Source organism: Lagenorhynchus albirostris, chromosome 15 (genome assembly GCF_949774975.1).
Source record: "Lagenorhynchus albirostris chromosome 15, mLagAlb1.1, whole genome shotgun sequence".
NCBI lineage: Eukaryota > Metazoa > Chordata > Mammalia > Artiodactyla > Delphinidae > Lagenorhynchus > Lagenorhynchus albirostris.
The window spans coordinates 16,097,107-16,219,002 of NC_083109.1; the positions used below are offsets into that span (position 1 = coordinate 16,097,107).

At 46.3% G+C, this 121,896-nt stretch overlaps 4 protein-coding genes across 11 annotated transcripts; 2 read left to right on the plus strand and 2 right to left on the minus strand.

Moving 5' to 3' along the window:
* Nucleotides 1–36,354: 36,354 nt before the first annotated feature.
* On the minus strand, nt 36,355–44,983 carry R3HDML (R3H domain containing like). Its single transcript, XM_060124494.1, has 5 exons — nt 44,726–44,983; nt 41,629–41,747; nt 41,396–41,528; nt 40,126–40,241; nt 36,355–36,454 (listed from the first exon to the last, which is right to left on the minus strand). Exons 1-5 carry the CDS (start codon nt 44,981–44,983, stop codon nt 36,355–36,357), a joined length of 726 nt encoding a protein of 241 aa, XP_059980477.1.
* Nucleotides 44,984–62,200: 17,217 nt separating this feature from the next.
* On the plus strand, nt 62,201–67,719 carry FITM2 (fat storage inducing transmembrane protein 2). 2 transcript variants are annotated; one of them, XR_009535394.1, is made up of 3 exons: nt 62,201–62,419; nt 64,411–65,659; nt 65,802–67,719. XR_009535394.1 is itself a non-coding variant. In XM_060123459.1 (2 exons), exons 1-2 carry the CDS (start codon nt 62,247–62,249, stop codon nt 65,024–65,026), a joined length of 789 nt encoding a protein of 262 aa, XP_059979442.1. In that variant the 5' UTR covers nt 62,201–62,246; the 3' UTR covers nt 65,027–67,719. The 2 variants fall into 2 exon arrangements, 1 of the variants encoding a protein (XP_059979442.1); XM_060123459.1 differs by having other exon boundaries at nt 64,411–67,719.
* A 5,083-nt stretch (nt 67,720–72,802) lies between these two features.
* On the minus strand, nt 72,803–103,945 carry GDAP1L1 (ganglioside induced differentiation associated protein 1 like 1). 6 transcript variants are annotated; one of them, XM_060125266.1, is made up of 11 exons: nt 103,846–103,945; nt 101,503–101,634; nt 95,377–95,556; nt 94,192–94,333; nt 93,910–93,949; nt 88,573–88,765; nt 87,363–87,536; nt 84,486–84,583; nt 83,589–83,703; nt 73,550–74,216; nt 72,803–73,452 (listed from the first exon to the last, which is right to left on the minus strand). In XM_060125266.1, exons 4-10 carry the CDS (start codon nt 94,302–94,304, stop codon nt 73,873–73,875), a joined length of 1,077 nt encoding a protein of 358 aa, XP_059981249.1. In that variant the 5' UTR covers nt 94,305–94,333; nt 95,377–95,556; nt 101,503–101,634; nt 103,846–103,945; the 3' UTR covers nt 72,803–73,452; nt 73,550–73,872. The 6 variants fall into 6 exon arrangements, with proteins under 6 accessions (XP_059981249.1, XP_059981250.1, XP_059981252.1 ...); XM_060125267.1 differs by lacking the exon at nt 101,503–101,634; XM_060125269.1 differs by lacking the exons at nt 93,910–93,949; nt 95,377–95,556; nt 101,503–101,634; nt 103,846–103,945 and having other exon boundaries at nt 73,550–73,588; nt 74,009–74,216; nt 94,192–94,653.
* Nucleotides 103,946–110,148: 6,203 nt separating this feature from the next.
* Nucleotides 110,149–120,693, plus strand: OSER1 (oxidative stress responsive serine rich 1). 2 transcript variants are annotated; one of them, XM_060125271.1, is made up of 4 exons: nt 110,149–110,307; nt 113,959–114,074; nt 117,049–117,162; nt 119,454–120,693. In XM_060125271.1, the coding sequence occupies exons 2-4, from the start codon at nt 113,998–114,000 to the stop codon at nt 120,139–120,141; spliced, it is 879 nt and encodes a 292-aa protein (XP_059981254.1). In that variant the 5' UTR covers nt 110,149–110,307; nt 113,959–113,997; the 3' UTR covers nt 120,142–120,693. The 2 variants fall into 2 exon arrangements, with proteins under 2 accessions (XP_059981254.1, XP_059981255.1); XM_060125272.1 differs by lacking the exon at nt 110,149–110,307 and adding an exon at nt 110,427–112,540.
* Nucleotides 120,694–121,896: the final 1,203 nt, after the last annotated feature.

A 121,896-nucleotide genomic window follows, 5' to 3' on the forward strand; every position in this document is an offset into this window, starting at 1 on the left:
AAATTCAACCCTGATGGTGAATTAGAATCACCTGGGACCTTTAAAACCTACTGATGCCCAGGCCCCACCACAGTACAATGATCAAACCTTGGGGTGGGGGTGAGTGGGTGCTGGCTGTGAGTATTTTTTAAAGTTCTCTGGTGATCCTGATATGCAACTAAGATTGAGACCTACCACAGGAGGGCTTAACATTTTGGAGCTGGAAAGGCCTAGATGTGCATCCAAGTTCTCCAACTTCCTAGTTGCAACTTCAATGAGGCTCCGTTTCCCCATCTGTAGAATGGGAACATAATAGCTTCCTCATAAAGTCAGATGCTAATTCAACGGGATGCTACTCAGACAGTGCTTGGCACTGTGGTGGGCATGTAGGGAGCTCCTGATTCTTGGTACCGATGACTATCATTTTGCTATTGGCAAAATGAAATCGGCTTAAAATAAAGGGCCCTTCCAGGTCAAGGATGCAGAGACTCGGGGTCAGGCTTTCTCGGTTCCTGAGTCAAGTCCTAGTACATGGTCTCCATCTAGGCTGCACACCTGTCACATCATTGAGGTCTGAGTGATTATTCTGATGGTTTGATATCTTACCCAATCTATTAAAACACTCAAATTTCCTTTGGAATCGGTACTACGTGCACATGATTCAAAAGTCAAAACAATATAAAAGGTGCATTTTGAGAAGTCTGGCTTCCACCCCCAATTCCTGTCCACCAGTCCACTGCCCTCTTCACTGTAGCTAATCACTTCCCTTAACTTTCCCTGTACAGACCAGGCAGCGTATGAGATCGTACGATATCATCCCCCATCTCTTAAACTGTTCTGCATCTCACTTTGTTCATTTAATAGCCTAACCTGGAGATTTTTCCATAGAAAATGAGAACAAGCTTTGAGGAAGGAAGGGTTATTGCCCCCCTTCACAGGTGAGGAAACTGAGGCTCACACTGCTGAGTCAAGAGCATTTGAACTAGCGCTACTTGGCTCCAGAGCCAGTGTTTGCTCCCCTGCCCCAGTGTGGCCTTCCAGGAAGCCTGACCCAGGAGTGCTTTGGAACTGGGCCTAAATCTCTCCAATGCAGGCCTGGCAGGAAGAGGTGGGGTGGGGATGGGTTCTCAGGGCCCCCACCATATCCAGGCCCTGAAGTCACAGAGGGGCTGAGGCGTGGAACAAAAAATGTCCAAAGTCATCCTGATAGTGACCCAGTGAGGGGATGTCCCCTGGATGGGACAGTTAGGGCCCGGTGGCCGTGCCCTCCAGTGGACTGGAGCCTGCCAGGGACATTCTGGCAGGCTCAGACTATGCAGGTAGCAGGGGAGGGCAGGAGGAGGGGGAGAGGCGGGGAGGGAAGGGAAGCATGGCTGATGGGACAGGCCCAGGGGAGAGAAGGCTGAGGGACCCCATTCTTGGAGGTCAGGAAGGAGGATGTGGGATTCATGGCAGAGGGGGCAATGACATTTTAACCAAACATTTTCTGCTCAGGCAACCCCAGGGCTCCCTCTGGATTCCCGACCTGCTTCAGTTCACTGACTCACTGACTGGGGACAAGTCACTTTCCTGTTCTGCGCCTCAGTTTCCCCAAAGCAAAATGAAGCAGATTAGGAAGCTGGTCTTTAGGTAGCTTTGAAACACCCCTAAAAGACTCTGTGAGGCTCCCCTCGCCTTGTTGACAGAATCTGAATCTTGCCTTGATCAGAATGGGGTCCCGCCATCAAGACCCTGGGCCTTCCTGGGTTGGGGGCTGGGGTGACAACATCTCTATACTGATCCAAAATCTGGACTCCTCCCCTAGGTCCTGTGTCTCTCTCCCACCACCTCGTCCTCCTTTCCGGTAGATGTGGAGTCAGGATCATACCTGGGGTGTCCCGGGGGAAGCCCTGGCCCCAGTCTGACATCCTCCTCCTGGGGTTATGGGGTCTCACACAGTGGGCAACCTCTTCACCCTTAAGGGAGCTCCCACAGCCACTCTGGCACCCAAGGCCCTGCGAGGGCTGCCGGGCAGAGTTAATCTCTTAATACTAGTCACAATGAGATTTCAGGGATGGAGGGAGGCGGTCTCCATGGAAACTGCAGACCAGCCCAAGACCCATGCAAGGAATTAGCCTCAGGGCTCAGTAAGGGACTCCTGGAGACCCAACCCAAACAGGAACAGGAGACACAACGGCCTGAACTCCTGTGTCCTGCTCCAGGCCTCCTGCTGTCTCTCTGGCGGGCCCGAGACAACCCATACCCCTCGTACTGCCTCAGTGTCAAACTGGACGGAGCCTCCTTCACAGGGAGAGCCCTGTCACCTTTCTGGGCCTCAGTTTCTTCATTCTCCAGTTGGGGGTTATAATCCTTAACCCAGAGCCTTTTCAGAAGGGTTCAGGTTCAGAATCTGCTTCAGCTAGGCCTTTTCCACTCAGACTGTCAACCTAGGCCAGGCATTTCACTTCTCCCAGCCTCAGTTTCCTCATCTATACAATGGGCACAATCACTATAGCACCTGACTGGTGGGTACTGATGCTCAGCGACGGAGTCTCCTTCTTACCTCTTTCTGACTGCCCCACCCACACGGTACATCTGCCCTCCAGCCCTACCCCTTGCAGCTTTCAGAATCCCGTAGCCCCAGCCTTGTCTCTGGCCTTTGCACATGCCATACCTTCTGCCCAGAGCAGCTGTCACACCTCTCTCTTTGCCTCCTCATCCTCCAAGTCTCATCTTCATCTTCCTCCAGGCAGTCCTGCTGGCTTGGACAGGTCAGGGCTCCCCCTCAGTGCTCCCACAGCCCCTAATACTTTATATCATCAAAGTTTAATCACATGGTGGTCACCGGTTGTCTGCCTCTTCCATTGGACTATGTCTCATTTTACCCTTATAGCCCCACGACCCAGCTGGCAGGTAATATAATGGGTTGGATGAATAAATGAGCGAAGGAATGAAGGAATTTGCCCAGCCAGTCATTCGACATTCATTCAGCACAAGCCATGCGCACTACTGTGGGTGCTGGAGATGAAGCAGTGAATAGGTAAGATCCCTCCCCAACAGGGTTGCTGTTTTAGCAAATAAAAACACAGGATGCCCAATTACATCTGAATTTCAGATAAACAATGAATAATTCTTTTAGTACAAGTATGTACCAGATAACTCATGGGACATCACTTATATCTTTTAGAACTTCTGTTGTTTATCTCAAATTCAAATGTAACTGGGCATTCTGTATTGGATCTGGCCACGCTCTTCTCTCCCTCACAGAGCTTACATCCTGGTGGAGAGGTGCGGTGGTAACAGACAGGAGGAAGTAAATAAATTAAAAAGAAGAGAATTTCAAATAGTGGTTAAGTGCAGGGAAGACAATGAAACAGTACAATGTGATAGCGCCTTGGGATGGTAGGGGGTAACTGTGGATATGGTGATATCACTCCGAGCTAGTGACCTTGACCTTCATGAGACAATTCTAAGCTCCAGTGAGATGCTGCTTTGGAAGAGTTCTTTGAAGATCTTAAAGGGAGTGTAGGCTGTAAACACTGGCGGCTGTTAGTTGAGAGGAGGGCTACGAGGCGAGCAGAGGGCGCAGCCGGGGGTCGCTGCTGAGTCTCACCTGACAGACTCCACAATTTTGCAATTTGGATCTGGGCCTTCACAAACCTTCGCGAACCCGCAGCCGTCGGTCAGCCAACGCCCTCTGCGGGGGCTGAGAGCCAGAGGAAGGGGCCAAAAGGGCTGTGCAGAGAAGCGTGGCCGCCTGGGCCGGAGCTGTGAGCTCTGACGCCGTCCCCCCCACGCCCAACCGTCCCTCGGTGGCCCTAGGACGCAGGGGGAGGAAGCGGCCCAGATGCGCCCCAGCGACGTGTTTTGCGTGTCCTGGGCTCCGCCTAGTGGCCAAAGCAGGAACTGGCGTACAGAAACCTTTAAACAACCGAGCGGGCTTCACCAATCACAGCGGAGGTCGTATTACAATCCCACCAATCACAGGCCCAGACGGACTACGACTCTCCAAACTCAGCAGAAGAAGGCTCGAAATGTCTTCTGGGTTTAGTTACGGGGCATGCTAACTTTCCTCCTATCACACATCACCACGTGGTCACTGCACCAATCAGAACGCAATGTTTTAAAACTGGTTTCCTAAGGGGGGCACCGCGCTGCCATTACACCATCTAGGGAATTTATATTCCGAACTTTCGGTCCCAATGTACAATCGCCTTTAATGAGGGTCCCAGGTTTTGTGCGGGTTCTATGTGGAAGCCCATGGTTGGATTCAGGGGCATTCATATATCAATATTTAATGATATATCATTAAATATCCTCCCCCACTATAAAAATTAATGTGTGGGTCCAGGAGAGTGGGTAAAGCATGACCTTTGGAGTTAAACACAGCTGAATTGGAGTCCATTTACTAACTTTATGAAGTAGGACAATTCACTTCCCCTTCCTCAGTTTTAAAAAAGAACAATAATAATAACGTTGTCACAGTCCATCACCCCACCCCCAACTCAGTTATTCAGGCCAAAATCCTGGCAGTCATTATCTTTGTGTCCTTCCTCCCACCCCTGCCAGCTCTTCATAAAATCTAGTTCTTGCTATCTCCGACAGTATCTCAAATTTTCATCATCTTTTCATCTCCACCACAGCCAACCGTGTCCCCATCCCCCATCATCTCTCCAGGTCTGCAAAAGCTCTTTTCACTTCTCTTGTTTATCCGCTCTGGGTCTTCTACCATCCACTCTATACCCAGGGGCCAGGGATGATTTTCTACAAGCAGATTGGAACAGGTCCCTCCCTTAAACAGTTAAAACTTCTAATGTATTTATACTAAAACTCATAGAATTCAAAACCCCCATGAACTGTGAGGCCTGCATGGCCCTGCTTCTATAGCCCTGCATTTATATGCCATTCAATCCCATCCCAGCGGCAGCAGCCACACTGGCCTGAAAAAAAAAAGGTCTTTCAGATCCTGATTTAATTGTCACCTTGTCTGGGAGGGCTCTCCTACATATTTATGTAGGTTCTTCCCATCCTTCACCCTTTATTCTCTGTCCCTGTACCTGATTTTTCTTCATACCGCCTATCACAATTTGGAATTCCACATATGTTGTGTTACTTGTATATCTATTTCTATCTCTTCCACCCCCATGAAGGAGATGAACCTTGTCTGATGTGTTCCCCAGGGTACACCCCACATCTTGTACAGTTTAAAATTAAACACATAATAAGCACTTAATAGATATTTGTTGGATAAATGACTGAAAAGACTTGGGGGGGAGAAACTGATACAATGTACATGAAGTGCTTAGTATATAGTATGTATTCAATGAAAAGGATTCCATGTTTTCAGGGAAGTAAAATTTTAAAAAGAGATTAAAAAGCATATGTGCTCCTATGTTTGGAAAGGTTTAAACTCTTGTTTACCAGAATTTCTTGACCTCAGCGCTGCTGACATTTTGGGCTGGATAATTGTAATGGGTGGCTGTTCTATGTACTGTAGGATGCTTGACAGCAACTCTGACCTCTACCCACCAGATACCAGTAGCACATGCCCCCCTCCCAACCTATGACAGTGAAAAATATCTCCAGACATTGCCAAATGCCCCTTTGGGGCTCTCAAATCACCCCCAATTGAGAACCACTGTGTTAGGCCTCTAGACTTATGGTAAATTTTCTCCCTATAATTCAGTGTTTCTCAAATCTCAGTGTCCATAAGAATCATCTGGGGTCATTAACAAAAATTCAGATGACTCAGGTCCCACCTCCAGGTTCCAGGTCAACAGCTGGCCCAGGCATCACATGTTTAATGAGTTTCCAGGTGCTTCTGATTCAGGGACCCTGCAGGAAAACTCCTCCAGGAAGCCTCCCTGATAACCTGATAACCAAACACTGTGTGAGGCTCCCTATCCACTTGGACCCTGTCCTTGAATTCCTTTCCTTTCTGATTACACTTCCCTGGATATATTTTCAAAGTAGTGACAGAACCAAATCCTAGCTCGGCAAAGCCCAAACTGCCACATCTAACTTCAGGGAATAAACAAAAGCTGACCACAGGGTTCAGCGAAAACCGCTTACGAAATGAAGGCACCCCCAACCAAAGGAATCGTGGGTCGCTGCTTGGGAGAAGTATCAGTGTAACAGAATGGTACTGTCAGACTGTCTTCTCCCTGGTGAACCACTGTCCCTTCTCTGAGAACAGGTGTTGAAGACCACTTGGTGGGGCTGGTCTTAGTGGTCTAAGACTGGTCATAACTCAGTCTGCCTTTCCAGAGCCATCTTTCAGGCTCCTTTACTCATAGCCTACCTGTGGGTTGACTATTCCACGTCCCTCTTCTGAGGCACGTGGCAAAATTACACTTCCTTGCTGCCTTTAAAGTTAGACGTGCCCACGTGACTGGTCTTAGCCAATGAAATGTGAGCAGAAACAATCTGCGTCACACCTGGGCGGGAGCTTTAAGGAGTCAGTGCTGTGGTTGTTCGGAAGCGAGTGTACATATGGAGTCACCAGGACGAGGAGAGCGACCCGCCGACTCATGGCAGACAGTGCAGTAAGCGAGCAATAACTATCCAAAGAGTTAAGCCCGTGAGACCTGAGGCTTGCTTTCTTTCGTTATCGCAGCGTAACCTCATCTAACGTGACGGAGTGCGGTCTTTTCAAAGCTTCACTGATTTTCCTATGACCATTATGATGTTTATCATATCTGAAAACCACCTATGCTATTACTTAACATTTGGCTTACATCAACTCACTTATTTTTACTTAGATTTATTTTAGAAGGAAACGTTATTACTTCCAAATCAAACACCAATATTATAAGTAGAAAGCAATGGGAAAATAAGCAGAATAAAATAAACCATTATATTACGTCCTGAATTAATACTGTTGCCTTTCAAAGCCTCTGGGCCCTGGGTCTGTTCTCTCTTTGTTAAAAAAAAAAAAAGGACAGTCACTGTGTGTCAATCTTTTGGCCTTAAAAAGCTGGCTGAGAGGGACTTCCCTGGTGGCGCAGTGGTTGGGAGTCCGCCTGCCAGTGCAGGGGACGCAGGTTGGAGCCCTGGTCTGGGAAGATCCCACATGCCGCGGAGCAATTGAACCCCGTGTGCCACAGCTACTGAGCCTGTGCTCTAGAGCCTGTGCTCTGCAGCAAGGGAGGCCACCGCAGTGAGGGGCCCGCGCACAGCAACGAGGAGTGGTCCCGGCTCTCTGCAACTAGAGAGGGCCCGCGCTCAGCAATGGGGAATGAACACAGCCAAAAATAAATAAAATTAAAAAATTAAAAAAAAAAAAACTGGCTGAGATTGTCAGATGTTTGGAGGAAGCCCAGTATGGAGGCTGAGAGCACAAATTCTGTAGCCTGACTTTCTGGGCTTGAATTCTGGTTCTGCCCTGGACTAGCTGTGTGATCTTCACTGAGCTCCTTAACTGTTCTGTGACAGTTTTCTCATTTGCAAAACAGGGGGGATAATGATGTGTGTGTCATTGGGTTGCTGTGGGGATTATTTGTGTTAACGTAGAGAAAAGGCTTAGAACTGTGCCTGGCACGCAGTACTTACACAGGTGTTAGCAATAAAATAACGGCAGGAGCAAGGTCAGGTGGGTTTGGAGAAATGTTTGAACTCAAGGAAGAGGAAAGAAAAATCCTCCACACTGGCCAAAAATAAATCACCTGGACACTGTGGATGGGGGGTGGGGGGGGGAAGCTGCCTTAGCAGCAGGCGATGTGACCAAGTTCTAGAGGTTTTACTTGGCAGAGGCTACCCCAACCTCTAACCCCGGTCTCATGTGTCATTAGTGAAGATGTAGTGCTCAGGGACTTCCCTGGTGGTCCAGCCGGTAAGGCTCGGTGCTCCCAGTGCAGGGGGCCCGGGGTCGATCCCTGGTCAGGGAACTAGATCCTGCATGCATGCCACAACTAAGACCCAGTGCAACCTAAATAAATAGATATATCTATTTTTTTTAAAAAGATGTAGTGCTCAGGTCAAAGGAGCTAAGGAGCCCTCTGTATACATGGACCATACACAAAAAACTGTGTTTGATTTCAATTTTAATAGAAACACTTAAAATTTTCCTAGGATGGGACAGGGTGAGAAAACCATACCCTTTAGAGAATAATGAAGACCCAAAAGGGTTCTGGGCTGACGGTTGGGGAAGGGGAGAGGGGCAGTGTAGCAGAGCGGTCAAGGCCACTGCCTTTGAAATATCAGTGGTACCATTTACATAATTGTTCAACCTCGTGAAAATGATAAGTTCTTCAAGCCTTATTTGTTTCATCTGAGAAACAGGAATCAACAATAGGACCTCTTCACAGATTGCTTTGTGGAATAAATGTGATAAACCTTATAAACCCAGCACATAGTTGCCCACCATGCAGTTGTGTTATTTACTGAATTCAAAGTACTTTCCTTTGGAAAAGGGTGTTCACCTATTCTCAGCGCCCCAGAGGACAAATTAGGACCAACAGATGGATCGTATAGGGAGGAAGATTTGTGCTGAAAATGAAGAAGATTTTTCTACTGGATACAATGATACTACCAGGGAAACAGCTGCTTTATTAAGTAGTGAGTGTCCTGTCACTAGAAGTATCAAACCCAAGCTAAATGACCACCTGTCAGGGAGGATGGTGAGAGATTTCTAGCAATGGATCAAAGATTGAATCAAAGTAGCATTTCTCAGCTGTAAAAGTCTTAAATAAAATGTGATCCAAACCAAATTCACGTTAGAAAAACTGGATATTCACATGTGAAAGAGTGAAGCTGGACTCTTAGCTGACATATATAAAAGAATTAGCACAAAATGGGTTAAAGACCTAAGTGTAAGAGTTAAAACTATAAAACTTTTAGAAGAAAACATGAGGGAAATATTCATGATGCTGGATTTAGCAATGATTTCTTGGAGATGACACCCAAAGCACAGGTAACAAAAGAAAAAATAGATAAATTGGACTACATTGAAATGAAAAATTTTGTGCACCAAAGGACATTATTAACAGAGTGAAAAGGCAACCCATGGAATGGGAGAAAATATTTGCAAATCATGTCTGATACGGGGTTAATATTCAGAATATATAAAGAATTCCTACAACGCAACAACAAAAACCCTGATTTTAAAATGGGCGATGGATTTGAATAGACGTTACTCCAGAGAAGATATAGAAATGACCGAGAAACACATGAAAATATGCTCAACGTCAGTAATCAGTAGTGAAATGCACATTGAGACCAGAATGAGATAACCACTTCACCCTATTAGGATGGATAATTAAAAAAAAAAAAAAAAGATAATAAGCGTCGGTAAGGATATGGAGAAATTGGAACACTTTCTCACTGCTGGTAAGAATGTAAAATAATGCAGCCACTATGGAAAGCAGTATAACACTTCCTTAAAAAATTAAAAATAGAATTACCATATGATGCAGCGATACAACTTCTGGGTATATATACCCAAAATAATTGAAAGCAGTCTGTAAGAGATATTTTTACACCATTTCATAGCAACATTATTCACGATAGCCCAAAGGCAGAAGCAAGTGTCAATTAAGAGATGAACCGAAAAACAAAATGTTATGTATACATACAACAGAATAATATAAAAATGTTATGTATACATACAACAGCCTTAAAGATGAAGGAAAATCTGATACATGCTGCAACGTGAATGAACCCCGAGGACTCTTTGCTAAGTGAAGTAAGCCAATCACAAAAGGACAAATGCTGTATAATCCCATTTATAGTGGTACTTTGAGTAGTCAAATTCGTAGAATAGAATGGCGGTTGCTGGGGGCTGGGGGCAGAGAAGCTTGGAGAGTTATTTTCTAATGGAAACAGATAAAAAATTTCAGGAGTTGGGAGGTGGTGGAGGTTGTATAACAATGCGAATGTACTTGATGCCTCTGAATAATACATTTTAAAATGGCTAAAATGGTAAATTTTATGTATATTTTACCACAATTTTTAAAAATTTCATCAATGTATAAAATATATGTATTTCATCCTGACAAATTTAGGTTTAATTACAAAAATGCAAGGATGGTTTAACATTAGAATATTACTAAATTAGCAGACTAAAAGAGAAAAAAATGTGATTATCTTAGTAGATGCACAAAAAGCAATTAAGACAATTCAACACTGTGATTAAAAAGCAAACAAGCAAAACTTCTGGCTTCCTTAGAAGAAACTTTTAAAAACCCAGTAAAAGTTACCTACCAAAAACCTAAAGCAGATATCTTACTTAAAAAGGCCAAAGTCCCTTTAAAGTCAAGAATAAAACAAGGCTGCCCACTGTGGCAGAGGCTGCAAGTTGTCTATTCTGTATTATATAGTCTCCTCGTCTTCCTTTGTAATAGAACCTCCAGTTTTCATTTGAACACATGAATGCCCCCTCAAAAAACTTATCTCAAGCATTCCTTAAAGCTAGGGGAGACCATGTGAATATGTTCTGGCCAATGAAGTATAATCAGAAATGTAATGTGGCAGCTTCCAGGAACTTTTTAAAAAAGACAGCTGGAACATGACTTTTACTCCTTTTTCTTCTTTGTCTCTTGCTCCTTCTTTCTGCCTGTAACATGGCTGTATGGTTGGAGCTCTGGCAGCCATCTTGGACCATGAGGATGAAGACCTCATGGGGATGAAAGGAACCTGGGTTCCTGAGGACTGTTATGGGGAAGAACCACCATACTAACCTTAGATTGCCTCCCTCTGGACTTCTATACTCTGAGGAGTTATCTTCTATTTTGTATAAACTACTGCTATTTTGTGTCTCAGCTACTCATAGACAAACAAAGCCCTATTTGAAATACCCATTATTACTGCTTCTCTTTGATATTTTACTAGAGACCCAAGCGATACAATAAGATAGGAAATTAAAAACAGATCTAGTAAGAGAATTTAACAAAATTGCTGGGTACATTTTCAGTATGTCAAAAGCAGTTGGTTTCTATACACTAATATCAACAAATGAGAAGATTCAATTTAAAAAATTATTTATGATAGCAATAGCGATTATTGCTAGGATTAATATAACAGAAGACCTTTATGTATTAAAATTATTGAACTTTATTTTAAAAACATAAAAGCAAACCTATATAAATGTATCATGGTCAGAAGGATTTTTGAAAATTATAAAGGGAAACCTCATTAAAACGAAGTCAGAAGGCCAGAAGGGGGAGCTCTCATGCACATACTACTTAATCTCAATACAGATCCCAACAGGAAGAGATGTACCTTACATCTCTGGAAGAAAGTGACACTACTTTACTACTGGCAGCAGGAGGAAGAAAGATTTTCTCTTGGCCTGGCAACAGCTCCGTCAATGAGAGACTGTCACAACTCAGCCAATGAAAAGCCACTATACTTCCAACTCCCAGTTGCCTCTAATGGACTGTTTGTTTATACCAGCCCATCCCAACTTCGTCTTTTCCTCTGTAGAAGAGTTTCCTCTCCCTTAGTTTACCAAACTTGCATATAGTTCACCATAGTTGCACGTCCCAAATTGCATTTCTTTGCTGCTCCCAAATAAACCCATTTTGCTGGTAAAAATAACTGGCTCTTTTATTGTCTTAGGTTAACAGCTTCATTATGCAAAGATGTCAGTTCTTCCCAAATTAGTCAATAAATTCAATGTAATTTCAATTAGAAGCCCAACAGGACAAAGCTACTTAGCACGGTAGTTGGCAAATTGCAAGCACTCAAAATATGTTAGTTGCCTTTATTGAAATCCAGTGGAGACAAATAGGCTGTTGGTCTCCAAACTTTGTTCTGTCGTGTTTAGTCTCATCTTAAAATTTACGTGAATGAGCAAAGAGAATAAAGATAATTTTTAAAAATACAACTGTAGGGGCTTCCCTGGTGGCGCAGCGGTTGCGAGTCCGCCTGCCGATGCAGGGGACATGGGTTCGTGTCCCGGTCTGGGAAGATCCCACATGACGCGGAGCGGCTGGGCCCGTGAGCCATGGCCGCCGAGCCTGCGCGTCCGGAGCCTGTGCTCCGCAACGGGAGAGACCACAACAGAGAGAGGCCCGCGTACCGCAAAAAAACCCACAAAACAACAACTGTAATATGAGGAGGACATGCTCTATGATACATAAAGCTATAGTTTCACTCTCCAATATGGTAACCACTAGCCACATGTGGCCATTGAGCATTTGAAATGTGGCTAGTTCAAACTGACATGTGCTGTAAGTGTAAAATACGCATTGTATTTTGAAGCCCTAGTATATAAAAGAAGAAAAATATCTCATTAATTATTTTTGATTGATTAAATGTTGAAATAATATTTTAGCTATTTTGGGTTGAATAAAATATTAAATAATTTTAACTATTTCTTTTTTGAACTTAAAAAAATTAAATGTTTTATTTTTGTATAATTGTATCAATAGATTCACTTACCTGGCTTTTTTTTATTTCATTGTTTAAATGTGGCTACTAGAGATAAGTGGAACAGTATAGAGAGCCTAGAAACAGATCTACACATGTCTGAAAATGAGGGACAAGAGCAATGGCATTGCATATCAGTCAAGAAAGGACATCCTAGTCAATAATTGTCTGGGTCAATTGGTTATCCATATGAAGAAAAATATAATGGCATCTCTATTTCATATCGCACACAAAAATCAGTTCCTATGGAATAAAGACCTATGTATGAGAAATAAAACTTTAAAATATAGGAAACGTTTAGCATAATATCTTAATGATTTCAGGGCACTACAAAAAACAAAAAGCACACACTATAGAGGAAAAGATTATTAAATTTAATGATCTTATTTATAATTTAACCAAAACTTAACTACATTACAATTGTAAACTTCTGTACAACAGAAGATACTCTAAAGAGAGCGAAAAGACGAGCTACAGACTGATTAAAGGTATTTTCCACTAATACAACTGAAAAAAGGATCTGTACTGAGAATAAATAATTCCTTCAAATTGTTAAGAAAAGATAAATAAGGCAATAGAAAAATGGGCAAAGGCTATGAACACACACACTCACAGAGGAAATTCAAATGGCAAAAGGAACCTTTCCCTCTCTAGAAATATGGGAAATGCAAATTCTCATTTTACATTCATCATCCTTCAGAGTCAAGTGTGGAGGAAGGTGTGCAGCAACCAGAGCTCCTAGATGCTACTGACCAAAGTGACAGTTGGCGGACAAGATTGATCAACTTGCCAACATCTCATCAAAGTGAAGATGCCCACTGCCTGAAATCCAGAAAGTCCACTCCCCCACATTATCCTCGAGAAACTCTCACCCACAGGTATAAGAATGTTCTTTGTAGCATTGTTTTAAATAGTGAAAAGCTGGAAACAACTCCATTGTCAAAAACTGGAATAAATATACTTTGGGCTGTTCATTCACAGCATTTTCAATGAGTGCCCTAGTGCTACTTGTAGCTGCATGGGAAGCTCCAAAAATAAAAGGAAGTTGCTGAAGGATACATACAACATTTGAGTAAGTTTTCCAGATATGAAAAACAATGTTATATATAGTTTCTGTAGCCATGTAGAGTGAAAGTATAAAAACATGTCTAGCAATGATGAACAGCAAATATTGACAGGGGTCACCTCTGAGAAGGGTGGCAAAGCAAGGGATTGAGGAGGAGTACAAGGTGGGGCTTCGAGTCTAAGTGGAATGTTTCATTTGTCATTAAAACAAACAAAACATGAATCAAATGAAAATATGGTCATGCATGTAGGGCTTGACAAAACTGAGTGATGGGTACCTCAGTGTTCACAATATTATTCTCTCTACTTTTCTGCAATATTAGGGAATAATTACAAATTTTTTAGAAAGGTGAAAGATGGTGAAAAAAATTAACTGTCTTTCTACATACCAGCAACAATCTGTAATGTAACTGTTAATCATACTATTTAAAATATCTCTACAATTTTTTTTTTTCTTAAATCTAGGAATGTATTAAGCTAGAGAATTTCTGTTGGGAAGCAGGGAGAGCTTTCACGGGTGTTGATGTTTTCAAGGGGCTCTGTGATGAGCTAATGTGAACACACTGGAGGCTTCTCTTGGAGTGCCCGAGGCATTCATTGTCCTGTGTTAAGGTCTCTGAGAAGTTCTCTGATAATGAAATTTGTACAGCTTTCTTTAATCCAACATTTTTCAGACATCTCAGGATAGAATCCTCCTTGTCTGAGCGGTCTCGCCTTGGGAAAGGCTGACCTAGTCACCTCCAAGTTTCCTTCCAATCCTCACCATCAGCGTTCTAGTTTTGGCTCTGCCACTAATGTGCTGTATGACTTTGGCCAAATCATCTTTCTTCTTGGGGCCTCAGCTTATTAAGATATTAAATGGGTGTGTGAAGTTTAGACTCTAAGATTCTCTTACCTGTTTCCAGCTCTAAAACCCCATGTTGGAGCCCAGCCTTAGGATGACATTTCCACTCAATTTTATTCCTCTTCACTCAACTAACTTTTTATGATTTAACTGAAGCAGGTTCATGGTAAAAGAATTACAAAAATGTACAGAAGTGAAATAAAAAAGAATTAAATTTACTCCACATGCCAGTGTATGCCTTTTTCGAAAGGTATGATGATTGCTAGCATTTATGGAACACTTATGTCCCAAGCACTGTGTTAGAATAGAACTATTTTTATCCTCATTTTATAGATGAGGAGACTGAGGGTCAGAGAGGTAAAGTCACCTGTCCAAGGTTATACAGCTTGCAAGGCTCTAACCCAAGTCTGCCTAACTCTACACCACAAATTCTCAGCCACTACCGTATAAGGCCTCCCCATCTGAAGGGGGTCTTCATCACTGTGAGCTTCCTTTTCCTCCCAGCACCCTAAGTCCTTCAGGATTCTCTCATCTCAGAGGAGCTGTGGGTGGATAGTACTACCTCCTCCGAAAACAAAGTCAGCACCTTCACTGTGGGAGGATCCGTGTCCCTCCCCCATACTCCGTCCACCTTATCTCTAGAAAAACTATGACTTGCCCTGGAGAAGGGGAAAAAAAATAATCGTCTCCCCTCCCCAACTCCACCCCCCAAATCACAGGATTTGGGGGTAAATTCACAGGCTGGAGACAGAAGAATGGGTGTGTAATTAAGATTCAGATTGACTATTGTTCTATGTGAATGTCTGATAAAGAGAAAACAATGGCTGCTGTGGGGGCTGGGAGGTGAGATCTCCCAAGTGTAGAATTCTAGAAGACAAGCCTTGAGTTCTAGAGCCTGGGTCGTCACCCTGCCCCACCCCCCCAAACCAGGCAAGCAACAAGGGTGAGGACACCAGAGAGAACTGTGGGCTGGGGAGAAGACTCAGCCAGGGATACCTGCCCAAGACGTTTGGCTAGAGCTGGTCTATTCAGAATGGGAAATGGAGACAGGATGAGTTAGCTGCTATAGAATCCTAGGTGCTAGAGCAGCTGTGTCCGACAGAAATATAACATGGACCACATATATAATTTACAATGTTCTAGTAGTCACATCAAAAAATAGTGAGTCTATGAAATAGGAAATTGCGCTCACAAATAATGAGCTTCCCCTTGGTCTTAGCAATCAGGAATCCGACACTCAAGTGCCCTCGGTGCCCAGATAGAGATATATGGAGCAGATAGAGTATAAGCAGGTTTCACACTTTCCTATAAGAAAACACAGCAAATATAATGGTTTACGTTTATTAATATAACTTTAGTGTGGAGACACTAAGGAATGGTGGGGACTGTGGCAAATTAGAGAAAGCACGCCCAGTCTAAATAAGCTCCAGTGGGCTTTTGTCTCATGGTTATGGAAAATCAGTGTTGCTAGAGCTTCCAGTTTTTTGAAAGAGGCTGGAAGTTGGGGTTTTGAAAGGTTAGAAGTCAATTGAAGTTTTATTTAAAAACAAAACTGGGTGGCCTGGATCTCAACCTCTCATCTCCTTTGAACCCTTGGCCATATTTTACAGAGGAGGAAACTGAGGTTCAGAGTGGTTAAATGTTTTCCCCACTCACAGTAAAGGCAAAGAACTGGCCCTTCGGGTCATTTCTGCTGCTTCCGCTAATAACCAACATTGATTTTTCACGATTCTTATTGAGAATTTCCTAGGTCCCAGGTTCTGGGCTGAACATTTGACACCGTGAAGGAGGTACTGTTTACAATGCCAGATTTAGAGAGGGAAACCAAGGCTCAGAAAGGTGGAGTCGATTACCTAAGATCCCACTGTGAGGCTTGAACCTGGGTCTAGGTTTAATTACAAGACTCTTGGTGAAGAACCTCAGAGACCAAGGAGCCTGGTGGTTTTCACCCTGGGGCTACTTTGAAGGGCCAGGGGCTACAGGGTGGGCAGCATCCTGCACCCCGACACTTCCTTTAACCCAGGTGCCTCTTTTGTATCATTCCCGCAAATTGGTTTCCGGTAAGATTTTGTTTGAAGAAAGAATGCCACTGCCATTTTTTTTTTTTTTTAAGTTTGAAACCACTGATCAGCCCACGGTCTCTTGATTTACAGAAGAGGAAACTGAGGCCCAGAGGCGGCAAGTGTCTGAGGTCCCTCTGCAAGTCGGGACCAGAGCCAGGACCAGAACTGGGCACTGGAGGCCCCGCCCTGTCTGGGAAGCTGCCCACTGGGTGTGCTCCTCTGGGCTCTGCCCAGGGAAGGGCCAACTGCTCTCTCTGTGTCTCAGCACCTCCTCTGCCTTTCCTCATGCCTGTTTGGATAACTTTTTGACCTATTCCTTCACAAGCTCTCCCTGAGGTGTGGCTGCCTCCGTTGCTTGTCCCAGGGAATCCTGGGGCCTTGGCTGTGTGACGGCCCAGGCTTGGCCAGTCCCGTGGCAGACAGTTGTTAAATAGTGGCTGTCTGGGCAGAGGGAGGACTATTTACCCAGGGCAGGACCCAGGCAGAGGCTGCAGCTTCCTCCTCACGTCACCGGCCCATCCAGCCATTCGGCAGACTGACTCAGCTGTCCCCTTCGGCATTTGCTCATTCCACAAATATTTGTGGAGCGCCTACTGTGTGCCAAGCGCTGTTCTACATGCTGAGGATATAGCAAGATGGCCAGATCCCCCACTCTCATGGAACTGACATTGTAGTGGAGGAAACAGGTGATAAACAGATCAGCGAATTCACAATTCCAGAGCTGTAGAGGATAAAGGGATTGATAGTAATGGCTGGAGGAGAGACAGTCTTAGATGGGGTGATCGAGGAAGGCTGCTCTGAGTGGGGACATTTGAGCTAAGAACCAAACTAGGAGAAGAAATCCGTTATGGGAAGATCTGGGTAAAGGGTGGTCCTGGCAAAAGGAACCCCAAGTACAAAGGCCCTAGGGCAGGAATGTGCTTGGCGTGATTGAAGGACAGTAGAAAGGCCCAAGTGGCTGAAGTGGAGTGAGCAAAAGGGAGAAAGGCAGGAGAGGCCAACAGAAGGGCAGACAAGAATCAGACCCCAGGGGTCCTTTTAGGTCAGGGAGAAGAGCTTAGCTTTTCTTTTCAGTGTGACACAAAGCAATTAGAAGGTATTCAGCAGGGATTTTAAATGCAATTGTATCTTAAATTTCTAACTTTAACTCTGCCCTTTCCCTTTGTGGCTTTCTGTCCCAGGACTCTAAGTACTGTTGAGGGTGTCTGAAGTAGTGTTTATTCCCTTTTCCTTTTTAATTTAAAAATTGTTTCAAAAATTTTATGAAAGCTCTATAGGTACACAATTTGAAAAAATCAAATACTTCTACAAAGCTGATAATAAATTGCAGTAGGGCTTGCCTGGTGGCGCAGTGGTTGAGAATCCACCTGCCAATGCATGAGACACTGGTTCGAGCCCTGGTCCGGGAAGATCCCACATGCCGGGGAGCAACTAAGCCGGTGTGCCACGACTACTGAGTCTGTGCTCTAGAACCCATGAGCCATAACTACTGAGCCCACGTGCTGCAACTACTGAAGCCTGCGTGCCTAGAGCCCATGCTCCACAGCAAGAGAAGCCACCACGAGAAGCCCGAGCACCGCAACGAAGTGTAGCCCCCGCTCGCCACAACTAGAGAAAGCCCGTGCGCAGCAATGAAGACCCAACGCAGCCAAAAATAAATAAATAAAATAAACAAATACAAAATAAATTAAATAAATAAATAAATAAATTGCAGTAGTTGCCCACCCACTCTTTCTTTTTTTTAAAAATTAATTTATTTTTTGGTGGTATATTTTTTGGTGGTACATTACAATACCAGCTAGTATTGTCCTTTTATTTTTTTCCACCATCCTTATTGTGGTATAATTGACAAATAAAATTGTAATGCACTTAAAGTGGTGATTAGGTATATATGTGTATATGTGTATATATATATATATATATATATATATATATATAAAAATGATTCCTGCAACCAAGTTAATTAACACATCCATTGCCTCACATAGTTACTTTTTTTTTTTTTGGTGAGAATGCCTACGATCTACTCTTAACGACTTTCAAGTAGACAAGTATTATGAACCATAGTCACCATGCTGTCCATTATATACTCAGAACTTATTTAATCTTATAACTGAAAGTTTGTATCTTTTAACCAACATTTCCCCATTTCCCCCACCCCTAGCCCTGTCAACCACCACTCTACTGTTTGTTTTTTTGTTTTGTTTTTGTTAACATCTTTGTCCTTACTAATACAATGCCTGGGTTTGAATCCTAGCTCTGCCTCTTGTAGTCTGTGTGGGTAGGTTATTTAACCTCTCTGAGCCTTGTTACCTCTACTGAGAAATGGGTATGGTGACAGTACCTACTCAATGGGCAGTTGTAAGGATTAAAAGAAGTAATTTTTTTAAATTGAAGTATAGTTGATTTACAATGTTGTGTTAGTTTCTGGTGTACAGCAAAGTGATTCGGAAATATATACATATATATATTCTTTTTCATTATAGGGTATTACAAGATATTGAATATAGTTCCCTGTGCTATACAGTAGGACCTTGTCATTCATCTATTTTATATATAGTAGTTTATGTCCACTAATCCCAAACGCCTAATTTATCCCTCCTCCCTTTTCCCATTTGGTAACCATAAGTTTGTTTTCTGTGTCTTTGAGACTGCTTCTGTTTTGTATGTTCATTTGTATCATAGTTTAGATTCCACATATAAGTGATATCATTATGATATTTGTATTTGTCTGACTTCACTTAGTATGGTTATCTCTAGGTCCATCCGTGTTGCTGCAAATAGCATTATTTCATTCTTTTTTATGGCTGAGTAGTATTTCATTGTATATATATACCACATCTTTATCCATTCATCTGTTGATGGACATTTAGGTTACTTTAAAAGGAGGTAATTTTTATGAAGTGTTTAGAACAGTGCTTGGTCCATTGTAAGTACTATATAAGAGATAAAATAGGCTTCCCTCGTGGCACAGTGGTTAAGAAACTGCCTGCCAATGCAGGGGACGTGGGTTTGAGCCCTGGTCCAGGAAGATCACACATGCCACGGAGCAACTAAGCCCATGTGCCACAACTACTGAGCCTGTGCTCTAGAACCAATGAACCACAACTACTGAGCCTGTGCACCACAACTGCTGAAGCCCACGTGCCTAGAGCCTGTGCTCCGCAACAAGAGAAGCCACTGCAATGAGAAGCCTGCGCACTGCAACGAAGAGTAGCCCCCGCTCACCACAACTAGAGAAAGCCCACATGCAGCAATGAAGACCAATGCAGCCAAAAATAAAATAAATAAATAAATAACTTTATTTTTTTAAAAAGAGATAAAATAATCAACAAGGACCTACTGTATAGCACAGGGAACTCTACTCAATACTCTGTGATAACCTAAAATGGAAAAGAATCTGAAAAAGAATAGATATATGTATATGTATAACTGAATCACTTTGCTGTATACCTGAAACTAACACAACATTATAAATCAACTATATACATGTAGCTGATTCACTTTGTTGTACAGGAGAAACTAACACAACATTGTGAAGCAATTATACTCCAATAAAGATATAAAAAAATAAACAAAAATAGTAAAAAAAATAAATAAATCAACTATATTCCAATATAAAATAAAAATTTTTTTAAAGAGAGATAAAATAAACCAGAGCTAGAGAATGAATAGGCCAGGACCCAGATGTGGGCCTTCTGATGCCAAGTTCAGTATTTGACCCCAAAGCCCCAGACAGTTGCATCCCTCTTAATGATTTTTACCATATTTGCCCAGCACCTGTATTTTGTTTAGCTGTAATTATTTACTTGATAATTTTCTTTCTTTTGAGGACATACATTAATCTTTTAAAGGATATTTTATATTAGTGCTTCAATATGCTAGTTATAAATTTTTCTAACACAGAGTAAAATAAATTCAGTAAGATTTAAAAGCGTTTGTCGATGTACTACCGAAAATCAGCCCTTGTTCCCTGTGGGTACACTTAAGGAAAAGTATGCTATTTTTAGATCTATAAGGAACCTTTGGGAACATTCTGTCCAGTGACATTTAAACCCTTTTGACTATGACCCTCAGTAAGTAACACATTTACATCCCATGCTTTATATACAGTGGCAATAAAGGTGGCAGTCAAAACACAGACTCTGGAGCCTGACTGCCTGGGTTGGAAACTTAGCATCACCTCTTAAGGCATCTGTCACTTTCACTGAGTGACTCAACTTCTCTGTGGCTCCATTTCCTCATCTATAAAAGGGTAAAGTCAATTATAGCCCCTACCTCACAGGGTCATTGTGAAGGTAAGGAGTTACTATTTGTAAAGCCCTAGTATGCGATCTATAAATTGTTGGTATTATCACAACCCCCCACACACATCCATAACCATATAGAAACAAACAAAATTTTCACACACGAAATTTACCATGATGACATGAGATGCACTAGGATGTTTTCTGTTCTATTTTACTTCTGTTTCAAAAAGTGGTCGTCTTTATAAAATTTCATTAATCTATTTGTGAGTTATGATTCATACTCTTTTCTGTGTGAACAATATACCTCAATAAACGTATTTTTAAAATAGTACATTTTTATTCAAAGAAAACACAAGAAATGAAAATGAAAGAAATCAGTTGGTTATGTGAACAGCAGTGTGCTGTTATTATTTTGTCCAGCACAGTGAGGGTACATGAACAGATTCAGGGTCCCTAACAGCTTGGAGACTGCTGATCTGTAATTTCTAATGAAAACTGTTGAATTGTACTCTAGGAATCACATATGTGCTTTAAAGGCTTTAAAAAAATATATTCAATATATTTTTCAGTTTGCAAGAGTCAGCAAATTACAACCTCTGAGCCAAATCTGGCCCAGTGCCTATATTTATAAATAAAGTTTTATTGGAACATGCCACACTCATTCATGTATTTATCGTTGATGGCTGCTTTTGTGCTACAAGAGCAGAGCTGAGTAGTTGCTACGGATCCCATCTGGCCTGCAAAGTCTAAAATATTTACTCTCTGGCCTTTTACAGAAAAAGTTTGCCAACTCCTGTATTAAAGTTATAATTCAAAACCCTTAAGCCTAAATTAAATCTTACGCTATTTGTATTACATTTTATTCTGTTCATAAGTATAGCAAATTTTAGCAATTACATGTCCCCCAACACTTTACTTTGAACAATTTCAAACCTACAAAAGATTCAAAGAATAATACAGTGGGCACTAATGTATCCTTTACCTAGATTCATCAATTGGTAGCATACTGTCACATTTGCTTTATCACTATCTATATATCTCTCTATGCTCTTATTTTATTAGAATGTTTAATGTAAAAAATTGTGTATTCGTATATGTTATACATATTTGACTGTGTGTGTTTGTGTGTGAATTTGTGAATGTGACCATGGTCCCATGGCAGAGGTGGTCAGCTGTGTACCAACAAATTCACTCCTCCTTCTGTAGTTTAGAGCTATTCCTGGAAAAAAGCTGCCCATCTAGGGACCACATATCCCGGACTCCTTTGCATTTGGCCAAAGCCAGGTGACTAGTTCTGACCAATAGAATGTGAATAGAAGTGATAAATGTCACTTCTGGGGTCCCTGGATGACTATGTGACAGAAGTAAGTAAACTTCTAACTTACATTTTAGGTTTGTTTTTTTGTTCCAACAGGGAGCATTGCCGTAACTAATACAACCCGATACGTTGCATGACCCATTAATGGGTCAAGATTGTGGTTTGAAACACACAGGTTTGGTCCACACATTTTTTAACCATGGAATCCTTTCATTAAACACTTCCATCAGAAGTCAAAATGCAGCGTCTCTGGTTAAACCAGAGGTTGTGGCGTGCTGGAACCTAAGAGCCTGGTCTGTTTGAACACCACCCCCAGGCCCCCACTGGCCTCAAAGTGAACTCCGAGGCATCTTTCTTGACTCCTAGGGCTCCAGTGAATATTGTGTGATGACCACTGAGCCAGGCACAGGGCTCCATTTCTCAGAAGAGGAGGCAGGGCACCAGTAGGAAAAGGACTCGAGTGAGGTCACAAACAGCTGCCTGGGCCCAGAGCCATTTCTCAGGGCTGTGGCCAGGCCAGGTCTGTTCCCCCCATTTCCATGCCTTCAATTTGCTCTACACAGGCCCATACTCACAAGCCAAGCCCCCGAGAGCCAACCTCAGGCGTCAGAGGGCATCTGAAGGCTCAGGGCCAAGCTTTGTCCAGCCAAGGAACTGCAGCCCGGAACCAGCTACATAGCCCTCATTCATCTCTGTTTGTTCCACAGCAGCTAAAAGATGTCTCGCACGTAAGAAGCATTCAGTCCCTCTCACATAGCAGGTATAATAATAACAACAACAGTGCATAAAATTTACGTAGCACTTTCTACCTGCCAGACGCTCAACGCTTTACAGGCATCAACCTCATTTAATTCTCGCAACCCTACAAAGTAGATGCTGTTATCATCACACCATTTGACAGATCAAGAAACTGAGACACAGAAAATTAAGTAATTTACCCAAAGCCATATGGCTAGTAGGTGGCAATATGAGCCCAGGCAGACTGACTCCAGAGTCTGAGCCGCTAACCAAGGTGTTATGCAGCCTCTCAGATGCTATTATAAGAGGTAACAGCACAGCTAAAAGAATGAAGGTTTGGCACCAGGCGGACTAGATCTCAATCCGTCACTGGGTGATACAGGGAAACTTACTTAACAACACTGAATCTCAGTTTCCCTGTTTATGAAGTGGGAATAATATTTCCCACCTTGACAGGTATTGCAAAGATTAAAAGGGAGAAAAACCTATAAAGTAGCCGGCATCCTGCCCATTACATAGAAGGGGCTTATATGGAAATAAATTTCTTTCCTCTGCAGAGGTCCACCCTTATGCTAGAGGCATGTGAGTCAGAAAAAAAATGGAAGGCGTAGTTCCTGCCTTTAAGCATCTCATAATCTTCTTAGGGACAAGATAAATCCTTTATGGAACAATCAGAAAAGTCCCAAGATACTTTCAATTAAGGATGGAATTCACTGCAGTCAAATGTTAAATAAAATCAGTGCCTTTGCATCTGCTGGTCCCCCTCCCTCTCTCCTCCTGGCTGACTCCTGCTAAACCTTCAGGTTTCAGCTTAGATATCAGTTCACTCCTCCAGGGTCAAGAGGTACCTGACCCCTTCCCCTCTTCCTAAGCCCCTTTGTCCTCCCACTGTGTCCTGTTCACCCCTGTTATGGCACTCTGTCTTGATTACTGCTGGTTCATCTGTTTACCCCACCAGATTTGACGCTCTCCAAGATCTAAAGCCATACTTTATATTCTCCTACATTCCCCCAGAGCCTAGCAGAATGCTTTGCATACCATAAGCCCCCAGTGGTCATTTGTTGAAGAAATGAATGAGTGAACAATGAATTAACGAATGCAGGAGTTTTCCGGATGAGGACAGGATGCACTCTGGGTATCCACATCCTCCCTTTATAAAATGGGACAAAATAAGGCAATGGTTTCCAAACTTCAGCTGACCCAACACCCCAAATCACTTAAGGAACTTAATAAAAATTTAAAGATTCTTGGAACTCATCCCAGAAGATTCTGCTTCAGGTCTGGAGTGGAGCACCCAAAAGATGTCATCTTAAAAATGTTCCCCATATGCAGCAAGATTCGTAAACCATTGAACCATAGAGGCTGAAATCAAATTGAGGTGGGATAGGAAGATAATATGGACAGGGAAGAAAGGCAGGAAGGGTGAGGGAGACTGTATTTTGAGAATGAACGGTGGGAACAGCCATGCCTGTTATCTGACATAGTCCCGTCGCTGGCCAGTATCTGGGGCCCAATTTTGGGCTCATCAACCAACCATTCAGGGAGACAAAGCACTTTATAGTTTATGATACCTTTTTGCCTTCATGAGCTCATGGATCTTCACAACAACAAAGGTTCATTTGGTAGATGAAGAAATTGATGATCAGAGAGCTAGGCAAAGTGTCCAGCCTCTCACAGCTTTAAGTGGGAGAGCCACTTAACTAAACCACATCTGACGACCACTTCTGATCTGACCTAGTAAAAGGAACTAGTCCTATGTCCTCAGGAAAAATCCAGCTCATCTGACACTTAGATATACTGTCCTGAAGGAGGATTGTTGACCAGTGGCCAAGTCACCCCTTGTCTCTTTACTTGCATGTACTGATGTCCAAGACCAGCCCATCTTGTCCGTCCATCCATCCATCCATCCATGCATCCTTCCAGTTATTTATTCATCCGCTTGCCACATCCATTCAATATCTCTCCATCCATCCCATCCATCCATCATCCACCATACCCACTCACCCATCCATCACATCTATTCATTATTCCATCCATCCATCTACCCACCTGCCCATATTCCCTGTTACTCATTCATTCATTTGTACCATTCGTTCATCTATCTCTCCATTTCATTCCCATCCATCCATCCATTCACCAGCCCATCACATTGATTCATCAAAGCAACTACCTATCTACCCACCCAGATATCCATTCATTCATTCATCCATCTTCTCATTCATTCATTAAATAAACCTCCTTCAAGGTCTACGTGGGACCAGGTCCTACGGTACCCCGGGGTATAACAAGAAGCATCAGACATATACAGACCTTGCCCCCGAGGAGATTTGAGATGCTTACAAAAATGGCAGAATCCTGAAGGCCCAAAATAAATAATCATCAAGGGAAGCTTGCTAAAAGCAAAACAAGGGTAGGAAAATAACAAAGCCAGGAGTTAGGTTAGCACACGGATATGCACACCATAGCATCTTATCCTCACAGTTGCTAAGGACAGCCCCAAATCTGGCACTGAGCTAGATGCTGGCATCGAGAGCAAACACTGCAACATGAGTCACAGTACATACACTCAGTTGTGGCAGATCCTACTCAGCAGCTATTCCTGCTTCCTTATAACACAGTGGTGTTTCATGTGCCCAGGGCACATTTGGAAATGGCAGGAGACATTTTCGGTTGGCACGGCTGACAGGAGGTATGCTATAGCGTCTAGTGAGTCGAAACCAGGATAGCTGCTAAACATCCTACAGCGCAGGATCCTACAGGCCAGTCCCTTTACAGCAAAGAATTATCCACACCAAAATATCAGTAGTGTCGGGGCTTCCCTGGTGGCGCAGTGGTTGAGAGTCCGCCTGCCGATGCAGGGGACACAGGTTCGTGCCCCAGTCCAGGAGGATCCCACATGCCGCGGAGCAGCTGGGCCCGTGAGCCGTGGCCGCTGAGCCTGCGCGTCCGGAGCCTGTGCTCCGCAAAGGGAGAGGCCACAACAGTGAGAGGCCCGCGTACCACAAAAAAAAAAAAAAAAATATCAGTAGTGTCAAAGTTGAGAAACCCGTTAGAAGGGAACCCCAGTTTGGTTTGCAACAGCATTTTGCCATACAAGAAAAGACCATCATTGGTCTAAACCTTTGCTGTGTGTTCCCATTTCTTTCCATTAGACACTTCCCAGCTTTCCTTGAACTAAGGCAGTCTGCTGGGAGGTTTCTGGGAAATGTTTGCTTTGGGGAAAAAGAAACAAGTGCTTGGAGGAAAAACCCTTCCAGCTTCAGACACTTAACTGCAAACGTGATACCTGATACTGTGACAGCCACCTGGGGTCTGTAACGGGGCAAATCGAGAACCAAAAGCCAACACGGTGAGGATGGCAGGGAGGAAGGAAGGGAAGAGTACAGACCTGGTGGACATCGCTGACCATCGTCACAGGGCTGTTTCTTTAAAACTGACCTCAATTCATTCATCCAACGAATGCTTACTGAGCACTTATTCTGTGCCAGTCGCCATGTGAGACGTGCAAGGCTGAACAAAGCACTGAAGTCCATGGCCTCATGGAGTCTATAGTCTAGTGGGCGAGACAGATGCGACAAGACGCACAATGATTTTTTTTTTTTTTTTTTTTTTGCGGTACGCGGGCCTCTCACTGTTGTGGCCTCTCCCGCTGTGGAGCACAGGCTCCGGACGCGCAGGCTCAGCGGCCATGGCTCATGGGCCCAGCCGCTCCGCGGCATGTGGGATCTTCCCGGACCGGGGCACGAACCCGCGTCCCCTGCATCGGCAGGCAGACTCTCAACCACTGCGCCACCAGGGAAGCCCCCCACACAATGATTTGATCAGAGCAGTGATGAGAACTCTAAAACCGAATCCAGTGTGTAGTGGAGGCACTGCAAGACCAGGGAAAGGTCAAGTTTGCCCAGTACCACCACACCAAAGCTCATTAAAGACTATCCCACTAAGGTTCAAGAACGTGAGACAGCAGTTGGGATTTATTTCGTGCTTGCTTTGTGTCAGGCACTATTCTAAGCACTTGTGTGTGTATATATATATATATATATATTTTACTGAAGTATAGTTGATTTATAATGTTGTGTTAATTTCTGCTGTACAGCAAAGTGACTCAGTTATACATACACATACTCTTTTTCGTATTCTTTTCCATTATGGTTTATCATAAGATACTGAATATAATTCCCTGTGCTATACACTAGGACCTTGTGGTTTATCCATCCTATATATAATAGTTTGCATCTTAAGCACTTGTACGTTAATTCTTGTGATCCTAACCACAGCCTTGCCCTCCATTGCCTCTCCCAGGGCTCTGCTATGAACCATGTTCCTTACCCAGCAACTCACCTCTGTGATTGCAATCTTCAGAGGTTATTATTATCCCCAGTTGAGAATCCCCGAAGGGGTTTTACTCAAAGCACTTGTTTTTTTAATCAGAAAGTTCATCTTTCCAGAGCCTCCCAGCAGACTGCCCTAGTTTATTTTACAGATGAAACATCTGAGACTCAGAGAAGGGTAGGTTATACAGCTTAAAAAAAAAAAAAAGGCAGATCCAGAATGCTAACCCAGATTCATTTTATCTGAAAAGCAAGGTCTTTTAGCCAATGTCTCTCTCTCTCTCTCTCTCTCTCTCTCTCTCTCTCTCTCTCTCTCTCTCTCTCTCTCTCTCTCACACACACACACACACACACACACACACACACACACACACACACTCCAGGTGTTCCAGGATGGCAATGTTCTCTTGTTGTTGATGCATGCTGCAAATCTGGGCATGGGAGCCCTTCTTTCTCTCCTCAGCCATATCTGTAGCTGAGCCAAGAGGGTCAGCACAGATGGACAATGTCAAGTCTGGAGTCAGATGGTTTTTTTTTTAACAATCCTAAACTTTAGTTTTCTCTTCTATCCTTGGAGATGATAATGTTATTTATCTGAGACAACTATTTTGAGAATTAAATGCAGTAATAGGCATAGAACACCCATCCATCCATCCATCATCCATCCGTCCCTATCTGACCCATTGGGAGATGATGAGTCTTCCTCTGGACACAGGGTCAGCCAAGTCTCACAATTGTGTTTTAACCTTGGATGAAGCCCCCCAGGCATGCCCAGCCCTTTAGCTATGCTATCTCCTCTAACCACCGCCCCCTGTGAGATAGGTCCTGTTGTTCTCTCCATTTTACAGATGAGGAAATAGATTTAAAGATGGGAAGTGACTTGCCCAAGGTCACACAGCTGGCGTGGGGGATAGGTCCCCAGGCTGTTTTTGGCTCCACAGCCTCTGCCATTTCCACTGCCTCACATACTCCTACTTGATGGTGAAAGAAAGAAGATCCCCTGGACCAGTCGAGAGACCAGCCCCTGATTCCTGGAGGCCATCCGCCCTTCGCTAATGATGATATCGAGTAATATTTACTGAGTCCTTACGACATGCCTGGTGCCGAGGGCTTACACCCTCGCTTTCCTTTAGTCCTGCCTGCAAGAAGCCCCTAAGACACCCTCTGTCCACTTCAGAGAGACGGCAACCAAGACCCAGAAATGATGAGTAATTTATCTAAAGTCACAGAACAAGAGCCGAGATCTACTGGATTCCAGAGGCCAAGCTCTGCGCATGCATGTGACTGAAATCAGTTTATAAAATGCACCAAATTTTTGAAAATCCAAAATGTGCAAAAAAGTAAAACGAACATTCTCTTGAACTTCCCTCCTTAGAAACAAAGCTCTGTTACCGGTCTCTTTGTGTCCTTCCACTAATTTTCTACGCAAATACAAAGGTGTGTACATACATATGAATGTATCTGTTCTGTTATCAGAAATGTAATATGCTATACTCTCTTCAGATTACTTTTTTCCATAATTACTTGGAGGTCCTTCTCTATCTGCAAACAGATCTGCATTTTTTTTTCTTCAACAACGGGATAGCATTCCACCCTAAAGAGGCATCGTGCTTTATCTACCCATCCTCTATCGTTGGTCATTGGGGTTACTTCCAATTCTGGAGTTACCCCGAGCAGCAGAGCCCCAGTCCTTCACCGAAACACACTCTTCCCTTACCCTGCATCGAAGTTGCACACTTACAGCAAAGATCATTCTCATCTTCCAATGCCCCAGGCTGTGCGTTTCCTTCTACGGCTTCCCCTTGCTGAATTATCCAGAGCTGATGGTCCTTGTTGGAGGGGCTGGCTGACTCTCCCCTTGGGTCCCATCCCACCTAGACCAGCTAGTTCCGTGACCGAGACCCAGCAAGCTTCTCTGCAGGCTTCAAAATGAGGATGATGCTTCCAGTTCCACGTTCTGTGAAATTTCCTACAGACCCCCCGGGATGCATCTCCACAAAGGCTGCCTCTGTGGGCGGGCAAAGTGAGCCAAGCCCCTACCCTGGGGCTCCTGCAGCCCCTCCAAGTACTTCCCATATCGGCTCCACCAGGCCTCAGTTTAGGAGTTTAGTGAAGCAAATCACATGCCTCCCTCGGGTTTCCTGCCATTCTAGAGAAGCCCTTAGAGGGTCTTTGGGGTGCTAGGAAACATGTAGAGGGCCATCCCATGGTCTCCCAAACTTAACGGTGGTCCCACCATGTCCAGTCTTCCCCCAAAGCCCAACTGCCGACCCCACTCACCATAGGGACTCTCCACCGGAGCCCCGAGGGGCGCGTTCACACTGACCATGGCCAAGCCCGCCCAGCCGGAGACCTGGGGGCATGGAGGAGCCTGGGGCCCACACACAACAGCGGGAGCTAGTCCACCAGGAAGGCGGTGAGTGCAGCCAGCTGCCACTGCCCGGTTATCTTATTGATTCTTCTAATCACCCAAGGTGGGTGGATACGTTAAAGAGTAACCAGTCACTTAGGGAACCTGTGGCTGGGGACTGTCACTGTTACCATGGCAATGACAAGCTGGCCAGACCAGAGGTCCACTAGGGCCCCAGTCCTGCATTCTGGGGTTGGGGGCTCTTGGAGCCAGAATGTGGGGGACACCAGCCCCCTCACCCCTCACTTGAGGGAAAGGACTGGCCAGGAGATGATGAGGAGGTGAGAGTCCAACCTGGGTTGGGTTTTATGACTCCAAACAATGGGTGTGGCAGGAGGCAACAGGGAGGGGTAGAGGAGAAAAGGAGGAAGCTGGGGGATTGTATTTATTGAGTGCCTACTGGATGCTGGGAGTTGCAACGTTTAAATTAAAACTTGAGATGAGGAAATTGAGCATTGCCACGTTTAAGTTAAAACTTGAGATGAGGAAATTCAGGCACAGAAAGAAGTTGCTTGCCTGGAGTCTCCCAGCTGGTACAAAGAGGAGTTAGAATTACAACCCACGATTTCCCTTTATCTAACGTATATTTATTGAGCACCTACTGTATACCAGGCTCTGTGCTAGACTCCAGTGATATAGAAATGAGCAAAGAGACATCATCTCTGCACCCATGGAACTGTGGACTAACGGAGGAGATGGGCATTCATTAGATAACATTAAAGATATTATTGCAAAGACATAATTACAGATGGTGAGTGCTACGAGGAATGGAGAAACACAAGTTTGCCTCCAGGCCTGTGGGTCAGAAGCACTCTACCTGCTCCCTCCACCGGTCCGTTGGTCTCCGCCACACAAAACACAGCCTACTGCCGACATCTGCATCCTGGCCTCGGAATGCAGAGCCATCTTGCACCTTAGCTGTCCTGCATACTGGGCTACCACCTGGCTTTTGGGGGAACAGTCCCATTTCTTTTATCCCAATGTTGGGTCTCACAGCCTGACTTGGAATCCTGAGCTCAAGGTCTTCATCATGATGGGGAGGCTCAAATGAGAAGTAGGAAAACCTGGGACTCAGAAAAGTCAGAAAACCCCAGCTCCACCATCATCTTGCTGTATGGTTTTGGGTACATTATTTCATTTTCCCATAGTAACACCTGCCTCACGTGTTGCTTCACTTCTAAACTAGCTAATTGATCTATTCCTCTCTGTCCACAGTCTCCTCTTCCCAGTGTACTTGCTCAGCAGCCTCAAGGAGACCTCTCATCCCCTATTGATGGACACTGGGGTGTCTCCAGTCCTTTGTTCCTTCTGTTTCCTCCCTACCTGTTGCACCTTCCTGTCTTAGTTTCCTCCTGTCCAGTTTGAAGCCCACAGTCCATCATCTTAGTTTCTCTCTTGCTTCTGTCTCAGTTCCTTTCCTTCTAGCCACCTGACAAAAACCCAAGCCTGGAAGAGCCTAAGTATCTTGTTTTCTTCATGCCTACAAACCAGCAGCCAATCACTATTGAAAAAAAAAAAATCACTTAGCGAGACAGATGAGGGCCACCAGAGATTAATGATCAAGAATTTCGACAGGTCCCTCCACACTGCCTGGAACTTCTACTCTGTTTCTCTCCTCCTTGCTTTTCTATTTTCTGCCTCTATTTCAGATCTTTTCTCTCCTCAAAACTTTTCCATCTCATTCTCAGCAGGCTGAGAGTTTACCTTCTTCACAGAGAAAATAGAAGCCTTCAACCTGGACCAGCCTCAACTCCCCACAAAAATTCACCTGCATCTGCACTTTGTTCACCTCCTTCCCTCCAGATCCACATGGGGCCACACCCTCCCTCCTCCCGCTGCTCAGGAGTCCCACGTGACCATGTGTGAGTTCTCCTATATATTCAACCTCTCCCTCTTTAAACTTTAAAAATCAACTTTACTGAGATATAATATACATATAATAAAATGTACCTTTTTTTAGGTGTATAGTTTTATGAGTTTTGGCAAATGTATACACCTATGTAACTATAACCTTAAGATACAGAACATTTCCATTGCCCCCAGAAGTTCCCTTTATTCCTCCGCAATTAATCCCCCCAGCACCTCCCACTCCAGGTGACTGCTGATCTGCTGCTTGTCACACTAGAGTAGATTTGTCTTTTCTAGAATGTCATAGAATCAGACAGGATTTACTCTTGTGTCTGGCTTTTTTGCTCGGCATATTTGTGAGTTTCACCTGTGTTAGTGTCCTTTTTTCTTGCTGAGTATTATTCCATTGAATGAATATACTGCAACTTGTTCAGCCATTCACCTTGTAACGGACATTGATTGGGGTTATCTCCAGTTTGGGACAATTACGAATTAAGCAGCGATGTACATTCATGGACAAGTCTTCTTGCAGGCATATGTTTTCATTTCCCTTGGTTAAATTTCTAGGAAAGGAATTGATGGCTGATATGGTATGTATATGTTTAATTTATAAGAAACTCCAAAACTATTGTCCAAAGTGGCCGTACCATTTTGCATTCCCACCAGCAAGGTAAGAGAGCTCCTATTTACCCCGCATCTTTATCACTGTTTGTTGCTGTCAGTCTTTTTAACTTTAACCATGCGATGTGATCTTTCCTTTTTCTTCCATTTACTTTAAACTAGTTTTATAAATGAAGTAGTAAATTCATGTGTTAAAAATGAAAATTGTACTAACAGCATAAAATGAAAAATAAGACTTTCTCCTACTTTAGTTCCCACATCTCACTCTATTGAACTTTTAAACAAATTCTTGTATGTATTTCCAGAAATTATACACCTATACACTGCTATGGACTGAACTGCGTCCTCCCAAAATTATTATGTTGAAGATCTAACTCCCCACGTGATTGTATTTGAAGACAAGGCCTTTATGGAAATAAATAAGATTAAATTAGGTCATAAGGGTGGCGTCCTGATCCAATAGGATTAGTGCCCTTATAAGAAGAGACATGAGAGTGACCTCTCTCTCTCTCCTGCCCCCACCATATGCAGACATAGTGAGATGTAGTTGTCTGCAAGCCAGGAAGGGAGATCGCACCAGAACCCAACTGTACTGGTACCTTGAGCTCAGACTTTCAGACTGCAGGATGGGAAAAAATTTTCTCTTGGTTAAGCCACTCATCTATGGTATTTTGTTATGGCAGCCCAAGCTGACTCAGACATACACACATGTAAATGCATATAAATACACGGGAACATATTAAACACACTCTTCTGTCACTTACTTTTCCCTCCTTTGTGTCTAAGGGCTATCTCCATGCCAACATACCTGCCTCATTCTTTGAGTGGCCACGTATTGTGTGAATGTCCTATAGGTGATTTTTCTAGTCTCCTATTGCTGGACACTAAGGTTGTCTCCAGGCTTTTGCCACTACATAAAGTGTCTGTCTTCATAAACTTCAAAAATGTCCTGACCCAGATGTGGGGAGGATATCTGTAGGACAAATTTCTAGAGACAGAATCCTATCAATATTTAAATATGCTACAATATCTCTTTTATTAAAAAAGCAACGTCTGGGACTTTCTTCGCAGTCCAGTGGTTAAGACTCCATGCTTCCACTGCAGGGGACTCGGGTTTGATCCCTGGTGGGAGAAATAAGATCCTGCATGCTGCGTGGCCAAAAAAAAGCAACTTCCCTCCATAGCTTCCTCTTCCATTTCAGTGACTACGTCACCTCTCTCCTCCCTCTTGATGTTGAACTTTTATTTTTATTTTTTGGCTGCGTTGGGTCTTTGTTGCTGCGCGTGGGCTTTCTCCAGTTGCAGCGAGCAGGGGCTACTCTTCGTTGCGGTGTGCAGGCTTCTCGTTGTGGTGGCTTCTCTTGTTGCGGAGCACGGGCTCTAGGCATGCGGGCTTCAGTAGTTGTGGCATGCGGGCTCAGTAGTTGTGGCTCACAGGCTCTAGAGCACAGGCTCAAGTAGTTGTGGTGTACGGGCTTTGTTGCTCCAGGGTATGTGGGGTCTTCCTGGACCAGGGATCGAACCTGTGTCCCCTGCATTGGCAGGCAGATTCTTAACCACTGTGCAACCAGGGAATCCCAATGTTGAACTTTTAAAATAGCTATCTACACTAGTGCCAGGTGCTGTTCCAAGTGCTTTCCAGGTATTCATTCATTTAATGTTTTGAAGGACTAATGAGGTAGATGTGATTAGTGTCCCCATTTATAGGTGAGACTGAGGCACTAAGATCTTGACTTATGCAAGCACACTTGGCCACTGAGTTAAATTTGTGCCGAGGCAGTCTGGCTCCAGAGTCCATGCTCTTAACCCTCTGGGTTGGTGAATGTATGAGCAAATGAGAAATCAATGGGATTGGGGGATGAAGATCTTCAAAAAACATAAAATATTACATAAGTTTGAAAGCTGTTTCAGATTTCTTGCAGCAAAAGTTTCCTGGTGGACTTTCCTGGTGGCACAGTGTTTAAGAATCTGCCTGTCAATGCAGGGGACGTGGGTTCGAGCCCTGGTCTGGGAAGATGCCACATGCTGCAGAGCAACTAAGTCCATGCGCCACAACTACTGAGCCTGTGTGCCACAACTACTGAAGCCCGTGCACCTAGAGCCCGTGCTCCACAACTAGAGAAGCCACCGCAGTGAGAAGCCCGTACACTGCAACGAAGAGTAGCCCCTGCTCACCTCAACTAGAGAAAGCCATGCACAGCAATGAAGACCCAATGCAGCCAAAAAAAAAAAAAAAAAAAAATTCCCGACTTCAGTTGGAACAGCAGCTTAACCAAGCCAGGAAACTACCTGAGTCCTCGCCCCCCAGGTCTGCAGGGTCCAAGGCACGGCAAACACAAGCCTCCCCACCTGGCTCATTTCTCCTTGACCTGGGCTCTTCTTAGAGACAGTTTCAGAAAAGGGGGAAACTGGGAGGTCATCTGGAATTCCCAATGGCACTTTTTGCTTCATCGTCTCTACCGTTGTCCAATCCCTGGGTTTCTCCCTTCTTAGCTGAGAGGCAGGAGAGTGAATGGGTTATGACATTGGGCATTGGAGTCATACAGAGCATATTCAAACCCAGCTTCTATGGCCTCAGTTTTTATGTCTGTAAAATGGGGATGGGATCAGTACCTATCACCTAGGATAGCAGTGATAATTCAATGAGATTAAGAGTGTACTCAGCAGCTCGTAAATGCCAGTGGTCATTATTCTCATTATCCTGATACTCAGGACACAGGAAGGTAACGTGGGACCCTCAAAACAGCACAGGCATTGAGGTTGGATGGAGCTGAAATCAGATCCCATGTCTCCTCCTTGCTAGCTATGTGACCCTATACATGCCATTGAATCCAGAGGGTCACATGCCACTTAAATTTCCTGAACATTTTGGGAATTTTACATAAGGTTGGCAAGCCGTTTCTGCTCCCCACCCCGCCCCGTCCAATATAAGTACGTTAATAATTTTTTAGGAAATCTAACATTTATTATCACCATTGTGTAATAAATGAAAGGACATTTTAATACCCCCCCCAAAAAAAATGCAGGCGGGATATAATCTAAGAATAATGAACTCAGAACAGCGTCCTTGTTTTTATTTCACTGCTGGGCACTTCTGCTAAGCCTCATTTTTCTTAGTTGTAAAAATGAAGTGATAATACAGACACATGCACGTGTGATCTGGCTGATGTACCTGGTGCAAAGGAGGGGCTGAGGGGCTGTTAGCCCCTCCCCTGGCCTTCCTCTTCAGCTGGTTTCCCCTCACTCCATCTCCCCTACTCCATTTCCCTCTCTCTTTTGACCCTCCTGAGAGCTGAGACAGGGACCAGAAAGAGCCATTGCACGGGATCTCAAAGGACTTTATTGAGGGCGGAGGGAGGTGGTGTTGATACGCACAAGACGTAGCCCAGGTGGGAATGACCAAGAGGGAAGAAAGCCCACTCCGTTGACAATGTAGGGACTCTGGGGGAAGGGGGCCTGTTTTCCATCCAGGTCTTTGAATGGAGCTCTCTCCAGCCAGGCAGGGAGTGGGCCCCAGCTGGAGGGCAAGGTCTGAGAGAGATTTTACTATCTCTAAAGACAAAAGGACTTCTGTGTGTTATGATAACTGGGTGAGGTAGGGTGGGGAGAGGGGAAATGGTTTCTGGGAATGAGAATGAGATTCCGTGGGAGAAATAAGGAGGGTGAGAGAAAGAGAGACAAGTAGGTGAAAGAGAGACACCAAGGCAGAGAGAGTGACAGGAAGAATAAAACGCTGAAAGAGGGAGTTCCCTTAGACCAGCTTTGGCTTTTAGCCTCTCAGTTCTGACATTCAGAGAGGGGTCTGGAACAGCCTGAAGGGACTGTCAGAGCCTGAGCTTAAACCTGGGTGCTTTCGTGGACAAGGACGAGCCGTGCAGCTCTCAGTAAGTCACACCCCTTCACTGAGCCTCAGTATGCCCATCTGTAAAAGGGGTGCCTGGACCCTGCGGTAGCTCCAGTAACATACACCGTGGGTGGGGTGTCCATATGTTAATTTCAGTTATTTTTTAAAAGCTTGGAGCTGAAATGGTCCCATCTTAGAGAGGGAGACCACAGGTCCTCAAAGGCTGCCCAGAAGCTGGTTGGCTATTATTGGGTGAATGAAGGTAGGTTTCAGGATAAAGATTATTTAATAAATACCTTTTATTGGATGGACAAAGGCTTGTGGATTGGAGGCCTGAGAGTCACAAAACTGCTGCCACTTCTCCTTCCAGCCCTGGCTCTGGGAGAACTGAGTCAATTAAAGATGGAGGCCTCTTTCCCGGAGGCCGGAGGAAAAAAAAGATGTAACAGGTAAGAAGGAAGGCAAGCAGGTTGTTTTCTTCTGGCCCATGCTGGACATTTAGGAAATGGAATCAGCAGGGAAAATTCAGACTGGTGAAGTAAGCCCAACTCATGTCCTTAAAAAAAAAATCGAAAAAAAAAAAAATCGCTTGACCCGGTCTTTGGGAAGGGACTCTTGGAGGGTCAGGCCCAGCTGGAGCCCTGCCAGAGACCAGGGAAAATTCAGAACCACAGGAGCCTGTTGGATTTGAGTCCCTAGAAGCACATGTTGCTGTTGCAGCTGCCTTGGTAGCTGGGAGGGCAGGCAGAACACGGCCTCCCCTTCTTGTATGGTGCCTCGCCGATCCAGTTGCCCCTGGAAGAGAAGAGGTCCCAGGGAGGTGGGGTCGGGGGACAGTTACATGGAGTCACCTTCACAGAGGTTTCCAAATCTCAGCACTGCCATTGTCTGGCCCTGTGACCAAGTCACACCTGCAAGCCTCAGTGTCTTCATCTGTAAAACCAATAGAAGACTTCCCTCCCACACAGGGATGCAGCAGCAGATCAAATAATGGAGCTATGTGCGCATGCCTCTAGTACCTCACCTGGCAGATAAGTGACTCCCCAGGACATGCTGATTTTCTTATTCCTTCCACCCCACCCTCACCTCCCAGCACAAACACCCCCCTCCCCTCCCCAGTGGGCAGATCTGAGTTCTGGTCCTGGATTCTGCCACCTGCCAGTTGGTGACGGAATAAACGACCTCATTTCTTGAGCCTTGATTTTGTCCTCTGAATAATATAAATAAATGAAATGGTGTCCATAAAAATTATGTGAAAACACTTTGTAACTTATAAGGTGGTATGCAAATGAGAACTAGAATAATTAGATACTGGGTATAATTCACTCATGGGGGACATGCCCATGAAGCCTCTTTGAGGCCACTGCTGTACATTTATTTCTTCAATGGCCTTATCCCAAATCCATCCTACCTGCTCCGGAGTTAATCCTCTCGATGAACCACAGCCTTTAGGGAGGAGGAGGGTAGAGAGCCATTGCTTTAAGGTTACAGATTTTCTCTTTGGAGTGATGAAAACATTTTGGAAATAGTGATTAATGCCACTGAGCTGTATACTTAAAAATGGTTAAAATGGCAAATTTTTGCTACATATATTTTACCACGATTGAAAAAATGAATAACGTAATATACCCAAAACCCATTGAGTTGGACACTTCAAATGGGTAAGTTATATGGTATGTAAATTATATCTCAGTAAAGCTGTTTAAAAAAAAAGAACAAACCTTCATCATAATCATTCTCCTGCTCAAGAACTCAGTGGCTCCCCATTGCCTGTGCAGGGGTTGGCAATGTAAAGGGCCAGAGAGTAAATATTTTAGGCTTTGGAGGCCAAATGTCTTTATTGCATGAAAGCAGCCCTAGACGGTACGTAAACAAATATCGTAGCTGTGTTTCAATAAAACTTTATTTATGAAAATAGGCAGGAGGCCAGATTTGGGCTGTGGGCTGTAGTTTGCTGGCCCCTAGCTTATGAATCACGTCTACAGCTTTCAGTCAGGCCTTCCAGACCTGCTTATGAATCACATCTACAGCTTTCAGTCAGGCCTTCCAGACTGCTCTAGCAGCAAGTGGATGCAGCTTACACACCTCATTTTTCCACAACTCGCTTCTCCATCCCAGCCCACAGATTTCTCTTTTCCCCCCTCTTTGTCTTCTCAAAGACTAAAATCACTGCCCCAGTTCTTGCTAAGAGCTACCTAATAATCTCACCACTGGCCTGTAGTGTTAGTTACCTTTCAAGTCCCAGTGCCTTATTTTCTCACACAATAAACAAACACTCCTTGTGGACAGGAATGGAATCTTTTTCCCCCAAAAGTGATTGTTGAATGACTGTAAGTAAAGTCAGCCAAAGTGCTTAGAAAAGTATGCATTTCTGGTTTCATATGGGTTCATTCATTCAACAAACACTTCCAGAGCATCTAGTGGGCATCAGGACTTGTGCCAGATGCTGTGAGTCCACCATTTTCAAAAGGTGCTCCCGGAGCGAAAACGTATGCATGTTTGTAAGTACATAAAAGATCTCCAGAAGGTTATGCAAGAAACTTACAGAGGGGAAGTGTGGGCAGGGGAGGGAGACAACATTCTGTGTTTACCTGTTTTCATACCCACTGAATTTTATAGCATGTACATCAGTATAAAATGTAATAAAATTTTAAACAATAATAAATAAATGTATCAAACGCTACCAGTTTTTCCAACAGGAAAAAAAAAGGTGTTCCTGGAAGTTTGGGGGCAGAGAACGTGGGTGGTGGAGACACCAGGGGTGATGGAATAAAAGTCATTCTTTTTTTGTTTAATTTAACCACTTAGAAAAGAGTTCTGCTTAAAAGAACAAAGGTTTGAAATCACTGTAGTAAAAGGATACCAAAATGAATCAGGTCTATTTCCTGCCCTCAAAGAGTTTATAACCTAGTTATAATCCTGGCCACTATTTATTTAACATGTACTATGGGCAACTATGTACCAAGATCCTCTGTGAGCCAGGTAGCATTAGCCCTATTTTAAAAGAGGAGGCTGAGATCCAAGGAGATGAAATGACTTATCCAAAGTCCTCAGTGTGTACATAGTAGAGCTGAGAACCAAACCCAGGTCTAGTAATAAGAATAAGAACCAACATGTATTCCAAAATTATTATGAGCCTGGGGACATTACCTGGGTCAGCTCACTTAATTCTCTCAACAATTCTATAAGTAGAAACCATTTTACTCCCATTTTGTAGATGAAAAACAGGCATGGAGAAGTTGAATCACAAATCTGAACTCTGACAGTCTTGACTCCAGAGCCTAAAAATCTTAACAACTATATGGTTAATAGTCAATGTTTCAAAAATTCAATATGTCAGCAAATTGGAACAGTTCCTTAAGCTGTGTGTGATGGAATTTGCTTTGTTCCATTTTTCCATATCTGAGAAAGCTGGGCTGCATTATGACATTTTGTCAATAGATGTCTCCATCTAACAAATATCTTGACTTGAGAGTCTGAGTTTGGGCTACCAATAACTTCCAGAACATCAGGATAGTACAGTAGATAGAATATGAAATCAAAAGACTTGTGTTTCAAACAGCTCTGCTACTTATTGGCTTTGTGACTTTCGGTAAATTACTTAACCTCTCTGATCCTCAATGTCTTAATCTGTAAAAAGGGTAAATATTTTCCCAGTGTCCTTCCCTTTTTCCTTCTTTCTCTCTTTCATCTCTTCAATGAGATAATAAGGGAAAAGTGTATTGTAAATGATCAAGAGCTACGTGAGAGCAAAAGGCAGTTATGACTATGTAATCTTGAAACTCTGAATATCATGTTTACTTAGAATTTGTTCCCGTTTGTGTATGAGAGTCTGTAATCTGTTTTGTATGAGAATCTGTTGCAAGTTTGTGTACCATACATTGGATGGGAACTCCTATCCCCCTTTCTCTGTGTTTCCAGGAGAATAGCATATGAAGACCACTCTTGACCTCTCTCCCACCAAGCTGACTGGAGAGTCTGGAAAGAGCAGCTGAGCATGCTCATTGCGTCCTTCCTTTCTTTCCTATGGGACCTGCCTGCCTGTAGGGAGCATGTATTCTTGGTTGCTCTATTTCTTGTGGGAAGCTTTCAGGGGCTGGCACTGCACTTAGAAGAGGCCTATGGTTGGCCAATGTTGCCTGTCAATGGATATGAAGGTCTAATTCAACAGTGAGATATTTGCAAGCCCACTTGGCTGGCAGACCTAAGCCACATTCTCCACTGTTGGCTTCATCAGGGACACTGCTTATGCACCTGCCTTGGTCCTCCGTCTATCTCCCAATCGATTCAGGAACTTGGGTAAAGAAAAAGGATTCTTGATTGACTCTAAAACCCGGTGTTCAGGTTATTTAGAACGGAGGAAAGCAGGGTGTCCTGTATTCTTCCATTTCTGAGAATCCTGCCCACTCCACCTCAGGGTCCACCCTCCTGCCCCAGAGCCCCCTCTGCCTCAGAGCTGCACTCACTTAATGGCGTAGTTGCAGACCAGGTACACAGCCTGGTGCCAGGTGCTGCCCAAGACATGGATGCTGCCACAGGTGTGGATGGCACAGCCCAGCCGATTGGAAGATGCCCACACCATCTGAGGAGGGACAAAGACAAAGGAGGCTGTGAGAAGGACTTGGGGCTGAAACGCTCTTGGGCTTCTCTGTCAGGGTGGATGCATTAGATAAGGTTTTCCTGGGGGAGGCACCTGTCTCAGGGTGAGGGGACTAGAGGCATATTGTACTATAATGTTTCTCAAAATTTTTTCCACTATAACCAACAGTAAGGAATACAGTTATATATTGTTACCCAGTGTACCAACACACACACACACACACATACACACACACATACACACACCCTTACCCCTCCTCAAACAATTTGAACAAAAGTTTTACGAACCAATATTTAATCTTATCATATAGAATGATATATGCTAATATGTTCTATACCTTTCAATTAGATTTCTTTCTTTCTTTTTTTCCCCCCTAGTGACCAATGTTTGAAAATCATTGTCATGCTGGAAGTTAAAACACAAACTTTGGAGTTAAACAGCCTTGGATCAGAATCTCAATAACACTAGCTGTGTGACTTTGACCAAGTCACTTAACCACTCTGTGCCTGGTTTCTCCTTTGGTAAAATGGAGGTAATAATATTTCATGGATGTCAGGAAGGACATTTGGTTTAGGCCTCACATTTCCTAGGGGGTCTCAAATTGCAGTTTTTGACATTTACTGCAGATGAGTCACAGAGAGATTGGCAGGCCTGAAAGCAGACATTTTTCCTACCATTGAAAACTTCTGGTCCTATTTCTTGCAACATTATACTGCATTGTATTTTTATGTATAATAAGTGGTAACAACTTCAATATTAGCACTCAAAATATACTACAATCTTTTGTAATCTTATTTGGCGTTTCTTTTTTTAAGACACAGGAGCCTTAGAAAATAAAAAATACTAGAAAATGTTTGGACCTATTGAAATCAAAGGCAGTCTTGAACTTGTCAGACCACACATCTCCGTTTTGGGGTCAAACAATACGGTCTGCCGACCTAAGACCCTCAAAACAAGATCTGGTTCAGCTCAATTCAATGTACACACAACTTACCAGGAACAGGCTTGTTATGTAAAAGGAAGTCTGTTAATTAAGGGCCTCTGTTTTATTTCTAATTGCTGTCCCACCACATTCGTTTTCTTCTAAGGTAGAGGATTTGTTCTCTCATCAGCCTTACATCCCAACAAAGGTGTACCTGGGTATAGTGAGAGCACACAGGGCCACTGCAGCGCCAGGGGCAGCGCGGGGTACAGTCCTTCGGAGCTGGAAACAAGTAATGCCGCTTCTCCTCAGACCAAGACTTCACGAGATCCACCACAGAGCGGTACCTGCAGAGGCGGAGAAGATAGAATAAAAGTCACTCTGCCATCAGCGTGCTCAGTGATCTTGTTGAGTGATGGAGTGAAGGAAGGGCAGAGGTTCACTCACCGGCCAGAATGGATGGAGAGGTTCTGGCCCACGTATCTCAACAGCTGTGAGGGCCCGTGGGCCCAAATGCACTGGGTGGCCCAGGCTTCAGCGGACCTGGCCAGCCGCTCGTCCCAGACCTGGGAAAAATAAAGGTCATGAAATTCCCCGGGGGAACAAACACCATCATTTCAACAGTGTCTAGAGATGCACGTATACATGGTACGTTGACTCCCCATCTCCTTTGGAACCCTGCAACAAATCCACTTGATAAATTAGAACACTGAGGCTCAGAGAGGGCCTACGACTTCAAGATCAACGGCAAGTCCATACCAGAGCCGAGATCCACGCCTAGGTCTCTGACTCCTAGTCCAATGCCCTTTTTCCTTCACTGGACTTCAAGCTTGGGGCTCTCTGCTCCGAGCGGGGTCCCAGGGTATTGGCCTAGGAGTTCCCAGCAGTCCCTAGAAGTGACTCAGCCCAGAGTGATGGGAAGAGAATGGATTTTTAATTTTATTTATTGTATTTTTTTCAATGTGTTTATTTATTTATTTTTTAAAAGATTTAATTTTATTTATTTTTGGCTGCGTTGGGTCTTTGTTGCTGCGTGCGAGCTTTCTATAGTTGCATCGAGTGGGAGCTACTCTTCCTTGCAGTGCACGGGCTTCTCATTGCGGTGGCTTCTCTTGTTGCGGAGCACGGGCTCTAGGCGTGTGGGCTTCAGTAGTTGTGGCGCACGGGCTCAGTAGTTGTGGTCCACGAGCTTAGTTGCTCCGTGGCATGTGGGATCTTAGTCCCCAGACCAGGGCTCGAACCCGTGTCCCCTGCATTGGCAGGCGGATTCTTATCCACTACGCCGCCAGGGAAGTCCCCAATGTGTTTATTTAAACATTAAAATTTTTTAATTCAAAAGGTTCTTTTTTTAATAGTGAAAACATGAACAAATTTAATATGTAAGATGTTTGAAGGAGGAAAAGTGGAGAGTCTTTCATCCCCATCCTACACTAGTCCCTCCAGCCACCCTGACCCTGGAGGCAACAGTCACTGTGAGTTTCTTGTGTCCTGTTCCAGAAATATTCTACACCCGTAAGTATATTATATATGCACGTATATATTTATATATGTAATTATATATCTTATATGGTATATACATGAAATAATTATATATTACATACATACAATAATTATATATATATGAATTTTTTTGACAAATGGCAGGACTCCAGGCATTCTATTTGGCCCCTCGCTTGTTTCACTTAACCAGATGGGTTACCTTAATGATGCTTCCACATCAGTACATAGAGAATACCGTCCTCATCCTTCGTAAGAGCTTCTTAATTTTCCAATCTCTGAATGCTCCAACTCTTATAACTTGAAAAAGCATCACTTCAAAAAATAATACTAGTTCCCTTCCACTCTGACTTCCTGGGATTCTGAGATATTATTCTTTTATTCGGTTCATCTGTTCATTCAGCAAATATTGAACAAGGACTCACAGTCTAACAAGGAAATGAGATGTTAAACAATCATTACAGTTGGCGGGTGTGAGAATGTGAAACGGGACCTGGTCTTTCTTGGAGCCAGGGAGGGAAACGGCTCCTTAAGCAAGGGACGTTTAGCCAGATACTGGTCCTGTGGACTGAAGATAGCTAGTGAAGCAATGGGGATCCCCAAAGAGGGGTCCAGACATCTGCCCAGAGATGTTGGACTCATCCATTTTTAGGGAAAGCAAGGAATGTTTCCTTCGTGCCACAAAGGGGTGAACTGAGGTAAGGGCATGCAAACATCAAACCCACACTCACTGACACTCCTCGGGCCCCTGGTGAGCTGTCTAGCTCTCTCTGTCTTACAAAGCATGCAATAATTAAACACCTGTTGTGGGGAGGGCCTCGCACACAGGCTGGTGCTCAATAAATGTGTCATTGTTTGAAAACTAGAAGGACTTCTACATGCCAGTCACTGTGTTAATCAATGGATGAGTCAGTTAATGAACAAATAAATGGCTCCCCCACCGCGAGCTGCCTGCCATGTGGGCTCCTATCCCCGCCCCTCCCAACACCTCATTGCGACCTGATGTCGTATTACACGTAAATTTTGTGGTTGATCTTTGTTTTCTATCATCCCCACTAAAATGGAAGCTCTGTGAGGGACGAGACCTTGTCCATCCTGTTCTCAGCAGCGTCCACGAGGCTTAGCGTGGTGCCTGGCTCCAAGCAGGAGCTGGTACGTAAGTGAATGGACACACTGTAAAAGTATAAGCATTTGCAGGCTGTTGAGGGAGTAGGTGTTTGTCTTAGAGGGGGCAGGCCAACAATCCCTTTGCCTAAAGTAATCTGTGGCTGGATTGGAAGCCTATCTCTCCAGGCTGGTTTGGGACAATGGTCCTGGGGGAGGGGCTGCGATAAAGAGAAAGGTTCCCTCCTCCCCTCCGGAGTCTGGCTTGTGGGGGGCTGGGATGAGAGCCCCCCCACCCTGCCTCTTTGAAGGAAGACATCCCAGCTGCCTCTGCTGGTCAGCTGCTGTTTCTCCTCAGCCTGAGACCCCCCCACTCCCACCCCAGGTACCAGACCCCGTCTCTCCAAATTCTACCTCCACAGGCTTGCTGAGGACAGTTTGGGTGTGTCCATCAAACCCCTGGGGCAAAGAGACAATGGCAGGGAAAGCTCCAGCCACCCGCCCCCTGCGGCTCCCTGGCTGGAAGCCAGAATTCTTGGAAAAGGTATTGTGTTAGTTAAGACAGCTTTAGCAGCTGGCAGACCTGGGATGCAATCCCACCTGGGTGACCTTCAGCAAACTAATTCTCTGCATCTTGATTTCTTTATTTGGAAAATGGAGATAATTCCCACCTTGAAGGAAGAGGGTGACACATAAGTGCCTGGCGCACAGGAGATGCTCCATAAGTCACAGTCCTCTGCTCCTGCCTGCAGAAACGACTTCTATAACCGCCTTAGTTTTCCCATCTGTAAAATGGGCAGACGAATTCCTGCCCATTCCACGGGGCCCAGATGCCCAGATACTAGTTAGTGAGGCCAGGCTCGTGAATGGTCCAGTCTTTCCAGGACACATTGAGTGGACTGGCGTTTGCTGGGGGAGGCACTGGGAGGGCATGGGAACTCACCATATACTCCATGTTGGCGGCAGGTGGGTGCACACTGGCCCGGATGTGGTTGTGATAATCCAATAAGGCACTCATGTCCCGGGCAGAGATGTGGCGCTTCCGCCGGTACCGGGGCACCCCCAGGCCAGTCAGGGGTCGTACAGCTGTGCCCTCGGTCTGGGCCAGTGCCAGGGTGGCATTGGGCATCAAGGCGTTCATTGTCTGGCCTGCCCAGAAGAACAGGCCTGCCAGGCCCACGGTGCCAGGCAGCAGGGGCATAGCTGGCTGGAAGGGTCACACGTCTGGCCTTGTGCAGTCAGAGCCGGGTGCCTGGAGGGGGTGGTCATGAGGGCACCAAACCCTGAGTGCGCTCCAGCATTACCACCCCAGAGGATGCTATCTACTGGGAACTTGGCAAAGACCTCCTGACTCGGCTCTCGTCCAGGGGGTGCAACACCCCATTCTTCCCACCCCAGTGGACTAAGTGGATGGGGCAATGGGAAGAGATGCCCAGATAGTGGCTAAATCTGGACCAGGCCCTGGGGTGAGATGACGCTGCCACTTCAAAGCCAGGGTTTTGTTCCACCAGCCCAGGAGGCAGACCCCAGTCCTCCCCAGGCTGGACACCCTCTTCACCAATCTTACTGGAAGTGGGCTCCGTTGGTGCCCTCAGAGGGGCAGCGCCCACCTTTCCCAAGGTACAGTGCAGGGCACTCTTGTCCCTGGGTTGCTGCAATTTCGGGATTGAGAGCAAGACAGAAAGAAGCAGAAAGAAAGTAAAATGAGAAACAGAAAAGAAAATGAGGGAGAAGAAAAGGTGATTGACAAAAAGAGATACAGAGAAAAGGCATGAAAGAAAGAAAAAGGTAGATACAAGAGAGAATGAGAGACAATGACGGGGGCAAAAAGAGAAAAAACATGGGAGAGACAGAAAGAGAGGTAAAACGAGAGAAAGGGGAAAAACAGAACAGAAAAAATGGAGAGAAAAGAGAAGAGAGCCAGAGAGAGGCATCCGGAGATGAGGCACCAGGCTCTCCAGGGGCGCGTACCCAGGATGGGCAGCCCAGGCGGGTGGCAGGAGGCGGCTGAGGAGGCAGAGAACTGCTGCAGACACCCTGGCCCGCCTGGCAGCACAGCGACTTTAAAGGTCCCCCAGGAGGTGATGGCATCTGACGTCCCAGCTCCACAGCCCCCTCCCCTTCCAGCTGGGCCAGACTTGGCCAGGAGGCTCCGCCTGCCGGTCTGTGGGCTTTTCTCTCCCGCCCTCTCTCTTCTGCTGTTCCACCTGGAATGTGCAGGGCTGGGGCTGAGCTGCTGGTCAGGACCGGGATGCAGTCATGGCAGGGATTCCAGGACAAAATACCACCTCCCCTCCGGAGACCCCAGGTCCAGAGGCTACTCTCTGCCTTCCAGACCCTAACATATTATGGCCATCTTGCACCCAGAGAGTATTTTCTGACTGTTTTCCCCACAAAGCCCTCTAGCCCCAGAGTTGGCAGTTTTCGTATGGCCTCATCTAATGAGCCTGGCTGAGCTTGACACACGTGCTCGGCCAATCCTCAGAAGCAGATACGATCGCTCTCCATTTTACAGATGAAGAACTGATCCCCAAAGAGGTGAAAGAGCAGCCCAAAGTCAGCCTGTCTGCAGTGGAGCCAGGATTCAAATCCAAGTCTGACCCCAGGGTCCTGCTAGGATGTAAAAAGGATGTCATTTCTGTAACCAAACCAAATTTAGATGCACACGGAAAAAAACCCTATGGGAATATTCCCCGCGATGCCACTCAAACAGCACCATGCAGCCTAATTAATTACGCCCATGGATCTGGGTTCAAATCCCCATTATTTTGTTTTTGGGTTTTTTTTTGTTGTTCTTTTTTAAAAAATGCTTTTTAAAATTTCTTTTTATGCTCACTAACTGGGTGTCCTTGGGCAGATTACTTAACCATTTGTACCCTGTCTGTAAACTGGGAGAAGTAATGGTACCTACCTTATAGCACTGGTGCCGGGATTAGATGAACTCACATTGGTGGAGCACTGAGTGTTGCTCTTTAAGTGTGTGTGCACGTGCATGTGCTTGTGTGTACATGTGTACTTGTGAAAGTGTGTGTTTGTTATAGGTGTGCAAGCACACGTGGACATACACATAAACATGAGGGCTCGTGTGTCACATGTAGGTGTACAGATACATACATGACCATGCAGATGCCTGTACCTGTGTGTACTCACACGAGTATGCATGTGCTTGTATGTTATAAGTGTGCAAGCACACACGTGCAAGGGCATGCTTGTGATGGTTTCTATGTCACATGCATGTGTGCATAGATACACGCATGAACATGCAGGTGTGTGTGTGTGTGTGTGTGTGTGTGTGTGTGTGTGTGTGTGTGTGTTGACAGAGCCCCTTTGGTCTCTGAATTGCTGTACTTCGGTGTGGAGAGTTTCATTTTCTCTTCTCTGATTACTTGTATTCTCCACAAATAACAAGTGACGCTTTTGCGATGGGAATGGACAGATTTACAAGGAAGATGTTACATAAAAAAAACCCAAAGTTGAAGCACTTGTAATCCTTCATTCAGCCTCCTCTTCCAGAGACCTTGGAGAATTCCCGGGCAGAACCCAGTCTCCGGGTGCCAAGCAGAGCCCTGGCCCAGGTGGCGATGCGGGGCTGGGGGCTGGGACCGGGCTACTGGAGTGGGGTCCTCCCCAGACACATGGAATTCCTGCCTCAGGCAGCCGCCCGACCTCAGCCTTGGCGGCCCAGACACTGCCTGCTGCCAAAGCACACACCTTCACGCTGGGGCAGCTTCCCCCCGGCCCAGGCTGACTGCTGGGTGCTGGGAAAGTGGGGCAGACAGAGGCAGGGGGGCTGGGAAGTGCTGACCCTGACCTCTACACGGCTTTCTCATCACGCCAGAAGGGCAAAGAGGCACCGGCTCCAATCTAGCCCTTCTCTGCCCCCAGTATGCTGGGTGTCCTGGGGCAAATTCCTACCCTTCTCTGGGCCATTGAAGCAACTGGACTGAGGGCTTTCCTGCCTGTGGTGGGCTGGGATCCACGACCTACCAGAGGGAGCTCTGCAGCCCAGAGGAGGCAGAAACAAACGGCTTTGGCACTAACGACCCAGGAGCGTCCCGATGATGCCCCGCTTTCTCAGAACACTTCGTACGGACCTCTCCCATGTCCCCGGCACTTGCAACGGTCCAGAGCGTTACATCCATGACTCACTTGGTCCTCACAGCTGCCTGTGAGGCCGCAACCCCGCCCATGGACAGGTGGGGACACAGAGCCTCAGTGATTTGTCCTAGGGCCTGGAGTTTGTCTGGTAAATAGGGTTCTGGCAGTGAATATTCTCGCCCACTTACAGCATGCATACGCATCCACCGTGCACACACCACACACACATGCACACACTCACACACGCATACCCTCCTCCCACGAATCACAGAGACAGCTGGCTCCCCTAGCCCCTCAGATCCTTTCTGATAGATGCCCTCAGGTGCCGTTGCATAAATGTACAGAAACCCACCCTTTACACATTTAATCATATTAACATATATAAGCTGTATTTGTTCTCATCTTGGTGCTCTGAACCGTTTCAGGCACTTTACCTGGAATGAGGCCGTTCGGTCTTCAGAACAACACTATCAGGTCGGTACTATCATTGTCATCATAACCATTTTTCTATACGTGAGGAAACAGGCACACAGAGGTGAGTTGCTGGCCACAGTGGGTGGCAGAAGTGGGGTGGGCCAAGCTGGTCCCATTGCCTCTCCACAGAGACAGACAGACAGACATCTGAGGAAGGCACAGCCTCACAGTCCAACCACATATACAAAATCACCATCTCCTACCCCATGTGTTCACACAACCAGGGAAACCCAGAAAATCGCACCGGTGGCAAACACACAGCGACATCCCTGGTCGCTCCACCAGGTAGGACCTTCCCTGCTGTCCTCGTTGACTAAGCCTGTTCCCAGGTTCACTTCGGCAGGCTGCCTGTGGATAAAAATGTTAGGGATGGAGGCGGGAAATAATCTGGGATGGCCCAGATTAATGCCCTGGGCTGGGATCTCATTTCGGGGTAAGAACTTTTCTCACCCCTGGAGAATCTCACACTGGATTCAGCTATTGCTTCATCCTTACCTCTACTGGAATTCTCTCTGGTCTTGGGCAAGCGAAGGGGAAATTCTTCTAGATAGCAGTAGTATTTGAGGCAGTATATCTCAGTGACTAACACTGCTGGCTTTGGATCCAGACAGCCTAGGTTTATGGCTTACTAGCTGTGTGACCGTGAGCAAGTTACTTAACCTTTCTGTGCCTCGGTTTCTCATCTATAAAATAGGGCTGCCTCGTGGCATTGTTTTGAGGATTCAGTGAATTAATACACTTAACACAAAGCCTGAGTAAGCAGTCAATAAATGTTAGTTATAATAATAGCTAAAAATAATGACAACAACAACAGCAGTTAACATTTATTTAGCACATACTAGGTGCCAGGCACTAAATATTGTAAGGGTATGATCCTATATAAGTTATGCTCCAGTTTTATGGATTAGGTATCAGGATCTCCATTCAACAGACGAGGAAGTGGAAACTCAGAGAGGTTAAGTACCTCACCCAAGTTCCCACAGCTAGTTCCAGTGGAAACTGGATTCCAATGCCAGGTCTCTGATTCTTATCCCAGTATTCTTTTCACCCAGTAAAGTTGCTTTTAAGAACAACCTGTGCTGTTCTTATCAGAACAGCACAGGGAATATAGCCAATATTTTATAATAACTATAAATAGAGTATAACCTTTATAAATTGTGAATCACTATATTGTACACCTGTAACTCATATAATATTGTACATCAGATATAATTTAAAAAGAGAGATAAAAAAAAAGAAGAAACTGTGGGGCAGGAGCCTGGTGCTTGAGCAAGGAGGCTGAGAAATTTGGAAGGCCCTTAGAGATCTTCAGGGTCACCCCTTCATTTGTCAGTTGAGAAAGAGGTTCAGAGTGGGTGAGTGACTTGTCCAAGGTCACACAGCAACTGGCAGACTCAGAACTGCAACCCAGGTCTATGTCACTCCAAATACAAACAAGGGAGTGAAGGAGCTGGAGGGAGGGGTACACATGTGAAAAATAATAGTGGTGATCCAGACTCTTCAAAGCTCTTCAGGACTTCTCTGGTGGGGCAGTGGTTAAGAATCCGCCTGCCAATGCAGGGGACACGGGTTCGAGCCCTGGTCCAGGAAGACCCCACATGCCGCGGCGCAACTAAGCCCGTGCTCCACAACTACTGAGCCTGTGTTCTAGAGCCCGCGAGCCACAACTACTGAGCCCGCGTGCCACAACTACTGAAGCCTGCATGCCTAGAGCCCGTGCTCCGCAACAAGAGAAGCCACCGCAATGAGAAGCCCGCACACCGCAACAAAGAGTAGCCCCCACTCGCCGCAACTAGAGAAAGTCCGCGAGCAGCAACAAAGACCCAATGCAGCCCAAAATAAATAAACATATTAAAAAAAACCCAAAAAACAAAAAAAAACTCTTCAGTCAAATGCTCCAGACCCTTCCAAAACATAATGGAGGAGGAAATCAGTAGAGACTCAAAAGATGTACATTTTTTATATATGGGCAAATTTTTTAATGGACTTGACTGTTTAGAGATGCACACTTGGGTGATAAAACTAAAAAGAGACACAGAAATACTATAAAAGTCAAGCTGTGATTGGGGTGGAATATTTAAGGGGCTTCTATTTCTTGATCTAACTGGTGGTTACAAGTGGTTTGCCTTATTGGGTCCCATGTTTGTTTTATGTGACTTTCTGTATTTATGTTTTATTTTGCAATAAGAAGGCTTTTAAAAAAATAACAGCTGTGGTAATTTATACCGTCGTACCTTCCATCTGTTACCACCATAACCCTGCATGAGGATTTTAACCTTCTTTCGACAGTTAAGGATGTGAGGTTCAAAAAAGGAGGCAACTTCCTCACAGTCACCCAGCAAATAACTCTCGGAGCCAGCCCTGTGGTTGGTGTGTCTCTGCAGCACTACAGTGGCTGGGCTGCGGGTGGTGAGTGGTTCCTGATCCAGCAATGGGGAGTTGGAGAGATCTCACAACAGATTCAGAGACACCGACTCCTCGGAAAATAAATAAAGCACACCCAGAAGCACTTTTGAGCTCCCAGGTCTGACTCCTGCTCTCTCTGCATCCAATAAGCCATGTCACCTCTTTGGCAGGTTACCCAGAGGGAGGCAGGATGGTCTAGTAGTGGGCAAGGACCAGAGCTGTGTCATTGGACTGGTGACCCTGCTCTGGGTGACCCAAGGCAAGTCGTGAGCCCTCCCTGAGCCTCAGTTTCCTCATCTGTATAGTGGGAACAATAAACAGGCACTACATCATGTGGCTATTATGATAAATTCAGTGAGATACGGGAAGTGTCAGCACACAAAGCAAGTTTGTTTAGTGTTAGCTACTAACCTCCCCAAGCAAACACTGTGTGACTCTATTGACAAGATACTCAGGAACAGGCAAAACTAATTTACGGTGGTGAAAGTCAGAGCAGTGGCTACTTTGAGGGGTGCTGACTGAGGGAGGGGCATGAGGAAGTTCTAACTGAGGGTGCTCTATCTTTTATATTTTGATCCAAGTGGTGATTACATGGGTGCATGTGTATAAAAATTCATCTAGCTGTACACTTAAGATTTGGGCACTTTAAGTTATACCTTAATAAAAATTTAGAGTTATAGATGGTTTTAAAAGTCTTGGTTTAATTTAAAAGAGTTCTTTCAACAAGTATCAAATTAAAGTCTTACATAAGAAAAAACACACACACCAACAGAAATATCCCATTTTTTGTCTCCCTGACACACACTTTCTACCCAATACACATAAATATTATCCCCAATACACCCACTAAAACCCCCAACACTGTACAGACACAGCCAAAGACCCCAACGTCAACACAAACAGAAGTCACAGCCCAATAGAGCAGACATGCCTGCACTCCCACTCAACCCACAGCACCGCCATCTGTAAATATAGATGCTCTTCCACTCTGGGTGCGTGGAAACACACCTTACATGCAAACACACAGAGGCACACACAAACCAAACCCATAAACCGAATTGACTTGGGCAGATTCGTGAGTCTTGGCCCACCACTTCCTCACCATAGGACCTAGGGCACGTCATGTACTTTCTCTGAGCCTCAGTTTCCTGATCTGTGAAATGAGGCTAATAAGATCTTCTCACACGAAATGAAATAAAATAAAAAAGAAGACCATGAGCAGACAAGCTTATTGAGGGAAGAAGCTGTGTGACTGGTCTCTGTATCCTCGATGACTCACATCATGTCATTATTAGTAAACTTGCATGTGTTGTCAATTCTCACCAGATTAATCTTAGATTTGATACAATCCCAATGAAAATTCCAGCCAAGTTTTTGGAGGAAATTGGCAAGCTGATTCTAACCTTCATGTGGGAGAGCCATGGCCCAAGAATTTTCAAGATACTCCGTTAGTCATAGTATTAGTAATATGTGATGATTAAGCAGAAAACAGAACAATGGGGGGAGGGTGAAGCTGGGACATAGGGGAGAGCCAAGAGGGACGGCAGTACACGGAGAGGGGACAGCATGGGCAAAGGCTCTGAGGCTGGAGGGCATTTGGTTCATTTGCAGAACTGAGAAAAGACAGGTTAGGGAAGACTAGAAGGGACAGAAGTGTAAGAGGTGGTCCAGAGATGGGAGCAGAGGTGAGCAGAGACCGTTTTTGCAGCCTGGAGGCCTTGAACGCCACACCAGCTGCAGAGCTGGTGAGGACCTCAGATTCTCCTTTGCTTTGCCCTGTGCCCAGTCCTGTTGCCCTACTTGGGGTAGGGGATGGCAGATGGGAGGGAGCAGGGAAAGTAGACCATGGCTTAGCCCTTCAGGGAGATGAAAGCGCCTCACCCCAGGGTGACCTCCTAGGAGCTGATTTCCCATGGACCCCCCAGAACCCCCAAACCAGAGGGATGTTCCTGAGGGGTCCCTCTCTGTCCTCTGCCCCCCAGTAAGCATTCTGACCCAGGGAGCCCCTCATCCTCCTGGGTGTCAGAGAGGACTAGCCCCCTTCCAAAAAGGCCAGGTGAAGGGGAGTACCTGGAGGGTGGGGCTGATCCGGTGCGCTCAACCCCGAGGGGGCGCCCGGTGCTCCTGTGCCCTGGCCCAGCCATCCCGGCCCAAGGCCGCCAGGGGTCAAGGCCGTACCCTCCGGGGCCGGCGGCCGGAGGACTGGGAAATCCACCTCTCCGTCCAGCCCGGACAGCTGCAAGGCCAGGTGTGGCCACGGAATTTGCTGTGTCGCCGGTCTGCGCAGCTGGAGCGGAAAAGCCTCAGCGTCAGCGCCCCATCTTCGCCACCATTCAGGCCCCGCATTCCTGCGCCGGGCGCCAAGTGGGGGCCGGCAGCCACATCCAGAAGCCCGACCCGAAGAATTCGACAGGGCGGGGGCGGCTAGGGACCCGTGGACCCTCTGGGACTCCTCACTGCTCGGAGGCATGAGAACTGAGCCAGACGTCCCATCTGTTCAGTGGGGATGGTGACACTATAGGCCTTGTCTATTTCATAAGCTATGAGCCGCCAAAGATTAGCATCTTTATTCTAGAGGTGATCATCTATTGTGTGCCTACTGTGTGCCTGATACCCGGCAAATAATGTTTCCCTTACTTGTCTGGGCAACAAAGCTGGCCGGGTACCATTCTCGTTTTTCAGGGGAGAGAGAAATGACTAGTTATACAGGTAATAAACTCTGGGTTTAGATTTGAACCCATATCTGTCTGACCGTGTGCTTCCCCAACATACTACGTGGCCTCTACACCCTGTCAACCGTAAACTTTGCAGAGCGTTGTGACTAGGTGGCCGTTATTTCAGCAGGCAGGTGAGGTCAGACCTGGGAGGCAGTGTGGGCCAGTGGTTAAGGTTTTTGCCCCTGGGGTACACTGACCCTAGTCTGAATCCCAGCTCTGCTGGATTGCTAGCTGTGTGACCTTGGTGAAGTTTCTTAGCCTCTCTGTGCCTCAGCGTTTCCATCTGTAGACTGGAGTTGATCACAGTACCTACCTGTGTGGTGGTTGTGAGAAGCAAGAGAGTCAAGTACAGTAAAGCACTTAGCACAGTGCCTGGCACCTGGTGAAGGCTCAGTATGTTATAAATCAATGTTACTTCCATAAAAAAACAAAAACAAACAAAACAACTAGCTAAATGTTTAAACTAGAAAAATAGAAAATTCATGTTTAACTCTGGTTTAAGAATAGGGGCATTAAATTACTACGTAGGTGCATCTGGATTCTGTGCTATGCTTTGGTGAGAAAGACTGCAAAAACAAAAACAACTTGTTCTTCCCAGAACCTAGGCATTTTATTCACAGTTTGGTGTTCCTTTTTTAAAAAAAATACCATTTCTTAAATTGTGAAATATAACAAATGTACAAGATTTATAAAATACAAATTATAGTTTAATGAATTTTTTTTTTTTGCGGTACGCGGGCCTCTCACCGCTGTGGCCTCTCCCGTTGCGGAGCACAGGCTCCGGACGCGCAGCCTCAGTGGCCATGGCTCACGGGCCCAGCCGCTCCGCGGCATGTGGGATCCTCCCGGACCGGGGCACGAACCTGTGTCCCCTGCATCAGCAGGTGGACTCTCAACCACTGCGCCACCAGGGAAGCCCCTAATGAATATTTTTAAAGCAAACATCTCTGTGACTATCCGCAGGTAAAGAACACTGCCTACACCTGCAAAACCCTCTGATCCCACGCCCTCTAAACCCTATCAACTGTTAGGGTTAGAGTTACCCTCTGTCCTACAGGTAACTGCTGTACTGACACTGGGGTATTCATTTCCTTGCTTTTTTCTTCTAACTTTACCAATGCTCGTTCGGGAAAAAAAAAAAAAAAAAAAAGCCAGCCCCCTCCTTCCAAGCCTCAGCCCTGTGACTGCTTCAGAGAGGAGGGTCTGGGGTTTGTAGCACTCAGTGGCCAGAGGAGAAAGCAGGAAGGTACTCAGGGTCCCTGGCCCCTCCTGCCACTCGCCCTGGGGCCTGAAGATGAGCAAAGCCAAATCCCTGCCCTGCTGCACCAGCCCTTCTGACCCTGTACCCAAATGGGCCCAGAGGATGCGCAGCCTGGGCTTGTGTGTGTTGGGGGCACAGCCAGTGGATATAACCCCCTCCCAGTTTGGCAGTCAGGCAGCCTGGCCTCTGGCAGCTGCTGGCTTTGCTCAGCTGCCTCACCCTAGGGAGTGGCTAGCCATTCCCTCCGGCCGGCAAGAGAGGTGGCCAGAGGTTCAGAATGGGGGAGGCATTGCAGAGGGGAGCTCAGAGAGAAGGAATTTGTGCTGGGAATGAATACTTCTGCTCTCTGGCTAGGAAATATGGCCAAAGAGGGCTGCCTGCTGGGAGGATTATTGGGCTGCGATGGCCCTTCCCGCCAAAGCGGGAATGAATTATTTCATGCACACCAGCCAACAAAAAAGCACCTGCTGGTTGCCTTTCCTGGAATGACTGCTTCCCACAGTTCCTCTGGCCACCCTCTAGCCAGTCCTTCCAATCTCAGCTTAGACAGAAATCATCTCTTCCTCCAACTCTTCTCTGACCCTTCCCTGATCCTACGGGGTCCTCTTCTTATGGCCCCATACATCCTCTCCTTAACCCGTTATCATTCTACCGCGGCATCTTGCAAGGCCTTATGGAACAGAAACCCCTTTCACAGCGATTTAAAATCTTGGGAACCCCTTACTAGTAAAAAAAATTTTTTTTAATTCCATAATTATTATTTTCTGCTGTTTCTCTTCTGTTTATAAGGAAGCAATTTAAAATCATTTTCTTTCATCAGCATATTAATAATTATTCTTTTTTTTTTTTTTTTTTTTTGCAGTATGCGGGGCCTCTCACTGCTGTGGCCTCTCCCGTTGTGGAGCACAGGCTCCGGACGCGCAGGCTCAGCGGCCATGGCTCATGGGCCCAGCCACTCTGCGGCATGTAGGATCTTCCCGGACTGGGGCACGAACCCGTGTCCCCTGCATCAGCAGGGGGACTCTCAACCACTGCGCCACCAGGGAAGCCCTATTCTTTAATTTATTTAACAAAATAAATATTTTTTGAGTGCCTAGTAGGCGCCAGATATGGTTCTAACGCTTGGGATGCCGTAGCGAACAAAACAGGCAATGTTCCCTACCCTCTAGAGCTGATATTCAAGTAAGGGAGACAGAAAATAAACAAATAAGTACATTATGTTTTTTTTTTTTAGTACATTATGTTTTTAAAAGAATCTTTGATGATACTCCTAATCCATAAAGACCTTCTGCTTTTTGCATTTAATCAAGTGATACAGGCCAATTGACCCTTAAAACAGACCAAGATCACTGTCAAAATAAAGATCTCTTTTCCAGTGGAAACACTCACATTTTTTTTGGTATTCTACCCTAGCAGAATTTTTTTTTTTAAACATCTTTATTGGAGTATAATTGCTTTACAATGGTGTGTTAAGTTCTGCTGTATAACAAAGTGAATCAGCTATACATATACAAACATCCCCATATCTCCTCCCTCTTGTGTCTCCCTCTCACCCTCCCTATCCCACCCCTCTAGGTGGACACAAAGAGCTGATCGCCCTATGCCATGCGGCTGCTTCCCACTAGCTATCTATTTACATTTGGTAGTGTATATATGTCCATGCCACTCTCTCACTTTGTCCCAGCTTACCCTTCCCCCTCCCTGTGTCCTCCAGTCCATTCTCTATATCTGCGTCTTTATTCCTGTCCTGCCCCTAGGTTCTTCAGAACCATTGTTTTTCTTTTTTTTTTTTTTTAGATTCTATGTGTTAACATACAGTATTTGTTTTTCTCTTTCTGACTTACTTCACTCTGTATGACAGTCTCTAGGTCCATCCACCTCACTACAAATAATTCAATTTCGTTTCTTTTATGGGTGAGTAATATTCCATTGTATATATGTGCCACATCTTCTTCATCCATTCGTCTGTCGATGGACACTTAGGTTGCTTCCATGTCCTGGCTATTGTAAATAGAGCTGCAATGAACATTGTGGTACATGACTCTTTTTGAATTATGGTTTTCTCAGGGTATATGGCCAGTAGTGGGATTGTACCCCAGCAGAATTTAATCTTATGGATCAGTGGTATTATAATGTAATATGGTTATAAAGAAGAAAAATTCTTTACAAGAAGGCAGTCAAAGCTTACATTTCCTTTTATTTAATCTTTAGTTTACATATATTCATATATTCATGTTCAACCTGGCCAAAGCCCAACTGTAGCCTCAGATGATTTCCAGGCAACCATTCACAAATTCAGTGAGTTTACATTTTTCAAAGAACTAAAACCACCATCAAAATAAAAGACAAGTGATTTTCAAAAAATTCAAAAAGCAGAGTGTTTATTTGTCCAAGAGAGACTCAGACTTCAAGATAAATTCTATAATCTCCAAACTGTTGCAACAAAAGTAACATACATGTGGAATTTGCTTATGGAATTACACTTAGCATTCAACAAGAAAATGCTACTTTTTTGTAGCAGACATATTTTTGCTTCTAGTTCTCCATTTCTGTAATAAACATGAAGCCATGTGCTTATAAAACCTGACCCTAAGAAACCTAAAATATAAAATTCTGAGCAAAGGTCACAATTATGATAATCTGATTTAAAATTTTTAAACCTTATGAGATGGATCTGTAGAGATTTAGTTGACAGTGCTTCACAGTATCAAACTTTTCTTTTTATGAATAGCTGCAAACTGATTTCTTTTGGATGAATCTGACTCACCCATATTTCAAACTAACATTTTAAACTTCCATGTCTAATTCTGTTGCTCCCTCTTCATTTACTCCTGGAGATATTTTCTTTAACAAGAAATTCATCTGCTCCTTGGTTATTCAGTGGTTCAGTTCCCATAGGAGTGGCAGGAAAAATGCTTGATTCTTTCCCTTTATTTACTAGTTGTCAAAATGATGAGTTGATTTCTCCAAAGGTAGCCATTAGTTTAAGTACAGTATGAACGTCTGGATTTAAACATATGTGTGTATTTCCATCCATTGCAGTTAATACTCTTATTGAGGCTCAAACTGTCCCACCTTTGGCCTGTGAGCCTTTCTGATTGGCTTCTGTGTCCTCCTGAAATGACCTTAGCAGTGTTTGATAGCTTATGGTTTCCTTGCTTTCCGGTTTGACAAGATGGCCCGGCCTCATCTTGCCTCAAGCCTGAAAAATGGTGTGTGTGTGTGTGTGTGTGTGTGTGTGTGTTTTCTTTTCTTTTTGGCCGCACGGCTTGTGGGATGTCAGTTCCCCAACCAGGGGTTGAAGCCAGGCCATGGAAATTAAAGCCCGGAATCCTAACCACTAGGCCACCAGGGAAATCCCCAAAATGGTGTTTATAAACAGCAATAAATCTATGGGTATTAAGGGAACTCATCTATCCAAAACACAGGAGGTCTTAACATCTAGCCCAATGCTTGGTGCATAGCAAATTGTTAATAAGTGTTGGTTGGCTAAATAAATTAATGATGATCACGTTCACTAGATTTTAAGTTGCTGGAAGTGAGAGGCCATATAATTCGAACAAGTATTTGTTGAATAAATAAATGAAGGAATGAAACCCAACAAATTAGGCGATACCACTGAAGTCTCAGGCAGGGCAGAGCCCTGATATTCGTAGTCTTCTATCACCCCCTGGTGGGGAAGGGCAGGTCATGGTTCTCCAATGCCTTCAAATCTAGTGAAGTGTTTTTCAAACTACAGATCCCCACCCATTAGTGAGTTGTAAAATCAATTCAATGGGTCATGACCAGCATGTTTAAAAAATTGAATAGAAAATATTAGAGTGCCTCACACATAGTAGAGGCAAACTCTGTCATGAACTGTCATAAAGCTATATTTATAGCTATACCTATATATTTATTAGCATATATATTCACTTATGAATGAATATATATATATTTATATATATACAATATATATATTTATATACATATATATTTATATGTGTACTGGATCACAACCAGTGATTTGTTGATAAATGTTTAACAACTATCTCTCTAGGGGAAAATGTATAAGTATGTATGTACATAAGTGTATTATAAATTTCTCTTTTTTTTTCTTTTCTTTCTTTTTTTTTTGGCTGCATCGTGCTGCATGCAGGATCCTAGTTCCCCCACCAGGGATCGAACCCATGCCCCCTGCATTGGGAGAGCAGAGTCTTAACCACTGGATTGCCAGAGACATCCCCAAATTTTATTTATTTACTATTTATTTGACCACACCGCAGATCTTATTTCCCCAAGCAGGGATCGAACCTGTGCCCCCTGCAGTGGAAGCGTGGAGTCCTAACCACAGGACCATCAGGGATTCCCCAACTTTCTCTTAATATAAAGAATGTGTAGCCATAATTTTAAAATAATAAAATATACAAATTCTCTTTACTGTAAATTCCATATAGCGAACTGATTCCCCCAGAATGCTTTCATTGATGTTTGCTGGACTCTTGTATCCATCGCCAACCTATAGTTTCAGTTCAACCATGTTTGACAAATGGAGCTGCATACCAGTCTAGACAGTTGACAAACCAAATAAAGCCCTGATTTATAGCACCTGCCATTTCCCTTAGTGTAAATACTCCTACCAGGGCTGGTTTCAAGCTACAAATGTGACACCAATGAACACACAGTTGGGAAAAGTTGCACGGTAACATACTATACAATAGATGTAAGCAACCTCAGGGGCATAGGTAATGGTGAAACAGAGTAAAATAATTTGGAAATGATGGGTTTTGAATAGTTATTGTGCATTTAATTGTTCATTTATATAATGTGATTTTTAATACTGGCTTTAACGATCAGCTGGCAGAAGTCCGGAAAATTTAACAATCTGTCCTCGCCATCCATATGAGCTCGCTCCAGCACACAGCTGGACCCACAACATGAATATGTATTTCTTCACATGGGTTGAAGTTTTTAAAAAAGAAAAGAAAACTTCAGAGACCTACAAAATTTCAGGTCTGGGCGTAGCTCAGTCTTCAAAAATTTCCAGGGATTAAGCTGTAGAGTTTCAAATAGAACAAACCCGTTTCCTTTCTAGAGAAATACAAATCCTGAAACATACAGGAGGTATGTTTTAGCTGGTTACTCTGGGTGATGTCTAGAGTTTCTGTCACCTAGCGCCCTTTCCCCTTTTCTTGGGGGTGGGGGATTAGCATCTGGATTTTCGTCAAGGGGGACCACTTAGCTAATAATGTCCAGTGTATCTCCCTGTTCTTTATTTTATTTATTTATTTATTTATAAATTTATAAATTTATTTATTTAGGCTGCATTGTGTCTTTGTTGCTGTGTGCAGGCTTTCTCCAGTTGCGGCAAGCGGGGGCTACTTTTCATTGAGGTGTGCAGTCTTCTCATTGCGGTGGCTTCTCTTGTTGTGGAGCACGGGCTCTAGGCGCGTGGGCTTCAGTAGTTGTGGCATGCGGGCTTAGTAGTTGTGGCTCGCGGGCTCTAGAGCGCAGGCTCAGTAGTTGTGGTGCATGGACTTAGTTGCTCCGCAGCATGTGGCATCTTCCCGGACCAGGGATCGAACCCGTGTCCCCTGCATTGGCAGGCGGATTCTTAACCACTGCACAACCTGGGAAGTCCTACCTCCCTGTTCTTAACCATTATGCAGCTTGCTATGGAAAGTAACAATAATTCAGCACCTGACAATCTTCAGGAGATACAGACGGTTTCAGATACTATTTACAAGCTGCCTTCACAATTAACATCTTGCCAGCTGTGTGGTTTTTATCTCCAATCATGAAAAGGCAAATTAGTATAATCACCAGTACATTTGCTTTTTTCAACCTAGCTTTTTGAAGACCCGGAGACGTCTTGCTACGTAAAAACTATGATCAGATAAATGCAATTTACCGATCACCTTGAGACAGTTTTAAGGCATTAATACTTTTACTCCTATTAGTTTATTGATTCCCTGCATGAGAGATTTTAAACATCATTGTATTATACGTGTAAATCAGGCCAGTGTTTCCCAAACTGCAGTAGCTATCCTTGGTTTAGGGACACGAGATTATTTTAGGCAGCTAGAGATGATGCATATTTCAATAGAAATGTTTTTTTTGTAATAGAAAAAACATAACTGGCACACAGAATCTATTATTCCATGGATATTTCTGCTTGGGAGGCTATTGAATAAGTATTTCAGTTTTAAATGTGTATTGTTTAAAGAAAAATGTTAAGCAAATAATAGTATTGGTGGTATACGGACATAGCAAAAACAGTTAAGGTGGACGTAATGTGTTGAATGGTGACACCCCCCCCAAAAAAAAAGATATGTCAAAGTCTTGATCCCTGGTACTTAGGAATGTGACCTTATTTGGAAATAGGGTCGTTGCACATATAATTAAGGATCTCAAGATGAGATTATCCTGGATTTAGAGTGGACCCTAATCCAATAACTAGTGTCCTTATAAGGGACAGAAGGAGAGAGGACACACAGAGACACAGAAGGGAGAAGCCCACGTGAAGACGGAGGCAAAGATTGGAGCGATGCAGCCACAAGCCAAGGAATGCCAAGACTGCCAGCAGTCACAGAAGCTAGGAGAGAGCTACGGAAAGGGTCCTCCCTCAGAGCCTCCAGAAGGAACCAATCCTGTCAGCAGCTTCATTTCAGACTCTGGCCTCCAGAACTGTCAGAGAATAAATTTCTGTTCGTTTAAGCCAACATAGTTGTGGTAATTTGTTATGGCAGCACTAGGAAACTAATACAGTGGCAAAGAAATGCCGCAAGGTTGGGAAACAATTAGACACCCAGCCATGACAGGGGATGAGTGGGTTTAACTCTGTGATAAACGAGTGACTGAGTCATCAACGCCCTCTTCTGATGGCCGTTAACCCCCAGCGTCCAGCATTTTCTCTCAATACCAATCACAGTTGTTTTAAAAGTGAAAATAAAGTTAATAATTTAAAATGTAAATCTAATGGTTATTTTATGCATTTATTTTCTCATGTCCGTATGTCTGGACCACCATAATGAACCTCGAGTTCATAAACTAACTTGGGAAAGTTGATCACCTCTTGGCTCCCCATGTTACAGATGAGAAAACTAAGGCTCAGATGGAGGAAGCATCTCCAAGAGAGACTAAATGATGCTGGGACCACTGCTTCAATTCCTACAACTCTACGTTTATTCTTCCCCACCTCCAGCAAATATTTCCACAAGCGCTTTTTCCTCCGATCAGAGCAAGGCACAGAGGATGTGTGCCTTTCCTTACCGGGAGCATGTTACCCTGGCGGCGGGATTTCGAGAAGGCAAGGAGGCAAGCGAGGATTTTGGAAACAGGAGCGCTGCAGGGGCCGCAGGTGGCCAGGAGGGGGAGCGCGCGGGCTCCGGAGCGCTCACGCTCCTCGGGGGCGGGGCTTGCGAGCGGCGCGCGTGCGCTCAAAGGGAGGCGGTGGCGCCGGCCAAGACGAAGGGCCAGACGGTGGCCGAGAGGGCACGGGGAGGCTGACGGAGGCCGGCAGGTCGGGCATGGAGCACCTGGAGCGCTGCGCGTGGGCCCTCAGGGGGACGCTGGTGCGGGCGGCCGTACGGCGCTACCTGCCCTGGGCCCTGGTGGCCTCCATGCTGGCGGGCTCCCTCCTCAAGGAGCTTTCCCCTCTGCCCGAGAGCTATCTCAGCAACAAGCGCAACGTCTTCAACGTGTGAGTGCGCCCCGGGTCCTCTCCTGTCCCTGCCGTAGCTGTCGCCTTGCCCAGAGAGCCGGGGGTTAGCTGCCCTGATGGACGAGTCATTGGAAGGGGAGGTCCTTCTCCCCTTCGTGATAGCAGCGTCTGCACGCGTGTCGCGATGGAGGGACCCCGGAATAGCTAGTGTCACTAGCAAGTCGCGTTTGCACACCCAAACCAGACAGTTTGAGCTTGACTGGGCAGGGTGGTGTGTGTGTCTGTGTGTGTGTGTAGGGGTGGGGGGTGGGAAGGGGGGTGAACCGGCCTGTGTCGCTGCTCCCCCTGCCTCCCTTTTGGGGGTTAGGAGTTGGCCCCTGCCCTGGGGGAGATGCCACCTCCCTCCTGCCTGCGCCTCCGCCCTAAATCTGATACCCCCCAGCTGGTGACAGAATCCCATCACACCTGGGTGGGGCAAGCAGACCTGCCTTCTTTCGCCAGCACCCCCCGCCCCCCACCTTTGAGAGCCTGTCCTAGCCCATGCCAACCCCCGTTCCAAGACAGTCGCCCCGGAGTGGAACCCTCCAGTCCGTGACCTTACCCCTAGATCTGCTTGGATTTTCTCAGTCACTCAAAGTTCATGGCAGTGGCCTAGGAACACCATCCCAGCCGGGCCCTTTGAGACTTCTCCTTAAGTCCACCCACCCCCTCCTTTTTTTTTTTTTTTTAAATCTCTTGGATTTTAAGTTTATCGACGCAAACACCGTTGCAATAGTAAAGGGAAACTCTGAAAGATAAAACTCCTCCCCTGACGTGAGCTTCGACTCTCCTTGGGAGGTGCAGTGTCTGCAGCATCTCCCAAAAGTCAGTCCAACTTTGGTTATCTACTTAAAACCCTGGTTTCTCTCTCCAGCAGTTTCATCAAATACCTGACAGGTCTTGGCTGTGGCCAGATCCTTGCATATCAGTCCCAGGGAAGATTTTAGCGACAGGCCCTTGGGTAGTGTCTGAAGAACCTTTGGAACCCAGGAAGAGTCCTTCTGTCCTTTGTGCACCTTCCTTCCTCACCCACCCATGGAGGCTGGGCTGAGAATAGGTTATGAGAGTGGTCATGGCCCCAAGCCTCTTGCATATGTGTTTACCGCACCTGGTCCCCAGCTCAGCCACCTTTGATGAGGGCAGGGGAGGCAGACAAGACAGCTGCTGCTTGATCTGGCCTGGGTGAGCTGGGAGCCTAAGAGCCTGGCAGACAAGTCCCTGTCTTTTGCGAGTTGCCGTGGATTCTGGTGTTTTGCTCCACACCTCTATGCTAGTTAATTATTGAAAGGGAACTAGTGAATCATTGGCTCTGGATTTAAAAGTCGTTGGGTCCCCTCAGTTCTATTTAACAGTTGAGGAAACGGAGGCCTGGAGGTGTGGTAATAAGTCGGAGTCAGGATTTGAACCTGGGTCTTCTAGCGTGAAGTCATGCTCTGTCTGATCATTTCTACCATGTAGGAAAAAGCCTTGGTGTAGAAAAAGCCGGGGCTTTGGGGCTGGCCAAACCTTGGTTTAACCTGGGCTTGCTGGTCATGTGAGTGTGATCCTGGCAAGTTACTGAACTATTCTTTACCTATAATATGGGGCTAGTGACACCTTCCCCCCGAGGTAACAGTATTCTATGGGAAAGTGGATGTATGTGAAAGCTCTGTAATTACTTTCCTCAGCAAATAGCGTAGTGCTTAAGATCACAGAACCTGGGTTTAAATCCCGGCTCCACCACTGATGACCTCTGCTTTGGGCACGATGCTTCTCTGTGCCTCTGTTTTCTTCTCTGTAAAATAGGGATGATAGCAGTACCTACCTCATAGAGTTGTGTAAGGATTCAATAGTTAATACACTTAAAGTACTTAGTGAGTGAAGTTGTGGTCTATAGCTTTTATCACCTATTTCTCCTTTTTCCCTCCCTCGAGAGTCCAGGGTCCTGAGTGATGACATTGTTCCCCCTCCGCCATGTCCCCGTCTTCACTTCCACTTTCTTCCTCTGCCAGGTATTTTGTCAAAATGGCCTGGGCCTGGACCTTCTGTCTCCTCCTGCCTTTCATCACCCTCACCAACTACCACCTGATGGGCAAGGCCGGCCTGGTCCTGCGGCGGCTGAGCACACTGCTTGTGGGCACGGCCATCTGGTACGTGGGCACAGCCGTCTTCGCCAACATTGAGCACTACACAGGCAGCTGCTACCAGTCGCCAGCCCTGGAGGGGGTGAGAAAGGAGCACCAGAGTAAGCAGCAGTGCCACGGGGAAGGAGGCTTTTGGCATGGCTTTGACATCTCAGGCCACTCCTTCCTGCTCACCTTCTGTGTCCTTATGATTGTGGAGGAGATGGCTGTGCTGCACGAGCTGAGGACGGACCGAAGCCACTGGCTTCACGCGGCCATCACCACCCTGGGGGTCGCCCTGGGCCTCCTGACCTTCATCTGGGTGTGGATGTTTCTGTGCACGGCCGTTTACTTTCACAACTTGTCCCAGAAAGTGTTTGGCACCCTGTTCGGTCTGCTGGGCTGGTACGGGACGTACGGGTGTTGGTATCTGAAATCCTTCTCTCCAGGACTTCCTCCCCAGAGCTCTAGTTTGAATCTGAAGCAAGACGGTTACAAGAAATAAAAGAGAAGCAAAAGGGCTGACAGCAGGACAGTGGCTAATAGATTTTCCACTTATCTTTCTTAGTTATCGACTAAATTGTTGATCCCGCTTCCTGGAGGAAGCTTACCAGGCAGTGTGTGGGGTGGGGGTGGGGTGGAGTCTGGGGGGCGAGCAAGGTCAGGCCCCAGACTGTCCCTGGTGGCATCGCCCTGTGTCACAAGCACCGCCACTCCCAATCAGGCACTTTGCGTTCCTGGCAAGACTTGACCTTAATCTGGAACATCCCTTTTGGCCGAAGAGGGCCAAGCTCTGGCTCAGCGAGAGGGCGGGATCGGGAAAGCCTCTGTTGTGTGGCTGAAGTGGGGCCGGGGCCTCAGGACTCTCTTCTGCTGCCATCAGGTGCTCCCTGATTCTTCCTTGTCTTCTGTGTCAGTAGCTATTGCTGTTATTTAACAGTAGCTCCCTCTGGTCAGTTTTGCAGAAGCATTTATTTCCAGCAGGGTTCTTTATGAAACAACCAACTGCCTGAAAGACACATTCTGGTTGTAGTATTATTTCGTCCGCGGAATGTCAAATATTGCAAGTGGCTCGTGATTAGCTACCAAAACAGTTAAACTGGAGTGCCTCTGCGACAGAGTATTGGATGATTTTTAGGTAACGAACATTGATACTTTTCTGTCCATGTTGTCTATTATATATTGGTTTTCGGAGCAATAAGGTTACTTCCCCCCCCCCATTGTGAGTGAATGCTTTATAGTTTTTGATAACAATCATGGCGTTTGTTCTTTGTTGACAGAACTCCAGAAAATGACTCACGACTCTGCACTTTGGCACATGTGTAGATTGCTTTGAGGGTTTTTTAGAACACTCTTGGCCTACGGTATTGAATTCAAGCACACGGGACTCTTTTCTCTGTTAAGAATAAAACTGGAGAGCAGACGTTTTCATAACCTGTTGAATTTTAAGCTGAGTCAGGGTAATTTTGCAAAATGCATATTGGCACTGAACCTCCCCTGACCACCTGTCAGTGGTGTAGACTGAGTGGTGCTTCAGAGTTGTGTGGTAATAAGCCTTGTGTTCATCGCTGTGGCCCAAGGCACTTTTACCCTTTTGGACAAGGTTATGCTAAGTCAGAAGTGGACGAAAATATCTTCCCTTGCTTCTGATGGCAAGAAGCCAACCTGTCTGCAAAAATGTCCCTGATAAATGGCGGCTTGACTTTGGCCCACCCTCCTCTTACTTGGACCACCACCCAAACCAGACCAAACGGGCCTGTCCATCTGCCCTTGAACTCAACCTTTTATTTCCCCTTGGCAGCACTTCTCAATTTCCAGCCTTGTCCTTGTGTGGCCCTCACCTTGGGAGTGCTGGGAGTGGTGAGATGCCCTGTCCCTTCTGCCCCACCAAGGCACAGTTACCGCTCTGTGATGAGATACCCCTTCCCTCTCTCAGGGTGTCTCTTAAGCCTTTCGAACCAAGCGCCTTGCGTTTTGGATAATCATCCTGGAAGCTTCTTTGACGCCCCTCCCGCCCCAGTCAAGCCTGGTAATAGCATTAACTGATAAGCACTGCACTCGCCTGGCTTAACTCAAGCTTAGGTTGGTAGGAGTCTGAGGTCTGGAAAATCTTCAGTGTAAAATGTATTGCGTATAAATATGTACTTAAAATATGTAGTTCGTATCTCATCTGGCCACAGGTTAACCTGTATCGATCAAAATGTGGGGTGTGATACATTGTACCCAAAGGTGGCAGAAACACCTGACAGTGAGATTTCGAAGGTGTCACCGTGGTGCTTTGGGAGCGTTGGCAAGCTATGATGGGCCCCGGGAGAATTGTTTTGCCCCCTGGAGCTTACATCTGAAAACGGGGGTGGTGGAAGTGGGGCCGGGGTAGGTGGCAGGGGCTTGCTGAAGGGATTGACATCTCTCCTACGTTTCACGTTCAGCACCAAAAGGCAACAGGCACAAGGTGACGCCAGAAGTTCACTTGTCTCACTTAAATGTCCAGACGTTTCTCTCCTGCAGGTCTGACTCAGGTTCAGCCTTACTCTGACTCTGCGGAAAGCGTCCATTACCGAATCTTGTATATCGAGGAGTCTTCTGCCACTTCCTGTTCAGTCTTAGCACCTTTGCCTGCCTCTAGGGAACATGCTCTCAATCCCTGCGTGACACAGCGTGGCAAGGCTGAAAGTTTAGGCAAATGTGAGGTGTGGGTCCAAATCGTGTCTGACCCTGGTCAAGCCTCAATTTCCCCATCTGTAAAATGGAGGTGGTACTGTCAGGATGAAGGGAATATGTATGTGAAATGCCCAGCACACGTGCATAGCAGGTGATAACCCCCCTGCCTCCTCTTTCTTGATTAAGCCTTTAGAACTTTATGGCTCCTCTGGAGAAGGCAGGGAAACTAATATGTTCTTTGGAGTGCCATTTGGGGTCTGGGTGTCCTGTTGAAGTAGCCTTGTATTGTCTTTTGAAAAGCGTCTGTTCCCCAGGTGCTGAACAGGAGGGTTTTGAGGGCATCTGTGATCGCAGAATACCACCGTGCTTGGTTGTCTCTCCGTGTTGAGGTTCGTTCACCGGCGCCTCATTTTCCACGTGCATCTGTCGTCGTCTGAGTACCAGATTGTATTTAGAGAATGGCTCTCACCACTGTTATGTACACATACAGATCGTGTGTGTAAACAGGCAAATTAAACTAGAGATAATGAAATCCCACATTCCTGCATTTCGTGTGTTCTTTTCCAAAACCCTCAATTCCAGAACCAGGACAGCTCAGCCCATTTTATGAAAGGAGAGTAATTCTTACTGGAGCTACTCGTTGTGTATAGGGGAATTTCAAGGCTGTAGTCACTCTTATTTTCTTTCTCCTCAATCCTGTGACCTAAGGATATGTTGTCATGTATTTCTCAGCCTGATTTACTCCTTCCCTTTGTGCCACATCTGTGTCTCAGAGTCCTGAGGCCTGGATCAGCCGGATTTGGGAGCAGTTTTCTTGGCAGTAAGAGGAAGGTGACACAAGAGCAGTTACAAAGTTCACTCAAATGAGGTCATCTGTGAAAACGCCCTGGAGGCCTATACGCGTGTGAGGACTTTTCGTACCTTTTAGCGCCCTCTCCCGTCAGGTCAGCCTGACCTGCTTGGCCCCTCCACGTAGTATCTGTCAAAAGCCCAATGGCTCCAGGATTTGAAGCTCCTCCTTTGGCAGAACTTCCCTGTTCAGATTCCGTTGGCAGCACCAAACCCTTCTTGAGTTTATCCTGTGAGCCAGGAGCTAGGACAGGATAATGAACTCCCTCCCTCCTGGAGCTTGTGGTCCAAAATCTATCCCTTCAGAGCTTAAGGTGTGAGTGGGGTTGCAAAGTTTGATTTTGCTACCTCTGTGCGTTTTTTTTTTTTTTTTTTTTTTTTTTTTTTTGCGGTACGTGGGCCTCTCACTGTTGTGGCCTCTCCCGTTGCGGAGCACAGGCTCCGGACACGCAGGCCCAGTGGCCATGGCTCATGGGCCCAGCCGCTCCGCGGCATGTGGAATCTTCCCGGACCAGGGCACGAACCCATGTACCCTGCATTGGCAGGCAGACTCTCAACCACTGCGCCACCAGGGAAGCCCACCTCTGTGTGTTTGAGGAATTTTCACTCCTGGAGAAGATGCATAAGGAGTCAACAACCACCATAGAGTGTTCCGAGTGCTGGCCAAGGTCAGGGCCTGGGAACACAGAGCAGGGGACAACCAGGTGCCCTGGGGAATCACGGGATATTTTCACAGCACGTAGTTCTTTTGGGTCTTGAAGGATGAGAAGGAGTTCAAGCAGTTAGGCAGAGAACAGACTCCAAGGACGCGAGAACAGCATGCACAAAGGCATGGAGATGAGCTGCCATGATTTTCATCCAGAGATCCCTTCTCAAGAAACCTAACTTTCCCCTCATGTTCAAGAGCAACAGAGATTGAAGAAAGGCAGACTGAAAGGACTGTCAGTGGAGGTCCTGGATGCGCCCTGCTATGTTATAAGGAGCACTCAGCTAGAAGTGTGAACGCCCGGCTTTGAGCTGGCTTCCACCACTGCTTTTTCTGCTCTTCTGTGTGACCTTGGCCGAGTCATTCAACATCTCTGGGTCTCAACTTCCTTATCTGATAAATGACGGGCACAGACTGGTTAACCTCATCAACTCTTCTGCTCTATTCTATTTCTTTGCTCCGCTTGATGAAAAGTTCTTCCCAAGCTGGTTATGACTTTTATTTAAGGAAACAACGTGAAAAGAAGCTCGCACTCAGCTGAGGTGGCAGCTGGCTTCCCGGTGAGTGACCGGGGAGCTGATCTCTGGGCGCACTTTATCATACCCCTGCTTTTCTCTGCATCGACAGCCTAATGCAGTGTAGACCTGATTGCTTGGCTTCCTAGGGACTTCCTGGACATGGGGAGCTGGACCTAGCTCCCAGAGGGATGAACCGCAGAAGTCTTTTTAAAAAGGTCTCCAATTTCGATATCAAGGAGAGGGTAGATTCTGTTAAGGGAAACTCCGTGCAGTATAGTCACCTTCAGAAATTGTCCCAGAAATCCCTAATACAGCCTCTGGGGTGTTTTAAAATTGAACACACACAGCGTAGAAAACAGGTCCTCCCATACCTTAGGGAGAGGGGAGATGGTAAATTGGGCCCACGTGATTAGATGGTAACCTTGTCGTATCCAGACTTAAAATGTGCAGACCCGGGAGCTCCCTGGTGGCCTGTGGTTAGGATTACAGGCTTTCACTTCCCTGGCCCGGGTTTAGTCCCTGGTCAGGGAACTGAGATCCCACAAGCCGTGTGGCCCAGCCAAAAACAAAAACAAACCAAAAAAATGTGCAGACCTAACAATCTCAGTCTAGGGACTTAGGCTATGGGAATGTTCATAGAGGTGGGCAAAGATAAACACAAAGATTTCATTGCAGCTATTTGTGATAGTGCAAAGTTGTCAAGATTTATCTAACTGTTGCCAATTGGTTAAATAAATTATGGTAACCATATCAGGAATATAATGCAGTCACTACAAAGAATAAATGGTGTTATATTTAGCACGGAATCTGGTGGCAAAAAGACTCTGCGTTCGTGCTGATTAGAACTTACAGCTGTGTGCCCTCGGTCAGGTCAGAATCTCTGAGCCTCTTTGTGAAGGGTAAGGTGGGGATAATGCCTCACCTCACTCAACATCCATTGCCCCGCTAGGTGAGGGGCACTATGCTGGACACGGTGTTAATTCAGAGACACGGTTCTGCCCTCAGTTTAGCCAGGCACAGGCAATGAAATGAGCACATCCACACAGGGTGCTAAGCGTCAAAAGCAGAGTGTTCCCCTACGCTACCCCAACATTGTCCCAGCTCAGGCAGAGATGATTTACATAATACACTCAGAAAAGCAAAGGACGGAGGAGATTATTCTGCCTCTGCCATACACACTGGCTGTGTGACCTTGGACAAGTCCCTCAGTTTCTTCATCTGTAAAATGGGGATAATAGAAGTACCTACCTTGTAGAGTTGTTGTGAGGATTAAATGAATTGATACTTGTAAAGGGCTTACTTTACTAGGACAGGACCTAGTCTATGGGAGGCACTATATAAAAGTCTTTCAAGTGCACAATAAGCCCCTAATCTGCCATCAATACTATAACTACTTTAAAAGCAGGAAAAAGAGGGACTTCCCTGGTGGTCCAGTGGTTAAGACTCCGCGCTTCCACTGCAGGGGGCACGGGTTCAATCCCTGGTTGGGGAACTAAGATCCCGCGTGCCACATGGTGTGGCAAAAAAAAAAAAAAAAAAATTCAGGAAAAAGAAACCCCATACGTGTCAGTGTTTTAATTTTGATTGACTCAGAGATAGTTAAAACATACAGTCGAATGTGGAAGGCCATGTCCCAGGACCTCTAGAATGAATGGAGTCTCCGAGACTATAGTCTGGTTTCAGGGCTAACTAGGAGGTGGGGGAGAGTGAGAGAAGTGTTTTCCAGGAGAGCTGAGGGGAAAGGACATCCGTGTACCTGTGGGGTCCTTTGTGCCAAGGTAAAGTAGGTGTTTGAGGTGCTGTCCACTTGCAGGTAGGCTAAGGGCTGCAGCTCTGCAGATATGGGCTGGCCTCAGCTGGTGAGCTCTGCTTCAGGCAGTGGACCAGCTGGCCTTGGTTCGAGGCCACAAGCTGGGCTCAAGTCTGTTCTGCTTTCAGTCTAAGGTCCAGATGAAAAGGGCAGCAACTACCTGGGGCCTGCTCTTCTCGTGATGAACACTGAGGCACCCACATGGTACGTTTAAAGCCTCTACTCCCATCACATCCTTCCACTAACAGTCCACTGGCCCAAGATGGTCACATGGACAGTACCCTGATGGAGCAGGGAATAAACTCCACCCACGGTGGGAGGTGCTGCAAAGTCACATGGCAAGGGTTGTGGATGTATAACCCTATTAGGGAATCCAAAAATCCAATCTACCACTTGTACCTTGGGTGCTCACTCTCTGAGCCTCTGTTTCCTCATCAGTGAGACATAAAAAGCTATGCTTTGCAGACTTAGACATAATTTATGTGAATTTCCTAGTACCTGGTTAGTACTCAAAGGATGGCAGCTATTATTATTATTAGCTCCATTTAGAGATGAGAAAACTAAGGGTTTTAGGCAATGTGGGCCCGGGTTGCTAGGAAAGGACCAAACAGGTCTTTGGAGATAACGTTGGAATGGCCCGGGCAGATGATTCTGTGACTTTGGCAGTGAGCAGCCAATGAGCTGAAGGAGATATGACCTTCAGCAGCCCTTACCGTCCTCCCCAACAGGCATCCTTCTGTGAATGTTGGATAGACCTTCTCAGCATTGTAAACACTGGGGGCGCCCATTACCGCAGTCCTGGCGGTGGTGGTGTCTATCTTCCCAACTAGACTGAACTCAGCCCCACACCCTGTCCATCTCTGCAACCCTCCATGGCACCTGGTAGAAGGCTCAGCAGCTGATGGATTCTGAGTAAACGTACGCATGTTGACTCTTTTCCACACCCGAGCTGCTCTCCATGACATTCCGAGACAGAAAGGGACCAGGGAAAGGACACTTAGCTCTAGCTCACTTGTTGTGCGATCCTGACCAAACCAGACACATGCCCATCCCAGGCCTCAGTTTCTGCACGTGTGGAACTGGCAGGTGGGGCCTGTGGAGTCTTTGAGTCTATGGTTCTCTCCAGCAGTCTGCCTGGGCCTCTTCCCATTCAGTGCTTCCTTATGTCAGAGGCTGCTGGCTGTCCACCAGGATCTGTTCTCTCCTTCCTTAGCAATAGGCTGCCCAATCACAGACTACATTTCCCAGCCTCCTTTGCAGCTGGGTGAAGCCTGGTAATTAAATTCTCACCCATGGACCGTGTGTGGAAGTCGCATGACCCTCTTCAACAGCTGGGCCTTAAAGTACTGGACGTGTGCTCTAACATCCTGTCTATCCTTTCCTATTGGATAAAACCTGGCCATGGGAATTCCCTGGCAGTCCAGTGGTTAGGACTCAGAGCTTCATTGCCTTGGGCCTGGGTTTGATCCCTGGTTGGAGAACTAAGATTCCTCAAGCCATGCGGTGCAGCCAAAAAACAAACAAAAGACCTGGCCTCCCCAGATCCAGCCTTGGGCCCCCCAAGCAGCCATCAGTCATCTCTTCCTTCTCACCAGAAGTGAAATGGTCAAAACATTGGTGAGAGTCACGAGAGTCAGACTCACTGAGTCTCAACGTCGTACCTCCACCCCTCTGGCCCCAAACTCTGGAAACGAGAACTAGATGGACAGCACAGGTTTAGAAATGAAAAGCAGCTGCTCCTCCTTGATGCTTTTTATTGGGGGCTTTCAGTGTTTTCTAAGCATGAGCAGCAGTGACACCCAGACCCTCTCCCAACATGCAAAAGGCACAGGGAAGTGAGACGCCGCAAGGACGGGCAGCGTGGACGCAGAAACCCCCCTGCATGGCATGGTAGGGCGTGGGGGGAGCCCCGAGAGTGAAGGGGAAGGCAGACGTTAACAGAGATGGCTTTGGCAGAGGCTGGAGGAGGGACATCCACCTCCAGACCCACCCCTGCGCTCCGGCCAGGGCTGAACTTCCGAGAGAAGATCAATGTGCCTTTTCCTGAAAGTCCACCTCACATGGTGGGAAAACTCAGCTCCGGGTGGGAAGAGGAGGATGGACACTGCCTTCAGGGACTTCCAGTAAAGTGCCCGACCGAGCACACTGGCCAAATCAAGAGGGGGATGGGAGGGTGTGCTCATGGCGTCGGCCCCAGACATGGCCTGTGGCTGGAAGTCACTGCCTTGGCCCGGCCAGTGCTGTCTCAGTTCACTTCCAGGAGGAGAATGAAGCCCCTTCCAGTCTTCAGGGGCCTCCTGTGGGGTCTCCAGGTCTCCAGCCCCACCTGGAGGTAGCGCTTAGAAGAGTCAAGTCTTGATGTTGGCTTTGTCCTGTGGAAGAGTTCCCTGGGCAAGAGGGAAGGGGAGGTGGGGGTCAGGCCCTCCGAGCCCCCAGCACCTCCCAGAATCTGGGCCCTGGTGAATGAAATGACCTGGGACTCACCTTGGATCCTAACCAGTCCCCACAGTTCCATCTTGAGACCTTGAATCGAAAAAAAAAAGGCATTCTTGTTTTTGTTTGTTTCTCTCTCTTTCTCTCTCTCTCCCACTCACTCTTTCTCTCCTTCAGTAGAACCGTGGCCTCAACTTACGGCAGTGGCAACATCTACTCCTAAACTATGTTTTCAGACTGACGATAGAATTGCTCCAAACAAGGGGTGGGAGGGGCTGTCCAAGTGTGCATGAGACGGTGCGTTACTGAGAGCTCACTGGGAATCACACAGGACAGAGACACCAACAGTCAGACACCAAGCCCGGGGCCTGGCTTTAGATGTATTTTTTCTTGAGGTACCAGTAGGCAAAGTAGCCCATCCCACCCAGGGAGCCCATGAGGAAGGATGCCCCAAAGAAAGATGGGGGTTTCCGCTTGACCAGCCGGAACGCGTTGGGGATGACTGCTGACAGCAGAGTGGTGTGGATGTCGCCCAGAACTTTCCGGAAGGCAAAGCGTTTCTGGACCCTCTCAAAGAAGGACTGCAGGTTGGGCCGGCTGCCATCTTCCCAGTATTTCTTGGACAGTCCCAGGAATTTGAGGCGGTGCAGGGTGGCTCCCAGGAGGACATCAGCAAGGGTGAAAGCACAGCCGCAGAGCCACAGCTCACATTTCTGCCCTAGAATGGAAGTGACAGGAGATGGGGGAGGGGAGGGTCAGCTCTTCTTCCGCCATACACGCCCTCCTCTCTCAGTGACGCCTCTGGCTTCTGTCTGCCTGCCGTAGTGTTCCCCCAAGGTCACCCACTCCTGCACTTCTTTCATGATTTTTGCCAGATGCATATACTACCTCTATTATTTGTTTTCTTTAAATCAACTGACTTATTAAATGCAAATATATGTATTTAAACTCCGGACTCATATATCCCACTGCCCATTTTCCAGCTCTCCTTGCGAGTCCACTGTGCATCTTAAACGCGACATGTCCAAAACTGATCGTCACCCCCAAACCCACCACATTCATCCCCATGTCAGTAACAGCACCTCCATCCTTCCAGCCACTCAGGCCAAAAGCCACGCAGGCCATGTTGAATTCTTTCTTCTCTTTCTTTCACACCCCACATACACTTTGTCAGCAGTTCCCATCAGCTTTATTTTCAAAATACATCCGAAGTTAGATGTTACCTCCGATGTGACCATCCTGGTCCTAACGACCATTATCGTTTGCCTTTGACTCCCTAGAGTCTATTCTCAGCACAGCAGAGAGAGGAATCCTGTTAAATCTTAAGTCAGGTCATGTCATTCTCTCTGATCAAAGCCCTTTAGTGACCCCCTGTCGTAGTCAAAGCTGAAGCCCTTCTAATGGTCTAAAGGTCCTACGTGATCTGGCCCCCAGGTACCTTTCAGACCTAGGAGTCTACTTTTTCCCCCTTGACTCACTCTTTTTTTTTTTTCGGCTGTGCTCCATGTCTTGCGGGATCTTAGTTCCCCAACCAGGGATTGAACCCAGGGCCACAGCAGTGAAAGCGCTGAGTCCTAACCACTGGACCGCCAGGGAAGTCCCCCGCCTTGACTCACCCTTCTTCAACCACACTGGCCTCCTTGCAGTTCCTCATTCCAGGCACGTTCCCACCCCAGGGCCTTTGCACTTGCTGTTTGCTCTGCCTGGAACACTCTTCCCCCACAGAGCTACTCCTCCACCTCTTTCAGATCTTGGCTCAGTGCCATCTTCTCGGGGGGCTTCACTGACCACCCAGTTAAAATTGAAACCCCAATCCCAGCAGTCACTGTCCTCCTCCCCTGCTCTGTTTTCTTTCATACAACTTTTCCCCAGTGTTCCACCATATACTGTACATGCTCATTTTGTTTATTGGCTGCCACCCTCTACCAGAATGGAAGCTCCATGAGGGCAGGAATTTGGGTCTGTCTTGTTCACAGCTGTATCCCCTGCACCTAGAACAGTGCCTGGCTCACTAAATCTTTACTTAATGAGTGATGAATGAGAAAAGAAACTATCACTAAGAGTATCATTTGCCATAACCTATGTGCAATGATAAAAGTACATTTAACAAAAGACAAAACAAATGCTATTAAATTCCATCTGGATACTACTGCCTGCCCAAAATCCCCGAGCCCAAGACTTATTTATTTGTTTGAAGAAAAGGGCAGGTATTAATACATAACCCCTTTATGGGAATTAAATACTAGCATCATACTAACACTCTTTAATACAATCAAAAGAATTAAAAAGAGAATAATTCTCATCGTGTGGTTTTATATTAGTTATCGCCATGGTCACGGGACATCTAAAATTAGCCTGTGTACTTAGGAAACACTAGACTTGAAATTCTAGAGCCCCTTTGGTCTCCTTCATCACTGCTTTGCTCAACAACCTGAAATTCTCCCCAGTGACTACACATTAATGTCCAGATTCCTCTGCATGGCTTTTAAGCCCTTTCAGTAGTTGGATGAGCTCCAATGTATTGGGTTGGCCAAAAAGTTCGTTTGCTTTTTTCTAGAACATCTTACGAAAAACCCAAACGAACTTTTTGGCCAACCCAGTACTTCTCTGATCTTCACTTCTCACAAATTGCCCACTTGCCCATTGTTCCCTCAAGCAAGCCACGCCCATTTTGGCCTCTGGGCCATTGCCCCTGCTGCACCCCATGCCTGGAATGCTCTCCCCTTCCTCTCCACTTCCGGTGAGGTCTGCTTTCTTGGGAAGCTTGCTTCTGCCCTTTTGTAGAGGTGTTCCTTTCAGCTCAGAAATTCCATGAGTCTAATACCCTTCACCCTCACAGCCTGAGCCTCCCCCTTTCACTCTGTGTCCTCATGTTCATTCATTCATCCAACAAATGTTTATCTGGTAGTATGTGCTGGGCATGAAGACATGACAAGACACAAATGTCTTCCCTCCAGAGGCTCATGGTCTCAGGGGAGGAGGAGCTAAAGTGTAATGAAGGCTCTGATCAGAAGTTTGTTCTTGAATATGGAATCTTCCAGATGCCTGTTAGGAGATGGGAGATGATGTGTCTGCAGTTAGAGGTACAGGTGCACAGCATCATCAAGGGCGTGAGTGGAGACAGAGCTGAGAACAGAACCAAGGACTGAGCTTCGGGGCCTCAAGATTTAGATATTGGGCAACAAGAAGCAACCAGCGAAGGAGTGTGCGAAGGAGTAGCCGGTGAGGTGGGAGACGACCCAGGTGAGTGTGGTGTCCCAGAAGCCAAGATAAGAAAGTGTTCCAAGGACAGAGCGCTCAGCTGGCTTCAGACACTGCCGGGAAGTCACAGAAAAGGAGCTGAGAATTGGCGATTGCATTTGGCGACTGGTGACCTTGACAAGAACAGTGGCAGTAGATGCTGACGCTGAAAGCCTGGTTGGGAGGGAGTCCAAGAAAGAAAGGGAGGAGAGGAATCAGAGACGGTGAGCAAAGGTCACCCTTTCAAGGAGTTTTGCTGTCATGGGAAGGATATGCCGATAATGTGAGACGGGTCAAGAGTGTTTTGGGGGACTTCCCTGGTGGTGCAGTGGTTAAGAATCTGCCTGCCAATGCAGGGGACACGAGTTCAAGCCCTGGTCCAGGAAGATCCCACATGCTGTGGAACAGCTAAGCCCGTGCACCACAACTACTGAGCCTGCACTCTAGAGCCCAGGAGCCACAACTACTGAGCCCACACGCCACAACTACTGAGCCCGTGCGCCTAGAGCCCGTGCTCTGCAACAAGAGAAGCCACCGCAATGAGAAGCCCGCGCACCGCAACGAAGAGTAGCCCCCGCTCGCTGCAACTAGAGAAAGCCCGTGCGCAGCAACGAAGACCCAACACAGCCAAAAATGAAAAGATAAATAAATTAATTATTTTTTAAAAAGAGTGCCTTTGTAAGTTGGGAAGAAAAAACCAGCACGTTGATGGGAATGATCGAGCCGAGAGGAGGTGATGCTACAGGAGAGAGTGGAGAGAATCACTGATGTGGTGTCCTTGAAGGGATGAACGTGGGTGGCATCAAGTACACAAGGGAAGGGACTAGGCTTAGCTAGTTCAAGAACAGTTTATCCTTGGTAACAAGAGGGAGTACAGGGCACCGTCTCTCAACAAATCTAAGCTGCTGTCAAATGTAAGACATCTACCTGAGAGAGTACTTCATCATACATATGTATGTATCTCCACTGACACGTAGGCCTCTTTCAATGGGTACATTTTAATTTGGGTCTGTGTGTGGACCTATGTGTCTGCATCCTGCATGGTGTGTATGTTTACCCATGTGAATGCCTGCTCAGATCCATGAAGCTGGTTGTGTATTAGCATGTAGACAGCTGCACACATGGGCATCTGTGTCCGTGCAGTGGGGGGATTACCACATGCATAAGTGAAGGGTATGCCCATGTGCACTTGGTGGTTGCCTGCAGACAGATGTTCATGAGTGTGTAAGCGTGCATCGCTATTTAAGTATGTCCATTCCTGTGTTTCTGTTTGTAGGCAAATACTGCTAGCCATGACTGCATAATGTCCACGGGCGCGGGTAGCTATCTATCTCGCATGTCAACAGAAGGTCTTCAGTTTCCCCCGCTCCTGCAGCTGTGGGTTCCCTTTGCCAAGTCGCAGCCCTGGATGAACCTGTCTTGTGCCTTCTCCAAGTCTGCCAGCTGAGTGTGCTGGAGACAGTTACCCTTACCAGTTACACTTTAAATCCTGACCACAAAGCCCGGGAGGGCCGGCAGCCCTGCCCAGGTCCTGTAGCAGTCCCGTAGCAGCTCTGGGGGATGCTCGCTTCACCGCCCCCTGCAGAGAGACGCACATCTTTCATCTTCTCTCCTCACACCCGGTGGTTTTCTCTGTTGAAGACGTCACCTCATGCTTCATTCAGAAAACAGGAACCTTCAGACATGAAAGCCCTTACCCCCCACCATGAAACCCACAATGCCAGGCCCCTGCATTTACCACCTGCTGACACAAGGGAGGGTGTGAGCCACCTACGCTCAAGGTCAGGCCCTCCGTGGTCCTCTGCACCCACCCAATGCTGCACAGGCTCCCTTTCCCTTTCTAGAGCCACTCTCCTCCCCTCCCCACACTGCTCTGCGCCCCCCAGGAGGCCAACTTGACGGATACACTGATGGGACTCCGTGCCCTCTGGCTCCAGGGGTGTTTGGCCAGTGGGGAGCAGAGGTGGGAGATAGGATGGTGGGCGAGGGTGAGGTCAGAGTCTTACTTCCCTCAGTTTTTTCTCTGCAGGCTGCCACAGGCTGGCCGTGTTGGTTTGCTTATTTGTTTGTTTTTGGCCACACCAGGCAGCAGGCAGGATCTTAGTTCCCCGACCAGGGATCGAACCCAGAAAGTCACAGCTCCTGTCAGGTGGCCCTCTTTGTTCTGGTTCCTGAAACTGCCCCCATCGCTCACAACCCGAGGTCCAGGTACTGCACTTTTCCTTGTGGTTTCCCTGTGTCCCGCCCACACATCTGTAAACAGTCCCCTTATGAAGGCCTCTTTGATTTACCCAATTTGAGGGTGCCCTGTGTGTCCCCTGGGGACCCTGCCTGAAGCACACGCTCTCAATCCTCATTGGTCCTGCATCACTGATTTCTCCTTTCCACTGAGGCATTTCTATCGGCCTGAAAACACAGTTGTATCTCCTATCTTGAAAACATTCCTCCCTTTGCCCCACAGCCTTCTTCAGGCACCACCCCATTTCTCTATTCCCTCTACAGCGCAACTTCTCAAAAGGGTTGTCTACACTAGCCATCTTCACGCCTCACCTCCCATTCACTCTTCAGCCATTGCCCTTACATTCCAGTGAAACTGCTCGTGGCAAGGTCACCACCAACAGCCGTGGGACAAAACCCAAGGGATGCTTTCCTAACCTTGGTTTATTCAGCCTCTCAGCTGCATTTGACACTGTTCTCCCTCCTTAGAACACAATCCTTTCTGGGTTCTATGACACAAGAGTCCTCACGCCTCACTGGCCACCGTGTCTCATCAGCTTTGCCAGCTCGTCTGTCTTTACCCTTCTCTCAATGAGGGGGAGCCTCAGGGCAGATGTGGTAGTTTTAAAATACGAAACAGTGCTTGTCTTTCTCTGTGGAATCTAAAAAATAATATAAACACATGTATATGCAAAACAGAAACAGAGTCACAGATATAGAAAATAAACTAGTGAATATTACTCAGCCACTAAAAAGAATGAAATAATGCTATTTGCAGCAACATGGATGGACCTGGAGATTATCATACTAAATGAAGTGAGTCAGAGGGAGAAAGACAAATATCATATGATATCGCTTATATGCAGAATCTAAAAAAAAAATGATACAAATGAACTTATTTACAAAACAGAAACAGACTCACAGACTTAGAGACGGGGGAAGCGTTGCGGGGAGGGATAAATTGGGTGTTTGGGATTGATGTGTATACACTGCTATATTTAAAATAAAATGCCTTTCCATAAAAAGAGAGAGAGAGAGAGAGAGAGAGAGGGAGAGAAAATAAACTAGTGGTTACCAAAGGGGAGAAGGAAGGGGGAGGGGCAAATTAGGGGTATGGGATTAAGAGATACAAACTACTATGTGTAACATAGATAAGTAACAAGGACACACTGTATAGCACAGGGAATTATGGCCATTATCTTGTAATGACTTTTGATGGAGTACAATCTGTAACAATACTGAATTACTACGCTGTACACTCGAAACTAATATAATGTTGTAGGGAATTGCCTGGCAGTCCAGTGGTTAGGACTCCACACTTTCACTGCCCAGGGCCCGGTTCAACCTCTGGTGGGGGAAATAAGATCCCGCAAGCCGTGCAGCGCAGCCATAAATAAATAAATATAAAGTTGTAAATCAACTATACTTCAATTAGAAAAAAAGAAAAAAATACGCTCACAGATTACTTGATACTTATCTCTTTGGTGGAGCCCAATTTTTCTCCCCTTGAATATGGGCTGTATTTAATGCCTTGCTTCAGATGAATAGAATGTGGCAGAAATGACAGAATGACTTCCAAGGGTAGGTCATAAAAGATCATGTGGCTTCCGCTGCTTCTGTCTCTCTGGGATCCCTTGCTCAGGGGAAAGCCGGCTGCCGTGTTGTGAAGAAACTCAAGCAGCCCTAATAAGATGCCCATGTAGTGAGAAGCTGAGGTCTCCGGCCAACAGCTGTGGGGAACTGACACCTCTAGTGAAGACCCACGTGAATGAGCCATCGTGGACCCTTCAGCTCAGGGTGTTGCAGCCCCAGCCAGCGGCTTGACTTAGAGACGGGGGAAGAGTTGGGGGGAGGGATAGATGCATCATGCAACCCTGAATTAGAAACACCCAGCCAAGCTGCTCCAGAATTTCTGATTCACAGAAAATGTGTGATATGACAAATGCTTTTTTCCCCCTTTTTTTTAAAACTATGGCCCTCAGCTCAAATCTAGCCTGCTGCCTGTTTTTACTTATTTATTTATTTATGGCTGTGTTGGGTCTTTGTTGCTGCACATGGGCTTTCTCTAGTTGCGGCGAGTGGGGGCTACTCTTCGTTGCAGTGCACGGGCTTCTCATTGCGGTGGCTTCTCTTTTTGTGGAGCATGGGCTCCAGGCTCACGGGCTTCAGTAGTTGTGGCTCGCAGGCTCTAGAGCGCAGGCTCAGTAGTCGTGGTGCACGGGCTTAGTTGCTCTGCGGCATGTGGGATCTTCCCGGAGCAGGGCTCGAACCCGTGTCCCCTGCATTGGCAGGTGGATTCTTAACCACTGCGCCACCAGGGAAGCCCGACAAATGCTTTTTGTTTGTTTGTTTAAGCCGCTGAGTTTGGGAGCAGTTTGTTATGAGCAATAAATAACGAATAAGCAGGTCTTGATTCCTCTTTCTGTCTCTCTCCACTGCCCTGTAGGTGACATCATCCAATTCTACGGCTTTAATCACCGTGTGTATGCTGAAGACTTGCAAATGTCCACCTCCAAATTCTGACCTCTCCTTTGAAAGTCAGACTAGAATACCTAATGGCTTATGTGACATCCCCTCTTGGGGGTGACACTTACGTGCGGAATCTAAAAAAAACCTGAACTCTTGGGTCCCCCTTGCCCATATCAGGAAATGGTACCACTCAGTAGCTCAGACCAAAACCTCATGAGTCATCTTTGATTCCTTTATCCCCTCTTACTCCACTCCCTCCAATACCCTCGACCTTTCAGCAAGTTCCTGCCCATTTTATCTCCAAAATACCTCTCAAGCCTTTCGTGCCTCCCCATCTCCACTGCCACCACCTCAGTCCAAGCTACCACCATCTCATCTGGGCTTCTGTCTCCCTTGAAATCCATTTTCACAGCAACCAGAGTACTTTTGTAAAATCAGAACACCTCACCCCTGAGTAGATTGCAAAAATGGCTGCAAATTCCTCCCATTCCTGCACGCTTGCCCCTTTGCAAAGGCTGTGCTGCTTCTGCCATCAAGAGGCAGAGTCCAACCCTCTACCCTTTTAATCCTGGCTCTGCCATGTTACTTGCTTTAGCCAATGGGGCTTTCATAAATGTGACACAAGTAGAGGCTTAAAACATATTTGCACCTTGGGGCTTTGCTCTCTTGCTGCTCTCAGTATCCCTGTGACCACCATCATATGAAGAGCCTGGCTTAACCTGCTGGATGATGGGCAACATGTGGTCCAGCTACTTCCATTGGCCCCTGAACACTCTTCTGTAATGGCCCCTCTCCAGCACCCTCTCTGATAGAAATGAGAAAGTTCCTTCTTGAGGTATGCATTGTTTTTACTCATTTAGCCGTACTCTGCCTTTTTCTAGAAAGGATTTTTGGCAGCTGGCTTCAGCATGCATGACACTGTTCCTGTTTGGGACCTTAGGTATCTGTGTGTGCCATTTGCTTGAGGCCTCAGCTGTGAAATGCTGGAAGAACATTGGACCCATTGAGAGGGAACCTGTTCTTACCCTAACTATGCCATTTAAGAGCTGTGTGACCTTGAGCGAGTCACTTTATCTCTCTGAGCCTTAGTTTTCTCACCTGGAGAATGCACGTGCCTTTACCTGTCATATGTAATTAACTAGTATGTTCCAGGCACTGTGCTGAGTGTTTTTCATTTTTTAAAGAGTTCAACAAGATGGAGTTTAGGTTTTAAATTCTACTATTACCATCCTGTTTCACAGATGTTGAAACTGAGGCTCCAATAAGGAAAGGAACTTGCCCAAGTCACACGGTACAGGCAGCAAAGCTAGGACCCTAACTCATATCTGTCTCACTCTAAACCCATCTTTTAGAACACTGTGCTCCACAGCCTTCCCACATACACAGACATCTCTGCGTGTGTGTGAAGCTATGAGTGTAGCAGTGCATGTTGAATGGGTTCCACAAATTTGCATTGTTGAGGAGACCAGACTAACAGGGTACCTAAAATAGAGCAAAATGGGAAGGTCTCGAATGAAATTTGAAGAAGGGTGCTGGCAAGGATGGTGTATAGATGCAAAAAGGAGCAGAGTGGTAAGGAGAGGGTACTCCAGGCTAGAAGAGCTGCAGGAGCTAAGGTGTGGTGGTGGAAATGTAGCTGGCATGCTCAGCGTCCAGAGAAGAGAGGCACTTGAGAACAGAAAGAGTCAAGGTCAGAGAGTCCGGGTGAGCCTAGATGTCTGGCTCCTACAGCATGAAGGAGCCATAGTACATCCTTCAGTCGGGGAAAGGGGAGATGGTGTAGTGGATAGCGATCGCCACCACCATTACCATCATCATCTTCAATAGCCTTTATTAAATACTGTGTTCTAAGCGCTGATCTAAGTATTCTACATATATTATTTCATGCAGTGTCTCAACATCTCTCTGAGGTCGGTCTTATTATTATCCCCATTTTATGGATGGGGAACTGAGGTCTAGGGAGGTGAAGCACCTGGCCCAGGGTCATTCAACTAGCAAGTGGCCAAGCTAGGACTTAAACTTAGGTCTTTCTGACTCCATGGCCCATGATCCTAACCACCTGGATGGTCCTCTAAGATCTTTGGGGGGAAAGATGCTGGGACTGTCAGGGACAGAGTGGGCTGGATGGGCTCCAGCACTCACCTACCCCAGAACTGGCACCCACCCTCGTTCTCAAGCTTCCTCTTCTCCAGCTCAGCCTCGATCTGGTCCAGCACCATGGCCAGCTCCCCCAGGATCTTCTTCAGGTAGCTCACATCATCGTGCTCCAGGATCTTGGCCTGGGGGCAGGACAGACAGGTGCTAGAGGAGCTGAGTTGGCCTCAATAGAGCAAGGATGACCAGGGATGGAAGACTCTTGGCCCAAATCCCCTTCTGCAAACCCAGTCTCCTTATATCCCCTTAAGTGTATAGGATACCCCCACTGTTACAAGGCATCCTCATCTGGTGTTCACAATAGTCCTGTGAGCTTGACTGTCCTGGCCAGATCCCTTTCATGGAGCTGGTACTCTCATACACCAGCTGCCATGAGAGTTGGTTGACAGTGGCTCACAGCTTCCCCTTGTCCAGAGAATTGTTCTCAGCCATTGAGGAGTTTCCTGGAAATACTTGGGAAATAAATAGGTCAATGATTGGCTGATATAAGGGTATAAAAGTCTGTCCCTTTGTCTCAAGGTGGATCGACTTTGTGGCACCATTTATCCTCCACAGCTCCCTGTGGGATCAGGTTAACTTAGCCCCTTCTTCATCCTATCTCATCCTTACTGGGTTCTCCTTAGAGCGCTCCCTCAATACCTCGCTTACGCCAGAACCTCTGTCCAATGCTCTGCTCTTAGGGACACAACCTAAGACATTAGGAAAGTGAGGCATCAGGGCGACAGTGACTTGCTCAAGGTCAAAGGGCCAGTAAATGACAGAGGAGACAGGATTGGGAAAGCAAACCAGTGGTTTTCCCGTTTCATGTCATCAGCTGACTCTCTACTTAGCACCAGCTTCTTCCAGTTCTTCTTTTCCATGGAAAAGATGGTGGGAAAGGGGAATGAGCAGCCCTGGGGTCACTCACCATGAGCTTCTTCTGTTTAGAAAGGTAGGGATCAGAGAGCTGGGGCTCCTCTTCATGGTCCAATTTCATGAAGTCCATGGTGGCGTTGGCTAAATGTCCTGGGGAGAGAGTAGGAAAGGTCCCGTTCTTCTGATACCTGGTGCTCTTCCTTTCCCTTCCCCCCAACAACTTGGAATAGGTCCCATTCAAACAGTAGTCCAGGAAGTAACAATATCAACAGGCATAACTAGGAGACACTATGTCATTACAGGCTGGGACATAGGGATGGATGAGATGCCATCCTGCCCTAGACCATAAAAGAGATACCTACAACATAGCATGATCAATCTCTAATGAAGAGTGAACAGAATGCTGTGGGACCCAGAGGGCCACCTGCCTGGGGCACAAGGTGTCAAGAAACCTCACTGAGGAGGAGACTCTAGGGGATGAGTAGGAGTTTGCTGGAAATGAATATCACCCTAAATGTGGACAAGCTCATGCTTCAGTGAACGTCTCCCTCAACCCTTTCTGTAGTGAAGAAACGGATTCAGAGAGGCTAGTAAATTCCACACTAGTAAACGACAAGCAGATTTTGAATCAGGATCTGTCCGATTCTCAGTCTAGAGCTCACTCACTGTAATCCACAGGGAAAAACTTGTTTTAAAAAAACTATAAGAGAGCTTGGTGTCTTGAAACTTCCACTTCTGGTGAGGCAACTTCCCTGAAGATTCAGGGACATATTGATCACCTCTCCTGGGAAATTGGCCTTTTAAAGATGCTGAAAAGGCCTGGGTGATGGAATGTGGGTCAATGATGGAACTCAAGGCAGCACCTTGAGAATTATACTTAATGGGAGAGACAAAGTGTCCTATAATCTGACATTAAAAGTCTAGCTGTAAGCTGTGGGTTTTACAAGAGGAGGTGGAAGCATTAAGTGGGATAAGATCCTGAGGTCTGTTCCATGACTGGGGCAGAATTTCTCTGGAACTCTTAGCCAGTAAGTATGGGACATGGTGGGCCAGGTGTGTGGTGGGGCCCAAACCTGGCCTGCCCTCTCCCCTGGGTCCCAGCCCCACTTGGACATCTCTTGGACTGGGATGGGCATCTTCTCTGGCCCCACTGCCTCTATGTTCCCCTTATGATAACACTGATTGGTACTAGGTTAGAAAAATTTTAATCAATGTGGGTTGTTTGTTTTTTTGCCACACTGCGTGGCATGCGGAATCTAAGTTCTCTGACCAGGAATCAAACCCATGCCCCCTGCAATGGAAGCACGGTGTCTTAACGACTGGACCGCCAGGGAAGTCCCCAAATCAATTAGTTTTGAATAGATTATACATGCATGCTTGTTTAAAAATTCAAACAATATTAAGGAACGTACAGTGAAAAGTAAATCTCTCTCCTCTCAACCTGCAGTCCCTTAGTTCTGCTCTCCCAATCTTCTCATGCGTCCTTCCAGAAATACTCCTTGTGTTTGCAAGCACCTGTGTATCCATTCGATCCCTTTACATATATTAATGATAGTACACTAGATGCATTTTTTTGCCCTTTACTTTCTCCCTACTTACTAATATATCTTAGAGAGCATTCCACATGCCTGTTATTTTTTTTTAACAGCTGCACAGTATTTCATTGTTTGTATGTACTAGAATTTATCTACCCAGTCCCCAAATCATGGTCAACTGGGTTATTTCCAGCCTCTTGCTATTACCCCTTATGCTGCAATGCATATCCTTGTACGTACTTCTTTGGTGCACACATCCAAGTGTCATTGCAGGACAGTCTCCAAAGTGTGGGCCTTTTAATATTCGATATAGAGGGCCAGACTGCCCTCCTGAGAGGTTGTTCAAATTTACTTAGTCCTGCATTGTAATCATCTGGTCATTTGTCATTCTGCTTCCATGAAACAGTGACCCTGGGAGGGTAGAAGCTGTGACAGTCCCCTTCTGTCCCCAGCCCCCTGCCCAGGGCCTGGGTCATAGGAGACTTCATAAATGTTGTTAAATGTTGTTGACTCAATGGGGACAGGACAATATAAATATGTCCTGAGTCCTGTTCAAGGGCACTCTAAAGAGACAAAATCGAGTGCCACAACCTGGCCCACCCTTGGACGTGAGCCTCATTCCTTTGAGAGAGAGGAAGTGACCATTTACCGAGCACCTATTATCTACTTGGAATCATCATGCTTCATCTGTATATTGGACCCCATGGTGTCTGCATAGAGCCTGGACCAAAGTCTGTAAACAGTTGTTGATGGATAATCTGATTTAATCCAACACTTATTTACTGAGTACTGAAAAAAATGAAAGGATAAAGTAGGCTGTGGGCACAATCAGGCTGGCAGTTAGGACAGTATATGGGGATGCTTGAATCAGAACTCAGAGGCCCGGGGCCTTGCAATATCTGGGCAATCTTCCTTGGTGATGCCAGCCCTGATGTCACTCAGTACCCTGGGCTGCCAACCCCAGGTGTCTGGGGCTGAGATGCCTGTGGACAGGTGTCCCAGCTCCCATGGATAGGCAAGCCTCTAGGGGGACAGATAGCCCTATGGCCTCTGTATGGGATGGCAGGACAAGAGGAGGGGGCAGGAGAAGGGAATGAGAGAGAGAGACTGCCAGAGAGGGAGAAAGACATATTCAGCTCGAAACAGGGTGAGTGAGACAGAGAGCCAGAGAGAGAGAGAGAGAGAGCCAGAGTGAGAGACAGAGACAGACACAGGGATGGAGAGAGAGGCAGAGGCAGAGGGATATCCGTTGGGAAGAGGAGAGAAGGCGGAAGAGGAGAGATAAAGGGAAGAAAGTGAGTAAGAGATACAGGAATGGGAGGAAGAGGGAGGAGGTGGGCGAAGACCGGGTTACCCTGAGGGTTCTGCGCTCCGACCCCGACCCCGGGACTCACTGCGGATCTCGGCCGTGGCGTACTTGGGGATCATGGAGTCGGCGGTGAGTTCGGGGTGCAGGATGCAGCCGTGCGTGTAGGCGTCCATGGGCAGCGCGTCCAGCAGCTCACGGTACTGCAGCACCCGCGCGTGCTGGGTGCTGCCCGCCTCGGGCATCAGCGCCACCACGTGCTCTGCGGGGCATGGCCGGGGGCTGGGCGGCGGCACGCAGGGCCCTGTGTCGGGCCTCCCGCCCCCCTGATTCAGAGAGGCCAGCCTCTGGCATCCCATCCCCCAACCTCAGCATCCCAGAACCGCGACATGTCCAGAAGTTTGGGGCCCATCCCCTTTCCTTGACTCTTGAGAGAAAGTCCCCACCAGGCTGACAGGGGACCCTAGTGATCCTGCCCGCCTACCTCTCCTCACTGGAGCCCTGCCGAGCCGTCCCCTGAGGGGCAACTCCTCACCTGCCCGGGCTTGTTGCCAGGTGGGTCTCTAGGCCTAGTGTTGCCAGACTTGGAGAGAAGCTGGAAACCTGGATGTTTGAAATTGAACTCTCCTTGGTTTTTAAATGTTGGCAACTAATTCATATTCTTTTAAAACAGTGCATGTCCGGGCCCTGATCTCTCAGCTGCACCTGCAGCCTCTGCCATGGGCACTGAGCTTCTGGACTTGAGCGAGGCCAGAGGGAGGGAAGTAGGGACGGAGGACATAGGGTTCTGTGGGGTTCCGGGGTGCCGGGCCCTGCTCATGTCTGCAAAGTTCTCGGGTATCCGGGCCCATGTCTGTGGGGGTTCCGGAAGAGCCTGTGGCCCTGACTATGCATACAGGGTTTCAGGGGGCTGGGTCCTGGCCGAGCCCTGGCATCCCCGGGAGATCTGGATCCTGTCTGTGGGGACTTAGAAGGGGGTCTGGGTCCCGTTCACGCCTGATGGGCTCCAGAGTGTCTGTGGCCGAGCCTGTGATTCCAGAGTCCCCTGGCAAGGAGGCTATAGCCCCAGCCGCTCCAAGGGGGGTGTCTGGGCCATGCCCTTTCCCTCAGTACCGGGGAGGGGGGGTGGTCAGATCTGTGGGGTCCCCAGGGACCTGTGGCCATGCTCTGCGGTTCCTGGGCGGCATCTGAGCCCTGCCTGTAGCCCGTGGTTCCTTGTGGGGGAGCCCGGGCCCGCGGGGTTTGCCCAGGCTTCCCAAGGTGCTGGGGCGCTGTCAGGGCCCACGCGGCCGCCGTACCTCCCGTGAACGTGCGCTCCACGTAGTCGATGATCTGGTCGTAGTCGCTGATGATGTTGTCGCGGTGGATGATGACGGGCACCTCCTCGCCCAGGTTGAGCCGCATGAACCAGGGCTCCTTGTGCTCGCTCTGCGGCAGGCTCACGTCCCGCTCCTCACACGCCAGGCCCTTCTCGGCGATCACCAGCCGCACCTGCAGGCGCCAGGGTCAGAGCGGGGAAGGCGGGCGGACACACAGGGACACTCGGCCCAGGGGGGGCGGGGCGTGCGGGGAGGGAGGTCCGAGGTCCCACACTGGAGGGGACCGTGTTGCTTCCAGCCCACTCCTGGGCCCCTGGGGTACGGGATGGGGGATACATCCCCGGGGTCTGGTGGTGGGAGGAACACAGCTCTGCCCTGGGGACAAGGGGCAGAGCTGCCTGGTGGTTACGGGGCTGGGTGTCACTGCTGGACGTACCTGGGATAGGATTTCTGGCTCTTCTGTGTGAGTTTGGGCGGATTCGTTACACTTTCTGGCCTTCATCGTTTTTTTATTTGCAGAATTGAAGTATTAATAGTAGCACCAACACAGTGTCTGGTATATAGCTAGTGCTTATTCATAATTCTCATTATCAGGATTGGACTCTCAGCCTGGCCTCCAAACGTGAATCTGGCCATGAAATTTGCAGAAATTCTTATCATCACCATGATCAGTAGCAAAATTTCTCAAATTATTTGAGAAACAAAGTGAAGTGAAAAATAATTTGCCAACATCAGCCTAGCCCTTTATTGTCCCCAGACACCTTCCCATCTGGTGGTTGGATGCTCACAATAGCCTTCCAGAGGAGGGCAGAGCAGAGACTATCTCCTGTTTTTGCTGATGAGAAAACGAAAGTCCAGAGAGGGCGACTAACTGACCCAGAGCCACACAGCCAATTTAGCAGTAGATCTAAAAGAAGCAATGGTTCCTGACTCTCAGACCAGTGTTCTCTGCCCTGGGGGCTCCTTCCAGGGAGTCCTGGGCCTGGCCCCTCCTGAGTCTTTCCCTAATCTCCAGGGGGTCCCAGACAAACATATGACCTGGTAGATGCAGAGAGCCTCCTGACAGTTCTGAGCTGGCAGGTGGTTAATGATCACCTAGCCCAACTATCCCCTGCCTGTGGACTGAGGCTCAGAAAGTAGGCTAGACTTGTCTAAGGTCCCCCAGCAAAAGGATGGCAAGCTCCACTCCTACATGCTCCCCCCTACTTCTAGCTCCAGCCCAGGAGAAAGAGAGGGCACCCCAGAGAGAGGCCAAGGTCTATTCCTGTTAAGCATCGATGACCCCTGTACATACCTAGGTGGCAGTTCCCATTCCCTTCCTGTCTGCCCTGGCATCCTCCTGGCAGGTTCTGCCCAACCACCCAGCGTCTGGGTCAAGCTGGGATCTCTGAACGGACAGAAACAGAAACTAAATCAGGCCTTTGCCGTTGGCGGGTCCAGACGTTTGGCCTTCCATCCTGGCAGGGCCTCTGCTCCCAGGGACCGCTCCCTGGGCACTGCCCTTGAACTCCAGTGAGGGTGCCTGGTGGGGCTCCTGCCTGGGGAGGGGACTGTCTTTAGAGGAACAACAGTCCTGCTTGGAGCTGCCTCAGGATCACACCAGCAAGCAGCCAAGGAGACTTTCTCCTCTAGCTGAGCTGCAGGCCAGAGCCATGTGCCATCCTGCAGGGGAGGGGGCGGGGGAGGAAGCCAGGCCCAGGGGGAGGGCGTGCGGCCACCAAGGCCATCTGCCTTCTTTGCCTCCTGGAACTGCGCCAGACTTAGGTGGTCACCACTCAGTGTGACCAGACATCAGCCAACTCTGGGCAAACTACCCCCCTGTGGGTGCCTGAAAGTCACCCACTGGGGCTTCATTGTCATGGCTAGGTACTGTCCCCCCTCACCCGGGCCCTTGTTTATGAGAAAACTGTGATGGGCTGGGTTGGCGTCTCTGCCCAGCCACTTAGTTGCAGTGTGACTTTGTGAAAGACACTTAGAGTCTCGGAGTCTTAGTTTATTTATCACAAATACTTTAAAAAAATTAATAAGCTTTATTTCTTACACCAGTTTTAGGCCTGCAGAATCAAATGCCTTTTTTATGTAACATCTTATGGCTTACAAGTGCGCCACTTTTCAACACTTATTTATTGAGTGCCTACTCTGTGCCAGGTCTTGTTCTAAGTGCTCAAGACTCAGCCGTGAGCAAAACAAAGATCTCTGCCCTCAGGGAGCTGACATTCTGGTGGAGGCAGACAGATGAGAAGCAGTTAAAATGAGATGGTGTGTCAAAAGACAGTGAGCTCATCGGAAAAAAGAAAATATAGAGCAAGGTAAGGGAAATTGGGGGTGCCAGGGAATCAGGGAGGCAAGTGGCAATTTTAAGTAGGGCGACCCATCAGGGCAGGCCTCTCTGAGAAGGTGACATTTGAGCAAAGAACAAAGAGAGAGTAGTCCACACAGGGATCCAGGCAGAGGGGACAGCCAGTGCAAAGGCCCTGAGGTGGGAGCGTGTCTGACATGTTTGAAAAATGGTGAGGTGGCCATCCTGCTGGAGCAGGATGGATGGAGGTGACAAAAGGAGAGGAGGTCAGAAAGGGTCATGCACAGGGACATTTAATTGAGACTCCTAGACCCAGGGGTCTATGAATAAATTCAGGGAGTCCTCAAACTAGGATGGGAAAATTACAGGTTTATTTTCAGTCATGTCAAGCTGACACTTAGCATTCTCTTCAATTATGAGTGTAGGCAACAAAGCATGGTGGTGTTAGCAGTGCCTGTAATATTGTCACCACTAGGAATCAGGTATTTTCATCACTTCACAGTTGCTGCAATTACATCCGTCACGACTTCAACATTACAGTAGTTATTAGTCCTGCCACTAGGTCATGTGATACTATGGGTTAATGCAGAAACACATATTATTATGTAACACATTTGTTTTGAAAATATGTCAATAGCTTTACTTCAGTATGATTGGTTTTCCTTCTAATCTAATACTCCTATGTATTTGATGTTATTCAATTAACAGTACTATTCTGAGAAAAGTCCATAGGCTTCCCCCGAATGATGAGTGGGTCCATGACCCAGGCAAGGTTAGATCCTGCAGTAGGGCCTGAGGCCATTATGAGGACTCCGGCTTTTTCCTGGAAGGACTTGTGAGCCACTGTAGGCTTCTGAGCAGAGGAGTAGTGAGATGTGCAGTTCTCGCCTGTGGACCTCCTGGGAGTGGGAGAGGGGGTGGTAAATGGTCAAGGGCAGCATGGACAGGGCTGGGGCACCAGTGCCCAAGAGCTTGAAAAGTAAGGCCAGGGTGGCAGGTAGAGATCATTTACTTCCCTTCTGCCATGTCTGGGAGGGCCCTCTGCATGCAGGAAAGGCCCTTTAGGACTGATGCGAAAGAAGGAAATGCGCCTGCTAAGCCCATACTGTGTGCCAGACACTTAACACATGTCCCTGTCCTTTCAGTCCCCCAGGAATCCTACAGGGTTGGATGTAAACGTCTCCTTTTCCAGATGAGGATGTTGAGGCACAGAGGAGGTGAAGTGACTTGTCCAAGGTCACACAGCCAGTAAGCACTCAAGATGAGACTGGAACCAGGACCATCTGACTGCAGAGCCCATGTGTTTTCCATCAGGCTACACTGCCTCTAGAACCCACCACAGGCCCCTGGGCAAGGGGAAGGCCCTGGCAGGAGAGGCAGGAGAATGCTAGGCTGCCTTAGTCAGAGGTTTGGTCACAAATGGGATTGCAGTGGGTGGTCCCATCCCTGACTAAGGGGCCACCTTAGCCCTGAGCTCATCCTGAATAAGGAATATTCAGGAGGCTCCCTCAGGAAATGGTGATGGGAAGGGCCACCCTCCTACCTCCTGGTCACTGGGGCCTGGCTCCTGAGGTTCTGGGGAGGAGGACATCCTGGCATCTGGAGGTCAGTCTGATTCATTCCCAAACCCCCCAGCAACTTGTATAGAGCCTGGCATGCAGTAGGTGTTCAGCATGCATGTACAGAAGAGTCCCAGCATGACCTTGGTTAACTCCAACCCCTCCTTTACCTAGCACTTTAGTGATATCATAACACCCGTTATGAACAGAGCCTTGACACCATGCCAGGCACTGCGATCAGCACTTTTTGTGCATCATCTCATTTCACCATCACAATAGCCTTCTGAAGAAGGTACTGCCACTAGCTCCATTTTACAGATTATAAAACTGAGACTTTAGGGAAGCAAAGTGACCTGCTGAAAACTCCATGGTGAATTATTGGAGAAGATGGCTCTCCTGCTGGGGACTTTCTGGCCTCATAGTCTGTACTTTAAACTAGGAACTACTCAAAGGGGGATCAGTGGACCAGCTTCATCAGCCTCACCTGGTAGCCTGTTAGAATGCAGCATCTTGGGCCCTACTCCAGATCTGCTGAATCAAAATCTCTGGGGTGGGACCCAGTATTCTGTGCTTGAACCAGTAATGTATGCTCAAGTTTGACCAGTGCCAGTGTAGAACACTAAGCAGTACCGCCTGTTCAACAACCCTCAGCAATCCTGAGAGGGGGTTGCAATTAGAAGTTGCTGTTATTGTTATTATTATCTCATTTTCCAGATGATGGAACTGAGCCTAGACCAAGAATCAAACCAAAGAGCCTGGTTCCAAGGCCATTTCTCTTTAAGGAATCTGTTTCTCCATCTGGAAAATGAGTGAACGGAACAAAAGGATCTTCCAGGGAGAAGAGAAGTCGAAGGGTCAGGCAATGGGTGACCCTTAGGCTCCAGGAGGACCGGCTGCTGGGACCTGGCCATGGTGCTGAATTCGTACCCCACAGAGAGGACAGCCCAGGGAGAGACTGCGCTCCTAGAGGCCCCCGGTCTTGCAGGCTCAGTGCTTGGACCTCACCCCCAGGAAGCGGGAACCCCGATAACTCAACACCAGGCTGCATTCCCAACCGCCTTCTAGCTCCCCTGAGTCTGAGATGGGACCGTGTGGCCGTCTGTGCCTTTAAGAGCAAAAAGCACAGACCTTATGGGCCTGCTGAGCTGGTTTGAGGAGATGGGTTAACTCCTTCCTTCTCAGCTCAGGATTGGGGGTGGGGTGGGGGGAGGGCTAGGGTCAGACCCTTCAAGCCCCAATCAGAAGGCCCCCAGCCGGGCAGAAGGGCAGAGGAGCTTTGACCCGCAGGCCTGTGGCATGGGGACAGCAGCGCGGGGGTGGGGGGGAGGGGGGGAGGGCCTGCGATGGGACTACTGGGGCCGGAGGCTGGACCCCAGGAAGCGCCCCTCCCCCCTCCCCGCAGCAGCAGCCCCCTCCGACAGGCCGCCTTCCCAGCAGTGCCCATTCCCTTCCCCTTGCCTTTGTCTCTCTTCTCAGCTCTTCAACAGACCGGGTCTTTCTGGGAGGGAAAGAGGCAGAACGGGTGTTCCTAGAATTAGGGACGGTGCTCCTGGGGCCCAAGACAGGGCCAGTCACCTCCCGGGAGGGCAGCCCAGCTTCCCCCATCCTCCGGGCCCCGAAGCCCCCGATTCTACCCTCCAGTCTCTCACCAGGTCTTCAGACCCCTTAAGCCCTCCCGGATCCCCTCCCCCAAGCCTCCTGGTGCATGGGTCGGGTTCCCCTGCTCCCTCCAGGCTCTACCTTCTGCGAGCTGAAGGACTGGGTCCAGTGGTACAGAACCAGGCTCTCCTTGGGCCAATGGGCGTGGCTGGCCGCTTCGGGTGCTTCGGGGGCCTCCACCGGCTTGGCCGCATCGCTCTCCAGCGCCGAGATGGGCCACCAGCTGCAGTTGGTGGGGGTCAGGTTATTGGGGGTCGCCATGACAGCCCGAAATCAGAGGGAAGAAAGAAGGAGGCTCCGGCGGTGGCGGCTCTCTCTCGCCCAGCATCACATGGCCTCGCCGAGCCTGCCCCTCTCCTTCGCTCCCTCCCTCCCATCCCCGTGAATGTCATTACTCACTGGGCCAGTGGGGGAGGGGCGAGGGGGATCCCGGGAGCTCCTTTCCTCCTCCTCCCCTTGGCCCACCCCTGGCCCGTGCCAGAAAAGCCACCAGTCCAAGGTCAGGCTCGGTGGAAGGGCACCAGGAGCCATAGGGAAGTGGGCCGTGCCCCCAGATAGCTCGAATCTGGCCAGCCACCTGCCGAAGATTCCACCATTATAAACGCATTCTGCTTCTCAAATCTTCTAAAAGGCAAATAGGACAACTGGTGTTATAGAAATACATTCCTTTATAAATCAGTGTCTGGAAATAGCTCGTCTCTCTTTGAAGCTGTTATTTTCTAACTTTTCTCCAGAAGGACCTCTAAGGGCAGAAGGGAACACATTATGATTTATTGAACAAACACTTACATAGCACTCCTGTGTGTCCAGGCACCATCAATTCATTTAACCCTCACAATAATCCTATTAGCCTCACTTGACAGAGGAGGAAACTGAGGCACGGAGAGGCTAAGTGACCTTGCCCAAGGTCATCTAGCTAGAAAGTGGTGGAGCTGAGATTCGAATCCAGGCTGACCAGCTCCAGAGTCTCTGTTTTTAGCCATAAGGTCATAACATGACAATAATGTAAGCAACAGCACAGCAAGCATTTATCAACCCAAGCACTCTACATGCATCACCTCATTTCACCTGCACAGTAATCATTTTTTCCACATGAGGGAGGTGAGGCTCAGCGATGTCAAGTCATTCATTGGTCCAAGGTCACACTTTCACCCCAGGAGACTGAGGCATGACTAGAGGAGCCCCATAATGCCTTTGTTGACACATAGTTTATCCTAAACATTCATGGGAACTTTACATAAAATTCCTTAATATATCCTTGCTTACCTTGCTATAATGTTTTATTTATCATTTAGCAACTAGATGCACCAGGAAAATAAGCTTCTCAGTTTGCCCTCCATTGGCAACTTTGATCTTGGACTTTCGGCTTCCAGAAAATACATTTCTGTTGTTTAAGCCACCCAATATCTGGTATTTTGTTATGGCAGCCAGAGCAGATTAATATACCTACAATAGAAGCGCATTATTTGTATCTTTTCAAAAGAATTCAAGTTGGGGCTTCCCTAGTGGCGCAGTGGTTAAGAATCCACCTCCCAATGCAGGGGACACGGGTTCGAGCCCTGGTCTGGGAAGATCCCACATGCCGCGGAGCGACTAAGCCCGTGCACCACAACTACTGAGCCAGCACTCTAGAGCCCGCTTGCCACAACTACTGAAGCCTGCATGCCACAACTACTGAAGCCCGCGTGCTACAACTACTGAAGGCCGCGGGCCTAGAGCCCATGCTCTGTGACAAGAGAAGCCACTGCAATGAGAAGCCCGCGCACTGCAACAGAGCAGCCCCCGCTCGCCACAACTAGAGAAAGCCCGCACACAGCAACAAAGACCCAACGCAGCCAAAAGTAAATTAAAAAAAAAAAAGAAGAATTCAAAGTTGATAAAAAAAGAGATACTACTGGATTTCCCCTTACTACTGGGGGCAAAGCCGGTCTTGGTCCCCACACTACAGGAAAAGAGGGAGGAATTAACATGGTCATCTCAAGACCTTTAGCCAGGTCCTTTACAGAAATCCCACAAGAGGAGTATTAATGTCCACACTTGACAGAGGGGAAAACAGGCTCGGCAAACAGAAAATGTCTCACCTCGTTATCATCACCTAGGAACCAGCAGAGCTGGAGCTGGGATCCGCGTCTACCTGATCCCCAGATACACCTGAGGTTTTGTTGCTGTTTTTTCTTAAAGATTTTTTTTTTTTTGGATTTGGACCAATTTTAAAATCTTTATTGAATTTGTGACCATATTGCTTCTGTTTTATGTTTTGGTTTTTTGGCCACGAGGCATGTGTGATCCTACCTCCCTGACCAGGGATCGAACCCGCACCCCCTGCATTGGAAGGTGAAGTCCTAACCTCTGGGCCGCCAGGGAAGTCCCAGCACCTGAGTTCTTTTCTCCTCCTCCTGCTACCTCCATAGAACAGATGCTGAAATGGTCACAGGGTGGGGTGGGGCTGGACGACATCCTTCAGCCAGTAAGGATCACTCAGGAGATTTTGCTTCCAAATTCTGGGCAGGATGAATGGTTCTCCTGGGAATTAAAAGTCACCTAAAGGAATTCACTGTGAAAAATCCTAACAGCGAATACATCTAACTTCTACATCTATTACATCAGGGCCCGCTGACTCAGGAAGCCACAGAGATCAGAGAAATGCCATAAATGCCGTAAATATGAGGCCGGCCAGGTATGATCCCACAGGGTGTGGTGGGGATTGTGGCGACTCATAGACCCCAAGTTGGTCTTGTAACAAACATAGTTGTGAGCCAGAGCTAAGCCCTCGTGTAGTTTGTTTGCAGCCTCTGCTTTTGATAAGTTAGTTTTTGCCACAATCCTCGAGGCAGTGTGTTAGTTAATATAGCACTAGCTACTGTAACAGCTAAACTGCCAAATCCCAGTGACTTTCTTTACCCAGTTGAAGTTTTTTTCCACTCACATTAAGTCCAATTAGCAGCTGGTGGGGGGAGGGGCAGGGGGTTCTGTCAACCTGCCTTTGTGTCTTCCAAGATCACCCAGGCATTGATATCCAATGGGCATAGATCTTTATGGGCAGATAGTAAAGAGCGAGCAGAACACCAGGTGAGCACTCCTCACTCTGCTCACATTCCATTGGACAGAACCCTGTGGCTGCCCCACTTAAATGCAAAGCAGAGCTGGGTATGTGAGTCCCTGGCCTGTAGCAGCCACTTTCTAACAACTGTCCTATGGACGGGTAAACAGATCTTATCCTTCCCTGCCTCAGGCAGTTATTATCATCTCTGGTTTATCAATGGAGATACAAATCTCAGAGAGGCTAAATTACCTGTGAGAAGTCACACAGCCAGGAGCACTGTCTTTCTGACTCCAACCCAAGGATCTTTTTTCTACCTTAATGTTTCCCAAACTTGCCATCTCATGAGCATCTCTTGTTAAACATACAGGTTCCTGGCCTTCACCCCAGACCTTGAACTGAATGTTTGGGAGAGAGTGTGGTAACTTGTACTTCCACTGAGAATCCCAAGATGATTTTTATATCAGTCTCTACCCTAGGGGCTGCACCCTGGGGAACTTTGTGAAACGCTAACCACTTGGCTTCAGCCCCTAGAAATTCTCAATCAATTGGTCTGTGGGGAGGGGCCCTGATATCGACATGTTGTAAAGCTCTCGGGTGACTCTGATGTGCAGCCAGGACTCAGAAACACTGCCTCTGGTCCCCAAGCAAACTGGGCTGGTCATCAGAGTCACCTGCGGGAGACTTTCAAACTAAAGCCGCAAGAGAGAGAGGGAGGGAGGGAGGGAAGGAGGAAGGGAGGCTATCACGTGATTCTTGACCCTGGGAATCGGCTTTTTAAAAAACCGTTCAAATGATTCTAACATGCAGTCCAGGTTGAGACCTGCTGAATAAATGGACCAGAAGATTCTGAATCAGTAGGTTTGGGGGAAAACAAACTTTCCATATATATATATATATATATATATATATATATATATATTTTTTTTTTTTTTTGCGGTACGCGGGCCTCTCACTGTTGTGGCCTCTCCCGTTGCGGAGCACAGGCTCCGGACGCGCAGGCTCAGCGGCCATGACTCACGGGCCTAGCCACTCCGTGGCATGTGGGATCTTCCCGGACCGGGGCACGAACCCGGATCCCCTGCATCGGCAGGCTGACTCTCAACCACTGCACCACCAGGGAAGCCCCAAACTTTCCATATTTTTAAAGTTCTTCCAGGAGACTGTGATTCCACTGCCCTAGGGCTTTGCTACTCAAAGCCTGGTCTGAAGTATCAGCACATCACTGGGAACTAGTAAGACATGCAGAATCTCAGGCCCAACCCTAGACCTGCTAAATCGAAATCCACAATTAACAAGACCCCCAGGAGATCAACACACACGAGTGGGAAAAGCACTGCTCTCAGGCACACGGGCTTTTTGCAGGGAGGACAGCAGTTTATATCCTCCAGTCAGGGCTGACTCAGCTTCTCTCCATCCCCACTCATCCCCTCTTGAGGCTGCAGAACCTTTTCTAGTGTCACCAGCATAGTCTGTCCTCAAAGGTCTGGGCCTTGCTGCCCCCATGCCGTGGCCATCTGTTCACGGATACTTTGTTGGAAGGTCTGGGCATGCTCACAGTTCAATGACTCAACAGGGAGCTGGCAGGCCCTTCCTGCCAGGGCAGGACATCACAGATGCTGGGCATTGACTTGAGGAGCAGACCGTGGGATTGGTTGCTTCACCTGAAGAAGATCTCTTCTTCAGGTGGGAAGCACCTGGCACAGGGTCTGGCATGTAACAGCATCTGCCCGGTAAATATTTGTTGACCTAAATGTAAATGGCTGAAAATGAGCACTAATCCTTTGTCTCTGAATGGTAATTTTTGTGCACTCCTTTTGTGCCCTTTAAAGCATTTTTGTCAGGTGTTCAGATTGTTTTTCTTCTTGTTTTCTCATTAAGTTCTAATTCTTTTTCATCTGGCTTCTCTCTGCACGGCATTCTTTGTAATGGTAAAATAATGGAAACATCCTAAATGGCTCATGACTGGGGTTTGTTAAATCATTCAGGGGCTCTCTTCCCCCAAAGCCCATCCACCAATACACGTTAAGAACCTCTTTCTGGAAGGATCCCAGCAAGACACCAACAAGCACGGTCTCTGGATCGGTGGAATTCTGGGTGTTCTCTATGAATTCTCTATGAACTACTTTTCGCTTGGCTGTATCTTCTTCTTTTTTTTTTCCTGTTCTGAGCACCTATTACTTTTGAATGAGAAAAACTAACCAACAGGAACTGGACTGGTTCTAAACTTCATTTAAAATCTCTCATTTATTTTAGCCAGCTTTATCTAATTGACAATGTTTTTATTTAAGAAAATTGCAAATTGGAAAAGAGTTAGTGCTATCCATAACCGATTAGCAAGAAAGCTGAGGCCCAAAGAAGTAAAGTGGTTTATGTGTCCCAGAGAAAGAGCCAGGCAGGAGCAGAACTCAGGCCCTGACTTGTGGGTGGGTGTTCTTTCCCTCACATCACTCCCTTCCCTTCCCTCCGGGAGCCTCTTAACAGCGCGCGCGCGCTCTCTTTCTCTCTCTCTCTCTCTCTCTCTTTCTCTCTCTCTTTCTCTCTCTCTTTCTAAGTCTCTCTTTCTCTTTCTCTCTCTCTTTCTAAGTCAACAATGTAGGGGCATCTCAGGCATCCATGGCCTCACAGGGTGGACATTCCATCCCACTGTGTGAATGGATATGTGTGGATTCCGGAGAGTGGACAGAGCCATTAGACGAGGCAGCCTCACATCTGCCCTTACTTCCTGTAAAGCCACAGTGAGCTGCATATCAAATGCATAGAACCACGGGCAGAAGTCCTGCCTGCCTGGCCCTGGGCCAGGAGGAACTGCCTGCCCACTTTGAAAGTCTGCTACTGGGCCATCTGCAAAGGCTTCAGGCAAGCCTACGCCATTTCTGCCACGTGGGACATTTTCTCAGGAGGATCCAGGTAATACCAACCAGTCCTCCATGGACACTTCCTTCAGGCTGGCTATGCCTTGCTCTGGGCCAAGTAAAAGGAGTGGGACCCTTCTCTAGGGGTCCTTGCCATGCTGGGCTGGGCTTGGGGCAGGGCTCTAGCCCATTTCCATTTGGACAGGACCCAGAGGAGGGAAATGTGAGCACATCCTTGACGCACCAGAGCTGATACCAGCAGTCCCAGGTTCTGCAGAAGCCCCATGGCCTTGGCTGGCTGCAATGCCTGGGAGGCGCACAGGGTGAATGGATCTCAGGTTTCACAGCTAAGAAAGGAGCCTGAGGATTTTATTTTTCCTGGCGTCTGGGCAGCTGAGTCCATGGCAGGTGTTCGGGTGCCCTAAGGTCAGCCTGGGAAAGCTTTTGTCTTGGAGCCCTGGTCTGTGGTGAGGAGTGTCTCTGGACTAAAATGATCCTCGGAGGTGGCTCCTGGGCCTGGGTGTCTGCTGGAAGAAGGTACTTTGGAAGAGAAATGGAGAAATTCTGAAGCCAGAGGATGGGGGACTTGAACCTGAAATATTGACAGCTTCTCAAGGCCCACATTGAGGATTTCTTGCTACGCCTTATCAGGGAAAAACAAGCAGGCACTTACACGATCAAACGTTAAGAATAGACTGCATACGAACCAGCAAAGAGGTATAGCTTTTTAAAAAGCCTTTAATGGCTTTTCAAAAAAATACAAAAATATTACATGTTCATTATGACAACTGCAAGGAATTCCCTGGAGGTCCAGTGGTTAGGACTCAGCGCTTTCACTGCTGGGACCTGGGTTCAATCCCTGGTTGGGGAACTAAAATCCTGCAAGCCGTGAGCCTCGGCCAAAAAACAAACAAACAAATCAAATAATATATTAAGGAGGAAGTAAAAATAACTCCATTCTCCCGAAGAGGTACAAAGTAAAATAAGGTATCATTTTTAGAACTACCAGATTGGCAAGATTAAAAAGAATGGCAATATCCAGCACTGGCAAAGGTGTAGGTCAGGGTTTTTCAACCTCAGCACAATTGACACGGCTTAAGGGATTCCTTGTGCCCCACACTTTAAAATTCCCAAGGCAGCGGAACTTCCCTGGTGGCACAGTGGTTGAGAATCTGCCTGCCAATGCAGGGGACACGGGCTTGAGCCCTGGTCCGGGAAGATCCCACACGCCGCGGAGCAACTAAGCCCGTGCGCCACAACTACTGAGCCTGGGCTCTAGAGCCCGCGAGCCACAACTACTGAGCCAGTGTGCCACAACTACTGAAGCTCGCGTGCCTAGAGGCTGTGCTCCGCAGTGAGAGAAGCCACCGCAACAGAGCAGCCCCTGCTCGCCGCAACTAGAGAAAGCCTGCGCACAGCAAAGAAGACCCAAAGCAGCCAAAAATAAATAAATAATAAAATAAAATTCCCAGGGCAGCATCATATGCCCCATCTCACCAGATCCTCAAAGTAATTCTTCTAAATTGGCAGAGAGGTAGTTATATCCATTTTGCAGGTGGAGAAACTGAGACTCAGAGTACAGTGACTTGCCCAAGGGCTGAGCAGCAGGAAGCGGTAGAAATGGGGGCCCTGGAGAGAGCAAGAGGGAGCCCTGGTCTCTGGAGTCCCAGAGACCTACCCCCACCCCCGGGCCCCATAATAACGAGAGCAGGTCCAGCCACAGGCTCTCATAACCACAGGCCTAACATGCTTGCACTCCTTCTGTGGCCTCTAATCCTCAACTCCTCTTCAGCAATTATTCCTTCAACCAAAGCGGGTTCTCCTATCCCCGAAGTAATTCTCTCTTTAGGAAGAGCAGGGATTTAAGATCTGACCTTGACAATCTCCAGCTGGACAAGTGGCTTCACCTCTCTGGGCCTCAACTGTAAAATGGAGATAAACATACCTACCTCCCAGAATTGTTTTGGGGATTCAAGCTGTCGTGTGTGAATGCATTTTGCAAAATATAAAGGACTTAGAAACAGTAGTTCATTTTAACGAAGCTCTCTTTCTGTGAGGTTAGAATAACACTGCTAGGGTAACTGCAAGTGAGAGCAGTACATTGAATGGAAATCTGAATTTGAAATATGGACAAAGATTGGCCAGGTATATTGAGAAGAGAAGGCCACATGCAGAGTTCAGATTAATGGGTCTGTCCATCTAAGCTTGTAACTTACCTGAGCCAGGTTCCTTTAGAGCCTATTACTGGGATTGGGGAACTGTGCTGTCCCCAGGAAGAGGTGCCATGCACTAAACATCTTAGGGCAGGGGGAACAGGGAAACAAGAAAACCCAATGTACTACCAGCGCCACGGGTTATATTTCCACACACGGGAAAATGGTCCTGGCAGGAAGCAAGTTTAATATGTCTATCCAGGGTTTATGGGACTCCTCAGTTAATTTATTAACATTATAAAAGGTAACATATGCAGAAGCACCTTGGGCAGGGAACCATCTCCTACCATCTCAGTGAAATGTGGTAAATAAAAGTGACCTTATAAAGGAATGACAGCTACAACAGGCAGACTTAAACAAGATCATCTCACTGCTGGAGAGGGTGTAGGGAGGTGGACCCTGAGTGTGTGAATGGCTGATAACCTTTCTTTTAGGCAATTTATCAGTGCGTTACTGGCGACTTTAAACAGCTCATTCCTTCTCACTCAGGTGTTCCAGGTGTAAAATTCTACTCTAAGTAAATAATCATTCTTAGATATATATACACACACGTTTTTATGTGTATATATACACACAAACAAGGATTTTTCAGCTCAGAGTTCTTTTCATTTTTATTCTTGTTTTTATTGAAGTATAATATACATACAGAAAAATGCACATGTCCTAAGAATACAGCTTGATGAATTTTCACAACTAGAACGGGCCCATGGGCCCAGTGCCCAGATAAAGAAACTGTATGTCATCAGCACCACAGGCTGCCCCTCTCCTGCACTCTTCCAGTGACTTCTGCCCCCCACCCCACCATATAACCTCAGTCCTGACTTTTAACAGCATCGATTACTTCTATTTTTGCACTTTATATAAATGGAATCACATAGTATGTGCTGTTTTTCAGAGTTCTTTATTATAGCAAACACACACATATACAACACACACAGACACAACTGTCCAAAAATAAAGGAATGGTTAACTCCAGAAGAAATTATGAATATAAGTAATGGACTAGAATTCGGTCACTAAAATTATGTTTTGGGGACTTCCCTGGCAGTCCAGTGGTTAAGACTCTGTGCTTCCTGGACTTCCCTGGTGGTGCAGTGGTTAGGAACCTGCCTGCCAATGCAGGGGACACGGGTTCGAGCCCTGGTCTGGAAGATCGCACATGCTGCGGAGCAACTAAGCCCATGCACCACAACTACTGAGCCCGCGTGCCTAGAGCCCATGCTCCGCAAGAAGAGAGGCCAACGCAATGAGAAGCCCACGCACCGCAACGAAGAGTAGCCCCCGCTCGCTGCAACCAGAGAAAGCCCACACGCAGCAACAAAGACCCAACGCAGCCAAAAACAATTTATTTATTATAAATAATAATATTTATAATAAATAATTTATTATTTATTATAAATAAATAAATTTAAAGAAAAAAAAAAGACTCCACAATTCCACTACAGGGGGCATGGGTTTGATCCCTAGTTAGGGAACTAAGATCCCGCATGGTGCACAGCACGGCCAAAAAAAAAAAAAAATGTTTTTGAGGAATATTTTGTGCCATGGAAGATGCTTACAGTAGTTAATGAAAAAAAAGCAGAATATAAAACTGTATACATAGTTTATCAGCAATAAAAATACATACATTTAGGGAATTCCCTGGCAGTCCAGTGGTTAAGACTTCACACTTCCATTGCAAGGGGTGCGGGTTCGATCCCTGGTCGGGGAACTAAGATCCCACATGCTGTGCAATGCAGCCAAAAAAATAATAATTAAATTAAAAAAAAGATACATTTAAAATAATAATAATAATAGTAGCTAACATTTGTTGGACACTCACCAGGAACCTGGCAGCATCCTATCAAATTACTCGATCCTCTCCAAGCCCTCTGAGGTGGGTCTTGTCATTACCCCCATTTTTCAGAGCAGTAAATGGAGGCACAGGGGCTTGGGCAGCATGTCCAAGGCCACACAGAGGGGTGGGTGTGGTGAAGCCGGACTTCTAACAGAGCCAGCCTGGCTCCTAGGCACATCACAGCACTGCGACAAAATGCTGACAGTGGTCGTCCCCGGGTACTGGTAGTGGGGGACAAAGGCTGACGGCTGCTGCAGGGCCACCCAGGGCTTCTCCCCTCAGAACCTGAATCCTGTGCAGAGCGGCATGGAGGGATCACAAACGTGTGGCATCTGATGGCGAGGGGCTGCCTGCGAATTCCTGGGCCCTGGCAAAGGCTGTGTTCCCAGTCTGATGAGGCCTGGCTGTTCAGCATTCCCTTTTGTTGAGTGAGCTTTCTGATATCCTTCCAGTAAATTCCTTTTCCACTCAAGATAGTCAGAGTGGATTTCTCTATTCTCTGACACAGGCTCACCCAGGGAGTGAATGAGGTGAGAAGCATGGTGCGGCGAGGCCTGAGGACCGCAGACGAGCAGAAGAGGAGCCTGGGGAGGAGACGGAGCAGGACAGGCAGCGAGGACGGCCCTGGGCGCAGGGACCACAGAAGCTGGAAGGGGAGTGAGTTGAGGAGGAGGCCACGACCAGCGTCAGACAGTGCTCAGAACTCAAGCAACATGAGAGCTGAGAAAGGGGCTGCTGGATTCAGTAGCAAGGAAGCCACTCCTGCCCTTGGCCAGAAGCGTTTCAGTGAGGATGGAAGTCTGGTTGCAGCAGACTGAACAATGAGAATCAAAGGAGAGACACTGACTATGGTCTAATGGGGAGAAAAAGGACGGGAACTTAGGGGGAATCCAGGTAGAAAGGGGCTTTGTGGGTTTGGGTTTTGTGGGGTTATTTTGTTTGTTTTGTTTTTGTTTTTTTAAATACAGGAGAAGACATGATGTATGTTTGCACGTACAGAAAAAATGGTGTGAGTTTCCAGAGAAGGTGCAAGAGACAGGAACCAAAGTGACGTTACAGTGGGGGGCTTGTCTTGGAGGGAAGACACTTTAAGGAGGTGGGAAGGGAAAAGAATGGCGGTAGAGACAGGCAAAGGTGAACGGACGAAGACCAAGGTCTCAGATGGCATCTGAGGGCACAGGAGCACTCTTTTGGTGAAACCTTTTCCTCTTCCCTCAGGCAGAATAAGATGCTCATGAATTATAGGTAGATGTCAACCCTTGAGAGGGCGGCAGACTGGTTTAGAGCACAGGCAGGGCAAGGAAAGAATTCTTGGGAGTTGAGTCTGAGCCAGGAAACCGTGACACAGCAGCTCAAATGCAGAATAAGTTGAAGACTCTCATCAAGACACAGCTTCATTCAAAGTTAAAAAACCAAACCCAGCCATTGCGCAGTTGGCAGATATAACAAGTATGAGAGCCTAGAAGCTTAGCTCAACAGCTTCAGAGCAGGGCTCTTTAAACCTGCCGCGGCTGTTGTTTGGCGTAGGTAAGATACTTCAGGATTCAAACATCAGAACCCAAGGTCCACGATGCAAAGTCTGGCTCCCCCGCCCCCCCATGCTCTGACCTGCTTCTCTTGCTGTCCTGTATACCTTTTCAGTGTTTCTTTATTCACACACAAGTAATACAAATATATATTCTTAGCTCACATCTTGGTTTTTTGTTTGTTTGTTGTTTACTTACTGTATCTTGGAGAGCTTTCCTCAGTCCACAAAGAGCTTCCTCTGTTTCCAGCTACCTAGCGCTTCTGCATGGAGCCGCACCACGGTTTCTGTGCCCGGTCCTGTACAGATGGACATCTAGGTTGTTTCCAATCTTTTCGCTCTTACAACCAATGCTGCAATGGCTAACCTTTTACATAAGTCATTGCATGGATCTACAAATGTCATCTACAGGGTGGATGCCTAGACTTGTCATTTCACAATCCCTCCAGTAATATCTGAGAGAGCCTGTTGCCTACTGCCCACCCCCTACCTCCAACCCCACCGAATGTGCTCTCAAAGTTTGGAATTGTTGCCAACCCGATAGGTTACAATTGGTATCTCTGTGCACTTTTAACAAGCATTCATTTTTTTGAAGACTGAAAGTAAGCATCTTTTCATATGTTTGTATTTCTTTTTTTGGTGAACTATCTGTTCATATGCTTAGCTCCTCTTCCCCATTTTGCTGCTGCAAAAGTTCTTAACCTTGGGTCTTTTTCAGAGGGTCTTGTGACTCCGATAAGGTTAAGATTTATGCGGTAAAAAGAACAGTCACCCTAATCCAATACATATCTTGTGTTATACATAGAGGTTTTCTTTTTAGTTTTTAAAACATTTTATTGAAATTAATACATATACAGAAAAATGTACCTATACTATGTGTTATAGCTTGATGAATTTTCACAAACTGAACACATTCCTATAACCAACATCAGATCAAGAAACAGTATTACCAGCACCCCAGTAGCTCTTCTCAATAATCCCTTCCTGTCCTCACCATTTACAGATTCTTTTCTTCTGTAGCTTTACTGGTTGATTCTAATTCTTGGCCTTAATACCTTCCTGATGTCATCATACAGTTTAAATTGCAAAGTTGAATGAAAATTTGAGTTAGAAGGCAAGTGATTCATAACTATCAGTCTTCAACAGTTTTGAAAACCCACTCTACTCTGTAAAGGGTTTTAATCACACTTAAGAGAATCTGCGATCCTCGCGCTCCCCCTGCTGGTGATCAATAGTTACCAGGAAAAGCCTCCCATCCCCGCTCCAGGCTCTGAGGATTGAGTCCTGGGACTCAAGCTGCTGCAGATTTAACCAGAACCAGTGCCTAGAGGGATAGAGTGAGGTCACTTATCAAGGCATCCCGAAACTCCCATTCCCTCCCCTTTCTGTGAGCCAATATTTGAGGAAGGCAACTATCAACTAACAGATCATAATAGGTTTGGGGGCTATGAATAGAATGACAGGAAAACACAGTTAATCTCCACTTCCCCACCTCTCGCCTATTCCTCCCCAAACAAGAGACTGCTGTGAAGGGCCGTGCTGCTAAAATCAACTGTCAAAGAAGCCAAAAGCCCCCAGTTACAGGTCTCAAAAGCCAGTGGGGAGCTTCCCTGGCGGCGCAGTGGTTGAGAGTCCGCCTGCCGATGCAGGGGACACGGGTTCGTGCCCCGGTCCAGGAAGATCCCACATGCCACGGAGCGGCTGGGCCCGTGAGCCATGGCCGCTGAGCCTGTGCTCCGCAACGGGAGGGGCCACAACAGTGAGAGGCCCGCGTACCGCAAAAAAAAAAAAAAAGTTACCTTCCTATATAAATTGATTGCTTTTGAGTATAATTTGATGGAACTAGGTTTCCTCTGTTCAATCACTTATAAGGTTCATGTACCAAGAAGGAAGTATACTGTTAAAGGAATTTTACAGCTACCATAGCTTTCTGGTTAGATGGCATTACTATGTGCACTAAGTTCCTGAATGTAGTCTCCACATAAGTTCAGGGCTTTTTCTTTGGCTGGAAAGATCCTGTGTCACTGATGTAGGAGCGCAGATCGGGCTTTTTGTTCCCTCAGGTCACGTTTTGTGGCTTCTTTCTCTCATTCTGTCATGAGGTACCACACAGTGAATCAGGCCTATATCTAATGACTTGAAATTTCTGGCCACATCAGGTAGTGTGAGTTAACAGACTTTATTCCCGAGAGGTTCTCGCCTTCCAAATACTCCCCGATCAATGAGCCACATCCTCAGAAAGCACCCAACTTTATGATGGAGACATGCTTACCTAAAACAAAGCATTTGAAGACGTTTCAGTTTTTAGGATTTTAACGCTGTATGGGTGGAAATAAGGTAAAATGAAGAATTCACCAAAACTGTACGTACCTAGGAACTAACTAACCAGGAACTGTGTTAGGCTTTGGGAATTCAACTGATCTAGATGCAGTCCTTGCCCTCAAGGATGTGTGGTTTTACCCGAAGGAATACTTTCAAATGACAGCTTAAAAACATGTATTTGGTCTTGATGAAATTCCCTTGACATCTTCTGATGGAAAAAATGCACATTTTCCCTTTTTTTTGGCACACCACACAGCTTGTGGGATCTCAGTTCCCCGACCTAGGATTGAACCCCAGCCACGGCAGTGAAGGTACCAAATCCTAACCACCAGACCACCAGGGAAATCCCAATACTTTCCTGTTGCTTATTCTTTTATAAGAGATGTTGAGAGATGGGCAGCAGTGGGTGACCAGGCTTTTGAGACTGTTTAAATCCTGACTCAGTCACTTCCTAGCACTGTGTGACATAGAACGGGAGCTAGAACAAGATACCTAATATCTGAGTCCCAGTCATCCTCATCTGTAAAATGTGAAAAACCACAGGAATATTAAATGTGTGAACATGTGCATGGCTGCTGCATAGTACAGGGTAGTCATTATTAGCATCATGAGGTTTGATGTTGGAACTTCACAATTAACAGGACTTTTTCTTTCTTTTTTTAAAAAAATAAATTTATTTATTTACTTTTGGCTGTGTTGCGTCTTCACTGCTGCACGCAGGCTTTCTCTAGCGGCAAGCAGGGGCTACTCTACGTTGCAGTGGCTTCTCTTGCTGCGGAGCACAGGCTCTAGGCACCGCGGGCTTCAGTGGTTGTGGCTCGCGGGCTCTAGAGCACAGGCTCAGTAGTTGTGGTGCATGGGCTTAGTTGCTCCGCGGCATGTGGGAGCTTCCCGGACCAGGGCTCCAACCCCTGTCCCCTGCATTGGGAGGAGGATTCTTAACCACTGCGCCACCGGGTAAGTCCCAATAGGTTTTTTTCATCCCTTGTCAGTTACTGAGCCTCTCCTATGAACAAGAAGGATTTAAAATGTTTTACCCGCGACATGCTTTAACAACCTTATCCAATGACCTGTAGATTCCATTCCCAGGCATGGGCCAGGCATTCCAAGATCTGGCTGTAGTTAAGTTGAATATACTAAGCTATTCTCAGCAGCCTATCTAGTTAGGTGATTACAGCTAAGGTATTGGGGAGTGGGAGGGTCAAGTTTTGGTTCAGGTGACAACCTCACACGAAGGTTGGGCCATAACCAACTCTAGCCCATTCTACTGAGGAAAGCCATCTTTTCCTATAAAGCTCTGAGAAGTGCAGACGTGGAGCTGGGGCGTGGTGAGTGAGGAGGGGCACAGCTAGCGCAGCAGAACCAGTCTCGGTGTTGGAGGGAGTGGCAGCTCGTTGCTCAGCCCACCCCTTCTCTGCCTGCCATCTGAGCAACCGTCAGAGTCATACAAATGGAAAAGATCCCTAAAAATAACCTGCTTAAGTGGACTGTCCAAAACTTTTTGCAAAATTTAGTATGCATGTGCGTTTCTCTGTCGAGGTGTTCTACAGTTCTCACCAGATTCTCAAAGGAGTCCATGCCTGAAAAAAACGAGATTCGCTGAAACAGTCCAAGGTCCTCACTTAACGGAAGGGAGAAAATGAGGCCCAGAGAGGGAAACGCAGTTGCCTCAAGTCAAACAACAGGCATATTAAAGCGAAGGCATTTCAGTTCCAACTCCGGCGTCACGTTCACGGTCCTGACCGTGTCCAATACTTCCTTGCTTCTCTGCAGCCCTGGAAGATCCCCGGGAGTCCAGGGCTGGCGTCGGAGCCCTGGAGATGTCGCAGGCCGTCCAGATTCGAGCATCGAGGAGGCTTGGGCCAAGCGCTTAGACGGGCTCCGTCGCTGTGAAAATCCCCCCACTCCGGCCTCACCCCGCAGAATTCCGCAGCCTCGCTGACTCCAGGTGGAGCACCAAGCACAGGGAGACGCGGGGAAGTGGAGGCAGCTCGACAACGAAGAACAACGCCCACTCACTCACCTGACCGAGAGGAGGAAGCAGGCACACCCCAAAACCCGTTCCAAAGCGAATCCTTTGCGGAGGGCGGGACTAATGAAGAGAAAAACAGGAAATGACGTCAGGAGCACGTGCTTCGCGAGGGGCGGGCGTCAGGCGTTTGAGAGGCGCGGCCATCGCCCCGCGCCTGCGCAGCCACCGCCTGCCGCGTTGCCTAGTCACTGGGGTGGGAGGAGCACGAACAGGGGGCGGGGAGCGTGTCTGAGTGACGCAGGCGCAGTGCGACTCCGGAGGCGCGGGTCGCCCCCTCCGCGGATTTAGATCCGGGTCGGTCAGGCGCCGCGATCGGGGAGAGACGATCTGAAGTGACCGGACTGGCTCACCGGAGCGCCCCTGGCGCCAGGAGGTGCGTGCCCAGACGTGACGGGGAGACGCTGCGGCACCGCGTCTCGGCCTCCAGGCCCGGTCTGGCCACGGGCGGCTTCCTCTGGGCCGTCCAGCTTCGCGTCGCGTTGTTCCCCCGGCGCTAGCTGCCTGGGCCGGGCAGGGCCTGCGCTTCTCCGCGCCCCCTCCGCTGCTGCGGCCTGGCCCTGCCCGAGCTCCGCTCTCTCGCCCCTTCCCGCCTCCGCTGCTCCCGCCCCGTCCCTCGCCTCTGCCCTCTCCCTCTCGTCCGTAGCTTCCTCTTTTCGCCTTTCTCGGCCGCCCTTTGCCCTTTCCCGCTCTTTCCCGCTAGTTCCTGAGCCCCAGTCTCGTTGTGTGCCTCTTCGGCTCTGCCCCCGCCTCCTCCTGCATCCCTTGCCTATTGGCCTGACCCAAGTCTCTCATTCTGGCCCGGGGAGTATCCTCAAGGAGCAGCTTTCCAGCGGGAGACCCCGGGCGGGCACAGCTAGGGCCCTGGACAGCTCCCCTTTCTCCGAACCCCCCAGGTCCCGACCTTTTTCCCCATGTTTAAGCACGACCGATCCAGTTTCTGGGTAAAAAGAATTAACATAGTGCTCTTGCACCTAGAGTGTAGGGGTTGAGTGAGTAGAGAGAAGCGTGAACGTGTTTTGTCTCGGGGGCAGATTGTTGCAACTTAGTCTTGTTTGCGTCTTCCAGAGTTGCTGGACGCGATTTTCTTCCCCGGATTCCACACTTCCTGGTGGGCAGGGAAATTTTCTAAATCTTTAACATTGTGATGACACTCTTGCGCGCAGATCCTTTATTGATCGTTCTCAGCTCTTTTCAGGGTCCTGGAAATTTGGACCTAGGCTTGAGGTTCAAAGAGGTATTGGTTAAAACTGCAAGATGTAAATAAGATTGTGAGACATACTCTTCGTTGAAAGTCAGAGAAAATCCGGAATTTGCCCTTTTGTTGGAGGAACTTAAAAGAATTTTGTGTTTTCTGAAAGGTTAGGGAAAATCCGAGGCCCCATGTGATTTGACTTAAAACAAAGTAGAAGTTTGATCTTTGGGGGGATTGTTCAATTTCAAGAAGTTAGAGCAGTAAAAACTGCAAGAATGCCTCCCACAAATTTAATATTAATGAAGAAGGGCAAATCATGTACATGTTTCCCGGAGTTAGTTGTACAGCTCTTGAGTTGAGTGAATGGGAAGCTGGGAAGAGGGAGGAGCATAATAAGCCTTTTTGTAATTACAGACATGCTCTGATTTAGCTCTTACGGTCATGCCTAAGATTCACCTTTGCCCTGGGTTAATATAACTGAGGGAAAAGGTGAGTAATCAAAATGCTGGAAGTCTGAGACTAGTTTAGTTGGAACTTCATTCCTAAAGTTTTACTCTGTAGCCAGTTTTATTTTGGTCTGTTTTGGTTTTTAACTGATGGATCTTTTAGTGTGTCAACAAGAATATTAGCTGAGTTTGTATTAACATCTAGAGGTCACCTGCAGTAATGTTAAGTTAACACTGTGTAATTAAAAGTTCCATGTTTGGGTGCAGAGCATCTTAGCACAGTGTTAGGGCAGGAATGAGATTCCAGTTCTTACAGGAATAGGGTTCACAGTCCTGGTGTCAGGTTCTCCCTTGTATCTCCCTTGTATCCCCGTATTCTTCAGCAGGAAGAATTTGTTTATAGACTACAGAAGCACCCTTTTAGATGCTGTGGAGCTTCAAAAATAATAGAATATGTGATCTTTGCTCACCCCTCTCCCCAAGTATATAGGACATTATTGTGTATCTGGGAGAGGGTCCTCCTCTGAATCCTGAAGAATTAGGAACCAGTGAAATGTGGAACTGATAATGTTTCCTCAAATTGAGGTACTGGTTAAGTAAACCAGCAAAATACATATGGGGAGTGTATTTAAATTTTTTGTCTTAAGAAGTTGAGGTGAAAGCTAGCTGAATTCTTTTGACACTGTTTTCAGTGCTCCCCAGAGAGATCTGCCTAAAATACCTTCTACACATTAATAAATGAAACAAATAGTCTTGATCACTTGCTTCTTAATTTTGCCACTGGTACTACATGGTTACATTATATCAAACATGTTATGACACTGTGACCTGTAGAATATTAGAGGTCTCACAATAACATCAAACCCACCCCTGAGAAATGAGCAGATATAGAATCAGAGAGGATCCAAGGATCCACAGAGGCACTGCTCCCTCTGAGGGTGCCTAAGGGCACTCTGGAAATAGAGAAGGTAAAGTGAATTCTTCGCTTCAAAAATTCCCCATCTTATATTTTTTGTTTTACTTTTTTTCTTTCTGATTCCCTGTGATATGTTTATAGAGATTGATTTATGCTTTGTTCAGGATGTGGTATTAAGAAATTTTTTACCCCGAGTAAAAAAAAATGGGAGACTAGAGTCAAAGAATTTATTAACTTCTCTATTGTATCTCTTGTTGCTTTGGTTGGTCTCTCTCCCATCTTTTTTTTTTTTTTTTTGGTTTAAATATAAAAATCAGGGTAGAAGAAATGGAGAACTTTGGTTAATCAAGCTAGTTGATTAAGTGGAGATCATTTAAAGGCACATCTATAGAATAATTTCAGTTTTTTCCTTTACTTTCTACCTCTTTTTTTAGCTAATTTTGTTTTAAGTTTGTTTTTGAGTTGCAAGTATAGTTCATCTATTCTTGTAAGAAAATATTTGAAGCTAAAGAAAACAAAGGTTGAGTGTGGAGTAAGCAGTATCATTGAAACTTGTTTGCAATCCTGCCTTAGTAATGGTAACATCTTGATACGTGGGTATGAATATTAATATGAGTATAAACATTGATATCTGGGTCAGGATTGCTTTAGAGAAATGCTATCACGTGTCACAAAGTTATTCTTACCTGAAATGTTTAGAGCTGGATGAGACAAACACTCAGTAGTGTGTTTTTTTTAAGTAAATTTATTTATTTATTTTTGGCTGCGTTGGGTCTTCGTAGCTGCGCGCAGGCTTTCTCTAGTTGCAGTGAGCAGGGGCTACTCTTCGTTGGGTTTCTCATTGCAGTGGCTTCTCTTGTTGTGGAGCACAGGCGCTCTAGGCGTGTCGGCTTCAGCAGTTGTGTCATGCAGGCTCAGTAGTTGTGGCACATGGGCTCAGTTGCTCCGCGGCATGTGGGATCTTCCGGGGGCAGGGCTCGAACCCATGTCCCCTGCATTGGCAGGCGGATTCTTAACCACTGCGCCACCAGGGAAGTCCCCTCAGTAGTGTTTTAAAGCTCAGAGTTCTATATGTTGAGCTTTTCCCTTATATTTCTGATGTAGAGGTCATTTTGTCTGTAGGTTTCTAGACTTCTACAACTGGAGAGATTTCACCTCCTGTTAAAAAGTATACTTAAACACAGATTTTAGGTGACGTAGTTTCCAAAACTGTGTAATAGGATATTGGCATCAAGTATTTGGACAGTTTAAATTCCATCATAATAAATATACTTTTTCTGTATTATTTCATGTGTCTTCTCTTAAGAAATAAAACCTACAGTTTCCTAGTCATTGAAACTTCCTTTTAGAAGTAGAAATTTGCTTTTTCTCCCCCTAACAAGCAATGGTAGTATCAGAAATATAGATTTTAACAAAAGTATATGTTTGAACTCACCTGTTTTCACTTTGTTCATTTTATTTTCTTTTTAGTATTAACGGGAACATCGATAGTAGTGTAAAACTTTCACAATGAAATCTGAAGCCAAGGATGGAGAGGAGGAGAGTCTACAAACTGCTTTCAAGAAATTAAGAGTGGATGCATCAGGGTAATTAAATATGGAATATATTATTGGGGAATTGTTTACTAGATTTAAATAGACATTTCCTCAGGGGAGCTCTTTCTCTTCTAAAATTTCTTTTTATTTGTAGAAGGTGTCAATGTTAATAGTGTGACATTTTACCAAATTCTGTACAGCATTGTTTTACTTATAAAAGAAACTCTTCTGTTAAATTTTGAAAAGTAGGTGTTCATTTGTACTCCAAGGCTGGGGGTTCTTCTTCTTAACTTTGAGGAGGGTTCCCCTTCCCCCTCCCCCCACCTCTTTTTAATCAAACATTAGGCAGTGTCCCATCAGAGAGTTCCTCATACATCTCTAGGGAATCACAGTATTTTTCACTAAAAGTGAATTGGCTCAGTAGGAATCTCTGCAGACATTGCGATTTCGTGGGCTCTGATTGCTGACCCTATCACTATGGAAACCTGTTCATTAGGGTTCTGTCACTGAGATCAATAATCTTGGACCCTTTGGCCAAACTAATTAGAGCACCTGCAGACCAGCTGCTGTCTGAATGTTAATATTTCACCCTTTGCAAAATGTTCTATGCAGGACTCTTTTCATCCCCCTTCTTTGCCCCAGGCCAGAAGAAATCTCAAAGTTTTAATGGATATAAGAATATTTCATTTCATGAATGGAAACTGAACACTCCACAGCAAGGAGTAAATAATGATTGCTCAAATTTATTATTCATTTACTATGCCCTAGACACTGGCTTAAGTACTCTGTACACATCATCTTATCCTTACTACCAACTTAGAAGATAGATACTACAGAGTATACTATATAGTTTACAGAGGAGCTACAGATGAATTAAGTCACTTGCAAAAGGTCACATTGGTAAGAAGTGGTAGAGCCAGGATTTGAACCCAGACAGTTTATCTCCAGAACCTCTGCTCTTAACCATTCCTTTATATGGTACCTTGAAGACAACATGAAGAAATGCATTCGGTACCTGGTGCATGTAAAATTAAATAGTTGTTAGTTGTCGTTATAGCTGTCTGCTTATTGCTAGTACTATTTTTGGCCTACCAAATGAGAGAATTTATGCTAATAGATTTGCACAGTAGCTGTTACAGGTGCTTACATTTGCTTCCATGATACTTCAAATAAGTATCTTCTCCTAGTGATTTTCCAATATGGTCATCTTGCCATTAGAATTGATTAGTACTTTATAAGCTATTTTGGGAAACAGAAACAAAGCAGAAAAACAAATAGTTCCAGATTGCAGTCATAGTGTATTCCTTTGTGATTTCTGGTATAGAAATAAATATTTTTTAATCAGGAAAATGCTAGGAATGTATAAATGCACACGTACATGTATCCCTTAGTGTATAATTTATATAACTCTTGATATACAGACGTCTTTCCTGGTGTTTTAAGAAGTTGGAGCATAAAATTAAGCTAGTTCCATGCCCCTAAAATTTACTTGGAACATAAAAAAAACTTTTCAAAATGTCTGTACAATATATGGTCAAATATTATATATTTGTAGCATGCGCTCTACTTTGAGTTAAGTTATAGAAAGAGAAGGAGCAGTGCAGAGCATTTGAGAAAACCAAATAAGAGTACAAGGGGTGAGTCATTACTGTGACTAAGCAGAATAAGACTTGTATAGTGTATCATACGTTTCTAGTTGTTTTGTATTGTTGCTGATTTACGAATGGAACATGTGAGGTACTGACTCATAAAGTAACCAAGCCTTGCCAGGAATTTAGCATGATCCTGTTCAACAGGTTTTGGTTTCTAATGGTATTTGTCTTATCAGGACAAATCTTTATATATTTATTGTAAAACAACATAGTCCTTTTCATCAGACTATAATATAATACATGCTTATTATGGGTAAATCACAAAAACAAAAAAAAAGGATAAAAAAGGAAGTAAAAAATCACAATTTACCAATACCACAGTTAATATCTAGATCATCTGTAATAACAGCATTCACTTTTTTTTTTTTTTTTTTTTTCAGCATTCACTTTTTTTACACAGTTGAGGTCATAATATACGTACAGGTGTTTATCCATGCTGTTTTCTCTTACGTTACAAGCATAACATAATATTATGTTATAAACATTCTCCCATGTCATTAAGAGTTCTTTGCACAGTTAATTTTTAATAAATTCCTAATATTCCATTGTACAGATTGGCCATAATTTATATAGTACACTATTTTCTATTATTAGACATTTAAGTTTATTTTAAACTATATTTTAGTGAACATCTTTTTACTTAGTAGATTGTCTCTTTCTAAAGGATATTTATCAAGACTACAGCATGTATAGTAGGAGCCCTGTATATGTGTGTATGTATGTGTATATTGAAAAGTTCCAAAAGAAGTTGATGTTAAATGTTAATGTTGGTGATCTCTGGGTTGTGAGATCATAGATGATTCTCTTCTCTCTTTTAAATTTTTTCGTCTTTACTGGGAACCCATGTTACTTATGTAATTTTAAACTGCAGAGATTTAGCTCTGAGTAATATTTCAAGTTTATTGATTGTAAAAATTAGAATATTTTTGTATAAGTTGTATACTGTTTGAAAAGTATTTATTTAGATTGAGTCTCCTAAAGTTAGATTGAGTCTCCTAAAGTTTTTGCTCCTAAGCTTAGTTTCCATGGCTCTGGTTTGCCCATATAAAGTAAGTGGTCATTGTCGTTAGCATTCTCCCTGGACATAAGGCCTGATCTGCCCCAGATAAACAGCCTAAAAGTCTATTTATATCCCACTGCTGGTTATACTTAAGAATCATTCTTTTGCTTATGATTTTGCAACTGCGAGCTCTTAGGGATACTCCAACTTTGGTTTCGGAGGAAAATTTACACTAAAAGCTGAGCAATTTTTGAGAAACCCAAACTAGAAAGATAATAAAGGTATTAATACAAGTTGCATTTGGGTTGGTGAGAGCAATATGTTCTCCTCCTTCCATGGTTTTCTAAGCAGTAAACTTTGTTCTTGTCTTCAGGTCCGTAGCATCTCTGTCTGTTGGAGAAGGCACAAGTGTCAGAGCATCAGTCAGAACAGCAGTGGATGATACCAAACCTAAAACCACATGTGCATCTAAAGACAGTTGGCATGGGTAAGAGCTTCTCATTGCAGATGATTTTTATCCCAACATCTTAACATACTATTGAATTTTCTTTCCTAAGTATCCAGAAAAGAGTGTTATGATATAGAACCCAAGATGCACCAGTTAAAGAAGACCCTTTCTTCTCATTGTGAATTTGCTGAGACTTGCTGTATAGCCTGGATTGTAGTCAATTCTTATAAATGTTCTATGTGTGTTTGAGAAGAATGGCTCTCCTTTAATCATTCTTAGGTTTTATATATGTCCATTAAATTAAGTTTAAAAATGTGTTACTTATAGGATCTTTTTTCAAATAATTTTTTTTTTTGGAAATAATCTGCCTAGTTCTCTAGCTGCTGTTAAGGTATTCCTATTGTTTTTGGTATTCTCCAGTTAGTTGTCCTGCTTTAGTGTGTGCTTCTTGTATCTGTAGATTCTCTTCTTGCATCAATTCAGAAAATTTCTCAGCCATCAGCTCTTAAAAAATTACCTGTGTTCCCATTCACTGTATTCTTTCTTTCAGAGACTCCAGACTTTTTATTCTGTCTTACATACCTCTTAACTTTTACATTTTTCCAAATCTCTTAAGTTTCTGTGCTGTCTTCTAGGTCAAGAGTTGGCAAACTTTTTTGGTAAAGGGTCAGAAAATAAATATTTTAGGCTTTGGAGGCCAAGAGGTGAGATCCAGGGATATTTTGTAGGTACTTAAAAAGGGAGAAAACTCCTGCCCTGCCCTGTTTGCTTGATGTTCACCATCCTGGCTGGTGGACACACTTTGTGTTCAGTTGCTGAGACAGTCTGAGGCTGAAATGATGAGCCTGGTGGGATGGGTGGGGAGGGAGCATTGCCAGGATCAGTTTTACTCTCTGCCTCAGTGGCACCCAGATTCCAGCACACCCTCTCTCCTCCAGAGAGCCTGGTACAAACTGAGATTCTACCTCTCAGTACCTAGCGATTGTTGACAGCAGAGCCCCAACATGTAGATGGTAGCCAGTGAGGGCCCCAGGCCGTGGTGTAACGCACATGTCTGCTGGCCAGGAAGACGGGCACAGGGAGTGGAGGGAAGAACAGGGGCAAAGCGGGGTCCTCAGGCATGTCTGCCTGGCTCACAGTTCTAGCCTATGGGAGCAGTGTCCATGGGCTGTACAGAAACAGGTAGGGGGCCGGATTTGATTCAGAGACTGCAGTTTGCTGACCTCTGTTATAAATAATTCAGATTTATCCTCCAGTATTTTCTTTTCTTAGCTGTATGTGTTCTGCTGTTTAGCCCATCTATTTAGTTTAATTTCAGTTACAAAGTTTTTAAAGTTCTACTTGGTTCTGTTTTCAAATTTGCTTGGCAATTTTGAGTCTTTTTTCTCTTTGCTCAATTCTTTTTTTTTTTTTTTTCTTACTATTTATTTATTTTTGGCTGCGTTGGGACTTCCTTGCTGCACGCGGGCTTTCTTTAGTTGCAGCCAGCGGGGCCTACTCTTCGTTGTGGTGCGTGGGCTTCTCATTGCGGTGGCTTCTCTTGTTGTGGAGCACGGGCTCTAGACACGCAGGCTTCAGTAGTTGTGGCCTGCGGGCTCTAGAGCACAGGCTCAGTAGCTGTGGTGCACGGGCTTAGTTGCCCCGTGGCATGTGGGATCTTCCTGGACCACGGATCGAACCCGAGTCCCCTGCATTGGTAGGTGGATTCTTAACCACTGCACCACCAGGGAACTCCCTCAATTCTTATTTATTTAAAATTTTATAAAATGTTACAGTATGTCTGATAATTCCCAATATCTGAAAACTTCAGAGAGTCTAAATCTGTTTTTCAGCTGTTCCCAGTGATAGAAATGAATTCTAAATCTGCTCTTCTGTTGAGTAATCACGGCAGAGTGGCTGTTTGTAGCATTAGCCCTGCAGGGTACTGAAGCTGCTGTGCTGCATTCAGGGCGTGGAGCACAACATTGAGGTTTTAACAGCATCAGTCTAAGCTGTCTGTGCAGGGTGCTTCTCCAGACCCACTGGTCAGAGGTTCCCAAGCCAAGGGTTGGGCAGGGCAGACAGGTATTCTGCGCCAAATGTTTCGTCCAAGAAGTGCGATTTAAAACTCCCCTTTACCTCTCCTGTTTCTATACCTTGGTAATAAGGAGATATTGACGTTTTTGAGACACAGAGACTTAGGCAGCTTGAAAATAGATAGGCACATCTCTTTGGGGGAAACTTATTTAGACTCATAAACCAGAGAGGTGGCAAATTTCCAACTCTCTTAAAGAATCTCTTTAGGAGACCTCTGTATTCCAACATCTTCTTGTGCATTTTTTTCCTCTTAGGTCTACAAGGAAGTCTTCACGAGGAGCAGTGAGGACCCAGCGTCGTCGGCGTTCTAAGTCTCCTGTCCTTCATCCTCCAAAGTTTATACATTGCAGTACAATAGCTGCTTCCTCGAGCAGCCAGCTCAAGCACAGAAGCCAGGCGGACTCCCCTGATGGCGGCAGTGGGCTGGGAATTGCAACCCCGAAAGAGTTCAGTGCAGGAGAATGCTCAGCTTCTCTCGATACTCATCACACAGGGGCAGTTATTGAGCCTTTGAGAACTTCGGTTCCAAGGCTCCCATCAGAGAGTAAGGAGGAAGACTCCTCTGATGCTCCCCAGGGCTCCCAAGCAAGTCTCAAGGCCAATGATCTCTCTGACTTCCAATCCGTTTCCAGGCTAAACCAGGGCAAGCCATGTGCATGCGTAGGCAAGGAGTGCCAGTGTAAGCGGTGGCATGATATGGAGGTATATTCCTTCTCAGGCCTGCAGAACGTCCCTCCCTTAGCCCCAGAGCGAAGATCCACGCTGGAGGACTACTCTCAGTCGCTTCACACAAGAACTCTGTCTGGCTCCCCCCGCTCCTGTTCTGAGCAAGCTCGAGTCTTCGTGGATGACGTGACCATTGAGGACCTGTCAGGCTACATGGAATATTACTTGTATATTCCCAAGAAAATGTCCCACATGGCAGAAATGATGTACACCTGAGAGCAAGAAGCTCATTACTGTGCTTTAACCAGTGAAGGCTTGTCGGAGAGCTTAGTTAACGGCAGACGTTGCGGCCGCCTTGGTTGAGGAGACATCTCCTTCTGCTCACTGTGCTTGCAGTAAAAACTTCTTGGCATCTCAGTTAATCTTCATTCTTGAAATTTAACTCTCTGAGTTCTTACGTACCCACCAAGGCAAGCCGATCAAAAGAACAGTCCCTCTCATTTAGAACTGTTCCTGGGGGATGAAGAAATGACTGCTTGACCGGTAGCAGTGGGCCTGTGGTGAAAGCCTTTGAAAAACAATTTTTCAGCATTTTTCAGATCTGTTTCAGATTTGGGTGCCAAGGAGAATGAAATGTGGTTTTGTACCTGGACTGAACATTTGTCATGCTGTAGTTGCCAGCCCAGAGTATTAGAAGTTTTATGACTGGTTTAAACCAGATCTGATTTAACGCAAGATTTATTGTGTCTTTAAAGGTTTCCTGTGTTATTGTTAAGCCAGAGATCTAAGGTTTAGATTCAATACGAATAAACTAGCTGGCCTGCCCTATATTGTTTGAGAGAATCATTAACCATCACTAAATAAACCCCTGCTGGTGCTCTTCACCCTGAGACATGTCACATGAAGTTTCTTACGTGAGAAGTGACTTGGAGTGGGGCTGCTTCAGTTGGGGGAGGGGGTGTGATATTTGAAACTGCTGTGCGTCTTCTCCATCTCCGGCATTTTAGTACATATGGCACGTTTCAGTCACTTGCAGTGTAGATCTCATACCTCAGTTTCAAATGTTCTGGATGGATATTATCTCTTTGTACTGCCCTCCTATCCTGGCAACCCCCAAAGAGAATTTTATACATGCCATATCCAGTATTTAATGGCCAACCAGCCCCACAGTTCCCTCCAAAGTTTGGTAAAAAAAATCTGTCCTCAGTGTCAGCTGGAGGATTAATCCCTTCCTTTTCCAGGTGGCTCCAAAGTGAATTTTATGTATGCCGTATAACAATTCGGACCATCCTAAGCGTACCTATCAAATTTAGTAAAAATTTGTCCAGCCATTTTAACGTGTTAACAGAAAGTTTGTTGCACTTTTATTTTGATCACAAAATAGGTTTTACTCTTCACTAAAACATCCCACTAATGTGGAGTTGATTCATGACAGTGGGGTTTGGGCTTCATAAATAGGTGATTTGTACTTGGGAGAGGTGGGAAGGGTATTTACTGGAAAAGCCCTGAACTTAAGTAGTGAGAGACCCCAGCTAGTTACTAGTTTAGTATGAATTTAGTAATATCTGAAGACTCTGGTTGGAGCAAGAGAGCCTTGTCATCACAGTGCTAGAAACTTAACAGTTTTCTTAATGCGAACAGAAGGTGCACTATTTCAAATAACTGAGGCAGAAGTTCTGAAACTGTTTGGTCTCAGGACTCTTTTACAAATTTGAGGATCTCAAAGAGCTCTTGTTTATGTGGGTTATATTTACCTGTGTTTACCATATTAGAAATTAAAACTAAGAAATTTTAAGACTATTACTTCATTTAAAAATAATGAAGAATCCACAAATCCATTTAAGTTAATATAAATAATATTTTTAATCGGAAAACAACTTTTCCAAAACAAATATTTAGTAAGAAGAGTGACAGTGTTTTATGTTTTTGCAAATCTCTTTAATGTTGGGCTTAATGGAAAACAGCTATATTCTCATATTTGCTTCTGCAATCTCTTGTGACATCCCATGTCGTATGACTTCTGGAAAACTC

Bases quoted from the DNA above. Each gene is read 5' to 3' on its own strand.
- GDAP1L1 (XM_060125265.1), bottom strand. From the start codon at position 94,371: ATGGCGACCCCCAATAACCTGACCCCCACCAACTGCAGCTGGTGGCCC. The intron at 88,766-94,191 runs GTAGAGCCTGGA...TGGCGCCTGCAG, and splicing joins AGTCCTTCAGCTCGCAGAAG to GTGCGGCTGGTGATCGCCGA. The intron at 87,537-88,572 runs GTACGGCGGCCG...CATGCCCCGCAG, and splicing joins GGAGCGCACGTTCACGGGAG to AGCACGTGGTGGCGCTGATG.
- R3HDML (XM_060124494.1), bottom strand. From the start codon at position 44,983: ATGCCCCTGCTGCCTGGCACCGTGGGCCTGGCAGGCCTGTTCTTCTGG. The intron at 41,748-44,725 runs GTGAGTTCCCAT...TATTTTTCCCAG, and splicing joins CCGCCAACATGGAGTATATG to GTCTGGGACGAGCGGCTGGC. The intron at 40,242-41,395 runs GTACACCTTTGT...GTCCCTCCTCAG, and splicing joins TGTGCTCTCACTATACCCAG to ATGGTGTGGGCATCTTCCAA.
- OSER1 (XM_060125271.1), top strand. From the start codon at position 113,998: ATGAAATCTGAAGCCAAGGATGGAGAGGAGGAGAGTCTACAAACTGCT. The intron at 114,075-117,048 runs GTAATTAAATAT...TCTTGTCTTCAG, and splicing joins TTAAGAGTGGATGCATCAGG to GTCCGTAGCATCTCTGTCTG. The intron at 117,163-119,453 runs GTAAGAGCTTCT...TTTTCCTCTTAG, and splicing joins TCTAAAGACAGTTGGCATGG to GTCTACAAGGAAGTCTTCAC.
- FITM2 (XM_060123459.1), top strand. From the start codon at position 62,247: ATGGAGCACCTGGAGCGCTGCGCGTGGGCCCTCAGGGGGACGCTGGTG. The intron at 62,420-64,410 runs GTGAGTGCGCCC...TTCCTCTGCCAG, and splicing joins AAGCGCAACGTCTTCAACGT to GTATTTTGTCAAAATGGCCT.